The sequence below is a fragment of the Oncorhynchus kisutch genome, linkage group LG10 (genome assembly GCF_002021735.2).
Source record: "Oncorhynchus kisutch isolate 150728-3 linkage group LG10, Okis_V2, whole genome shotgun sequence".
Lineage (NCBI taxonomy): Eukaryota > Metazoa > Chordata > Actinopteri > Salmoniformes > Salmonidae > Oncorhynchus > Oncorhynchus kisutch.
The window spans coordinates 56981394-57106707 of NC_034183.2; the positions used below are offsets into that span (position 1 = coordinate 56981394).

The 125314-nt window shown below is 45.1% G+C and overlaps 5 protein-coding genes across 8 annotated transcripts; 3 read left to right on the top strand and 2 right to left on the bottom strand.

Annotated features, from left to right (window-relative positions):
• Window positions 1–272: 272 nt before the first annotated feature.
• Window positions 273–14175, bottom strand: LOC109898487 (UBA-like domain-containing protein 1). The gene is made up of 3 exons (XM_020493476.2): window positions 13885–14175; window positions 13467–13526; window positions 273–1821 (listed from the first exon to the last, which is right to left on the bottom strand). Exons 1-3 carry the CDS (start codon window positions 13990–13992, stop codon window positions 1525–1527), a joined length of 465 nt encoding a protein of 154 aa, XP_020349065.1. The 5' UTR covers window positions 13993–14175; the 3' UTR covers window positions 273–1524.
• An 84-nt stretch (window positions 14176–14259) lies between these two features.
• On the top strand, window positions 14260–23880 carry LOC109898482 (E3 ubiquitin-protein ligase MGRN1). Of its 2 annotated transcripts, XM_020493465.2 has the most exons (16): window positions 14260–14607; window positions 14880–14998; window positions 15246–15334; window positions 15656–15802; window positions 16456–16573; window positions 16674–16740; window positions 16926–16969; window positions 17107–17154; window positions 17339–17407; window positions 17662–17821; window positions 18076–18185; window positions 18373–18587; window positions 19339–19496; window positions 19674–19784; window positions 20420–20465; window positions 20712–23880. In XM_020493465.2, exons 1-15 carry the CDS (start codon window positions 14520–14522, stop codon window positions 20458–20460), a joined length of 1584 nt encoding a protein of 527 aa, XP_020349054.2. In that variant the 5' UTR covers window positions 14260–14519; the 3' UTR covers window positions 20461–20465; window positions 20712–23880. The 2 variants fall into 2 exon arrangements, with proteins under 2 accessions (XP_020349054.2, XP_020349053.1); XM_020493464.2 differs by lacking the exon at window positions 20420–20465 and having other exon boundaries at window positions 14264–14607.
• A 6190-nt stretch (window positions 23881–30070) lies between these two features.
• On the top strand, window positions 30071–32845 carry LOC109897304 (forkhead box protein J1-B-like). The gene is made up of 3 exons (XM_031834119.1): window positions 30071–30297; window positions 30420–31004; window positions 31603–32845. The coding sequence occupies exons 2-3, from the start codon at window positions 30432–30434 to the stop codon at window positions 32440–32442; spliced, it is 1413 nt and encodes a 470-aa protein (XP_031689979.1). The 5' UTR covers window positions 30071–30297; window positions 30420–30431; the 3' UTR covers window positions 32443–32845.
• A 20971-nt stretch (window positions 32846–53816) lies between these two features.
• On the top strand, window positions 53817–57199 carry LOC109892256 (serotonin N-acetyltransferase-like). Its single transcript, XM_020484704.2, has 3 exons — window positions 53817–54285; window positions 54634–54788; window positions 54966–57199. The coding sequence occupies exons 1-3, from the start codon at window positions 54120–54122 to the stop codon at window positions 55269–55271; spliced, it is 627 nt and encodes a 208-aa protein (XP_020340293.2). The 5' UTR covers window positions 53817–54119; the 3' UTR covers window positions 55272–57199.
• LOC109898489 (inactive rhomboid protein 1) lies at window positions 56891–106253 on the bottom strand. Of its 3 annotated transcripts, XM_031834120.1 has the most exons (19): window positions 105935–106247; window positions 78366–78510; window positions 77901–78040; window positions 74789–74896; window positions 66522–66741; window positions 66073–66279; window positions 65320–65445; window positions 64874–65043; window positions 64395–64646; window positions 64161–64272; window positions 62000–62074; window positions 61658–61819; window positions 61420–61520; window positions 61216–61279; window positions 61020–61114; window positions 60600–60675; window positions 59900–60000; window positions 58357–58510; window positions 56891–58170 (listed from the first exon to the last, which is right to left on the bottom strand). In XM_031834120.1, exons 2-19 carry the CDS (start codon window positions 78480–78482, stop codon window positions 57751–57753), a joined length of 2700 nt encoding a protein of 899 aa, XP_031689980.1. In that variant the 5' UTR covers window positions 78483–78510; window positions 105935–106247; the 3' UTR covers window positions 56891–57750. The 3 variants fall into 3 exon arrangements, with proteins under 3 accessions (XP_031689980.1, XP_031689981.1, XP_031689982.1); XM_031834121.1 differs by lacking the exon at window positions 74789–74896 and having other exon boundaries at window positions 105935–106245; XM_031834122.1 differs by lacking the exons at window positions 56891–58170; window positions 58357–58510 and adding an exon at window positions 58527–59680 and having other exon boundaries at window positions 105935–106253.
• Window positions 106254–125314: the final 19061 nt, after the last annotated feature.

Here is a 125314-nt window from a genome sequence, read left to right on the forward strand (position 1 = left end):
AGTCTGCTCTGAGGTCTTTCATCAATCCAAGGATGGAGAGAGAAGGCCAAACATTCATCTGTTTAGACCATTTCACATTTCCCCTGTTTTTTAAACAGTGTATCTCTCCCTGATGTGTGTGACTGAAGATTGCGTCATACCAACTCACTGGACTCAACATCCGCAGAGAAATAAACTGCCATCTGGGAAATACTAAAAGAGCACAGGATGTTGTGGGTTATAGTTCCATTAGAGCCCCATGTCCATTTGATACATAGAGTCAGACTCCAATATCTAATGCAGTGTAATAGATACAATATTTATTCAGAAACACAAAATAATTAATTGTCTGGTAATCCACAAAATTGTTGTGGTAGCTGTCTCTTGGAAAACATTGCGGAACAGGCATGTGTTCAGATTAACCGATGTGCAAAGCAAAACTAGTGTGATTATCAGATTAACAGATCGTAGAATAGAAAACGTTTGGATGAGTCCTTCCCTGAATGTATCAGTTCCTTTCAATTGCAATATTAATTCCATTTTACAAAATAAAAAGATGATCAGGTGCCTAGACGAAACATTTTTGAGCCGAGAGTTCCTGAGACAGCATCACCAAATATGCCGTTTTTTTTTATTATTATTTATTTATATGTTTTAAATCTATATTTTTTTCAAATATATTTTCCCTATTTATTATTTCCCCCTAATATGTTGATTTCCATCTTAAGCAACAACAACACTGTATCAAAAACTATCAGTCTGCTACTTCGAGATGGTGCACAGCTGGAATATCAAGCAAGAAGTCTCGCTCTGACAGAAACCTTTATCTGACTTTTCCTCTGAACACTAGTGGCTGAAAACAAAATCATACAAAAAACAGTGAACCATGATTGCAGTATAACATCCTTTAGCATTCAATGCAGACAGAAACACTGTATACAAAGAGGAGCAGTTTGTAAAGTTGCTTATTAAACATAAGTTGGATTGACTAGCTGGTGTTCCTTGATTGTGTGAGTGAGACAGTCAAAGTCATTGCCCAATGTTTGAAAAAGCAGATCCAAGTTGGTTTCTAAGCACATTAGAATACTAGAACACATGATATTCACACACTTACACTGGTTAAAAAAATCTATAAGAATGATGTTATTTATGCAGTGCACCCCCAGTATCAAAGGCATCCAGTCCATTGACACCACTCCAGAAAGACAAAGGAAAGACGATGACACTGTCATACACATCGGTGTGTACAACAAGAATATCCTTCTTCGGCACTAGTTATACAAGTCCACCTTTGTCTCTGGTTTCAGATCAATGGAAAAAAATGAAACATATGCCTAGCTAAAATTGTCTGCAAATTTGTACAATGTGGCGTCATGTGAATGTTCATCAGCTGTATGCTCATAATTCCTCCTTCCTGTCCTCAGTGCATGTCCACAACATCGCTTGGTTTTCTGCTCTCCCTTGCAGACAATTCATTTCTCATTTTGTCAAAGAGGACTGCCCGATATTGGTTCCTCTTGTTATCGCGAGGCCCCTGCAGTGCTCTCATCTCTCTGCCTCCATGGTGACGCTGGCCTGTTCACTGGAGGCCTGCTGTGTGACGGCTTGGGGCCACCCAGGGGGAGGCACCTGAGAGGGCATCTGCCCAGAAGTCCACAGGCCCTGCTGGGTCTGACCTGGGGCAGAAGGGCCCATGGCCCAGTTGACCTGAGGAGGAGAGGTCGCCATGGAGGCTATGGGACTGCTGGCATTGAAGCTCTCTGAGGCCTTGAGGCGGGAGAACATGGCCAGTGCGTCTGGGAAGTTGGGAGGTGTTGCTGGTGTGTTGGCTGGAGTGTGCATCTGTGGAGAAAGGAGAGAATCATTAATAAGAGAACATCGATCTGTACGCATTTCTGATTACATACAGTGCCTTGCGAAAGTATTCGGCCCCCTTGAACTTTGCGACCTTTTGCCACATTTCAGGCTTCAAACATAAAGATATAAAACTGTATTTTTTTGTGAAGAATCAACAACAAGTGGGACACAATCATGAAGTGGAACGACATTTATTGGATATTTCAAACTTTTTTAACAAATCAAAAACTGAAAAATTGGGCGTGCAAAATTATTCAGCCCCCTTAAGTTAATACTTTGTAGCGCCACCTTTTGCTGCGATTACAGCTGTAAGTCGCTTGGGGTATGTCTCTATCAGTTTTGCACATCGAGAGACTGAAATGTTTTCCCATTCCTCCTTGCAAAACAGCTCGAGCTCAGTGAGGTTGGATGGAGAGCATTTGTGAACAGCAGTTTTCAGTTCTTTCCACAGATTCTCGATTGGATTCAGGTCTGGACTTTGACTTGGCCATTCTAACACCTGGATATGTTTATTTTTGAACCATTCCATTGTAGATTTTGCTTTATGTTTTGGATCATTGTCTTGTTGGAAGACAAATCTCCGTCCCAGTCTCAGGACTTTTGCAGACTCCATCAGAATGGTCCTGTATTTGGCTCCATCCATCTTCCCATCAATTTTAACCATCTTCCATGTCCCTGCTGAAGAAAAGCAGGCCCAAACCATGATGCTGCCACCACCATGTTTGACAGTGGGGATGGTGTTCAGGGTGATGAGCTGTGTTGCTTTTACGCCAAACATAACGTTTTGCATTGTTGCCAAAAAGTTCAATTTTGGTTTCATCTGACCAGAGCACCTTCTTCCACATGTTTGGTGTGTCTCCCAGGTGGCTTGTGGCAAACTTTAAATGACACTTTTTATGGATATCTTTAAGAAATGTCTTTCTTCTTGCCACTCTTCCATAAAGGCCAGATTTGTGCAATATACGACTGATTGTTGTCCTATGGACAGAGTCTCCCACCTCAGCTGTAGATCTCTGCAGTTCATCCAGAGTGATCATGGGCCTCTTGGCTGCATCTCTGATCAGTCTTCTCCTTGTATGAGCTGAAAGTTTAGAGGGACGGCCAGGTCTTGGTAGATTTGCAGTGGTCTGATACTCCTTCCATTTCAATATTATCGCTTGCACAGTGCTCCTTGGGATGTTTAAAGCTTGGGAAATCTTTTTGTATCCAAATCCGGCTTTAAACTTTTTCACAACAGTATCTCGGACCTGCCTGGTGTGTTCCTTGTTCTTCATGATGCTCTCTGCGCTTTTAACGGACCTCTGAGACTATCACAGTGCAGGTGCATTTATACGGAGACTTGATTACACACAGGTGGATTGTATTTATCATCATTAGTCATTTAGGTCAACATTGGATCATTCAGAGATCCTCACTGAACTTCTGGAGAGAGTTTGCTGCACTGAAAGTAAAGGGGCTGAATAATTTTTCAGTTTTTGATTTGTTAAAAAGGTTTTAAATATCCAATAAATGTCGTTCCACTTCATGATTGTGTCCCACTTGTTGTTGATTCTTCATAAAAAAATACAGTTTTATATCTTTATGTTTGAAGCCTGAAATGTGGCAAAAGGTCGCAAAGTTCAAGGGGGCCGAATACTTTCGCAAGGCACTGTATTTCACTACTGACTTTTGTAATTACTGGCGCATTGTCTCCAGTTCTAATTGACAATCTTGGTTTGATTTACCATCTTGACACTTATGTCCTCCCTCAACTGGTCCTTAGAAGTGCCTACATCATAATAGTTAGTTAGACTAGTTAGACTGATCTCTTGTCTTTCCACTGAATTCTACATCCTGCCCTGAGTCTGCCCTCTCAGCTGACACTACAGAGAGCAGGCCTCAGGAGACTGCTCTGTGACTGCCAAACACAGGACCAGTCAGCCAAAACGAACCGCATTCCATGAGTAAGAACCTAAGAGGGTCCAAAGGAATCGTACCTTCCAGGACATAAAAGGTCAAAGCAACCAGTGTTAGGATTCACCCCAACCATCTGAAGGCTACCAGACTGTCTGTTTTCTCATTGTGTGGACAGGATATCCACCACATAATAGATTATGCAATATCTCAAACAGTCAAGTGGTTTGTAGTGGAACTAGGGGAAACAGATACCCTCCCCCCCAAGGCACATGCTTGCCTTCAGAACAGGTTTTGACTACGGTAAACATATTTCTTTAGGAGGATTGTCAGACAATTTAACTACATTTTGTTAATGAGAGCTGAAATATGTATAAGAAGAAAAAGATGTCCACAGGCTAATAAAGAAATTCTTATTACTTGATAAGAACATTAGTGGAGTATCCCACACACATGGATTTCTAAGGTTTCTATGGTGCAGTACGAATGAATGAGTTAATGAATGAATGAACAAACATTGGATTTCCCACAGGCATTAGCGTTGAGCTGCTTCAATAGGAACAAGACATGCCTTTATTCAACGTAATCATTTATGATGCGTAGTGAACCATAAAGCTAGTATGTGCATTGCTCAGTTCAGGACAAGCATGTCTTTGTACAAAAAAACAGGTCAGCAGCAGGCATACTAGCATAAGGCTGGCTGCTTCAGAAAAGTATTTTTGCATTTTGCAGATCACTGGTAGCCTACATTTGCTTCAGTCAATAGCATTGCAATAAATTACAGCAATAAATTGTAAGTGATCATAACAGACTTCCTGTCCCAATAACCTAAGTGTAATGGTTGCGTGTCGGTGGCAGGGAAGTCAGACGCAGGAAAACAAACTTGGTATAAACGGAGTTGTTTAATAACTGCTCATAAAACTCAAAAAAACTAAATATACAAAAATATTGGGTGCAAAATCACATGACTTGCACATAACATACAATAAAACAATCTCCGACAAGTACATGAGGGGAAACAGAGATTTAATTACACAACATGTAATTGATAGTATTGGAAACAGGTGTGAAGGAAGACAAGAGAAAACCAATGGAAAATTAAAAATGGGTCAGTGAAGGCTAGAAGGTCGGTGACGTCGACCGCCGAACACCGCCCGAACAAGGAGAGGGACCGAATTTGGCGGAAGTCGTGACAGTACCCCCACCTGGCGCACGGCTCCAGCCGCACGTCTGCACTGACCTCGGGGACGACCCGGAGGGCGAGGCGCAGGGCGATCCGGATGGAGACAGTGGAAATCTCACAGCATAGAAGGATACAACACATCCTCCACCGGAACCCAGCATCTCTCCTCCGGACCATACCCCACCCAGTCCACGAGGTACTGAAGGCCCCTCGCTCGAGGTCTCGAATCCAGTATGGAACGAACGGAGTACGCCAGGGCCCCCTCGATGGGGGGCGGAGGAACCTCCCGCACCTCAGACTCCTGGAGTGGACCAGCCACCACCGGCCTGAGGAGAGACACATGGAGCGAGGGGTTAATATGGTATTCGGGGGGAAGCTGTAACCTGTAACATACCTCGTTCACTCTTCACAGGACTTTAAATGTCCCCACAAACCGCGGGCCCAGCCTCCGACAGGGCAGGCGGAGGGGCAGATTTTGGGTCAAGAGCCAGACCCGGTGACGGTCTGCGCCAACTTTCAGTCGTCCACCGCAGGAGCCTCGGTCTGACTCTGATGCCAAGGAGCCAGAACCGGCTGATACCCCAATACACACTGGAAGAGAGAAAGGGGAGTGGCGGAGCGAGTTCTGGGCCATCTCTGCCCAGGGCACAAACGCTGCTCACTGCCCCGGCCGGTCCTGGCAATAAGACCTCAGGAACCTACCCACATCCTGGCTAACTCTCTCCACCTGCCCGTTACTCTCGGGGTGGAAACCTGAGGTAAGGCTGATCGAGACCCCCAGGTGTTCCATGAATGCCCTCCAGACCCTCGACGTGAACTGGGGACCCCAATCGGACACTATATCCTCAGGCACCCCGTAGTGCCGGAAGACATGTGTAAATAGAGCCTCGCAGTCTGTAGGGCCGTAGGGAGACCGCGCAGAGGGAGGAGACGACAGGACTTAGAAAAACGATCCACAACAACCAGGATCGTGGTGTTACCCTGTGAAGGCGGAAGATCAGTCAGGAAATCCACCAACAGGTGCGACCAAGGCCGTTGTGGAACGGGTAAGGGTTGTAACTTACCTCTGGGCAGGTGTCTAGGAGCCTTGCACTGGGCGCACACTGAGCAGGAGCTAACATAAAGCCTCACGTCCTTAGCTAAAGTGGGCCACCAGTACTTCCCACTAAGACAGCGCACTGTCCAACCAATACCAGGAAGACCAGAGGAGGATGACGTATGGGCCCAATAGATTAGCCGAATGCGGAGAGCAGATGGAACGTACAGACGCCCAGCTGGACATTTAAGGGGAGCGGGCTCTGTACGCAATGCCCGCTCAATGTCCGCGTCCAGCTCCCACACTATCGGTGCCACCAGGCAAGAGGCGGGGAGTGGGATCCATGGGCCGCTCCTCTGAGTCATACAGCCGGGACAATGCGTCTGCCTTAACGTTCTGAGAGCCTGGTCTGTAGGAAAGGGTAAATACAAAACGGGTGAAAAACAGGCCCCACCTTGCCTGGCGAGGGTTCAGTCTCCTCGCCACCCGGATGTACTCCAGATTGCGGTGGTCAGTCCAGATGAGACGGTGTTTAGGTGTTTAGCTCCCTCAAGCCAATGTCTCCACATCTTCAAGGCCTTTACGACAGCCAACAACTCCCGGTCCCCCACATCATAGTTTCGCTCCGACCGGGCTGAGCTTCATCTAGAAAAAGGCACAGGGGCAGAGCTTCGGTGGCGTACCCGAGCGCTGAGAGAGCACCGCTCCTATCCCAGCCTCGGACGCGTCCACCTCCACTATGAACCCCAAAGAGAGATCCGGATGGGCCAACACGGGAGCCGAGGTAAACAGAGCCCTCAGGTGACTAAAAGCACTGTCCACCTCAGCTGACCACAGCAAGAGCACCGGGCCCCCCTTCAGCAGTGAGGTAATGGGAGCCGCCACCTGACCAAAGTCCCGGATAAACCTCCGGTAGTAGCTGGCAAACCCTAAGAACCGCTGCAACTCCTTTACCGTGGTGGGAGTCGGCCAATTACGCACGGCTGCAATGCGGTCACTCTCCATCTCCACCCCTGAAGTATAAATGCGATACCCTAGGAAGGAGACGGACTATTGGAAGAACAGGCATTTCTCAGCCTTGACGTACAGGTCATGCGCCAACAGGCGACCAAGCACTCTGCGAAGTACGAGCCGTCTTCCACTCGTCTCCCTCTCAGATACGCACCAGGTTGTAAGCGCTGCTGAGATCTAGTTTGGTGAAGAAGCGCGCCCCATGCATTGTCTCTCTTGCTATGGCTATGAGCGGTAGCAGGTAACTATACCTCACAGTGATCTGGTTCAGACACGGGTGCAGACCTCCCTATACACGGGTGCAGACCTCCCTCCTTCTTCTTCACAAAAAAGAAACTCGAGGAGCGGGGTGAAGTGGATGACTGAATGTACCCCTGACGCAGGGATTCGGAGACATATGCTTCCATAGCCTCCATCTCCGCCTGTGAGAGGGGATACATGTGACTCCTGGGAAGTGCAGCGTCTACCAGGAGGTCTATCGCACAATCGCCCCGTCGAAGAGGTGGTAATTGAGTCGCCTCCTTTTTGGAGAAGGCGAGAGCCAAATCGGCATATTCAATAGGGATGCTCACGGTGGAGACCTGGTCTGGACCACCATTGTAACACCAACAGAAACCCCTAAACACCTACCTGAGCACTCTTGCGACCACCCCGTGAGAGCCCTCTGTGGCCAAGAAACAGTGGGGTTATGACAAGCTAAACAGGGTAGGCCCAGCACCACAGGAAATGCAGGAGAGTCAATGAGGAAGAGACTAATTCTCTCTGTATGACCCCCCTGGGTCACAATGCCCAAAGGCGCGGTGACCTCCCTAATTAACCCTGACCCTAATGGTCGACTATCTAAGGCATGAACGTGGAAGGGCACATCCACGGGAACGATGGGGATCCCTAAACTATAGGCTAAAGCTCTATCAATAAAATTCCCAGCCATGCCTGAATCAACGAGCGCCTTATACTGAGAATGCTTCTGCACCTGCATTGCTTGCTGTTTGGGGTTTTAGGCTGGGTTTCTGTACAGCACTTTGATATATCAGCTGATGTAAGAAGGGCTATATAAATACATTTATTTTATTTTGATTTGATTTGAATGCGAGGAAAACTCAGGGAACGTGACAGACACATACATATGAACAACAGAGGACTCTGGGTGAGGGTGGTGCCGGCTCACCTGGGGTGACGCTAGAGTGCACTGCCTGCGGCCTCGCTTCCCAGAGGAACCAACCCGGCACCGACCGGCAGTGTGACCTCTGCGGCCACGGATGGTACACGCTCGTGAACCCCCTACGGTCTCCCTGCGTACCGCCCCTCCCAGCTCCATGGGTATCGGAGAGGGAGTGCGGGAGGATGGAACCACCAGACCCCGATCTGAACGTCTGCGAGTAGCCAGCAGGTTGTCCAGCCGGATGGACAGGTCCACCAGCTGGTCAAACGTGAGGGTAGTGTCTCTGCAGGCCAGCTCCCGATGGACGTCCTCCGCAGACTGCAGCGGTAATGGTCAACTCCAGGGCGAACTCCTGGGCACTGCTCGCTCCTCGTCTCCTGCCTCAGATGGTAGAGGCGCTCACCCTCCGCTCTACCCTCGGGCGGGTGGTCGAAGACTGCCCGGAAACGGCAGGTGAACTCCTCAAACTGGTCCAATGCAGCATCTCCCTCTCTCCACACGGTGTTGGCCCACTCCAGGGCTCTCCCGGTGAGGTACGAGACGAGGGTGGACACCCTCTCGCGGTCCGATGGAGCCGGGTAGATGGTGGCCAGATAGAGGTTTAACTGCAATGAGAACCCCTGGCAGTTCACAGCCCTCCAGTTATACTCGTGGGGCAAGGAGAGATGGATCCCACTGGGTTCAGGCGGGAAAGGGGCGCTCAGGGGAGACCCCGGTTGTGCTGGTGGAGGACCTGGAAGAACTCCCTGTCTCTCCCAGCCGTCCATTTTCTGGACAACGCGATCCCTGGCGGCGCCAAGTTGGTAGAGCATAACTGCTTGCTCCTGGACACGCTCCTCCACCTCAATGGCCGGGGTACCCTCTCCTGCTGACTCCATAGTTACGGTCGGAGATTCTGTAATGGGTGCGTGTCGGTGGCAGGGAAGTCAGACGCAGGAAAACGAACTTGGTATAAACGGAGTCGTTTAATAAGTGCTCATAAAACTCCAAAAAGCAAAATATACAAAAAAATGATATAAGTGGGTACAAAACCCGTCGCACACCGACACATGACTTGCACATAACATACAATAAAACAATCTCCGACAAGGACATGAGGGGAAACAGAGGGTTAAATACACAACATGTAATTGATGGGATTGGAACCAGGTGTGAAGGAAGACAAGACAAGACAAAACCAATGGAAAATGAAAAAAATATCAGTGAAGGCTAGAAGGTTGGCGACGTCGACCGCCGTACACCGCCCGAACAAGGAGAGGGACCGACTTCGGTAGAAGTCGTGACACTAAGATTTGATTTAGAATTATATTTTTTTATATTACATCTGCTTACAAAACGGTTAAAACTGTACAGCTGAAAAACACATATAATACAAAAGCCTTCCGTTATCTGACCACAATAACAAGACAGCCTGGTATGTGTGGGAGTTTCCACTGCTTTGCATTGAAAGAGGTCAGCAGTGTATAAGGAGAAAGGTGTTGAAGGGGTTAGCTATGTGGACACACAGGGTGTGGGCCTCAGTGTGTGGCAGCTGCTCAGTCAGATCAGCTGGCTCTGTACACATAAACACACAGGAGACCGACCGTGTATTTTCTCATCTGGAGCTGCTATAGAAACAGTCCTGTTTGATAGGGATGGGATCCTGTAATAGCAGCTGCAGCCAGGGAAACAGTACAAGAGAGCTTGTTTTAGAGAGTGTGGTCTTTCTCATCCCTTTTCCTATTGTTTATTGTCAGTTTGCCATATTTGTGGCTCAGAATAAACAATGGCAAACTGTACCCTGTACTAAAGCCCTGCATCCTACCAACCAGCATTGTCCATTTGAAACAAATGTGCTATTGTACACCAGGCAGTCTACTCTACCATTGTTCAAAGGGCTTGTAAACAGACACATTTTCTTTTCAAAAGTATATCCCGCATCAGAGCACATCTAAATGTAGACACTAAACGTCTAATAGCCATCCCAAATATGAATAACAAGGGTAGAAGTACAGTTTACAAAAGCTGTTTCTTTTGGACGATGTTATGAAGACTCTTTAACTGACTCGATTCATGACTGCCACAGACCTCCTGGCATCCTAGACATTGACTGGGACATTGTGATAAGCCACACGTCTACAATATTGCCACCAGCCTATGCCTTATGAGCCTTAAAAACCCCTATGTGCATTTCAATCATGAGGGACGTAATCATCTGTGGATGTAACATCCCATAAGCACGTTGAGTTTCAACACTGACCTCCATCGTGTGATCTACAAGATCAAATTGTTGAGGGCATCATGGGTAATCTGTCTTTAGCGAGGCTGCACCTTTTTCAGAGCTGTTTCACTAACTCACAGTCACAATACACAATGTCTGTTTCCATGTACGTGGTCAACTGTCCAACGAGATGAACGAAAGGGAATTCAAACATCACGTGTCACGTGATACACAGCTTACATTACTGTGTCCTGTATCAACAAATCAATCTCACCAACCTCCAACACAAACAGGTCAATGAGCAACCATAGAGTGAGTCAATAATTAACCCAACACAGTCCCTTGTTGTTATTATACAGCCAGGGATAGATTAATATACGGGTGCTGGTTTGTCATGTCAACTTGTTCAAGTGACAAGTGTCATTTTAAACCAAGGTCACGGTGCTCTTCATAACAACACAACCACTACTGACAACAGAAACAATACCCTACAGCACTTTCAAAAACACTTCCTTTAATAGCCGTGGGTGTAACAGAGTTCATTTCGTAACCTCACTCCCCAGCTTGAGATGTCTCCACATCATGTTACATGTGCATCGGGCCTCTCCTACGCTTGGCCTTTCTGCGCTGGTCTGTTTAAGGACACAGTGGGCACATACTGCACCGTAGTTAACCTGTCAACCAATTGTCAATGAAAGGGGCTCAACTTAACCTTATGCCACGCCTGACAGCCAACCCCTAATGTAAACAGACCACGCCAGATGTATTCCCAATGTCACTGCTTCTTATCTAATCTAATGTCTGCCCACATCCTGTTTATTTTCATCAGTTTGAAAATGAAAAAATGAAAATAGGAGCAGGATGAGATCATTGGCAAATGGCAGACCCAGTGGTAGGTTATGAGACGTAAGGTTCTAGACCTAAATAAACTGATATCTTATTGCTCATGAAGCCAGATGTTGTTTCGAAGGAGGAAATCTATTGGCCAAATGGAAAATCTATATGACAAATAGCCTAGAATAAACTGTGCTAATGTCCTGTTATACATGTGTCAAGATTTTAACACTGTCATTAAAAGACAATGTATGTACAGTTGAAGTCGGACGTTTACATACACTTAGGTTGGAGTCATTAAAACTTGTTTTTCAACCACTCCACAAATTTCTTGTTAACAAACTATAGTTTTGGCAAGTCGATTAGGACATCTACTTTGTGCATGACACAAGTAATTGTTCCAACAATTGTTTACAGACAGATTATTTCACGTATAATTCACTGAATCACAATTCCAGTGGGTCAGAAGTTTACATACACTAAGTTGACTGTGCATTTAAACAGTTTGGAAAATTCCAGAAAATGATGTCATGGCTTTAGAAGATTCTGATAGTCTAATTGACAACATTTGAGTCAATTGGAGGTGTACCTGTGGATGTATTTCAAGGCCTACCTTCAAACTCAGTGCCTCTTTGCTTGACATCGTGGGAAAATCAAAAGAAATTTGCCAAGACCTCAGAAAAAAAATTGTAGACCTCCACAAGTCTGGTTCATCCTTGGGAGCAATTTCCAAACGCCTGAAGGTACCACATTCATCTGTACAAACAATAGTACGCAAGTATAAACACCATGGGACCACGCAGCCGTCATACCACTCAGGATGGAGACACGTTCTGTCTCCTAGAGATGAACGTACTTTGGTGTGAAAAGTGCAAATCAATCCCAGAACAACAGCAAAGGACCTTGTGAAGATGCTGGAGGAAACAGGTACAAAAGTATCTATATCCACAGTAAAACAAGTCCAATATCGACATAACCTGAAAGACCGCTCAGCAAGGAAGAAGCCACTGCTCCAAAACGCCATCGAAAAGCCAGACTACGGTTTGCAACTGCACATGGGGACTAAGATCGTACTTTTTGGAGAAATGTCCTCTGGTCTGATGAAATAAAAATAGAACTGTTTGGCCATAATGACCATTGTTATGTTTGGAGGAAAAAAGGTGAGGCTTGCAAGCCGAAGAACACCATCCCAACCGTGAAGCATGGGGGTGGCAGCATCGTGTTGTCGGGGTGCTTTGCTGCAGGAGGGACTTGTGCACTTCACAAAATAGATGGCATTGAAGCAACATCTCAAGACATCAGTCAGGAAGTTAAAGTTCCAAAGTTCCATACTTCCAAAGTTGTGGCAAAATGGCTTAAGGACAACAAAGTCAAGGTATTGGAGTGGCCATCACAAAGCCCTGACCTCAATCCCATAGAAAATTTGTGGGCAGAACTGAAAAAGCGTGTGTGAGCAAGGAAGCCTACAAACCTGACTCAGTTACAGGGAGGAATAGGCCAAAATTCTCCCAACTTAGGTGGTTGTGGAAGGCTACCAGAAACGTTTGACCCAAGTTAAACAATTTAAAGGCAAAGCTACCAAATACTAATTGAGTGTATGTAAACTTCTGTCCCGCTGGGAATGTGCTGAAAGAAATAAAAACTGAAATAAATTATTCTCTCTACTATTATTCTGACATTTCAAATTCTTAAAATAAAGTGGTTTTCCTAACTGACCTAAAACAGGGAATTTTTACTCGGATTACATGTCAGGAATTGTGAAAAACTGAATTTAAATGTATTTTGCTAAGGTGTATGTAAACTTCCGACTTCAACTGTATGTTTTGTATAGTATGTATCATAAGTGCTGTAGCCCTGAAATCATTTTATTTATTTATTTAGACCTTTTTTAAATTAATTTTTTACTAAAACAATGTTCACATTTTCTGGAACCACCCTCCCCCACAAGACACATTTTCAAGGCTTCGATTCAAGAATAAGAATAGTAGCAGTACAGATCATCCATAACTCACATGACTTCATTTGACGACTATAAGTATTAGAAACATAGCAGCCTATCATGTCACCGTCCAGGTGAAATAACACAGTAAGTAATATGCTACAGTACATGACAAGGCACTATGAACAACGTGGCCAACGTGTGTTTATTTTTGTCAGGCTTGTGTGTGGGTACAACATGGCGGACACGGACGACAAGGGCATGAATATAAATATAATCATAGATGTTGCAATAATCATCATCATAATGTAATAATAATAATACATAAATTATTCATTATTAACAATAATACTGTAGGTTTTCTTTACTTACCATTTGATGATGGTGACTGTATGGAATATTGGTTTCTTGAAAAAAGGCACTTAATGCAGTCTATTGAAAAATAAAATATATGTGTCAATAAGCAACAGTCCAGTGTGCATTACACATATTGATAGCCTATTGCAGACAAATACAACCTAAACTGATATTATACTATCTGCTGTGAAAATGTTACATTGTGCCATTAGGCTGCATAGTTCATTTTCACATTCTGCATTTTCATTGCATAATAGCATTAGCCTACTGGGATGTTGTAAAGATAACCAGATTATTTTACAAATGATTGGCATTACTGTATTAATTAGATGTATTTAATTAATGACTCTGAGAAACAGACACAGACTGATCTCTGTAACTGATCTATCTTCCATGCACCAAACCCATTGTCAACAAGAAAAGGTTCCCATACCTCGAACTGCCAATGTGCCGCTTGTAGAAGCTGTTTCGCTTGGTCTGCCGCGCATCCAGCAGTCAGGACGAACTGATTTATCATAACTTGGTGCTTTAGATCATCCATATTTGCATACGCGGGCTATTCTAAACCTTTCCCCTTGGGTTGGTGCTCAGTCCTTGAGGTTATTCTCCCTTGCATTAGCCTTTCCTCTCATCGACCATGAAGACAGCACAGTCCGCAGTAAAAACCCAAATATTTACTGTATGAACTATGTTCAGTGTCCTGAGCGCCCCTTTGATCGGCAGCACGAGAGCGCAAATCAGAGCCATGGGGAGGGTCGATCAGTTCTTTCTGTAGAGAAAGAACTACAAGTCCCTAACACCATGTAGTTTGACGTATCACACATCAGAAGTCTTTTGGCTAGAAACTTGTGTTTATTTTCTTTAGCGGAAACCCAGTTATCCTTGGTTCTATCGTTATTCTTGACAGGTACACAGTTGGATATATAAGTGGCTGTGTAATACCTAAGAAAGTCTAAAACTTGTTACAAAACGGTCCCTTGGACGATAAATACACTAGCGTAGGGGCTAGTAACGTTAGTAGTTAGCCAAGTCTGTAGCTAATTAGCTAGCTAGCAACAACAAGGAAAGATGGGGTCGATTCTTAGCCGGAGAATCGCTGGCGTTGAGGATATTGATATCCAGGCGAATTCTGCGTACAGATTTCCACCGAAATCGGGTAAATATAGCTATTCATTTGTAACGCTAAAACTCGAACTATAGCCAACGCTGCTAACGTCAGTTAAACTGACATCATCAGTTCCCAACATTATAGGCCTAACGTTACATGTGAACGCTGTAAATGGGTAATTGGATGATATTCATTCCTGGTGAGATGTTTATTTGATGAGGCAGAGATGAGTTGTACATTAGTATCCTGATTAAAGATAGGCCTTCCATCCTGATTTTATCCTGATTCTAATCTAGTCACATACTTCTATTTTTTTTAAGGGAATTACTTTGCCAGCCATTTTTTCATGGGAGGGGAGAAATTTGACACTCCACATCCAGAGGGTTACCTATTCGGAGAAAACATGGATCTGAACTTCCTTGGAAATAGGCCTGTACAAGTAAGGACCTACAAGTTCGCTATACAGTGGTAAAGATTCTTAGCTATGTTGTTAAGTTTTGCACCTTGCAAGCTGCAGACAGAGAAGTAACATGTACAGCCTATTAGGCATATTAGTTGAAGTGGAAGTTCAGGAGTTGTACTTGATTCACATCCCCCATGTTATTGGTTAGGCTAAAGCATTTGAAGTTCATCTGCATTGGGCTGTTCTTTTCTTAGATTAGTTGTCATGTCTCACCTTTGCTTAGTTTCCGTACGTGACCCCGGCACCCCATGAGCCTGTGAAGACCCTGAGAAGTCTGGTCAATATCAGAAAGGACTCCCTGCGCTTGGTCAGGTGAGGAAAAACACCACCATATTCTACAGCGAGTAGTCTTCAGACTAACCTTACCTCATTTATTTTTCTTAGTGGTTTTCATTGTCAAGTGATTCAGGTCTAGAATCCTGGCTGATTGAGCTTAGCTTAACATCTATTCACTGTACTTGTTTAGGCCTATGTTTCATTTGATATCGACATGCTTTCATAAGTGTGGTGCATGAGGGATTTGTTGTTGTTGTTAACTTAATCATAGCTTCAGTATCAAAGTTATGTCATTTTGAAATTGGCCACTTGAAAAACCTAGCTTAACATTGTTTTGTTTGTCTGCTTGACCACTAGGTACAAATATGACACTGATGCTCCAGTAGAGGAAGGAGGGAAGCCAAAGGTTCTGTATGGTGTGGAGTTCACATTTGACGCTGATGCTCGTGTGGCTATCACCCTGTATTGCCAAGCTTTTGAGGAATTCACCAATGGGATGGCAATGTATGTAAGAGTCTGATTCAGAAACCTTTTCATTTACATAATAGACTATGTTTAGCATCAATATGCTATTTCTAAGTCATTCACAAATTAGAAATACATATTTTCTTCCACTGTCTCTTGCTCTCTTGCTAACTAAATCAAATTCATCATTTTATATTTCTCATTTGAAATTAAATCCATGCCTTTTATCTGTTTCTGCAGTGAAATTGTTTTATTCACTTTAAAGACACGTTGTATAAGAACATCTTATGATAGTGGCCAATATACAGCATAGAATGTCAGTCTCCAAAAAGCAGACTGGGAGAGATACAATGGGTCCTTAGCAACCGCCTGTCTCCATGGATACACATGTCATCTGAAGAGGGAATTAATATAATAGTTTATGCTGAGGTCATTATGTGAGTGGATGGATGTGTTTTTCTGCCTTTTTTTGCATGTTTTTTTATTGAGCTTTTCCATTGACAAATTTAAGAGGGAAAATTCGGAAATGGATTTTAGTTAGGCCTAATGCTGTTTTTCAGTATTTGTGGTTGATGAAAGAGCTCTCAACAAGAGATCTGATAAAGAACATCTTATATTTCCTCTATACTAAATTAACGTTGATAGTTTTTGTATTGATAAGATATTGACATCACTGTTTCTGTCTTGTGTAGGTACAACCCAAAGGGCCCAGCCCTGGTTTCTGAGACTGTACACTATAAGAGGGGTGTGAGCCAACATTTCTCCCTACCTTCTTTCAAAATCGATTTCACCGACTGGAAGGAGGAGGATGTGAGTATATCTGGGCAGCAGCACTCAATCCTGTGGAGTGATGTCACCAGCTCACAGTTGATAAACTCATCTGTTGTCACCATTTATTTTATCTTTACAGCTGAACTTTGACCTGGACCGGGGTGTTTTCCCCATGGTGATTCAAGCTGTGGTGGATGAAGGGGATGGTAGGTGGTCCAAACGGTTGACGCTGATGTTAATGTACTGCGCTCCATATATCACCTCAAGACTGACTTAACAAACTTAGTTGGCAACTGTCGCTCCGCTGTACCACAATAGCAGGTGCTAGATTAGACACTGTATGCACAGAGTACAGTAATCCCTTATGAATTAGTGTTGGTCCTTTTTCCAGATTGCTTTGGACATGCACATGTGCTGCTGGCAGCCTTTGAGAGAGTAAGTAACTCATTGTGTTGATTGAGTGGAAGAGGACAGTGTTTGAATTTGACTCAAATTTGCAAATCTGATGTCATGAAGTTCTGTTTTTACACATTATGAAATATGTGAAGTAAACACCATTTCTTCCTTTCAAGCATGTGGATGGTAGTTTCTCCGTCAAGCCTCTGAAGCAGAAGCAAATTGTAAGTTCATCCAAGTTAATCCATGTCTTCTCGATTATTCAAAATACAAATGCCTGAATAACAAAAACATGTTAATTTACAACACATACATTTGTTAGCATGTGTGCTTACGTCCTGTTTATCCCCTATGGGACATAAGGCTACAATGTGTTCCTCATGTTACCATGTGTGCGCTCTGTTATAGGTGGATCGTGTGAGCTACCTGCTGCAGGAGATCTATGGAATTGAAAACAAAAACAACCAAGAGACCAAGGTTGTTGTTCGAGAACTCACCAGCAACAACTTTTGTAGATGCATACAGTAGATTTATTTAACATGAATTTACAAAGGCTGTTGGAAAGCAACACATTTTTACATTATAGAGGTGTAACCACACCTGAATCTATCAGAAATGTGGCTCATTTTGCTGTAAGTTTTCAGACCGTTGGTTTGCGTAGTCTATTTGTTTCTACATGTTCATCTACATGTTCACTCTTAACAACACTCTTGTTTTTTGGTTCTCTGCAGCCATCGGAGGATGAGAACAGTGACAACAGCAATGAGTGTGTTGTTTGTCTGTCAGACCTCCGAGACACCATCATTCTGCCCTGCAGACACCTGTGTCTCTGCAACTCCTGTGCTGACACCCTGCGTTACCAGGCCAACAACTGTCCTATCTGCAGACTGCGTAAGGAGCGACACTAGTTTGTTTCCAATAGGCTTCCAACTGAGATTTCATGCCTTAGCTAATAGGAAATAGACCTGCCAGGCTGCCATGTTTCAGAGCTCAGCGAGAGAGACACCTAATGGACGTGGAGATGAATGCCCTGTGTTTACTGAGCTGATTTAAGGAAAATGCTGTAAAGTTGACATTTTAGTGAAGATGCAGTCCCATTTGACAGTGTGTAGTGTAATCAGTGTTTGGTCTGTCTCTCTCCCCAGCCTTCCGAGCCTTGCTGCAGATCAGAGCTGTGAGGAAGAAGCCTGGGCCACTGTCCCCTGTGTCTTTCAGCCCTGTACTGGCTCAGACCATGGACCATGATGAGCACTCGGTACGGCGCACACGACCCAGGCATTTGTTGTTAATACATGACATAATTTGTGACAAGGATTGTTTCTTTTTATACTTGTATTTAACGAAACTCAACTCCATCACAATGCAGTTACAAAGCCTTTAATAAATGACTGTGAATGACTAGTGAAGATATGAGCAGTCTTTCTGCGTGTGCCTCTCTCCAGAGCTCAGACTCGGTTCCCCCAGGCTTTGAGCCTATCTCTCTGCTGGAGGCCCTGAACGGCCTGCACTCTGTGTCCCCCTCCATCCCCCCCGCCCCCCTATACGATGATATTAACTTCTCTGGGAGCCTGGTAGGGGAGGGCCGGCCGCTGGGCTCCCCAGAACACTCCGGGGACGGGGGCCTGCAGAAGGGCAAGGTCAGCAAGTCACCTGACAGGTAATCCTGAGACACAAGGGTAGTAACAAGCTCAGTTCACTTTCTCCTCCATCTGAGATGGACCATCTCCCTGAAGTGTGCACTCATACACTACACTCCCCCTCATGGATTTAAAAGTAATGGACAGGTGTAAGAGAAGATGGTGGAACCTCCCTCCAGCGAAATATTTAATCCAATGCTTTGAAATCTTTTGAGGTAGGGTGAATCAGTGCACACTTTAGGAAGAAGGGGGAGGAACTGAAGTGGGCTAAAGTCTCACAGTGCTGCTCTCTACGGTCCAGCTGCCTGCTACTGTAATTCTTCACACCATTACCATTTGATTTGAACGGTCTCTAACTTGGAGCATATGCAATTTTGAATGATTTAGTTTTAGTATGGAGTTAATAGCCCTGACGGATGAACTGCCCTGGATGGATTTGCTTGTTGACATTGGGTTTGACTCTGTATTGATTGCTCATCATTTTGTGTAACAGCTTGGCCCAGGGTCAGAATAAAGAGTGTCCTTATGTTGTGGTGAGGTGCTGCTAGAGGTCATCTTCTGTATCCAGCACCATGCTACAAACTGATTATATGGCATATCCTTGGCAATCCATCCAGTTGACATTGCTGAGCCTTGCCAACCTGCAGAAAATAAACTTACTAGGACAACAGTACAGAGTGCAGTCTGTATATTATAAAGCTTCACGTCGGTTGTAAATGTTTTTTTGTTTGTTATCCATGTCACCTCATTGTAAGTGTTTCACCCCCGCAGCACCCTGAGGTCGCCCTCATCACCCATCCAGGAGGAGGATGAGGAGAAGCTGTCTGAGATGTCGGACGCCCAGCCTCACACACTGCTCTCCAGCAGCCCTGCTCCCACCGAGGCCACTGCAGCCGAGGATGTACCGGAGTCCATCTCCCCAGATGATGGTGAGTTCTGTCATGCTCTGAATGCACGTAGTTAGCGGTCCAGTCTACATCAAGTTCGAGTAGGTGACCTCTCCAAATAATGACTTGAAATACCTACCAGGGTACATTGCAAACCAGTGTAAGGACATTTAGGTCTTGTTGCGACCTTGTCTCTCCCTCCTGTCGTGGGTGGTACAGAGGACAGGCTGCACTCTGGAGGAGAGCGAGAGATCCTTCAGGACTACAGCAGTGAACACAGCAGCCTGACCAAAACAGAGAGTGACCCGCCAGGGGACCTGTCTCTGCCAGGTAAGCTAATAATAACACAAGGCCCAGGCCTGTGCGTATCTGTGCACAATTGTGTATGTTTGTCTGGATATTAAAGATATTCTCTGGTTCTTTTGTATACTTTTTAGCTAGTAGTTCTGAAAGTAGCGCCCACGAGCCAAAAGTGGCCCCAGAAAATTGCGTACTCTGTCACATATGTGCATCATGTCTCTCTCTGTCTACTGTGTGCGTGTTGCTAGCCGTCACTCCCTTGGCAGGCTGAAGATCATTGGCTGAAACTTTAATTGCTAGGGGGCTGGCCCATGTGGGGGTAAATGTAGGGAAAATGGCGCTGCACAGCTTCCAGAAAACAGTCAAACTAGGGATTTCTTGGCTAGTTCTGCTCATAGATTATGTATGAACTACACATTAACACACAAACAATAGGAACCTTAAAAAATACTTACTAGTTGCCAAAGTACCAGAGCATGTCTTTAAGGCTCAAACCAGTTGTTAACATACATTTTTGATTGCACGTATAATACCTTTTGGCTCTTTTTCTCTTTATTCTCTCAGGCTTTCAGTCCCCCAGCTTTGCATCTAACCTGTGTGCTGTTTGTTCTTCTCTGTTTCCTTACTCCCTGCCCTGTCCCTTTACCTGGCCTTGCTATGGCCAGCTCTAGGTCCTGATGCCTGCTCTATTGGTGTGGAGGAATAAATGTGGTATGTAGGACTTCTCTGTCCTGTCTTTACCTATCTGCTTTTCTGTCTCGTTGCTTCAGAGAAACCGATTCCTCGCTATCTGTCAGATTCAGGACAGTTGGTTAATAATCTGCTGCAGGTTGTAACTCTGTTTATCATGCAAATAGACAGCAAGTTTGTATTGATAAGTATGCAACTGTTTTAGATTTATTTCACTGGAGTAAGAGCTCCTCTTGTTTAATTGGATCATGCTCCTTGTGTCCACAGGGTCATCAGAGAGCCTGAAGAGTCAGAGTACCAACTGCTCCAGCCAGCCCCTCCTGTGTCCCCCCAGCAGCCTTCACATGGAGGATGAGCAATTTGACCCCTAACCTCTGGACCCAACGGTTCTCCCTCTCTGGCTGAGTCCCAATTCACTTTCTCACATGGATTTCACAATGGTGGAAACTCCCTCCAGTCAATAATTACACCAATCCAATGCTTTTAAATCCATGACGGGGAGTGTGAAAGTGCACATTTAGCCTAAAGGATGAATAATTGGGACTTAGCCATGGTCTCCTCCCAAGCCCATCCCTCCCCCATGATCCAGTCCCCTTGGGCCTTGTAGAAGACCTCTCTCCTACTTTGGTCACTGATTCATGCCATAACTGGCATTGATTCAAAATGTGTTTGTGGTGGTCATTGCAAGGATTTACTAAAACCATACTATACCTTAATAAAAAAACAAAAAGTCCTTAATTAGATTGCTTTGCATACATACATTTAGAAGTGTGTAATTGTTTATCCATTCTGGATGGGGTTGTGATGCAGTGGCGGACGTTGCATGATTCCAGTGGTTGAGTATGACTACCATCATATGGTAGAGCTAGAAGCACACTCACTTTCAGTTTACTCTATTCAAATTACTGCTTGACACTAATTGTTTTAGAGAGCATTAATACCATTCATGTTGTATTCATCTAAACTAATAACTTTTTTTAACTGTTATTTCTTGGTGCTTGTATGATATGAAACGTTTTTGAAAGCAAACTTTGAAACATTTCAGTGGACATTTGACATGATTTAAACATGACATAATTGAATGGTGTCATTTTTTAAAGGTTTTGAGGATTCATTCATTTTACTTTGAAATGGTGAATTCCCCTGTCATAGCAAGTCAAATTGAGGCATTTCATTTCAAGTTGTCTTCAACGGTAAATATCTACATTTGTTTGTTTTTATACTGAATTATGTGATATCTTATATATTGTACCTGTACTAGAAAATTGTGTAGATTAATTTGCAAAATTGTATATTTGTGTATTATAGAAGAACATCTGGGGATTCAAATAAGGAGATTAGTAGTTACAGCTACATGCACAGTATCTCACATTTAGCTGATCGATTTTTAGTGACAGAGTCCAGCTTTACACCCGAACAGCTGAACACAAAGATAGATAGAGCCTGCAACAAGCCAATACGCAATGCTGACTGTATAGCACAAAGTGTGTTATTTGTAGACGTGGCATATTTCTGTAGCTATATTGTGGCTTGTCATCCTGGCATAGTCGTTGCCTTGCTCAAGTTCCATGACTTGCAGTGTCTGACTTCCCTGTAGATGTAGCAGCATACATATAGATCTATGTGCCTTCAACTAAACAGATATGGCTGCTGCTTGTTGCATTTTTTGGTGTTCTTGTGATGAAACGGTTTCAGGATATACAGCTGTATGAGCACGTAGTCTAGGAGGTTTTTATTTCCATTGGCTGATATACAGAGCTGTAAAAGTATGACATTTCTTTGCATTCTCAATGGTTCGTTAAATATTTTTAAAGAAACCTAATTGTTATTAAAACCAACTGTTCAGCAATTACAATTATGTTAAGTCCATATATTGATACATTTAATCTAAAAATGAACTACATTATGAGTAGACTTGGTTGTTATATGGTCTGTATTGTATGTGTTCTAATTTTTTTTCCCATGGGGAATAAACTAAATGCTTCTCAACCATTTTACTTATGTAACATCTTGAGACATTGCATCTTTAGCATTAGGTTATCTTTTGCTTGTGAGTTTTGTTGTAGAGGGGTGTAAAACTATCCAATCTGTTTTGGATTAACACTTCATGTCATGTGTCTTTGATTAACGATGTGTCATGTTAACTTTGATGATACACTTGTGCCTTGTTCCTGTTTCTCACTATTATTGACCTGGTATCCAGGACAACACCACATTTAGTGATTCATAACTCTATCAATATCTGTCCGTCCCTGTGTACAGATGTAGGATCTTCATTTGATCAATATTCTGTTACTGAGAATTTTCCTTCACAGCAGGAAATGTAAACTTGTAGTGTATTCAAGGTTTAAAAAGGCTTCTAAAGTTTGTCATTTCTACTTTAAAATATCAGACTATATTTACACTAATGAAAAATGTAATAATAAAATAATCCACATAATTCAAATTTCCTGTTGCTGCAGGATTATTTTCCTGCTGTAGCAAACTGGCTCAAATTAAGATCCTACATGTGTAGCCTATAGCCGCATGTGAATAACAATTAAATAAATGTAATGTTGAACACTTCTGGTTTTAACTGCATGTCTCATGCTTGACCTGTGATGACCATTTAGGGTGAATTCGGAAAAAGTGGGACACTTTGCATTTCCATCTTCTGTAACCTCTTTCGACATCTATTCAACATATTAGCCCAACACATGACACATTTCTGAAATCCTACAGATGTTTCGTAATCACACAAAAAAAACGACTGTTGATTTCATATTCACAGGAGGCATGACCATATTTTCAGTTCGCATTTGGTCGGCTTTGACACCATTATTATAGTCCTAATTGTACTTCAATGACGATTCAATTTGGTGTGATTAGGAAGCATTTGAGGATTTCAGAAATGTATCATGTTGGGCCGATATGTTGTATAGGTGTCTGAAGAAGTTACAGAAGACGAAAACGCAAAAAGTGTCCTGCTTTCTGAATTCCAGAAATAACAGTACTAATAACAGGATATAGTACTTCAAGAACCAGGGCCTAACCTAAATACAGGTGGTCCCTAATGTAAACTGGTTCTCTCTCCATTAGAAAAGCCCACTCCATTCTGCTACTTTAGCTAGCTATGGTTGGTAAAGCCGGACAACAAACATGACAATTTCAAAATTGAAAGATAATATTGGCAACTTTATGTATTTTGATGCACCAGTACATAGTATTCACATTTACGTCAACATTCGGCACAGTGCATTATGTAGGACCGTTTTATAACCTTAACAACAAAACAGAGAAGCTATGTCACTGATTTTACCGTGTGCTTCCCGGGGTGAGCTTCCTGTTTGCTTTCTCTGCCCCTCCATGATGTCACCAATTAAGTGATGTAATTTTGCTTTTAGTAACAATGTTCTTTTGTCAGACCAAGAAATAAAGGAATCAGGATTAATCTGTACCAGTTTATATCTTGTCCCACTTTTTCCCGAATTCACCCTATGCATAGTCCTACAAGTTGAAATTAAATGTGTATATATTATATATACAGTACCAGTCAAAAGTTTGGACACACCTACTCATTCAAGGGTTTTTATTTATTTTATTATTTTATACATAGCAGAATAATAGTGAGAGATCAAAACTATGAAATTACACATATGGAATAATGTAGTAACCAAAAAAGTGTTAAACAATTCTAAATAGATTTTAGATTCTTCAAAGTTAGCCAACCTTTGCCTTGATGACAGCTTTGCACACTTGTGGCATTCTCTCAACCAGCTTCACCAGGAATGCTTTTCCAACCATCTTGAAGGAGTTCCCACATATGCTGAGCACTTGTTGGCTGCTTTTCCGTCATTCTGCGCTCCAACTCATCCCATACCATCTCAATTGGATTGAGGTCGGGTGAATGTGGAGGCCAGGTCATCTAATGCAGCACTCCATCACTCTCCTTCTTGGTCAAAATAGCCCTTACACTGCCTGGAGGTGTGTTGAGTCATTGTGCTGTTGAAAAACAACTGTTAGTCCCACTAAGTGAAACCAGATGTGGTGGCGTATCACTGCAGAATGCTGTGGGATATCCATGCTGGTTAAGTGTGCATTGAATTCTAAATAAAGCACAGACAGTGTCACCAGCAAAGCACCATCACACCTCCTCCTCCATGCTTTATGGTGGGAACCACACATGCGGAGATCATGCGTCCACCTACTCTGCGATCTGACAAAGACTTGATGGTTGGAACCAAAAATCTCAAATTTCGACTCATGAGACCAAAGGACAGATTTCCACCAATTCTAATGTCCATGGCTCGTGTTTCTTGGTCCAAGCAAGTCTCTTCTTCTTATTGGTGTGCTTTAGTTGAGGCTTTTTTGCACTTTGCAGCAATTAAACCACAAAGGTCTGATTCACGCAGTCTCCTCTGAACAGTTGATGTTGAGATGTGTCTGTTACTTGAACTCTGTGAAGCAGCAGGTAGCCTAGTGGTTAGAGTGTTGGGCCAGTAACTGAAAGGTTGATGGATTGAATCCCTGAGCTGACAAGGTAAAAATCTGTTGCTCTCCCCCTGAACAAGGCAGTTAACCCACTGTTCCCCTGTAGGCTGTCATTGTAAATAAGAATTTGTTATTTACTGACTTGCCAAGTTAAATTTAAAAAGCATTTATTTGGGCTGCAATTTCCAAGGCTAGTAACTCTAATGAACTTATCCTCTGCGGCAGTGGTAACTCTGGGTCTTCCATTTCTGTGGCGGTCCTCATGAGAGCCAGTTTCATCATAGCGCTTGATGGTTTTTGCGACTGCACTTGAAGAAACTTTGAAAGTTCTTGACATTTTCTGCATGGACTGGCTTTCATGTCTTAGAGTAATGATGGACTGTTGTTTCTCTTTGCTTATTTTAGCTGTTCTTGCCTTAATATGGACTTGGTCTTTTACCAAATAGGGCTATATTCTATATACCAACCCTACCTTGTCACAACACAACTGATTGGCTCAAACGCATTAAAAAGGAAAGAAATTCCACAAATGAACTTTTAAGAAGGCACACTTGTTAATTGAAATGCATTCCAGGTGACTACCTGTCATGCCCTGACCTTAGTATTCTTTGTTTTCTTTATTATTTTGGTTAGGTCAGGGTGTGACGAGGGTGCTATATATGTTTTGTCCTGTCTAGAGTTTTTGTATGTACAGCGCCTTGCGAAAGTATTCGGCCCCCTTGAACTTTGCGACCTTTTGCCACATTTCAGGCTTCAAACATAAAGATATAAAACTGTATTTTTTTGTGAAGAATCAACAACAAGTGGGACACAATCATGAAGTGGAACAACATTTATTGGATATTTCAAACTTTTTTAACAAATCAAAAACTGAAAAATTGGGTGTGCAAAATTATTCAGCCCCCTTAAGTTAATACTTTGTAGCGACACCTTTTGCTGCGATTACAGCTGTAAGTCGCTTGGGGTATGTCTCTATCAGTTTTGCACATTGAGAAACTGAATTTTTTTCCCATTCCTCCTTGCAAAACAGCTCGAGCTCAGTGAGGTTGGATGGAGAGCATTTGTGAACAGCAGTTTTCAGTTCTTTCCACAGATTCTCGATTGGATTCAGGTCTGGACTTTGACTTGGCCATTCTAACACCTGGATATGTTTATTTTTGAACCATTCCATTGTAGATTTTGCTTTATGTTTTGGATCATTGTCTGGTTGGAAGACAAATCTCCGTCCCAGTCTCAGGTCTTTTGCAGACTCCATCAGGTTTTCTTCCAGAATGGTCCTGTATTTGGCTCCATCCATCTTCCCATCAATTTTAACCATCTTCCCTGTCCCTGCTGAAGAAAAGCAGGCCCAAACCATGATGCTGCCACCACCATGTTTGACAGTGGGGATGTTGTGTTTAGGGTGATGAGCTGTGTTGCTTTTACGCCAAACATAACGTTTTGCATTGTTGCCAAAAAGTTCAATTTTGGTTTCATCTGACCAGAGCACCTTCTTCCACGTGTTTGGTGTGTCTCCCAGGTGGCTTGTGGCAAACTTTAAACGACACTTTTTATGGATATCTTTAAGAAATGGCTTTCTTCTTGCCACTCTTCCATAAAGGCCAGATTTGTGCAATATACGACTGATTGTTGTCCTATGGACAGAGTCTCCCACCTCAGCTGTAGATCTCTGCAGTTCATCCAGAGTGATCATGGGCCTCTTGGCTGCATCTCTGATCAGTCTTCTCCTTGTATGAGCTGAAAGTTTAGAGGGACGGCCAGGTCTTGGTAGATTTGCAGTGGTCTGATACTCCTTCCATTTCAATATTATCGCTTGCACAGTGCTCCTTGGGATGTTTAAAGCTTGGGAAATCTTTTTGTATCCAAATCCGGCTTTAAACTTCTTCACAACAGTATCTCGGACCTGCCTGGTGTGTTCCTTGTTCTTCATGATGCTCTCTGCGCTTTTAACGGACCTCTGAGACTATCACAGTGCAGGTGCATTTATACGGAGACTTGATTACACACAGGTGGATTGTATTTATCATCATTAGTCATTTAGGTCAACATTGGATCATTCAGAGATCCTCACTGAACTTCTGGAGAGAGTTTGCTGCACTGAAAGTAAAGGGGCTGAATAATTTTGCACGCCCAATTTTTCAGTTTTTGATTTGTTAAAAAAGTTGGAAATATCCAATAAATGTCGTTCCACTTCATGATTGTGTCCCACTTGTTGTTGATTCTTCACAAAGAAATACAGTTTTATATCTTTATGTTTGAAGCCTGAAATGTGGCAAAAGGTTGCAAAGTTCAAGGGGGCCGAATACTTTCGCAAGGCACTGTATATGGGGTTGTTTCTAGTCTAGGTGTTTTTATGTCTATGGTTGCCTAGATTGGTTCTCAATCAGAGGCAGCTGTTTATCGTTGTCTCTGATTGGGGACCATATTTAGGTAGCCATATTCCTTGGGTATTTTGTGGGTTATTGTCTATGTATTAGTTGCCTGTGTCAGCACCGGTGTTTATAGTGTCACGGTTGTGTTGTTAGTTTGTGTTCTTCCTTTAATAAGAGGAATGTCACGCTGCGCCTTGGTCTCCTCATTACAACGAATGTGACACTACCTCATGAAGCTGGTTGAGAGAATACCAAGCATGTGCAAAGCTGTCATCAAGGCAAAGGGTGGCTACTTTGAAGAATCTCAAATATAAAATATATTTTAATTTGTTTAAAACATTTTTGGTTGCTACATGATTCCATATGTGTTATTTCTTAGTTTTGATGTCGTCACTATTATTCTACAATGTAGAAACTAGTAAAAATAAAGAAAAACCCATGAATGAGTAGGTGTGTCCAAACTTTTGACTGGTACTGTATATACAAAAGTATCTGAACAACCCTTCAAATTAGTGGATTTGGCTATTTCAGCCATACTCATTGCTGACAGGTGTATAAAATCAAGCACACAGCCATGCAATCTCTATACAAAACATTGGCAATAGAATGGCCATACTGATGAGTTCAGTGACTTTCAACGTGGCACCGTCATAAGATTCCATCTTTCCAACAAGTCAGTTAGTCAAATTTCTGCCCTGCTAGAGCTGCCCCGGTCAACTGTAGGTGCTGTTATTGTGAAGTGGAAACATCTAGGAGCAACAATGGCTCAGCAGCGAAGTGGTAGGCCACACAAGCTCACAGAACGGGAATGCCAAATGCTGAAGCGTGTAGCTCATAAAAATCGTCTGTCCAAGGTTGCAACACTCACTACCGAGTTCCAAACGGCCTCTGGAAACAACATCAGCACAAGAACTGTTCGTCCCAAGCAGCCGCACACAAGCCTAAGATCATCATGCGCAATGCCAAGCATTGGCTGGAGTGGTGTAAAGCTCGTCACCATTGGACTCTGGAGCAGTGGAAACTCGTTCTCTGGAGTGATGAATCACTCTTCATCATCTGGTAGTCTGACACATGAATCTGGGTTTGGCGGATGCAAGGAGAATGCTACCTGCCCCAATGCATAGTGCCAACTGTAAAGTTTGGTGGAAGAGGAATAATGGTCTAGGGCTGTTTTTCATGATTTGGGCTAGGCCACTTAGTTCCAGTGAAGGTAAATATTAATGATACCGCATACAATGATATTCTAGACAATTCTGTGCTTCCAACTTTGTGGCAACAGTTTGCGGAATGCCTTTTTCTGTTTCAGAATGACAATGCCCCTGTCCACAAAGCAAGGTTGATACTGAAATAGTTTTTTGAGATCGGTATGGAAGAACTTGACTGACCTGCACAGAGCCTTGACTAAAAACCCATCAAACACCTTTGGGATGAATTGGAACACCTACTGCAAGCCAGTCCTAATCTCCTAATATCAGTGTCCGACCTCACCAATGCTCTTGTGGCTGAATGGAATCAAGTCCCGGCAGCAATGTTCCAACATCTAGTGGAAAGCATTCCCAGAAGAGTGGAGGCTGTTATATCAGCAAAGAGTGACCAACTCCATAGTAATGCCCATGATTTTGGAATGAGATGTTTGACGAGCAGGTGTTCACATTCTTTTTGGTCATGTAGTGTATGTATGACTAAAACCATATAGAGACAATGTAGAAACGATAATGGACCTACAGTACCTTCATGCAGTTTCTTGACTGTGTCCAACTCGTTAATAATCATGAAAATTAAAGATAGACAGCCAGGGAGTATATAGAATTCAAAAAATGATGGAGAGAGAACTATTTTAGGCCAATTTCTGATGGCGAGGAAATATAAGACATTTTAGTGCGTCCTCCGGACATCGTCGAAGACCGAGTGCGCGAATGCGATCCGCGGGGCAAAATTAGTTTGACACCCTGAGTTAGAAAGACAGAGTTTGTGAGCCTGTCTCCCAGACTCCCAGGACCAGAGAAAGAGTAACTGTGATGGAGTGTTCTACAATGATCATATTCATTTTAACGGAATCATAGTTTCACTGTCAGCTGGGTATACCTACTGATTAAAAAACGGATACAGCAAATTCGAGAACCTAACATCGACAATAACCAGTAGATGTCGCTAATACATCATGTCAAAGCCAGAATTACCCAATTTCATCCCAGAGCCAGTATGTTCGCAGTTTCAACTACACACATTGTCATTAACTGTAACATTTATGTCTTCAATGTCTATAAAACGAGGAATTAATCAAAAGTTAATTCAAATATCGACCATGTGTAGCTAAAGTCACATCACTGTTGTAAAAAATGTAACTCCAAAGGTGGCTGTTTTACAATTAACTAAGGATGTATTCATTATCTACAATTATTCAGGATATATTTTAAATATTATGTATCATTAACTGTCCAATAGCCTACAGAAGACCCTTAGTAACAAAACTGCACTTCAGTTTTAAAATCAAAACTCATTCTTCTTACAATTCATGAATGCACAACGTATTCATGACAGTCAGAAGCCACTTTGTTTCTGATTAATTAGGTAAAAAATATTACATAGAATATTCTGTGTAATTACATTCTGTTTGCTTTCTCTGATTTAACAAATTTTTCCTGTATATGCACGCATACAGCGAGCCGTAGAAACAAAGGCGAAACCTGAAAACCACGGAGCCAATCAGCGACCTGCTATTTGTTTAGGGCTATTAAAACTCAAGGCGGTCTTTTCTGTCTTTCCCTCAGTATGTTCTGATCTGCCCCTCGCCGTTGTGGGATTATTATCACACATCGACAGGATCTGAACGAATGTGGAAACATAAAGGCTGCTTTTGCAAATGAAGTATTGGCTTTACATGTTTAGATAGCAGTTTCTCTCCAAGCCATCTGTACAGACGTCGCAATAACGTGTAAGAGGTTTGGGTACCATATGAGAACAGTGGAGCTGATCATTCAAGCTGTATTGCGGAGTACACCAAGACCAAGGTAAATGTACTGCTTTTGCAAATACTTCTTTATGAATGAATGGCCACCGTTCTTTTATTTTTATGAGATAATAATGCAGTTGAGTGAGATCACACCAATATTTTGTGGGAATTTATTAACAGGGACACTTTACAATGCCAGTACTACCAAGTCAGGAGATTGCCACCAGATTCAAGGAGAAATGGATGAAGCTTCACCCAGAAGACCAAGACAATGTGAATGGTGCAGTGCACCTGGATGACAGTCTCACCAGCCTCCAATGGCTCCAGGACTTCACCATAGTCAGTGTGAGTCTAGAAAGCCTACCGGGCTCCACTTGCCAGCCGTACCACCTACCTCAGCCCAGCCACCTGCACCCTCAGGGCTCCGACTCCCCTTCCAGTCCACCTGCTGGGGACACTGCAGCCTCCGGCATGCCTCAGAGTGCAGGCAGCCCCATCACCTCCAGTGCCTCAGCCAACAGGACTAGTTACTACTCACTTCAACCGACAGTGACCAACAACCACCACCAGATCACTGTGCCAGCCAAGTCCCTGGAGGAGGTAGACTTCAATACCAACCACGAGGTGAAGCCTCCCTACTCCTACGCCACACTGATCTGCATGGCCATGCAGGCCGGCAAGAAGAACAAGATCACACTGTCTGCTATCTATAACTGGATCACAGAGAACTTCTGCTACTACAGACATGCTGAGACCAGCTGGCAGGTTAGTGACTCAGTCTGTCTTCTACATTATTGATCAAACCGGAGAGAGGTACACAACCCAGGGGGAGAGAGATGGGTGGGCGATTGCATGCAACTAATCTCTCAGAGATACAGTATTTATTTTGATGTTGTATGGAAAATATGTTCTAGGCCTATCATGATTATATATGTTTATCATTGATGTAATCGTGGGTTATTTAATGTTAGATTTTTGGGGGGGGGGGAATAAGTAGAAGGTGCTCAACCAACGTGAGTAGAGGTGCAACCTAAAAATGGGTAGACATCGTTGGACAAAAAAAGACGCAACGCTCGCTCACCATTCAAAATGGGTAGTTTTATTAGACAAGTTAAATGATTGACTTTGTTTGATTTTCTTGGAATCTCTGTGATGGGGACAATATGATTCAGGAGTACACTGAACTTAAATTGTTATTACCTTGTCCTGACGATGCACATTTGACATGTTATAACCAATGATTTATATATACATCATTAGTTATAACATTATGACGATCCAGCAACACATGACAGAGAATCTTTAATGAGACTGCTGTCAGTTAGCTCATCTTTTCATGAACTACATTCTATTCTCTCCTCAGAACTCTATCCGTCATAACCTGTCACTCAACAAGTGCTTCATGAAGGTTCCCAGGCAGAAGAATGAACCAGGAAAAGGGGGATTCTGGCAGATTGACCCTCAGTACGCAGACATGTTTGTCAATGGAGTCTTCAAGCGCAGGCGGATGTCAGCCATCCATTTCAACACCCAGAGACACAGCAAAACACAAGGATCATCCCGTAACCGAAAAACCCAGGAGTACCACCAGCATTTCCCCCAGGCCCACTACACAGTGTCCCACAGAGGGGCAGGTGCTGGGAACAGACGCAAACTTGGTGGCACAAAGTGGGAGACAGTCCATAAGTCACCACTGTTGACACCAGATCTCATGGAACCAGAGGCACTGAAGGGTGAACTAGACTGGGCCATGGTGTTTGACGATGTTCTGAATGGGAGCAGCAATAACTTTGAGGATCTAGACATTAACTTAGCTCTGAACTCCCTGGGGTGTAAGGTGGAGCTCTCCCAGCAGGATCAAGGCCGGGCCTGGCACCTGGGGAGGTGGTGCAGCGGAGGGGCTGACCGGGATCACCAGCAGGCCTGCAGGTACATGGAGGTGACCACCATGGGCTGCTACAGCATGGAGGAGATCCAGCAGCACCTCAACCTGAATGGGCTGCAGCAGCCGCTCCCTTTGGCGGTCCACCCACAGCACTTTGAGGAGCCGACACTGTTCCCTGATGAGCAGCAGAGGCACCCCTGGGAGGAGCTGAAAGAGGAGGTGCAGGCAGTGCCTATCACCCAGGACCATAGTCTCAGCTTCTGTGAAGGCTTCTTCACTGAGATGCAGCCATGGGGGACAGCAGAGTCTTATATGTGACACCCTCACCCAGCACCAGCCCCAATACTGAACAAGTAGTCCAGCAGGAGGCCAGAGGACCTATAGACTACTGTTTTGCTACATTAGCATTATGGATTTATTCGGAGAAACATCTGAGTCACATTTACTGTGTTTTTTAATGTGCATTTTCTATTTGCTTCGTGATTGTTTGCATCTATGAAACAAACATGCTGTTTTTATTGTAGTATTGAATGTCTGTCATAGAACAAAACAAATCTATCCTAATTAGCAACCACTTCGTTTTACATGAAGGGTTTTATTCCCAAAAATCTTTACACTACTTGTCTAAAGTTTTAGAACACCTACTCATTCAAGGGTTTTTCTTTATTTTTTACTATTTTCTACATTTTAGAATAATAGTGAAGACATCAAAACTATGAAATAACACATATGGAATCATGTAGTAACCAAAAAAGTGTTAAACAAATCAAAATATATTTTATATTCTTCAAATAGCCACCTTTTGCCTTGATGACAGATTTGCACACTCTTGGCATTCTTTCAACCAGCTTCATGTGGTAGTCTCCTGAAATGCATTTCAATTAACAGGTGTGCCTTCGTAAAAGTTAATTTGTGGAATTTCTTTCCTTCTTAATGCGTTTGAGCCAATCAGTTGTGATGTGACAAGGTAGGAGTGGTATACGGAAGATAGCCCTATTTGGTAAATGACCAAGTCCATATTATGGCAAGAACAGCTCAAATAAGCAAAGAGAAACGACAGTCCATCATTAATTTAAGACATGAAGATCAGTCAATCTGGAAAATGTCAAGAACTTTGAAAGTTTCTTCAAGTGCAGTCGCAAAAACCATCAAGCGCTATGATGAAACTGGCTCGCATGAAGACCGCCACAGGAATGGAAAGCCCAGAGTTACCTCTGCTGCAGAGGATAAGTTCATTAGAGTTACCAGCCTCAGAAATTGCAGGCTAGATAAATGCTTCACTGAGTTCAAGTAACAGACACATCTCAAAATCAACTGTTCAGAGGAGACTGTGTGAATCAGGCCTTCATGGTCAAATTGCTGCAAAGAAACCACTACTAAAGTACACCAATAAGAAGAAGAGACTTGCTTCGGCCAAGAAACATGAGCAGTGGACATTAGACCGGTGGCAATTTGATATTTTACACACACATGAAGGATAAGAAATCATTTCTGATGAAAAAAACAAATGTGAAAAGTGTGTGTATATAGTGTTTTGGAACTCTTCACATATTAATATAATATAATTTCATAATCAGTATTTTGTGGGCAATCAGATCAGACATAATGCAAGAGAGAGTTGTGCCGTGACCGTTTGCTGGCTGTCTAGCAGGCTACGTTATACTCTGAAACTGTTCAACTGTAAAACTTTATGATGATTTTTTATATTCTTTCCATTAGTAGATATTCTAAAAAGGCTCAGGATGACCTAACATTAGTATAGCCATGGTTGTAAGGGTATGTTATGTAAAGGATGTTTTATGTATGATTCAAGTAATACAGTTCAAATATGAAAACACTAAATCACTTTTTCTGCATAGATGGTCATCTCTTTGGCAGGAAGTTTATCTAAACGTACATGTGATGAATCGGGTGATGAATTATTGAATTATTAATTAAAAGGCTGTAAATAATGCATTAATTAAATAAATACAGTGGACTTAAAAAATGTATTATTTCATGATGTAGTTTATATGATCTTCCTAAGGATAGGAAAAAGATGGAACAGAGTAAATAGGTGTTAACTTGTGGAATAGACACTGGCTGGAATAGGTTTTAACCAATCAGCATTCAGGATTAGGCCCACCCGTTGTATAAATCTCATTATAAACTGTGTGGTTCGAGCCCTGAATGCTGATTGGCTGACAGCGCTAGTATATCAGACCGTATACCACAGGTAGGACCAAAAACATTTTTTTTCCTGCTCTAATTATGTTATTAACCAGTTTATAATTGCAATAAGGCACCTCAGGGATTTGTGGTATATGGCCAGTATACCATTGTTAAGGGCTGTGTCCAGGCACTCTGCGATACGTTGTGCCTAAGAACAGCCCTTAGCCGTGGTATATTGGCCATATACCACACACCCTCATGCCTTATTGCTTAACTATACTGGATGATCTATTGTTAATGTATGTAGACAGACAAACATTATTCTACTCTACCAGGAATGAACTGTCCTATCTCTATCCCCTACCTACACCCTCTCACCATACACCACTGAACCTTCGCCTTATGAGGACCAGCCTGCCTAAGCCCCGGTCCCTCAGTGCATTCTGAAATGGATGGTACAAAACAAAGCACTTCACCCAGCAGGGCAGAAGAACACACTTCCATCTCTGCAAGATGAAATATTTCTTTCAGTTCCCTCAAGGAGTTTTTTCCCCAACAAATCCAAAATTCCATTTCCAGAGGAGGATCCATTAGCGATAGAGCGTGATGAGGTATTGTAGCAGTGCCCATTCAATTCTACTCATGGTGGAGAAGTTATTCCAGGATAAAAAATAATCATTTGGTGGTGTGTGTGTGTGTGTGTGTGACCCGTTCTGAACACTTCCCTCCTTCTCTTGCCCCATGTTATAATGAAGATAACCTCTTTGTCTTTCACAACAGAAAAAAGTAGATATTTCCCTCAGGCAAGTCTGAGCTTGTCGAAGCTTTATAAGATGGCCAGACCCACTGGACTAATAACCATGGTGCAACTTGGTCTGTCTGTGTAAGTCTAATGTTTTTGTAATCGTCACCCTGAACATGAGCAGCCCAGAGGCAGGTGTTAAGGAAGAGTCAGGTGAGGTGGAGGTGGTGGAGCAGGTCTGGGCATGCAGGGGCCATTGTGTTATTATGCAGTTCTGAGTAAACATAAACCAGTTGGATGTGTAGGTAGGTTGGGTCATCCTGAGGTCCATGGCCAATCTGCACATCACTTAAACTCAAACTGAACCACACCACAGCTTGTGGACCTTACGACAGTTTACGTTCTAGACAATCTAATGGAAGGTACAGCTGGGTGGTGAGCTCAAATCTAACATTCCCCTCTGGACAAACGTTTTGTCTGGTGTCGAAGCCAACTCTCCTGAGCTGCCCTGATAGACTTATCTCCCAGCAGGCAGAACCATGGGGCTCTATTCAAACAAGGAACTGTGGCACACTGTCGGCCCAACATGCAGATCTGTCAGGGTGAACAAGCAGGGCAGTCAATTCACCCTGACCCTGTCTGCTTTATGTCCTCCTGGTACTGCTGATTACAGGAGCTGACTGCTGGGGGGCACAGGACAGCCAAGGAGGAGCTGACTGCTGGGGGGCACAGGACAGCCAAGGAGGAGCTGACTGCTGGGGGGCACAGGACAGCCAAGGAGGAGCTGACTGCTGGGGGGCACAGGACACCCAAGGAGGAGCTGACTGCTGGGGGGCACAGGACAGCCAAGGAGAAGCTGACTACTGGGGGGCACAGGACAGCCAAGGAGGAGCTGACTGCTGGGGGGCACAGGACAGCCAAGGAGGAGCTGACTGCTGGGGGGCACAGGACAGCCAAGGAGGAGCTGACTGCTGGGGGGCACAGGACAGCCAAGGAGGAGCTGACTGCTGGGGGGCACAGGACACCCAAGGAGGAGCTGACTGCTGGGGGGCACAGGACAGCCAAGGAGAAGCTGACTGCTGGGGGGAACAGGACAACAAAGGAGGAGCTGACTGCGGGGGGGCACAGGACAGCCAAGGAGAATCTGACTGCTGGGGGGAACAGGACAGCCAAGGAGGAGCTGACTGCTGGGGGGAACAGGACAACAAAGGAGGAGCTGACTGCTGGGGGGCACAGGACAGCCAAGGAGGAGCTGACTGCTGGGGGGCACAGGACAGCCAAGGAGGAGCTGACTGCTGGGGGGAACAGGACAACAAAGGAGGAGCTGACTGCTGGGGGGCACAGGACAGCCAAGGAGGAGCTGACTGCTGGGGGGCACAGGACAGCCAAGGAGGAGCTGACTGCTGGGGGGAACAGGACAACAAAGGAGGAGCTGACTGCTGGGGGGCACAGGACAGCCAAGGAGGAGCTGACTGCTGGGGGGAACAGGACAGCCAAGGAGGAGCTGACTGCTGGGGGGCACAGGACAGCCAAGGAGGAGCTGAAACAAAGGGTGAACGGATACGGATGTGTTCACTCATGTACACAATACATGAACAAATCAAATCATGTTGGTTTTTATTAGTCTTTCCAGTGATATACAGTAGAAAGCACAGCACAGAGTGGGGACGGCCTAAAAGCTCTATGGGTTGTTCTGTGTATCTTTCTTTTACGTCTGTACAAACAGTCCTGACCTGACATACCTATTATTAAACAAGTGGTCCCCAATCCCCAGAGTCCATTCACTCTGAGAATGATTGCTTCTCATTGTTCCCTGCATCTTCATCTAAACCAAGTGGAAGTCTTTGTGTGGTGGAGAGATGTCTGGGGATCCATCTCCTTCAGATGTGTGTGAAACCAGAGCAGAGAAGGGGATGAGGAGCTGCATCTGACTGCATAGTGCCTTGCATTAGTCAAGTAAACCTCCGTCTTAATGCACAGCTCTGCTGAGTTTAAAACATCATTCTAAATATATTTCTATACTCTTGAGCATGGTTATAGATATGTCTTTAATTATCACTGTTGTATACATTATGATAGGAGAATCCTGACAAGTTCCAACTTTTACATTCTCGGCTTTACTTAAAAATCTTTTTGGAGACCAAATGTCATGATTGATATTCAGACACACAAAAGAGATCAGGTTTTTTTTTTCAAGTGGGATGACTGTCTCGTATCTGTCACATTAGGGGTTAAAACAGACCAATCTAATTTTCTCCCATGGGCATTTCATTTCCACGGTCCATTCAGAATTCTGACTTGGGCTGACTGATCAATGACATCCTCCAGAAAGAAAGGCAATCTAAACATAGAAAAATATATCATTTGTTTTTACCATGCTGTTTTGACAACCAGACTGCAGACCAAGTTGCCTACTGTTTGTGACTGGAATCTTCACAGGAACTCAAGAAAATTAGATTTTTTTTCTCTCAAAGACTGTCACGTCCTGACCATAGAAAGCCTGTATTTTCTATCGTAGAGTAGGTCAGGGCATGACTAGGGGTTTTAGTCTAGTTATTTATTTCTATGTGGGGTTCTAGGTTTAATTTTCTATGTTGGTGATTTGTATGATTCCCAATTAGAGGCAGCTGGTCGTTGTCTCTAATTGGGGATCATACTTAAGTAGCAATTTTTCCACCTGTGGGTTATGGGATATTGTTTATGTTTAGTTGCCTGTTCGCACTGCATTGTCGTCACGTTTAGTTTATTCTTTATTGTTTTGTTTTTTCTAAGTTTCACTGTCTATAAATATGTGGAACTCTACGTACGCTGCGCCTTGATCCGTCTACACTAACGAACGTGACAGAATATTCCATCAACAAAGGACCAAGCAGTGTGCCCAGGAGGAGGAAGTATCCTGGACTTGGGAGGAGATCCTGTATGGGAAGGGATCCTGGACTTGGGAGGAAATCCTGGCAGGACATGATCGCCTTCCTTGGCGGGAGTCGCCTAGGAACATGAGAGGACAGCGACGACGTCAGGAAGGAAGGCCACAGAAACCCCAATAAATAAATACAATTTTGGGGCGGGGCCGAGGAGTGAACCAGAGCCAGTCTGGGAGAAGAGGGAGAATTTTGTATTTTTTTATTTATCCGTTATTTTACCAGGTAAATTGACTGAGAACACATTCTCATTTGCAGCAACAACCTGGGGAATAGTTACAGGGGAGAGGAGGGGGATGAATGAGCCAATTGTAAACTGGGGATTATTAGGTGACAGTGATGGTTTGAGGGTCAGATTGGGAATTTAGCCAGGACACTGGGGTTAACAACCCTACGATAAGTGCCATGGGATCTTTAATGACCGCAGAGAGTCAGGATACCCGTTTAACGTCCCATCCGAAAGACGGCACCTGACACAAGGCAGTGTCCCCAATCACTGGCCTGGGGCATTGGGATATTTTTTAGACCAGAGGAAAGAGTGCCTCCTACTGGCCCTCCAACACCACTTCCAGCAGCATCTGGTCACCCATCCAGGGACTGACCAGGAACAACCCTGCTTAGCTTCAGAAGCAAGCCAGCAGTGGTATGCAGGGTGGTATGCTGCTGGAGGAGAGAGAAATGGGAGAGTTGTTGAGTTGGTGGAGGATGCACGGCATTTGCCCTAAGGAACGTGTTGTCAGTTTAGTGCGTCCTGTGCCAACTCCCCGTACTCGTCCTGAGAAGTGTGTTAAAGTTCCAGTACAATTGATACCGGCAATACGCACCAGGTCTCCCCTGCGTCTTCACAGCCCAGTACGTCCTGTGCCAGATCCTCGCACTTACCGTGCGAAGTGTGTTAACGTTCCCGGCCTTGATCCGTCTATCCGTCTATACTAATGAACGTGACAAAGACAAAGCATGGGTGGGAATAATGGTTTAATATCCAATGGTCTTTCATTAACTTCCTCTATGAAGTTATGTGGTCTCCCACATGAAAAAATACTGTAGTATAGAGGTTGTTAGGCGGTCAATGGAATGCAGACCGTGAGGGATAGAAGGAAGCTGTATTGGGGCAAATTAAACACATATTTTTAAAAAGTGGATATTCATCAAATCCGTCATGATTGATGTCTTGTAGGAGACCCAGAAGAATTTCGCTACACACACAATAACATCTGCCAAATACAGTTGAAGTCGGAAGTTTACATACACCTTAGCCAAACATATTTAAACTCAGTTTTTCACAATTCCTGACATTTAATCCGAGTACAAAGCACGGATCCTGCAGCAAAGCACCCCCACAACATGATGCTGTCACCCCCGTGCTTCACGGTTGGGATGGTGTTCTTCGACTTGCAAGCCTCCCCCTTTTTCCTCCAAACATAATGATGGTCATTATGGCCAAACAGTTCCATTTTTGTTTCATCAGACCAGAGGACATTTCTCCAAAAAGTACGATCTTTGTCCCCATGTACAGTTGCAAACCGTCGTCTGTCTTTTTTATGGCGGTTTTTGAGCAGCGGCTTCTTCCTTGCTGAGCGGCCTTTCAGGTTATGCCAATATAGGACTCTTTTTACTGTGGATATAGATACTTTTATACCTGTTTCCTCCAGAATCTTCACAAGGTCCTTTGCTGTTGCTCTGGGATGGATTTGCACTTTTCGAACCAAAGTATGTTCATCTCTAGGAGACAGAACGCGCCTCCTTCCTGAGCGGTATAACAGCTGCGTGGTCCCATGGTGTTTATACTTGCGTACTATTGTTTGTACAGGTGAACGTGGTACCTTTCAGGCGGAAATTGCTCCCAAGGATGAACCAGACTTGTGGAGGTCTACAGTTTTTTTCTGTGGTCTTGGCTGATTTCTTTTGATTTTCCCATGATGTCAAGCAAAGAGGCACTGAGTTTGAAGGTAGGCCTTGAAATACATCCACAGGTACACCTCCAATTGACTCAAATGATGTCAATCAGAAGCTTCTAAAGCCATGACATAATTATCTGGAATTTTCCAAACTGTTTAAAGGCACAGTCAACTTAGTGTATGTTAACTTCTGACCCACTGGAATTGTGATTCAGTGAATTATAAGTGAAATAATCTGTCTGTAAACAATTGTTGGAAAATTTACTTGTGTCATGCACAAAGTAGATGTCCTAATCGACTTGCCAAACCTAAGAAATGTGTGGAGTGGTTGAAAAAGAAGATTTAATGACTCCAACCTAAGTGTATGTTAACTTCTGACTTCAACTGTATATGTATTGTGACCAATACAATTTGATGTGGTTCCTAAAGTCCGATGTGGATGTATTTGGCTGTTTTCACTGCATAACATTTAGAAGTTGTCCCTGTTCAGGTTTAGAAGAAGTGACTGTTAAATGCTAACTCCCATAAGTATAAGCTTTTACCATAGCTAGTATACAGATATCGATGCTGGTAGTCAAAGTTGTTTTGAACTGTAATGCAGTTGATTGATGATGACAAGATGAACATATATTGGGGTTGACATCCTGTAATGTTCGTCGTTGGGAGAAAGAGAGGAGGACGAAGGTGCAGCGTGGTAAGTATTCATTATGCCGTTTAATGAAAACGAATACTCGAACAAAACAACAAAACGATAAACGAGAATGAAACGAAACAGTCCTGTTTGGTGACATACACAAAGACAGAAAATAATCACCCACGAAACACAATAGAAAACAGGCTCCCTAAATATGGTTCTCAATCAGGGACAACGATTGACAGCTGCCTCTGATTGAGAACCATACCAGGAAAAAACACAGAAATAGCAAATCATAGTTTTTCTAACATAGACAACCCACCCAACTCACGCCCTGACCATACTAAAACAAAGACACAACAAAAGAACGAAGGTCAGAACGTGACACATCCATTCAAACAATATACTCCAATTTTAAACTCAATATAGTGTGAAATACACATACATGTATAAACAATAGACTAAATGTAGGCTAATTTTGCTGGGGGGCAATGAGGAGATTCAGGCTTTTTCCCCCATGGCATCTTCCCACTACACGTTTACATGGCATTTCCATTGTTTTGGTTGAGTTCCATTGACCTCTTTACTGCATCTATACCACATAGTTTCTAAACATGCTGTTCTGTCTTTGTCTATATTATGGTATAAATACTATTGTATTCACTGAAGTATTTTGTCGACTTTACTATAGTATTCACTGTAGTGTTTTGTGCAAAAACACTACAGTGAATTCTGTGGTATTTACAGTTAACTATAGTATAAATACGGTAGTAAAAAGAAAACTGTAGTATATACGACAGTAATTTGTTTTTTCTTCACTCAAATCGTGAGTGTATTGAGAACAGAGGCAGGTTGAAACTTTTCAAGTACATTTAAGGAGAAGGTAGAAGGATGCATGTGTGTGAAAGGAACTATACAAGGAATGGACTTGGAATGCTGGAATGATAACCCCCATGAATAAACCACTTAATTCCCAAACAGCATCTCTTTAATGTGAGGGGAACTAAATAGGCCCAATGAGTGATAATCCAATCTGTTGTGGTAAAGAATTATCGGAAGTGGCATTCCTGTTCTATTATTCACCCAGGAACATGGAAGAGCCTCTGTGGTGTCCTGCAGTGGTGGTTCACAAGTTCAGAAAGCAGTTGATTCCTTATATGAAACGGTAGTGGGAGCATGTCTCACCCCTGAGGACTCCGGACAGAAAATAAAACCACAGCATGGGCTTAATGCCATTTTTAATATAGCTATGTTCTAGATCTCTCTGTGTATACACCAACACACAGCTGGGGTCATGCAGTGTGCCCGCTGGCTTTGATGGGCAGCAAGGTAAAGGTCAGAGGTCACAGATCTGTCAGATAGTTCTCCTGTTGAGGCTGTAATTAACTTGGGCCCCTCTGAGAAAGGGGGTGAAAGGATTGTCTCCTTTAGATTTGGTCTGACTAGATTTGGTCTCATCCTTGGCCCTATAGATAGTCCAGTTTGAACATCTCCCAATCTCAGTGCATCAGCAGGATATCTGACCATTGATGTCTAAACAAAAGAGGGGTCCAATTAGAGCAGCATTATGTCAGAGAATCCTGCAGCCCAAGGTGAGGTGACAGGCTGGGGGTGAAACATCATCTTTACGTCTGTTTGAGAACCTCTGGTCAGGTGATCCTTAGTCATCATCATTTATGTTACATTTGAGTCTTTTAGCAGATGCTCTTATCCAGAGTGACTTACAGGAGCAATTAGGGTTAAGTGCCCCACCTCCACCTGCTGTGGGTCTGCTCTATCCCTATGGGGAATGTGGATTATCATCAATAATGAAAACCAAACAACAGCCTCCACTCCAGACCAGACTGAGGAAAGAAGAGAATGAGTGGTGGAGAGGTGGGTCCTTCAATAACTTGCATCCCCTGAACACAGCATGTTGATTATTATTATTATTTAACCAGGCAAGTCAGTTAAGAACAAATTCTTATTTACTATGATGGCCTACACCGGCCAAACCCGGATGACACTGGGTCAATTGTGCACCGCCCTATGGGACTCCCAATCACAGCCGGGTGTGATACAGTCTGGATTCGAACCAGGGTGTCCGTAGTGACGCCTCTAGCACTGAGATGCAGTGCCTTAGACCGCTGCGCCACTCAGGAATTAGCTCTTGCAAATCTATCGATCATTATAAGAAAGTATTTTCTGCCACATCAGTGCAGTCACCAATAAATTAATGTGTTCATTTGAGTTGTGTGCTGTGTGTGTGTAAGCGCAGATGCTCAGTCCTCTTTTCTATTTCCCTCTCCTCACAGCTTTCCTGATGAATAAGAAGGTGGGTTTACGTTGCAGGGATTGTCTGGGTCTTGAAGAGAGTCTTACTTGATTAGCTGCTCCGTGTTTTATGAAGCCTGGCATCTGGCTCCCTGGGCCACCTAACTGGTTAATACAGGGTAACACTATACCTTCCTTCCCAAGGCCTGGGGCCAGGTGACCGCACTGGGAGCTCCCCTAATCAGATGTCTGGATGGAGGGATGTGTGTATGTATGCTGGAGGAGATTTGACAGGGAGTAGAATCTCTCTCACCTGCTCTCCTCTTAGGACATCATCATACTCAACACAATAATCTCTCTCTTTTACTAATCAGACTAACAATCAGTAGTCAATATTGACAAATGAAAAGAACAAGGATCAGACAGTAGAAGCAGACCTGTTTAAAGGTTGGAATGACTTCCTGGAAGGACTATTCCGCTTTTGAAAACGTTTTATGTAACTGGCATTCCCAAAACATTTTTAACCGGACTATACTGTATATATACTGAATAACAAAGCTCATATTGTGGAACACTTCTCAACCACTAACAACAACATTTTAAATGTAAAATCATGCAGATTTTAATACATTGCAGAAATGATAGAAGAAAACAAAAGATGTAAAAAGCCACACACCAGTCCGTAACACCATTGATCAAGACACTGCCAACGGTGGCCTCTCTTGCAGAAGAGATCTGCAAAAAATGATGCAGAAAAATTTATCCATGCTTTTGTCACTTCTAGGTTAGACTACTGCAATGCTCTACTTTCCGGCTACCCGGATAAAGCACTAAATAAACTTCAGTTGGTGCTAAATACGGCTGCTAGAATCCTGACTAGAACCAAAAAAATTTATCATATTACTCCAGTGCTAGCCTCTCTACACTGGCTTCCTGTCAAAGCAAGGGCTGATTTCAAGGTTTTACTGCTAACCTACAAAGCATTACATGGGCTTGCTCCTACCTATCTCTCTGATTTGGTCCTGCCGTACATACCTACACGTACGCTACGGTCACAAGACGCAGGCCTCCTAATTGTCCCTAGAATTTCTAAGCAAACAGCTGGAGGCAGGGCTTTCTCCTATAGAGCTCCATTTTTATGGAACGATCTGCCTACCCATGTCAGAGACGCAAACTCGGTCTCAACCTTTAAGTCTTTACTGAAGACTCATCTCTTCAGTCGGTCCTATGATTGAGTGTAGTCTGGCCCAGGAGTGGGAAGGTGAACGGAAAGGCTCTGGAGCAACGAACCGCCCTTGCTGTCTCTGCCTGGCCGGTTCCCCTCTTTCCACTGGGATTCTCTGCCTCTAACCCAATTACAGGGGCTGAGTCACTGGCTTACTGGGGCTCTCTCATGCCGTCCCTGGAAGGGGTGCGTCACCTGAGTGGGTTGATTCACTGATGTGGTCATCCTGTCTGGGTTGGCGCCCCCCCTTGGGTTGTGCCATGGTGGAGATCTTTGTGGGCTATACTCGGCCCTGTCTCAGGATGGTAAGTTGGTGGTTGAAGATATCCCTCTAGTGGTGTGGGGGCTGTGCTTTGGCAAAGTGGGTGGGGTTATATCCTTCCTGTTTGGCCCTGTCCGGGGGTGTCCTCGGATGGGTCCACATTGTCTCCTGACCCCTCCTGTCTCAGCCTCCAGTATTTATGCTGCAGTAGTTTATGTGTCGGGGGGCTAGGGTCAGTTTGTTATATCTGGAGTACTTCTCCTGTCCTATTCGGTGTCCTGTGTGAATCTAAGTGTGCGTTCTCTAATTCTCTCCTTCCCTCTTTCTTTCTCTCTCTCGGAGGACCTGAGCCCTAGGACCATGCCCCAGGACTACCTGACATGATGACTCCTTGCTGGAGTTTCTGTACAGCACTTTGAGATATCAGCTGATGTACGTATGGCTATATAAATAAATTTGATTTGATTTGATTTAGATCGGTGGGATTCATTAAAAGCGGTGTAATTACTGTAGCTGGGACTACACCTGTCCCCGGCAGACTGTTGATCAAACATGCAGTACATCTGCCTGCCTATTGTGATTGGCCATGAGGCACAGCAGGTGCTGTGTGCGCAGCTCCCAGAAGCCTCAGTTCCTCCAGGTGAGAGAAGGGTACCCTCTCCTCTCCATCAGCGCTACTTTAAATATTCATGCTGGATCAACAGTGGAACACAATCCTTCTCCTGGGTTTTCTCCTTCCCTGCTTTGAGAGGCATAGGTCTATGGTGGCAGACCCATTATGGGCCGTTATCTTGCACATACACACAAGCAGAGCACACATAGTAAGCCGTCATCATACTTAATACCTGATGAAAGCAGGCATATTGCAGGTGTTAAAGTGCATTAATCAGACAAATGTAAATGTTCACAGAAAAACAGATAAACCTTATCCTGTTGGACAGCAATGTTATAAAAAGCTTTTTATTTTTCTTGACGAATTACTGCACTGTCAAATATTAGAGTCCGCAGGCTCTTTTTCATCTAAAACCAGACGATGGGCATGAGACCTCAGAGAGAAGAAGCTACACTGTGGGTAGGAGCATGGTTGGTTTCTCAGGAAGGGCTATCAGGTACCAGGGGACCCTGGGAGTCCCTAGGGGCCAGAGCTCATTAGGCAGCTGCTTAATGAGAGAGCTGAGGGAGAGATGAGACTTGTGGCTAGGCTCTCGTTAATGCTGCACTAGTTGGTAGCAATGGGAAAGAGAGGGAGAGGGGGAGAGAGAGATACCTGGAGACCATTCTGACCTAAATAGACAGGGTGAAGAACATTGTGTGCAAGTATTGGTGATGTTTACACCATTTGCACACACTGTACATTTTCTATTGTGTTATTGACTGTACGTTTGTTTATTCCATGTGTAACTCTGTGTTGTTGTTTGTGTTGCACTGCTTTGCTTTATCATGGCCAGGTCACAGTTGTAAATGAGAACTTGTTCTCAACTGGCCTACCTGGTTAAATAAAGGTGAAATAAAAAATTAAAAAATAAAAACTGTAACAAGCACATTTACATCAGCCAAGATCTCCCTAATCACCACAGACTGGAAAAGTCCTTTTGAAAGTCCCCCTTTCTTATATCGCAGCACCAACTATCCTGGACTACGCATCTCTCTCTCTCTCTCAATTTGCTTTATTGGAATGATGTAACAATGTACATATTGCCAAAGCTTGTTTTGGATATTTACAATATCAAAATAAAAATGAGAATAAAATTGTCAATGGGACAACAGTAACCAAGTGTCCAAATACAACAATAACAATACGCATACAGTAGAGGACATGTGCAGGTTGATTGGTCTGTCAGACACTGTCCCTCAACTTATGGCAGGCAGCAATGTAGTGCGCTGCCAACCCACAGCTCTCTGCGTCCTCCCCAACAGGATGGGTAGCCTACTCTCATCAGAGAGGTCTTTGAAACCTTGAATAAGGGTTTCAAATGTTGGGGAAATGACACTCTCCAATTGTTTTATATTTTGTCAGGAAATGCAAATCTGTCTCAGATTCTGCTCTCTCTCTCTCTCTCTCTCTCTCTCTCTCTCTCTCTCTCTCTCAGCAGGTGTTGGCACTCCAAAAGGACCATGCTAACCTCCCATTGGTCAACCGCAAGCTCAAGTTAACAGCTCAGATGGTCCATCCCATCTGTAAGGTGTTTACTTGGATATGACTGAATCTGTGTACAGAATTGGAATGGACAAAAAGGAGAACACTGAAACAAGAATGTTGAACCCCATGTCAGATAATAATCAACAAACTGTACTGTCAATAAGATCTCGCTTTTCTGCTCCAAGGTTATATTGGACCTAGAGTAACTGAAGCTATTTGTTATGTGTTAGGCTAATAATGTACAAGAGGGACTGATTGAGACATTGCCGGGTGATGCAGGTTTCACAGTGCCCCCTGCTGATGTTCTCCATAAAACTGGCCTTCTGGTACTCATGGTTGCTCATGGTACTCATGGTTGCAAGTAGGTGACATGAGCCTGTGTGTGTTAAACTTCGATTATACTTCCTCTTCTGCACATCAACCACACAATAAACCTACACAACCACTTACCTGAAATATGCTAATATAATTCACAGAGTGTGAATTTGACTATCTCTTATTTGCTGTCCAGTTTCCTGAGAGCCATTTTACCATGACAACAGGAGTGTCCCTATATAGCCCTCCTCTCCTCCCTGTCTGGTCACGGTCACTATCGTCTACAAAATGACCCTGTATCTCCATGATGCCTAAATGTCCAGTTCTTCCTTTTAGACTACGGAGATTTTATAGTCAACATGTAATACATATGTGAAAGAAAAAGAGGAACAACACAACACCCAGAGTTTAAGAAATAGGTTCTTCGTAACACTAATGTTGTTATAGGGATACGGCACGGTACAAATTCATTTGATAGTTTACACCAGAATTATGTGTCTGTTGAAAGAAGAGACAGGCCAGGACTGGCGTGGATACTGTGAAATGTTTGGTGCTGTCTTGTATGACAATATACCAAAAATAATCAGAGGGGTAATATGATAGACCTGGAATGTATAGTTACTTGGACAAGGGACAAGGGTGGGGGTGGCCCTGGGTCACCACCGGTGGCCTTTCAACTGAGAACAAAAGATTGGATCATGAACAACCTTGACAGTTCTTGACAAGCCGTTTAACATGAACTATTGTTCTTCAAAGTTTGTATTCTTTCATGATCTCAAAATATTGTGAATATAGCATGTATCATTTCTAGAATAGCCCTGTACAGATAATTCTCAACACTTTAATTCTATACCCCCCCGAGGCGCCCTCTAGTGTGGAAACTGCAGTATAACCAACGGCAGACGAGTAAATATGGTTCTTGCATTAAAAACCTTAACAAAATGCATTGTAAACGATGGGCTGTCAATAAATAACATACGGACACGTTTACTGAGAACCGATGATGCACGTCAGAACTGCAGCCGGCTTCCAAGAACAGGCGTCATGTTTGAGTAGACCAGTATGTTAGGCAAGAACCCGCTGAGACCCATAATTGTGCACCATGGATAAGGACTAATAACTACTTGCCTCCCTGTCCATTATGGGTTGATGTGAATGACCTATTCTTCTGAACCAAACCTGCTACCACAGCAAGCCCGTACATGCTCTGAAAGAGTGTTGATTACTGATTAGACAGTTCAGCAGGAACTAGTGAAACACCTGTAATAACAATGGATTGGTCACGAGTCAATGGATTGGTCACGTTAGGTATTATTTTGCCCATATCATGTGTGCAAGGGGTGATACAGATCTTTATCAACATTATATTATATTTTTTTTAGTATCTAGCCACTGGGCGAAAATTGGTTGAATCAATGTTGTTTCCAAGTAATTTCAACACAAAATGCAATGCGATGACATTGAATCAACGTGGAAAATTGATTGGATTTGAAAAAAGTTATCAACGTAAGGAGATTTCAGGTTTTTTTTCCACCCAAATTTCAACCAAAATCCAATGAAAAGGTGTCATTTTTTGCTGATTTCACGTTGAATTCATGTTAGTTAAAAACTCAACCAAATGTAAAACTAGACGTTGAACTGAAGTCTGTGTCCAGTGGGACTAATTTCTCCAATCCCAGAGTAAGATCAATGTTCAGCTATGATTCACCTCTGCACCTCTACATCTAAGTGTAGCTCAGGCCTTTATGAGGAGCGGAGTCCTTACTCATAATATCTGTATACACTGAGTGTACAAAACATTAAGAAGACCTTCCTAATACTGAGTTGCACCCTTTGCCCTCAGAACAGCCTCAATTCGCCGGGGCATGGACTCTACATGGTGTTGAAAGCGTTCCACAGGGAGGTTGGCCCATGTTGACTCTAATGCTTCCCACAGTTGTGTCAAATTGGCTGGATGTCCTTTGGGTGGTGGACCATTCTTGATACACATGGGACACTGTTGATCATGAAAAACCCATCAGCATTACAGTTCTAGAGAGACGCAAACCGGTGGGCCTGGCACCTACTACCAAACCCTGTTCAAAGACACATCTTTTGTCTTGCCCATTCACCCTCTGAATGGCACACATACACAATCCACGTCTCAATTGTCTCAAGGCATAAAAATCCTTCTTTAACCTGTCTCCTCCCCTTCATCTACACTGATTGAAGTAGATTTTGTGATATCAATAAGGAATCATTGCCTGGATTCACCTGGTCAGTCTACGTCATGGAAAGAGCAGGTGTTCTTAATGTTTTTTATACTCACTGTATATTACGTATTTTCAAGCCCTCATACTCCCTGCCTTCATTAGTCCAAGTATGACATTGTGTGGTTTCTGTTATGCATCAAACTGGATACTGGATAACTGTCTCTAAGCACAAAGAGGATAGTGTCTCTCACTGGACACTTGCCCGGATTGGCTACAGTCTATGTCAAGTTACAAGGTCAGTCAGTCAGCAAGTGCAAGGCCAGGTCCCTCCCCAAGACAATCAACTAACCCTAACCTCAACCCTAACTCTAGCTTCATGTCCACACTCCGTCTCAACCCTAACCCTAAAGCTTACCGTATGCTTCCCAGTCAAAACAGTTTGTGCATCCCAGTCAAAACAGTTTGTGCTTAGTCTGTGATTGGTCAACAGTACTACTCCTAGTAGGAGTGGGAACATGAAGAGTTTGTTCTCATTCAACGACAGACGACTAGGTTTCATGCATTTTTTTACTGGAGAAATACTGCACCAAACATCTTAGTTAAATGTCAAATTGTTTGACTAAGATCACCTCACCAAAAACGTCACAATTATTGACAGATTTCTTGAGTTATTTTAGATTAATTTGGACTATTTTGAGGAAGAATTTCTGGCTATGTTGTTGCTATGGTGACTCAGAATGGACAAATGCTTTTTTCTTGTTTTTCAAGTGAAGGTCTTTAGGGAGTATGAGAGCACAGACGGTCGTTTCACCTTGCCAAGTTCTGCTAGGAGCAAACCAAACCTATATTATGTATGCAGATTCCTTAACCCTAGCTTCATGTCCACACCCTGGCTCAACCCTAAGCCGAACTTCATTTAGGAGGACTCAGACCATATTTACCCCTGGATATCAGCCATCCATCCTTTTCCCATTGCTGTTGACCTGTAGCCCAGTCTCTGTGTAATTTGTTAGGCTAAGTAGAGCTACTAGCCTCATAACCAGCTAGCGTAATCTCCCAGCACAGAAGGGTAGAAGTGTGTTGAGACTACGCTGTCAGAGGATGGGTGATCCTCTGGATGTGCCTGAGCAGGCAGCAGGTCGGTACAGATTAAAACAGTCTGGCACACTGTGCCAACCTCACCCACTAACCTCATTAAGGTGACACTGACAGTACAGCTCAAGAACCAATTCCATTTGCACACACACATGTGCACACATGCACCCCCGTTCAAAGGTTTGTGGTCACTTAGAAATGTCTTTTTTTTTAAAGAAAAGCACATTTTTTGTCCTTTAAAATAACATCAAATTGATCAGAAATACAGTGCAGACATTGTTAATGTTGTAAATGACTATTGTAGCTGGAAACGGCAGATTTTTTATGAAATATCTACATAGGCGTACAGAGGCCCATTATCAGCAACCATCACTCCTGTGTTCCAATGACACGTTGTGTTAGCTTAAGTTTATCATTTTAAAAGGCTAATTGATCACAACTGAGCAAGAGGACAAGTACATTAGACTGTCTAGTTTGGGAAAAAGATGCCTCACAAGTCCTCAACTGGCAACTTCGTTAAATAGTACCCGCAAAACATCTGTCTCAACATCAACAGTGAAGAGGCGACTCTGTGATGCTGGCCTTCTAGGCAGAGCTGCAAAGAAAAAGCATGAGACTCCCTTCTACAAAAAGCTCACTACTCCCTTCTCAGACTGGCCAATAAAAAGAAAAGATTAAGATGGGCAAAAGAACACAGACACTGGACAGAGGAACTCTGCCTAGAAGGTCGGCATCCCGGAGTCACCTCTTCACTTTTGACGTTGAGACTGGTGTTTTGCGGGTACTATTTAATGAAGCTGCCAGTTGAGAAATTGTGAGGCGTCTGTTTCTCAAACGAGACACTCTAATGTACTTGTCCTCTTGCTCAGTAGTGCACCGGAGCCTCCCACTCCTCTTTCTATTCTGGTTAGTGCCAGTTTGCCCTGTTCTGTGAAGAGAGTAGTATACAGCGTTGTACCAGATCTTCAGTTTCTTGGAAATTCCTCACATGGAATAGCCTTAATTTCTCAGAAAAATAATAGACTGATGAGTTTCAGAAGAAAGGTCTTTGTTTCTGGCCATTTTGAGCCTGATATTGAACCCACAAATGCTGATGCTCCAGATACTCAACTAGTCTAAAGAAGGCCAGTTTTCTTGCTTCTTTAAATCAGCAAAACAGTTTTCAGCTGTGCTAACATAATTGCAAAAGGGTTTTCTAATGATCAATTAGCCTTTTAAAATTATAAACTTGGATTAGCTAACACAACGTGCCATTGGAACACAGGAGTGATGGTTGCTGATAATGGGCCCCTGTACGCCTATGTAGATATTCCATGTTTAATCTGCCGTTTCAAGCTACAATACTCATTTACAACATTAACAATGTCTACGCTGTATTTCTGATCAATTTGATGTTATTTCAAAAACATTTTTAAGTGCCCCCAAACTTTTGAACGGTAGTGTACACAAACACAAATTCACACAAACACACAGAACATTCTGTAACACTACATTATACTGTTCTTATTATTCTGTCATTACTTCTTGAAAGTATATTGTCACATCCTGATCCAGTGATCCATGATTTTAGGTTATCAAAGTATTTTGGAATATAATGATATTCGTCAACAACTTTGTAAGATGGAGTCTTTTATCGGAGTGTAATCCAAAACATTGGACACTAACAAACAAGGACATGATGTCACATGGAAAATATATAGGAGGTGAAACCTGATATGCCCTCCCAAACCCCCATTGCACGTCACCACAGCCTAATTTCCTCCTCAACTCTCATTTAAAGTGGCTAGAAGCTGCAGCTCAGAGGTTTGAGTGCTCCTTGAGATAATTACCTTCCTGACAATAACAGTGAGACCCTACTCTCCTCTCCTTTTTCATTTTCAAGCAAACTAGTGAGATTAGGAAGACAAGAGCTTTAGGTGGATCCCAAAAAACTCACACCATCATAAAAAAAACTGAATCTGTGCATACGCTCTAGGCCTAATATCCAGTGAGCCCAACAAGTGGGGATTTTCTCATTGTGATTGTCTTGGAAAGATGCAGCTGTTGGCTGGAAGTAGAGATTTCACCATCCGTTTCTAAAGTAATCCTACAGACAATGCTTTTTGGTAGAACAGTGGTCTACAGAGCCGAGTTACTCCACATTCAGTGGTGTTAAAGCTATTATGGCTTTGCTAAGCCTGTGTGGATAAGGCTATGGTAGGGGGTTGGTTATCTTTAAAGAAAAGTAATGTTGACATGGGCAAAGTTCTCTTGTTGTCTACAACATCATCTTAATGTAAACATTATGACAAGTAACGAAAGGCTATACTAATAACTGATAAGGAATGGGCGGCATGACATTATTTAGCTTTCTCATAATCTTATTGGCTTTCTGTAAACTACTCAAGGAATATTGTTTTGGGGATTAATGTCCATTTCAGTCACTATGTGAAGAAATGCTGCCATTTTACAATTAATCTGTCAATCTCAATATTTCGAAACTAACAAGACAAAAGCTGCACCTTACAGATGGCCCTGGTAGAAATGTAACAGTAAAATGATCAATTACTCCATAAAAATAAAATATAATATTCTACATGTGGATTAGCTGCATACAGCACAAAATAAATATCACATAAATAATCACCATAAATCACCATAAATAACTAGCATAGTGCTACGTAAATGATCACCATAAATAACTAGCATAGTGCTACATAAATGATCACCATAAATAACTAGCATAGTGCTACATGAATGACATTATCATATATGATCATATTACTTTATTTGACTACAAATCTGTTCAGTTGTCTGGTGACATCAAGAGTAGTCATTCTGTAACCTACTCATCCTACCCCGTTCCTCCAGGGCCAGTAGATATAAACAGGTTTACACTCCTCCAGGCAGCCCAGCAAACAGGCTGCTTTCATTCTCATTAATTAGCAGGTGAGCTAAACCTCTAAGCCATGACATCAGCCTTACAGCAATCCACCCAAATCTCCCTCTCTCTTTCTCTCTGGGTTTGTTACAGTGAAAGCCCACATGCCCTTGGAACTACACACACATGCCTATCACGCCAGTAAGCCAGAAGCCACGCTACAGCCCTTTCCGCCACCGTCTCCAAAACACACCCCCAAGGGCCCCCCCCACGTGTCAACACAATGTGAGCTACAGTATATCGGCTAGCTTTGCTACGTGCACATACCCTGGACCAGATCCATGACATACAAGCGTGGGTATATTGTAGCACGAGGCCGGGAAACATGAGAGCCGTCCAGAAAGGACGACGTGGGCGCTGACGTTAGCGTGCCAAAATGACATCATCGATGTGAGAGACAAAAAACCTTGGTGATCTTGGTCACACTTTGAGCTTTAACTTCAAAAGCTTAATGAAGGCTTCAGAACTCGTTAAAGCCTACACAGACGTTTCACAAATCATGTTTTAGTATATCAAATAATGGTGATATAAGTATCCCTTACATACAGTATGGGGCTTGAAAGTGTGAACTGTGAACTTGATGGATTTCTTGGTGAATGGATTTAATAACAGTACAATGAAAGGGACAATGTATTAAAAACTGGCCTTCAATTGTGTTTTCTAAGAAAACCCTGAACAAAATGAACACTGAAGAGAATGAATCAATCAATCACTAACATAATGGATATCACAGAGTTCAATGGTTTCCTTTAACCCAGACACTGCTATGCATAAACATGCTTGTCACCAGATTTGGTGAATTGTCCACCTCACGTGCCCAGACAGTGATCCCCTCTTTGGAAGGACCACTTTGACAGATCAGGGGATGGGCCAATAAGAGAGAGATAGCAAGAGAAGGAGATCAGGGAGGGTAAGTGCTTGCAGTGGAGGTGTTGAGACAAAAGGACAGGTACTATTCTACTGGTGAGGAGAAAGACTAGTCAGTTGACAGAGACAGACAGGCAGATAGAAAGCACAGAGCAAGATAACCTCAGATGTGTTTTTAGTGTTTGATTCAAAAGACTATTATCATCATCAAACCACTCTGGAACAACAAAAAAAACGGTCAAGAGGAAACCAACATCTAACCAAGAAAATATCTACAGTAGTTTCTACAACAGAAGACTGGAAAGAGAGCTGCTATACTTGTAAAGACAGTACAGAGAGTGTTTCATCGTTATTATTCACCAGCCCAGTAACTGACCATCATGACACATCAGGTCAGCCGCTCTCCATTCCTCAAGCCCTTCTACACCAGGACCCCGGTTGGTGGAGTCATTCCGCGAACCCAGAGACGCCACACGCTCCCCGCCAGTGAGTTCAGGAACCTGACCCCACAGGACGCCATCAGCGTGTTCGAGATCGAGAGAGAAGGTAAGAATATCTCCAGATTCTACTGGTTACTCAGAAAATGTTGATTGTATAGGATTTGTTGGACTAGAGAGGCTTTTGGGTCTTAACAAAATGCACATTTATCTTATCATTTCTAACACATAGCTGTCAGTCTCCACTATATAAATAGCTCAGGAAACTAAACAATGCCATAATACCACCAAATGTGTGTTTATCACAGATTTTTGTCCCAAAAAATGGATTGTGAATGACATCAATACACTGTGATAAGAGAACAAGCAGCCTGTAATCCCTGGTTTGTTTGCTAATCTTCCAAGATGCTTCATCTGCTCACTGACTGACCGTGTGTCTCGTCTCTCCTCCCACCAGCATTCGTCTCTGTGTCTGGTGAGTGTCCACTCACTCTTGACGAGGTGCTGAACTTCCTAAGTCAGTGTCCGGAGCTCTCCTTGGGCTGGTTTGAAGAGGGCCAGCTGGTGGCGTTCATCATCGGCTCAGGCTGGGGCAAAGAGAGACTGGAGCAGGTGAGACAGACACCACAATTTCCAGTAGCTACCTCCATTGCATATTTGGAATTGTTTTGCCCCACAAAAAACAGACATATTTTTTTCATAATCTGAAAGGTAACCATCAATAAAATACATGTTTTTACTCTGATCATACCTGGTCATTAACCCTACCTTTGCCTTTCCCTACCCCAGGAGGCCATGACCCAGCATATCCCAGAAACCTCGGCAGTGCACATCCATGTGCTGTCTGTACACCGCCACGCTCGCCAGCAGGGTAAAGGTTCCATCCTGCTGTGGCGCTACCTGCAGTACCTGCGATGTGTGCCAGGCCTCCGGAGGGCCCTGCTGGTCTGTGAGGAGTTCCTGGTGCCCTTCTACCAGAAGGCAGGCTTCAAGGAAAAGGGGCCTTCTGCCATCACCGTGCCCAACCTCACCTTCCAGGAGATGGAGTACCATATCGGCGGAGCGGCCTACGCACGGCGGAACAGCGGCTGCTAGTCACTGCTGGCCGTCACCACCCCGCTCATAATCACATCAACCCTAGCACTGGAACTCATCCACCATGTAAACATAGACTCTGGTCATCACAGGTGACCGTCCAGACCACACTACAGCAGACAGACAGATCCAAGCACCAACCTGGTCTCAGAGCATTTCATAATATTCTGTACGTAAATTCGAGACACTCCATTTAGTATGATAGGTTACATTTGGTGTGGTTACATAAGACAGATGGTTACTTAAGGAGGGTGGGCATGTAAAACGAACATCTAGCAAAGATTGCGAGTTCAAATCTCCTCACGGACAACTTTAGCAACTTTTCAATGACTTACTACTTTTTAGCTACTTTGCAGCTACTTAGCATGCTATCCAAAACTTCCCCTAAGCCTAACCTTAACCCTTTAAGCAAACCCTTCACGTTTAGCTAACCTTTCACGTAACTCTAACCTTAAACCTTTTAGCTAATCTTCCCCTAAACCTAACCCTAACCTTAACACTTTAACTTAACTCATAAACTTAACCCTATCCCCTAACCTAGCTAATGTTAGCGAGCTAGCTAACATTAGCCACCTAGCTAGAATTAGAATATTACACGTTATGTAAAATCCTAATATATTGTATGTTTTGCAAATTCTGAACATATAATATGAATTGTAATTCGTAATATCATACGAAATGGGTGATGGACATCTACCTATCAACACATACCATACCAAACGTAACATATCATACTAAATGGATTATCTCAGATTTACATACAGAATCATATGAAATGCTGTGAGACCAGGTTGCAACCACAGGTGCTCCGTGAGAGAAGGCACTGCCCCATCAATCTCAGCTGGAGCACCAGCAGGCTCCGAGACACCATCTTTCAGTGCCTCACAGACAGCATCCCGACCCCCTGCAACCTAGAGAGGGGACATGCACCATCACATGAAGGGGACAAGAATGTGTTTTCTTAGAAAACAGCAACAGAAAGAAAAACAAATTGTTCGTGATAGAAGACAGAATCAGAATATGTTTGAGATGCAATGTCGAGTTTCTGCATACTTTGTGTATACGTCATTGAATTATCAAAGTTCGAATTTTGCAGTCTCAACATTCTTCATTGTAATTATGCTTCGTTTTGAGAGTATTTAAATTAAATGTTCCTTGCCACAAATCGTACTTTGTAGTACTATTCTTGTTTGAGGTTTGTATTACTACTAATACTACTATTAATACTACTAATACTACTATACTATTAGTACTACTAATACTACTATTGTTATTGAGATACTAACTCTACTATTGTTATTGAGATACTGTTACTGAGATACTACTATTATTGAGTTCTCTGAGTGTGATGTAAATAGCATTTTATTTTTCTAAACCCTATTAGTCCTCTGGTGTGTTGAACTCTTTTCGTATTAACACTATGATGTACTAAGGCAACAAAGGGAAACGATGCCACTGATTTTATAGCTCCTCATACTCCCTTTAACATTGACATACATCACGAAAACAGTGGTGCCTTCAACAAAGCTGATTGTTAGCGAACGGTAACTAATGTTCACGTCTGAAAGTAAAGGGCAGCATCAGTCACCACAGAAAATCAGACAGACTTCACAGACGGATTTCTTTTCTCGTTTTTTTTTACTGTTGTATTCCGTTACATATGAGTAGATAGGTAGCTAAAACACTACCTTGTTTCAATCAATCATTACTTCTTAAGAAGCAACAAACAAATAAAAGGATAGCATTCAAGTGCTCAACGTATTGTAACAAAAATATGGCAGTAGTTGGTACATTTATCAGCAAGGCACCAAAGGTATTAATGTCTGATTTGTTTGTCCCTGGTTGTTTTGAGAGGTTGCCTGAATAATTACAAAACCTACTCCTGGATTGTGAGTGTTAAAAACATGAAAATAAACATTTAAAAAATAACAAATTGAAAAACATACAGAAATATTTCCTTCTGTCTATTGTACCAGTGATGACTCCTCCAAACCCTGCCTTATACGTGAAGAGAGAGAGAAATGTGTGAGGGGCTTATTTCCTTCTGTCTATTGTACCAGTGATGACTCCTCCAAACCCTGCCTTATACGTGAAGAGAGAGAGAAATGTGTGAGGGGCTTAGATAAGGGGTTAGACCATACCCTTCTCTCATTGGTCAGTGGAGGAGAGAAAATGGTGTGTGTGTGTGTGTGTGGGGGGGGGGGGGGGGGGGGGTGAAAAGAATGTGATTAATGCAAGTCCTCATGACGAGTGCAGTGGCATTCCTACTTATTCATACAGACAGCCCGAGTAAAAAACACAAGCATATTGTCATCAGAGTTCAGTTCACAGAGCCAGAGGAGAGGGAGCTCCGCACAGGACCCTCCCCTCCTCTTTAGCCACACTATAGGGCAGAACAGAGACAAGGATTGGTTGATAACACCTGCCAATCGATGCCTCTTGACCTGACGCCCCTCCTCTGGCGCTACCTTCCCACTCCTCAGTGGAGGTGGGCGTTGAGGTCGTACTTCTCACAGAACTTGTCTGTGAAGGGGATGCAGGTGAGCAGTTCACACCAGTCACACTTGATGGGGTACACATAGAAAAGCACCACGAGGCCGGCGAACAGCCCCAAGAACACCACCAGGAAGACGATGATCTGCAGCCGCTTGCGGTACATGTCCATGCGTCCGAAGCTGATGTAGGGCAGGAAGGCGAAGGACAAGAAGAAGCCAGAGATGAAGCCAAAGATGTGGGCAAAGTTGTCGATCCAGGGCAGCAGGCCGAAGGCGAAGAGGAAGAGCACCACACACAGCAGCTTGATGAAGGCCCGCCACGGCTGGGCCAGGATCTGCCAGCTCTGGAACAGCTCCACAAACAGGCAGGCCAGGATGCCAAACTGGGAGCCTGCCGGACCCACCTGACGGAGGGAGGGGGAGAGAGAGGGACCGGTCCGTCAGTGGAAAAGGTCAACATAGAAATACTCAGCACCTAGACACATTCTAGTCTGTCTCATCTGACACTATTACCAGTCATGTGTTCTGAGCTGTCCAAATTGAAGCCTACATATTGAGGTGTGTGTGGTAGTGTGTGTTATGGGGGAGACCTCTGCTCTGTAGGGCAGGAAGATGGCGCTGGCTAGGTTGCCGGTGATGCCAGACAGGATGTATACGATGGAGATCCTCAGCCAGCCTGCCAGCTTCTCCAGGTCTCTCAGGATGGTCATCTGGAAGCACACTGACACCATGCAGTGAAGGATCCTACAGGGGGACGGAAAGACACGTTACACCACGCAGTGAAGGATCCTACAGGGGGACAGAAAGACACGTTATACCACACAGTGAAGGATCCTACAGGGGGACAGAAAGACACGTTACACCACGCAGTGAAGGATCCTATAAGGGGGACAGAAAGACACGTTACACCATGCAGTGAAGGATCCTACAGGGGGACAGAAAGACACGTTACACCATGCAGTGAAGGATCCTACAGGGGGACAGAAAGACACGTTATACCACGCAGTGAAGGATCCTACAGGGGGACAGAAAGACACGTTACCCCAAGCAGTGAAGGATCCTACAGGGGGACAGAAAGACACGTTACGCCATGCAGTGAAGGATCCTACAGGGGGACAGAAAGACACGTTACACCACGCAGTGAAGGATCCTACAGGGGGACAGAAAGACACGTTACCCCATGCAGTGAAGGATCCTACAGGGGGACAGAAAGACACGTTACGCCATGCAGTGAAGGATCCTACAGGGGACAGAAAGACACGTTACACCACGCAGTGAAGGATCCTACAGGGGGACAGAAAGACACGCTACACCATGCAGTGAAGGATCCTACAGGGGGACAGAAAGACACGTTACACCACGCAGTGAAGGATCCTACAGGGGGACAGAAAGACACATTACACCATGCAGTGAAGGATCCTACAGGGGGACAGAAAGACACGTTATACCACGCAGTGAAGGATCCTACAGGGGGACAGAAAGACACGTTACGCCATGCAGTGAAGGATCCTACAGGGGGACAGAAAGACACGTTACACCATGCAGTGAAGGATCGTACAGGGGGACAGAAAGACACGTTACACAACGCAGTGAAGGATCCTACAGGGGGACAGAAAGACACGTTACACCATGATGTGAAGGATCCTACAGGGTGACAGAAAGACACGTTATACCACGCAGTGAAGGATCCTACAGGGGGACAGAAAGACACATTACACAACGCAGTGAAGGATCCTACAGGGGGACAGAAAGACACATTACACCAGGCAGTGAAGGATCCTAAAGGGGGACAGAAAGACACGCTACACCATGCAGTGAAGGGTCCTACAGGGGGACAGAAAGACACGCTACACCACGCAGTGAAGGATCCTACAGGGGGACAGAAAGACACGCTACACCATGCAGTGAAGGATCCTACAGCGTGTATGCGTGTGAATGTAAGAGTATGTCCTCTGCATGTGATGGAGGGATCCAGCTAATCCGGCTGCTGTGAGAAGACACCTCCACATCCAGCCAACCAGGGATCTCTAGTTTATCCAGCATCAATATGTCTCTGCTGTCTGTCTATCTCCTCAAGCCTAATGAGGGCTGCTGCCTGCAGAGAGGACATGGCAGAGGCAGGAGGCCACTTACCCAGCGTGCAGGAAGAGAGAGAGCCACAGTCTGTAGAACTGGTCTGGGATCTCTGGGTTGAGGAAAGGCAGCAGGCCACACACATCATCCATGCAGTGAACCTGGGGGAGGAGGTAGACTACATCACATACAGGACACCATCTCTCTCTTTGTCTCTGTACACACACACACACACACACACACACACACACACAATAGCATACAGATACCCACCGGATTTACAATAACTTATTTTACTGCCCTGCTGTTCTAAGACAAACATGTCGCTGTAAGTACCAGTAGTAGAGGATGGATTTTCATTTGACACATTGTGGAATGAATACATCCTATTTATAATGAAGAGCCTTCTGTGTGAATATATTTACTTGTGCCCTGGATATTCTGTAGCTCAGAGCAGAGGGGATTACAGTGAGGACAGTTTGCCTACTCAGCAGGGTATTGTGTGGCACCCTGTATGGTGATTAAACACTATCCACTCTGACAGCTTAGATCTTCCTCTGCTCCTCAACGGCTGCCTCCGACTCAGCCTTGTCTCATTAACCTAGTCGGAAAAGGGGCCGGGGTTATGGTCCGGGTTATGTCTTTTGTAGGACTGGGGCTATCGTATCCATCATACTCGCTAGCCACTGATGATGACTTGGCAATATCCTAACGCAACGTAATAGTCCGATATTCATTGAGTAGAGAGATGATTACTTACTTGGGAGCAGAGAGTAGCCTCCTCGTGAAAGTAGCCCTTCATGAAGTCACAATACTCCCTGGACGTGATCTCACACCTGAGGAACGGGAGAACCACAGCATGACCTCGTTGTCACACACTCCATTGACTCCTCCCCTTCATGTGCCTTGATAGGTCATGAACAAGACACATGGTGACCACTACACTGCTTACATAATGCTGCTTTACCAGATCAGTGCAGATGAAGGCAAGAGGGGAGAGGAAGTCCATGTAGATTATTGAGATGCAGCCCCCTGCCTTGTTTAAGCATCCATCTACATGTACCACAGACACAGGCAAATCAACACCACAGTGTCTATAGTGAATAGACTCACAGGAAAGTGTGTGTGGTGTCTGGCGTGACTGTTTGCATGTTTGGTTTTGTATGTAGGCTCTCCTCACCTCCCTTTTGTGCCGATGCAGCAGGGCCGGCCTGTGATGGTGCAGTCTATGTGAGGCAGGTTGGTGTGGTTCCCTGTGTTGTACCTGGTGCAAACCTAAAAACACAGCCAGAGGTAACAAGGAGACACTGACTGATTGACAGGTCCTCTGACCTCTCACCCTCTCATCATGACCAACGAGGTTACACAATACTCACTGGCCACATGGTGATGTCGTCAGGCCATTCATGCGGTGCCACCGATGCTGGCTCGAGACAAATCCTGTTGTGGGGTGAAAAATATTGATGAAATATTAGTATGGATACACAGTTCAGTCCGTGGTCCCAATAAGCACACAGTGCAACAACAGTAGCATGAGGAGTGTGACGGCGTACTGCTGAATGTCAGAGTGGTTCTCTCACCGGGGGTCCTGATGGCACACTGAGCCGTACTGCCTGTCTCTGCCCTCCAGCTGAGGGGTGCTGGGATGACCAGGCCATTTCACCCACACGGCCAGAGTACTCTGAGGCAAAACAAAGATCAAAAGGAAAAAATATTGACCCCTGAATAGCTCTTTCGTGGAGGTAGAGTACAAAAGAGTGAGAGACAGAGAGAGAGAGAGCGAGAGAGAATAGGTCGGCTCAGGGACTCACGACTCACCGAACACTCCTCCTCTGAGGTCTGTAGACAGCCGGAGCGGTCGTTGCGCACACAGCAGGCAGAGTCTCTCTCTATGTCTCTCTTGTCCCGGATCAGGTCGTGCACCTGCTGGTCCTGACGCATGCAGGGAGAGTACTTGGCCCCCAGGTGGATCAGAGCCTCCTAACGAGGGAGACAGATGGCATGCAGACAGTGAGGAATAGACACATAGAACACCATCCCTTTATCAGGCCTAGTTAAAGCGCTCACATAAGTACCTTCCAAACTGAAAGGATAGGACATATCTGGTCATGGAACAGAATGTTTGAATGAACAAAAGGGGAGCAATGTGAATGTGCTTACTGAACTGGGCCCGACCCAGAAGTTCTCTTGTTGTACAAACTTGACATTTTCATATACACCTTTGTTTCTTAGAACCTGTGGAGGAAAACATTTCACATTTCAAGTTGATCCTGGAAGGATGGAATCGAAGGTCATAACGACTGTAAAGCCATTGTAAAGCTGTAATGATTCGTTCAGACGTTTCTTGATTTTAGTTTAGGATTATTTGATTGAAATTTTACTGTACGGTTAGGAGCTAGTAACACAAGCATTTCACTGCACTGTTAGGAGCTAGTAACACAAGCATTTCACTGCACTGTTAGGAGCTAGTAACACAAGCATTTCACTGCACTGTTAGGAGCTAGTAACACAAGCATTTCACTGCACTGTTAGGAGCTAGTAACACAAGCATTTCACTGCACTGTTAGGAGCTAGTAACACAAGCATTTCACTGCACTGTTAGGAGCTAGTAACACAAGCATTTCACTGCACTGTTAGGAGCTAGTAACACAAGCATTTCACTGCACGGTTAGGAGCTAGTAACACAAGCATTTCACTGCACTGTTAGGCGCGAGTAACACAAGCATTTCACTGCACTGTTAGGAGCTAGTAACACAAGCATCTCACTGCACTGTTAGGAGCTAGTAACACAAGCATTTCACTGCACGGTTAGGAGCTAGTAACACAAGCATTTCACTGCACTGTTAGGAGCTAGTAACACAAGCATTTCACTGCACGGTTAGGAGCTAGTAACACAAGCATTTCACTGCACTGTTAGGAGCTAGTAACACAAGCATTTCACTGCACTGTTAGGAGCTAGTAACACAAGCATTTCACTGCACTGTTAGGAGCTAGTAACACAAGCATTTCACTGCACTGTTAGGAGCTAGTAACACAAGCATTTCACTGCACTGTTAGGAGCTAGTAACACAAGCATTTCACTGCACTGTTAGGAGCTAGTAACACAAGCATTTCACTGCACTGTTAGGAGCTAGTAACACAAGCATTTCACTGCACTGTTAGGAGCTAGTAACACAAGCATTTCACTGCACTGTTAGGAGCTAGTAACACAAGCATTTCACTGCACTGTTAGGCGCGAGTAACACAAGCATTTCACTGCACTGTTAGGGGCTAGTAACACAAGCATTTCACTGCACTGTTAGGAGCTAGTAACACAAGCATCTCACTGCACTGTTAGGAGCTAGTAACACAAGCATTTCACTGCACTGTTAGGAGCTAGTAACACAAGCATTTCACTGCACTGTTAGGAGCTAGTAACACAAGCATTTCACTGCACTGTTAGGCGCTAGTAACACAAGCATTTCACTGCACTGTTAGGAGCTAGCAACACAAGCATTTCACTGCACTGTTAGGAGCTAGTAACACAAGCATTTCACTGCACTGTTAGGCGCGAGTAACACAAGCATTTCACTGCACTGTTAGGAGCTAGTAACACAAGCATTTCACTGCACTGTTAGGAGCTAGTAACACAAGCATCTCACTGCACTGTTAGGAGCTAGTAACACAAGCATTTCACTGCACTGTTAGGCGCTAGTAACACAAGCATTTCACTGCACTGTTAGAAGCTAGTAACACAAGCATCTCACTGCACTGTTAGGAGCTAGTAACACAAGCATTTAACTGCACTGTTAGGAGCTAGTAACACAAGCATTTCACTGCACTGTTAGTAGCTAGTAACACAAGCATCTCACTGCACTGTTAGGAGCTAGTAACACAAGCATTTCACTGCACTGTTAGGCGCTAGTAACACAAGCATTTCACTGCACTGTTAGAAGCTAGTAACACAAGCATCTCACTGCACTGTTAGGAGCTAGTAACACAAGCATCTCACTGCACTGTTAGGAGCTAGTAACACAAGCATTTCACTGCACTGTTAGGCGCTAGTAACACAAGCATTTCACTGCACTGTTAGAAGCTAGTAACACAAGCATCTCACTGCACTGTTAGGAGCTAGTAACACAAGCATTTCACTGCACTGTTAGGCGCTAGTAACACAAGCATTTCACTGCACTGTTAGGCGCTAGTAACACAAGCATCTCACTGCACTGTTAGGCGCTAGTAACACAAGCATCTCACTGCACCCGCAATAACACCTGCTAAACTGGGAACGCGACCAATAAACGTTGATTTGATTTGACCAGGGAAGTGAGGTGGTACTCACAGAATCAACCGTCTCGTGCTGGGAGAAGCCCACGGGGGCGATGCCATAGATGCAGACAGCCAGGATGGTGATCAGCAAGTGGACAACGGTGATCCAGTACGTAAAGAAAGGCCTAATGGAAACACAATGTCCATATTAGAAAACAACGGTTTAAACACAGAAGTGCTCTACTCTACACCGATGGTCTCATGTATTAAACACACTGAGCCTCAGCATGGTCTTAGAGACCATTACCTATGGTCATCCATGTCCTCTATCTGCCTCTTCACATAGCTGTCGATGCGCTTGCGGTATGTGCGGTTGGTGAGCTTCCCCACCATGCCCAGCCCGTAGGGCCTCTTCTCCCGAGCGAACAGCTTCTTGACGGGCACAACGATGCGCTGACCCCGTCGCTGTCCGTTCACACTCACCACCTCCTGCCGCAAGGGCACCTTGGGCGGTCCTGGGGTTCCCTCTTTGGCCTTACGCCACCCTCGCTCCAGAGGCCTGGGAGGGGAGGGGAGACAGAGAGGAGGAGGGGTAAAGTCTGTTTAAAGAGGAACCCACCACAGAACCACCCGTGGGGAGAGTGTAGGTTCTCTTTAAATCGAACACTGTGTCAACACACTGAGATGCTCTGGTGTATTGGATATTGGCAACAGGAAACCAAAGATACTGTAGTCATTTCAGATGTTTCGGTGTACTTGTTGTCATGATGAGTGTGCCTGACTCACAACATGAGATGGCTCCTCTCCAGTTCACTCTTGTCCAGAGCGCTGCCGGTCAGCTCCGTCTCGTCCAGCTTACTGCCCTCCTCCTGCACTACATCCATCACAGCCGCGTCCGACGGAGACTCAAACACCTCGTCAGCGTACGTGGACAACTCTTCCTGCATCAGACAGTCCTGGGGGAGGGATTGGGAGGGGGTAGGCCAGGTCTGAGAACAGTAGTGGGTGGGAACTAGGCACAGGAGAGTTCCCTGGTCAGCTCACACATGGTTTAGGAAGAACTCCTGGTCCTAATGAAAACACACACTAACTGGTCGGCCAATCACAGGCCTTTAGACTCTATCCCAGGCTGCAACTCTGTTAGAGACCTCCAGGGGGTGCTGTATGTTCTCTTTTAGATGGAGGCCTGAGATGAGTTTCTAACTACAGAGTAGACGAGGACATGTCCTTACTCTGGCGAAGAAGGATGTGTCCAGCTCATCAGGTAAGTCCACCACGTCCTCCTCCATGAAGCTGGCAGGGGTGAAGCTGCGTCTCTGCATCCGCCGCAGGGTGGCGTTTTCCCGCAGGGAGCGCCCCTGAGACGCACACACACACACACATGACAACACAACACACATTATAAGCTGTCACCTAGCACAGCAGGATGATACGGAGCTGACCGGCACACACACACACTAACATTGAGTTGAGTGTATTTTTGCATGTCAGAAAATGTTGGAGACAGTACCTCATAATTATAACACATGCATAGTAGGCATATCAGAGCTTGAGGAGCCATGTTCGTTCATTCCTCCACGTCACTCTTGCACTTCCAAAACGGTAAGCTCTTTCATAACAGTAGTCCTAAGCACAGCACTGCTGCTCTTGAACATGCAGCACAGCACATATTGTGGTCTCCCTCAACACTGAATGACACAACACAGAGATAATGTCTCCTTTAGAAAATAAATGTGTCCGCCCCGATGGAACTCGGTGTTGTTCTAGAACGCCGGAGGCTGACTGATTCCACACAACTGATCAGGCCATGCTGTTTCACCGAGGGTACCTTATTGATTAAGGGAAGAGTTTGGTCATAGTGGTACTGGGTGGGTATGGTTTGGATCTGTGTGTACAGTACAGTAGAGGGCTTTATAGCAGATGACAGTCTCTAAAATAATGAAGCACTTCCTTCAATAGAATGTCTCGTCACACAGCAAGCTCACCTTAACCAGAGCTGCTGCTGCCCTGAAGCTCATCTTGGCGACAGACTCCCTCTTGCGTCGCCGCGGCAGCCGGTTGAGGCCTGAGCGGGAGGAGGTGAAGGAGCAGAGGGAGGCGGCGCCGGGGGTGACGGGGGTCTGGGGCACGCTGTAACCGTCCACCTCCTCCACCATACGGAATGCACGCCCCCTCGCCAACGGGTCCACGATCTGAAGATGACAGACACATCGGTTAGGAGCGGGCTATCTAGGACTGAGTGTACATTGTGAAACTGGATTATGGTCGAATAATCTACCGCGATTCGAATTGATAAAATACTGTGGGTACCACAGGAGACAAATATTGATACATCCAAACATATGTTATCAAGATCCACAATGAAACCCTCACTGAAGTACAAAAGTACTATAGGTATAATGACCCAAATATATAGATGACAGAGGTATCATACCTTCTGCATGCCAAAGGCGTGTGCTGAGGAGGGTACGTAGAGGGGCGGGGGCGTCTCGGTGCTGGTCAGAGAGATGTTGTCCTGACTGGACAGGTCCATCTGACGGATCACCTGGGGCTTCAGACGGCCATAGCGCATGCTGCAGTGGCGCAGACTCTTCCTCTGCCATTTCTGAGTGGCATCGCCGTCCTTACTGACCCCGAACCAGTCCGCTGTGCCCCTGACACCACAAACACCAGCCACTCAGTCCACGGGAAGCACACATCTCATCTCATAAACTCCACCCTACCCACAGAACTCTCTCTGATCACCTAGTTCCGCAGTACTTCTCTCGTAGAGGGAGTCTGTTAACTCCAGCTATCTAGCAGAGAGTGCATCAGTAAACGGCCAGAGAGAGGACTAATTGTTCTTGACTGCACTAGTAATAGACCATCAGCCAGAGAGAGGGAATAAGCCCAGACATGTTCCAGTCCAGGCACACACCCACCCACCCACACACACACACACACGCACACACCCACCCACACACACACACACACTGTCTCTCTCATGGGTCCGGTGTATATTGTATTACTTTGCCTGTCTTTGCAGCATTACAGCACAGTAATAAAGTCAAACATTTGAATCAACGTAAAAGACTGAACTTTCTCCACTCTCAAAGCATGCTGGAGGCGTTCTGTTGCTAGAAGAAAATCTGTCCATTTCCTCCAGATGACTAACTTTAGAATAAAGACATTTTTGGAATGGACTATTCTATTACAATTTGACCCCGTTAAAGGAGTTTTACAACTATTTTACAACCTGGTTCCTTGCACTGAAAGTAGTCTATGGGCCAGGATAAACTAATCTACAGTTCAGTTCTCTTTAAACATCCACTAGAAACTTCAGCTAACTTTAGCCGCTACGGACTTTTTTCCTTTAACGAGTCGTGCTCCCGACGTGAATGATATACTGCTTTCCCGGGAACAGACCCAGATTCTTCTTTTATCGGCAGGATAGAACAGCGGCGTCTGGTAAGACGGCGGCAGACTATGTATTTTTGTAAATAATAGCTGTTGCATGATATCTAAGGAAGTCTCAAGGTTTTGCTCGGCTGAGGTAGAGTATCTCATGATAAGCTGTAGACCACACTATCTACCTGGAGAGTTTTCATCTGTATTTTTCGTAGCTGTCCACATACCACCATTGACTGATGCTGCTACTAAGACGGCACTCATTGAGCTGTATTCAGCCATAAGCAAACAGGAAAACGCTCACCCAGAGGCGGCGCTCCTTGTAGCAGGGGACATTAATGAAGGGAAACTTAAATCCGTCTTACCAAATTTCTATCAGCATGTTAAATGTGCAACCAGAGGGGAAAAAAAGTCTGGACCACCTTTAGCCACACACAGAGACGCATACAAAGCTCTCCCTCACCCTCCATTTGGCAAATCTGACCATAATTCTATCCCCCTGATTCCTGCTTACAAGCGAAAATTAAAGCAGGAAGTACCCGTTACTCGCTCAATAAGGAAGTGGTCAGATGAAGCAGATGCTAAGCTACAGGACTGTTTTGCTAACACAGACTGGAATAATGTTCCTGGATTCCTCCGATGGCATTGAGGAGTACACCACATCAGTCATTGGCTTCATCAATAAGTGCATCGATGACGTGGTCCCAACAATGACTCTACGTACATACCCCAACCAGAAGCCATGGATTATAGGCAACATCCGCACTGAGCTGAAGGCTTGAGCTGCTGTTTTCAAGGAGTGGGACTGTAACCCGGAAGCTTATAAGAAATCCCGCTATGCCCTCCGACGAACCATCAAACGGCAAAGCGTCAATACAGGACTAAGATCGAATCATACTACATCGGCCCTGACGGATGTGGCAGAGCTTGCAAACCATTACCGACTACAAAGGGAAGCACAGCCGAGAGCTGGCCAGTGACAGGAGCCTATCAGACTAGCTAAACTACCTCTATGCTCGCTTCGAGGAACATAACATTGAAACATGCATGAGAGCACCAGCTGTTCCGGAAGACTGTGTGACCACGCACTCCGTAGCCGATGCGAGTAAGACCTTTAAACAGGTCAACATTCACAAGGTCAGAGGGATTACCAGGACGTGTACTGCGAGCATGCACTGACCAACTGGCAAGTGTCTTCACTGATATTTTCAACCTCTCCCTGTCCGAGTCTGTAATACCAACATGTTTCAAGCAGACTACCATGGTCCCTGTGCCCAAGAACACTAAGGTAACCTGCCTAAATGACTACTGACCCGTAGCACTCACATCTGTAGCCATGAATTATCCCAGAGACCCACTCCAATTTGCATACCACTCTAACAGATCCACAGATGATGCAATCTCTATTGCACTCCACACTGCCCTGTTCCACCTGGACAAAAGGAACACCTATGCTATTCATTGACTACAGCTCAGCCTTCAACACCATAGTGCCCTCAAAGCTCATCAATAAGCTAAGGACCCTGGGACTAAACACCTCCCTCTGCAACTGGATCCTGGACTTCCTGACTGGCCACCCCCAGGTGGTAAGGGTAGGTAACAACACATCTGTCACGCTGATCCTCAACACAGGGGCCCCTCGGGGGTGTGTGCTTAGTCCCCTCCTGTACTCCCTGTTCACTCATGACTGCACGGCCAGGCACGACTCCAACACCATCATTAAGTTTGCCGATGACACAACAGCCTGATCATCGACCACAACGAGATGGCCTATATGGAGGAGGTCAGAGACCTGGCCACATGGTGCCAGGACAACAACCTCTCCCTCAATGTGATCAAAACAAAAGAGATGATTGTGGACTACAGGAAAAAGAGGACTGAGCACACCCCCATTCTCATCGACGGGGCTGTAGTGGAGAAGGTTGAGAGCTTCAAGTTCCTTGGTGTCCACATCACCAACAAACTAGAATGGTCCAAACACACCAAGGCAGTCGTGAAGAGGGCACGACAAAACCTATTCCCCCTCAGGAAACTAAAAAGATTTGTCATGGGTCCTCAGATCCTCAAAAGGTTCTACAGCTGCACCATCGAGAGTATCCTGACTGGTTGCACCACTGCCTGGTTTGGCAACTGCTCGGCCTCCGACTGCAAGGCACTACAGAGGGTAGTAAGGACGGCCCAGTACATCACTGAGGCCAAGCTTCCTGCCATCCACGACCTCTATAACAGGCGGTGTCAGAGGAAGGCCCTAAAAATTGTCAAAGACTCCAGCCACCCCAGTCATAGACTGTTCTCTCTGCCACCGCACGGCAAGCGGTACCGGAGTCTAGGTCCAAGAGGCTTCTAAACAGCTTCTACCCCCAAACCATAAGACTCCTGAACACCTAATCAAATGGCTACTCAGACTATTTGCATTGCCCCTCCCCCTCTTTTACACCGCTGCTACTCTCTGTTGTTAATATCTATGCATAGTCACTTTATTAACTCTACCCAGACTATTGCATTGCCCCCCCCCCTCTTTTACACCGCTGCTACTCTCTGTTGTTAATATCTATGCATAGTCACTTTATTAACTCTACCCAGACTATTGCATTGCCCCCCCCCCCCTCTTTTACACCGCTGCTACTCTCTGTTGTTAATATCTATGCATAGTCACTTTATTAACTCTACCTACATGTACATATTACCTCAATTACCTCGACTAACCGGTGCCCCCGTACATTGACTCTGTACCGGTACCCCTGTATATAGTCTCCACATTGACTCTGTACCGGTACCCCTGTATATAGTCTCGCTATTGTTATTTTACTGCTGCTCTTTAATTACTTGTTACTATGATTTCTTATTCATATTCTTTTTTAACTGCATTGTTGGTTAGGGGCTCGTAAGTAAGCAGTTCACAGTAAGGTCTACTCCACCTGTTGTATTTGGCGCATGTGACTAACACAATTTGATTTGATTTGACAAGCTAACAATCAATGGAAGTAATGCTTTAAAAAAAATCTCCTTTAAGTAACATCAAACCAAACATGGAGTTGATTTGATTGTATTGTGTTTCGGCGTTCCGAACATATTGCTCACCATTTGTCTTCTGCGGAGGGAATAGGGAAAACGAGCTTGGGTCAGTCATGGAGATAAAAGTGCTGAAAACAAAAAGTCTCCCTGTTTGAAAAGAAGATGGAGAACCAGCTGTGAAGGACAAATACTTGGAACTTTGGTGTAAAATAATATTGCGATAGTTGATACGATATATCGTCAAAAATGGTATTTCCGTAACTATCACAACTGCCCACTGAACTTGTTTTCTCATGGCTCCCTCTTGTCCCTCTGCAGAAGACATATGGTGAGCAATATGTTCGGAACATCGAAACACAACAAAATCACAGTATTGCGATACATATATAATTGTGAGAATCATGATAATATCGTATCATGAGGTCCCTGGCAATTCCAAGCCCTACTCCCTAGCAACAGTTATTATAGCCCACTATACACCTACTGTACCTGTTGCATGTAAAGGATTATTCTGGGTAATATGGACAGATAATTTGAAATACTGTGTCCTGTGTTCCTCTGGGTTGTGGATGGATGTACTATCTCTATCAGTCTGTTAGTGACATGATTGAATTTCTGGCATTCCAGACCAGCTGCCCTGTCCTCCAGGTTGTGGCGTGTCATCAGAGTGTGTCAGCCTGGCATCCGTGACCTCAGAGGCTATAAATAGACCTCTGCCTGATGGAACATCTGGAGCACCTCTCTCCCTCTCCCTCTCCCCCTCTACCTCTCCGGCTCTCTCTCTCTCTACCTCTCCGGCTCTCTCTCTCTACCTCTGCCCCTCTCTTGCTCTCTTCCTCTGCCCCCTCTCTCGCTCTCTACCTCTGTCCCCCTCTCTCGCTCTCTTCCTCTGCCCCCCTCTCTTGCTCTCTTCCTCTGCCCCCTCTCTCGGTCTCTACCTCTGCCCCCTCTCTCGCTCTCTTCCCCTGCCCCCCTCTCTCGCTCTCTTCCTCTGCCCCCTCTCTCGGTCTCTACCTCTGCCCCCTCTCTCGCTCTCTTCCTCTGCCCCCCTCTCTCGCTCTCTTCCTCTGCCCCCTCTCTCGCTCTCTTCCTCTGCCCCCCTCTCTCGCTCTCTTCCTCTGCCCCCCTCTCTCGCTCTATTCCTCTGTCCCCCTCTCTCACTCTCTACCTCTGCCCCCCTCTCGCTCTCTTCCTCTGCCCCCCTCTCTCGGTCTCTTCCTCTGCCCCCCTCTCTCGCTCTCTACCTCTGCCCCCTCTCTCGCTCTCTTCCTCTGCCCCCCTCTCTCGCTCTCTTCCTCTGCCCCCTCTCTCGCTCTCTACCTCTGCCCCCTCTCTCGCTCTCTACCTCTGTCCCCCTCTCTCGCTCTCTTCCTCTGCCCCCCTCTCTTGCTCTCTACCTCTGTCCCCCTCTCTCGCTCTCTACCTCTACCCCCTCTCCCGCTCTCTTCCTCTGCCCCCCTCTCTCGCTCTCTTCCTCTGCCCCCCTCTCTCGCTCTCTTCCTCTGCCCCCTCTCTCGCTCTCTTCCTCTGCCCCCCTCTCTTGCTCTCTTCCTCTGCCCCCCTCTCTCGCTCTCTTCCTCTGCCCCCTCTCTCGCTCTCTTCCTCTGCCCCCTCTCTCGGTCTCTACCTCTGCCCCCTCTCTCGCTCTCTTCCTCTGCCCCCCTCTCTCGCTCTCTTCCTCTGCCCCCTCTCTCGCTCTCTTCCTCTGCCCCCCTCTCTCGCTCTCTTCCTCTGCCCCCCTCTCTCGCTCTATTCCTCTGTCCCCCTCTCTCACTCTCTACCTCTGCCCCCCTCTCGCTCTCTTCCTCTGCCCCCCTCTCTCGGTCTCTTCCTCTGCCCCCCTCTCTCGCTCTCTACCTCTGCCCCCTCTCTCGCTCTCTTCCTCTGCCCCCCTCTCTCGCTCTCTTCCTCTGCCCCCTCTCTCGCTCTCTTCCTCTGCCCCCCTCTCTTGCTCTCTACCTCTGTCCCCCTCTCTCGCTCTCTACCTCTACCCCCTCTCCCGCTCTCTTCCTCTGCCCCCCTCTCTCGCTCTCTTCCTCTGCCCCCCTCTCTCGCTCTCTTCCTCTGCCCCCTCTCTCGCTCTCTTCCTCTGCCCCCCTCTCTTGCTCTCTTCCTCTGCCCCCCTCTCTCGCTCTCTTCCTCTGCCCCCTCTCTCGCTCTCTACCTCTGCCGCCTCTCTCGCTCTCTTCCTCTGCCCCCTCTCTCGCTCTCTTCCTCTGCCCCCTCTCTCGCTCTCTACCTCTGCCCCCCTCTCTCGCTCTCTTCCTCTGCCCCCCCTCTCGCTCTCTACCTCTAGCCCCTCTCCCGCTCTCTTCCTCTGCCCCCTCTCTCGCTCTCTTCCTCTGCCCCCCTCTCTTGCTCTCTACCTCTGTCCCCCTCTCTCGCTCTCTACCTCTACCCCCTCTCCCGCTCTCTTCCTCTGCCCCCCTCTCTCGCTCTCTTCCTCTGCCCCCCTCTCTCGCTCTCTTCCTCTGCCCCCTCTCTCGCTCTCTTCCTCTGCCCCCCTCTCTTGCTCTCTTCCTCTGCCCCCCTCTCTCGCTCTCTTCCTCTGCCCCCTCTCTCGCTCTCTACCTCTGCCGCCTCTCTCGCTCTCTTCCTCTGCCCCCTCTCTCGCTCTCTTCCTCTGCCCCCTCTCTCGCTCTCTACCTCTGCCCCCCTCTCTCGCTCTCTTCCTCTGCCCCCCCTCTCGCTCTCTACCTCTAGCCCCTCTCCCGCTCTCTTCCTCTGTCCCCCTCTCTCGCTCTCTTCCTCTGCCCCCCTCTCTCGCTCTCTACCTCTGCTCCCTCTCTCGCTCTCTTCCTCTGTCCCCCTCTCTCGCTCTCTTCCTCTGCCCCCCTCTCTCGCTCTCTACCTCTGCTCCCTCTCTCGCTCTCTTCCTCTGCCCCCCTCTCTCGCTCTCTACCTCTGCCTCGCTCTACCTCTGCCTCGCTCTACCTCGCTCTACCTCAGTCTCTCTCTCTCTGCATGGGAAACATATGCTTATCAAATTAGATTTGTTTTCAAATTCTTTGTGGGTCTGTGTAATCTGAAGGAAATGTGTGTCTCTAATATGATCATACATTTGGCAGGAGGTTAGGAAGTGCAGCTCAGTTTCCACCACATTGTGTGGGCAGTGAGCACATAGTTAGTCTGTCTTCTCTTAAGAGCCAAGTCTGCCTTTGGTGGCCTTACTCAATAAAAGGTCACTCCCTCTGCCCCCCTCTCTCTCTCTCTGCCCCTCTCTCTCTCTCTGCCCCTCTCTCTCTCTCGCTCTCTCTGCCCCTCTCTCTCTCTCTCTCTCTCTCTCTGCCCCTCTCTCTCTCTCTCTCTCTCTGCCCCTCTCTCTCTCTGCCCCTCTCTCTCTCTCTCTGCCCCTCTCTCTCTCTCTCTCTCTCTCTCTCTCTCTCTCTCTCTCTCTCTCTCTCTCTCTCTCTCTCTCTCTCTCTCTCTCTCTCTGCCTCTTTTTTTCCGTGAGCTGTTGTTTTCTATTGAATCATATAATCTGTACATTCAATAAGGATGACAATACAATGTTCTCTGCCTCTGCAGGTCTAATCTAATCAGGTGCTGCAGAAGGCCACGCTAACCCAACCCTGCCGCAATACACAAACTAACCATAATGGCTTAGTTTAAAGAGCAGCTCAGGTTATTTTAAGACTCAGTCAAACGCAATTATGGTCTTTTAGTGACTGTAACATCAAATCAGTGGACATGTATTCTATGGTCCCTAACTCACACAGAGATTCATAAAGTCTGAGGCGACATTATTGTTGCTTAGTCTTTGGCCTGACCACAATGGAATGCGGTGGTTGTGGTGTATTCCAGGAAAATGGCAGGTCCCTGTGTTAGGACCCTTTATTATGACCAATTCCGTGTGAGTCAGATGTGTCAATGTGGTGAGTCATAGAACAACACCAGTCATAGCACAGAGAGAAAACAACAGCCCCCCTGAAGAGGCTTATAGCTATAGGCAATGGAAGACAGTTCATTCAAGCTGTGCCTTTATGCCTGATGCAGTATTCTGTCTTACGGAGAGTCTGCACTCTGTTGATAATTCTCTCTGTTCTGAACTTCATACTCTTTGTACTCTCCAGATCTGAGCCACCACCAACATAACCTAGGACACAAACACTGGTGGGGTAAACACTTAGCTAAACCTTCCCTCTCCCCCCATCACAAGATGTTCTGGCTCCTCATGGTTGCACACTGTATGTTACTGTATGCTACTGTAATGTAATCAGACAGGAAGTGCTGTCCTCATTGGCCAGTGTACTGTGGGCCCAGTCTGACCTCTGACCCCTGACCTCTGGCCTGCAGTACCTGAGCAGGGTTCTGGAGAGAGAGTGATGCTTCCTGGGGCCTCGGCGAGATGCCCGCTGACCCTTAACGGGCACTGTGTTAATCCGCTCAAAGTGCACCCTCCTGCTGCTGGAGACGGGCAGGGGGAGAGGGTAGGGAGGTGAGAGGAGGAGGAGGACAGGGGGAGAGGGTAGGGAGGTGAGAGGAGGAGGAGGACAGAGGGAGAGGGTAGGGAGGTGAGAGGAGGAGGAGGACAGGGGGAGAGGGTAGGGAGGTGAGAGGAGGAGGAGGACAGGGGGAGAAGGTAGGGAGGTGAGAGGAGGAGGAGGACAGGGGGAGAGTGTAGGGAGGTGAGAGGAGGAGGAGGACAGGGGGAGAGCGTAGGGAGGTGAGAGGAGGAGGAGGAGGAGGACAGGGCAGGTGGCGGGGGGAGAGGGTAGGGAGGTGAGAGGAGGAGGAGGACAGGGGGAGAGGGTAGGGAGGTGAGAGGAGGAGGAGGACAGGGCAGGGGGAGAGGGTAGGGAGGTGAGAGGAGGAGGAGGACAGGGGGAGAGCGTAGGGAGGTGAGAGGAGGAGGAGGACAGGGCAGGTGGCGGGGGGAGAGGGTAGGGAGGTGAGGAGGAGGACAGGGGGAGAGGGTAGGGAGGTGAGAGGAGGAGGAGGACAGGGCAGGGGGAGAGGGTAGGGAGGTGAGAGGAGGAGGAGGACAGGGGGAGAGGGTAGGGAGGTGAGAAGAGGAGGAGGACAGGGGGAGAGGGTAGGAAGGTGAGAGGAGGACAGGGCAGGGGGAGAGGGTATGGAGGTGAGAGGAGGAGGAGGACAGGGGAGAGGGTAGGGAGGTGAGACGAGGAGGAGAACAGGGCAGGGGCAGGGGGAGAGGGTAGGAAGGTGAGAGGAGGACAGGGCAGGGGGAGAGGGTAGGGAGGTGAGAAGAGGAGGAGGACAGGGGGAGAGGGTAGGAAGGTGAGAGGAGGACAGGGCAGGGGGAGAGGGTAGGGAGGTGAGAGGAGGAGGAGGACAGGGCAGGGGGCGGGGGGGAGAGGGTAGGGAGGTGAGAGGAGGAGGAGGACAGGGGGAGAGGGTAGGAAGGTGAGAGGAGGAGGAGGACAGGGGGAGAGGGTAGGAAGGTGAGAGGAGGAGGAGGACAGGGGGAGAGGGTAGGAAGGTGAGAGGAGGAGGAGGACAGGGGAGAGGGTAGGGAGGTGAGAGGAGGAGGAGGACAGGGCAGGGGGAGGGGGGAGAGGGTAGGAAGGTGAGAGGAGGAGGAGGACAGGGGGAGAGGGTAGGAAGGTGAGAGGAAGAGGAGGACAGGGGGAGAGGGTAGGAAGGTGAGAGGAGGAGGAGGACAGGGGGAGAGGGTAGGAAGGTGAGAGGAGGAGGAGGATAGGGCAGGGGGAGAAGGTAGGGAGGTGAGAGGAGGAGGACGACAGGGGGAGAGGGTAGGAAGGTGAGAGGAGGAGGAGGACAGGGCAGGGCGAGAAGGTAGGGAGGTGAGAGGAGGAGGACAGGGCAGGGGGAGGGTGGAGAGGGAGGAAGGTGAGAGGAGGAGGAGGATAGGGCAGGGGGAGAAGGTAGGGAGGTGAGAGGAGGAGGACGACAGGGGGAGAGGGTAGGAAGGTGAGAGGAGGAGGAGGGCAGGGCGAGAAGGTAGGGAGGTGAGAGGAGGAGGAGGACAGGGCAGGGGGAGGGTGGAGAGGGAGGAAGGTGAGAGGAGGAGGAGGACAGGGCAGGGGGTGGGGGGAGAAGGTGGGGAGGTGAGAGGAGGAGGAGGACAGGGCAGGGGGTGGGGGGAGAGGGTAGGAAGGTGAGAGGAGGAGGAGGACAGGGCAGGGGGCGGGGGGAGAGGGTAGAAAGGTGAGAGGAGGAGGACAGGGCAGGGGGCGGGGGGAGAGGGTAGGAAGGTGAGAGGTGGAGGAGGACAGGGCAGGGGCGGGGGGAGAGGGTAGGAAGGTGAGAGGTGGAGGAGGACAGAGCAGGGGGCGGGGGGAGAGGGTAGGAAAGTGAGAGGAGGAGGAGGACAGGGCAGGGGGGGAGAGCGTAGGAAGGTGAGAAGACGAGGAGGACAGGGCGGGGGGCGGGGGGAGAGGGTAGGAAGGTGAGAGGAGGAGGAGGACAGGGCAGGGGGCGGGGGGAGAGGGTAGAAAGGTGAGAGGAGGAGGAGGACAGGGCAGGGGGAGAGGGTAGGATGGTGAGAGGAGGAGGAAGACAGGGCAGGGGAAGAGTGTAGGATAGTGAGAGGAGGAGGAAGACAGGGCAGGGGGAGAGGGTAGGAAGGTGAGAGGAGGAGGAGGACAGGGCAGGGGGAGAGGGTAGGGAGGTGAGAGGAGGAGGAGGACAGGGCAGGGGGAGAGGGTAGGAAGGGGAGAGGAGGAGGAGGACAGGGGGAGAGGGTAGGAAGGTGAGAGGAGGAGGAGGACAAGGCAGGGCAAAAAAGAGAAGGAAAGAGGAGAGAAAAAGAGGTGGTGAGCAAGAAACAGCATCTAGAAAAGCGATAAAAACAGAAATAGTGCAAAATGGAGTAAAGCTTTGCAAGCATTGAAATTGTAAAGGGAAATGAAGTTTGAACATGCATTAGAATCATACACACTGACCAGACGAAGAACCAGGCATGCAGAGGGATTCCCAACTCATTCATTCAGACTGTTGAAGAATCAATGCACACAATCACAGCCACAGTGATTTCAACTTTTATACACTGTAATATGAGCCCATCTGCAGACCCAGACAGGCACTGATAAAACACACCACAAACAAACACCTACAAATACCAGTCTGTCCTGTCAAACAAATACAGGTGTCTGGTAAAAATCAATATGCAATCAAACCGCCAAGCTGAAGTGGGTGGCGGCAATCAGGCAGAGAAACGGACATTATGGTCTCATGCCTTGTTACTGGCATCACACAAGTAGCCTACAGTAACACAAACTGGTCAAAAACATGCCATCCATGACTAAAACATTGCTTACTTCACACCATCATGACAATTTCATCATCAAATATTTTCAGTGGGCCCACTGCTCAACACCAAAGATAACCAAATCCCATGGAGGTCATACGATTCCGTGTCACAACCATGATCTAACCAACCACGGTGTCCTTCAGTAGCTCCAGAGCGTTGATATGTTCCCCTTACCTCTTGATGGTCTGTGTGATGGAGGACTGGCGTAGCAGGGGCGGCCGGCGGGGGTCAAAGAGGTCGCGAGGCGGGGACCGGAGGTGGGAGGGCTCCACTGGCATGCTGATACTGCGGAGGAAACCCTGGCGCTTCACCGGCTGCAGGGGGAGAGACAATGAGAAAGCAGGGAGAATAATGGAGACAGAGACCCAGAGAAGAAGTGTGGGATACACGGAAAGGCACGCAGAGGGAGAGAAAAATAAAGAGAGTGATTGAATGAGTGAGTGAGTGAGGAAGTGAGTGAGTGAGAGAGAAAGTGAGTGACAGAGAGAGAAAGAAAGAGAGTGAAAGAGAGAGAAAAAGAAAGTGAACGATATGGATAAAGAGTGAGATAGAGAGAGAGAGAGAGCGAGAGAGAGAGAGAGCGAGAGAGAGAGAGAGAGAGAGAGAGAGAGAGAAGGAAAGAGAGTGTGTGTGCTATACCTGGACGAAGGTGGGTGGCTCATCCAGGGACACCTGAGCAGTGGGAATGTCCAGTTTGAGCCATGGAGGCTTCTTCCTCTGCAGGCTGCTGGTGCTCTCACGGCGTGGTTCAGCCATGCTCCCAACCCCACCCCACGCCTCCCACCTACAGGGAGAGAGAGAGAGATGAAGGGAAAAACGAGATTGATACATATCCATCCTTCAAATGTAATCACATCGTCCCTCAGGAGTTTCATTTAAAAGACTAATCAACAATTCGTAAATGAAAGCCTGAGAGCATCCCGCTAATGATTTGATTTGAAACTTTGATTTGAATAGCTTGTGTTGCAGAGTCATTACACAAGATGGTGCTGAAGAGCCTTGAGTCACCCCATGTGACAGGGTCTGTACTGCTATCCTAAAACCAGTTAGAAGAGCAGAGAGCGCCAGATGGAGAGATTACCAGACCACAGCTGTTTGCTCTTACACCAGAAAGAAGCACACGGAACCATTTAACAAAGCAATAAATATTTGTGCAGCAGGAGTGGGGAAGTTTATGATCTAAGGACTAAAAATGCCAGAGATTTAACTGAACTTAATCCCACCTTGTTGTTATATATTGCCCTATTCTAGGCCTATGCCCCGCCAGGCATTTGTGGGAGAGCCTAAATTGCTAGGTCTCTTCCCATGACGCAACCTCGACGCCACAGGTGGTGCAATGAACCTCGCCGGCCTCCATCAGAGAAACCTCCTCATCCCTAAAGCATCGTTATCAACAATCCTTCACTTCAGCTTGGGTTCTCTCACAGTCTCACTTATCTCTCTGTTTGTAATATCCTGTTATTATCCTCACTGCTGATTATGGTAAGATAGTACAGTGTCCTTCAAACACCAGGGTGGCAGTCTTAAAGTGCCCTGCGACATTCTCCCCAGGGGCATCATAGGAAGACAGAAACCATCATTCCCGCGGTGAGATACATGAACACTTAAATAAAGACTACCTCCCCCGAGAAAAACACTGAAGAGTGCGCCATTGGGTAGTTCCTTACCAGAGAAGCTGTCATTAAACCCTGTGAATGTGAGGAAAAACACTCTCCTCACTTGTCACATGATAATGGTCTTTCGCAGACTCTCATATTGCTCAAATGCCCCACAAGACGAGGGATGAGGGCCCTAATGTGGTCTTGTGCTTTCACTTCAGCAGCATCAGAGGGCTATGAGCGGGCTGGCAGCAGTCATACAGGGTCACGCATTCCCCTTCTATGGTTACAGAGCTTTAGGTCCTTGGAAAGTCCATGGCAATGTCAAGCACATCTGCTTTGCGTTGCATTTGAACACACTGCAGGCTCCTGTTTTAGCCCAAGTGATGATGGGAGCGTTCATATGAAACATAAATCCTGCCACAGAGCCAGCGAGGCTGACAATGGAGGGCAGTGGAGGGAGGCAGGAGTGAAACCCCAGGCCGGGGGCCCTGTCCACAGATAGAGAGGAGAGGAGAGAAGGTGAGGTCAACCACACTGCAAGTAACAGCAGCCCGGTCCCAGTCAGCCAAGTCATCATTGACGGCTGGTGTTCACGAGCCATCGGTTCACAGCAGGACACACATGCAGTCAGTCCCATCCTGACCTGTCCAATCATGTGTGAAAATGGTCTGTAACACACAACTGGGTTCAAGTAGTATTTGCTTTATGTAAATACTTTAACTGAGTTTGATTGAGCTCGCCTGGTGCAATGGAACCAAGGGAATAGTACCAAAAGTGCAAACCCTGCCAATATGGCACTCCGTGTAGGCTCAATCAAATTCAGCAAATATTTGAAAGAAAACACATACTATTTGAACCCAGGTCGGACACAGAGAGCGCGTACTGAACAAGTCCATAAGCTTGTGGTAAATAGCTAGCTACTGTGAAGACAGAGCCAACTAGAGGTCGGTCACTTCACCCATGGACGCCATGCTGAGACATTCTGCCCCACTGCACAGACTGTAGAGAGGGCTCTGTGGTGGAATGCTATCCGACCACCCCAGCCTTTATGTCTGGTCAGGAGCTCTGGGCTGTGATGACTGGCCAGGATTAGCTGTTAGCTGAGCCATATGGGAACCAAGCAGGCCAGCCTAGGGTGTGAGGGAGGGAGGTGTGAGGGAGGAAAGAGGGGGAGACCACCCTCACTGACTTGCAACCAGGTTCTTCTGTGCAGAGAAAATATCACAAGATTACACATTTCGAAGCACGGTCACTCAGCTCCATATGAGCTTAGACTTCTAGTGACGGTACAGGTCATGACTGTAGGTTTTCTGACCGGGGGTATAAGGTGTAGTGACAGCCTCCCCTGGTCTCCTACTGGGGTGAGTCATGGGCCAGGTGAAGCTCTGTTAGACCAGCTAGCAACCAACGCCTGGAGGAGGGAAACTTCAGCCTGTCTGTCTTCAGCCTTTGCACTTGTACAAAACACCCACTACAACATTGCTGCCAGAACCAGACACACAAACCCTCTCTTCTATAGCCCAGACAGCCCCGAAGCCACAGCTCCCATAATTTGCTTTTAACGACAAACTCTAGGGATCTTAGTGCTTAGTGATCCAACACAGCAGAGGCATATGCCCTGGTTCTGCCGATTGTATCGAGGGATGGGAGCCTAATTGTCTCATTTGATTCCAGGCCCTGGAGCCGTGACTGTAGTGTGTTTGACCTGGGACTCAGCCTCTGTCTCCTGCTGAATCGACGCTCCACTATCTCCTGGGTTTATAGCGAACACTGGGGGCGTTTGGCGCCTCAGATTCTCCCCACGGTTTTCCTACGGCCAACCCACTTAAATCCTCCTGCCTGTTGCCTGGCTTTCCTCTCATCCTTACTACCCTGTGTACACACTCTGAGTGTAACTCTGAGAGAGGCAAGGTGGTTGACGCGTCTGGCACACTGAGACCTATGAAAATCTGAAACCTTAAGACAGACCTACTTACAGACTGACAGACACAGACCTACAGACAGGCAGACCTACAGACAGACAGACCTACAGACAGACAGCTGTCTCCTTTCTCTCTTGTCCTTCAGTCCAGTCCAAAGTCAACATGGCAGCTGACTTGGCAGAGTTCTGAGGCTTGTGTCTGGGGAGGAGGATGGGAGGATGGCGGGAACCGCCAACCAGATACTAGGTCTACAGGCTCCAGGACACCCAGCATGGACACAGGCTGTGGTTATGGCAGTCATCTACCACGGGTCAGTCTTTAACATGGCAGTCATCTCCTCTCGCCAGGATAATGAATGAGTACAGTCCTTTAGGCCTGCATGAAGGCCAAGGGCCTAGCTAGGATTCAGGGTCATCCATCCCAGTCTGAGAGGCACACTGCCTAGATTTCATAGGGAGGAAGTCCTTGAGCAATGGAGATGTCCTTGAGGAGAAATGATGTTGATTGAATTCTACATTTTGGACCCCATCCAAGGACACAGGATTATCATTTTCCCTGACTCCTGACTCCTTATAGCTTTAACTCACATTCAAGTTCCAAAAGGATTGAAGGCAAGTGGCTCAACCATTTATTTATTTGATACTATCACAGTAATGCTTATTACTGCTTAATATTATTAATTGAGTTGAAGACTGTCTTATCTAAAGGTTAAAGGTTCAAACTGGACGTTGCGTGGCAACAATTTCATGCCTGGAGATAGCAACAGGTTTCCCACCATGATAACTACTCTGTCTGTCTGTCTGTCTGTCTGTCTGTCTGTCTGTCTGTCTGTCTGTCTGTCTGTCTGTCTGTCTGTCTGTCTGTCTGTCTGTCTGTCTGTCTGTGTCTGTCTGTCTGTCTGTCTGTCTGTCTGTCTGTCTGTCTGTCTGTCTGTCTGTCTGTCTGTCTGTCTGTCTGTCTGTCTGTCTGTCTGTCTGTCTGTCTGTTTGCCCTCAGCATTCTTAAGGTTAACCATAGCCGCGGGAAGTAGTTTGGGGGTGGGGCTGGATAAATATTTTTGCCCGCGCTGGCGCTGCAAGTGGATATATTTTTTTATTGATACTTTTTAAAATTCAGATTTTTCAGGGGTTGCTGCAGCACCGTCAGCACCCCTACTTCCCACAACTGAGGTTAACGTGATTTAATCTGTGGGCCCTTTAAAGAGATTTGTTTTATCTTCCAGATCCACATCTGAAGAAGGAAAACACCCACTCCCATCCTTGCAACATGCACACTGCAAGATTAGCTTCCTGCTGACGCTTCAACTCCAGGCTAATGCATGTGAGAAACGAGCGCTTCCTACTCAACCATGAGATGCATTTACAACAAACTCGATTGACTGTGTTTTTATGTTCTGGTGTTGCTGTTGCTCTCCATTAGCGGGGAAGATTGACAGGCAGACTAAGCCCAGAGGACAGACCCGGGTCTCTCCAGGTGCAGGGTAGGACAGAGACGTCCATGAGGCTTTCAGGTTATCAAACTGACAGCCTGGCTCAACCACAGTGTTTTACCTCCCTGGGAGCCATGTAGGTCTATTGTTGGTGTATGTGCAAGCGGCACCAACAATATGCCCACGCACACACACACACACACACACACACACACACACACACACACACACACACACACACACACACACACACACACACACACACACACACACACACACACACACACACACACACACACACACACACACACACACACACACACACACCCTGGATGAGGTTTTTAGGCCATCTATTAATATAATGGCTTGGTAAATGGGTGCCAGTCATGCACAGGGAGGCAGTGAGTATTGACAATGGAGGACCCAGCATATAACAGGTAAAGCTTGAAGACAAACAGTGGTGAGGAGGGCTGGGGGCTGCAAGGAGCTTTGTAGATGTGACTGCCTTCCTTCACTACTGCCTCTTTCAGCTGCCTGTCTGAAAGGGTTTTAGGTGTGCGAGGGCAGGGGTTCATTCTCACGGTTCACTTTTCAACAGGACCTGGTTCTCCTGCTGCGATCTCACAACAACGCTTCCTTAATTGACACATCCTGTTTGACGTTATCCACATTCTAAATATATCCCTGTTTTGATGCCTGCTAAGCAGAAACAAATGTTCCACTGAAATATCTTCATGTTATCTGTTCAAACTGGTAGCCCTAACTTCCTGATACTCAACACCCCTCGACATAAGATCTAATCGATAGAAAATGACAACATGATCCATCCATTTCATTATCCATGTGTGCAGGAATGCATTTGTCAGCAGCCTCTCTCATCTAATGCCAGCCCAGATTTGGAAATAGATGTGAAACATTATACATTTCTTAAATGGGTCTTGTACAGTATGTTTCCCAAGACCTCCATCCAGGGACATAACCTGAATTCATAATAAGCTGTCACTGGAACATTCCATAGCAACATTCCATATGATCTTCAGTTGAACAGCCCCCCACCATCTCTCCCCCTCGAGATCGCTGGCTCAGCTGTTAGCAGGGCCGAATCATTCAAATTCCTGGGGAACATCATCTCCCCGCAACCTCAAGTGGGAGGACATGATCACAGCGGTCACCAAGAAGACACAACAGTGGCAATCCTGATCTGGTTTTAACACATCAATCGTTGAGTCCATCCTCACCTCCTCCATCACCGTCTGGTTTGGGTCTGCCCAGTGCAAGGGCAAACCGCAACGCATTGTCTGCATGGCGGGTCATAGGCTGCCACCTGCCCTCCAGGACAAGGAAGCGTGCAGGAAAGATCATCGCCGACTCCTAACAACCCCAGTAACCCCCACTCCAAACATTCACCTCTGGCAGGCGGTTCAGGTCACTCTTGATCAAAACCTCCACAAAGTTTCTTCCCCTGGACTGTGGCCCTCACCAACCAGCCATCTGGCGCATAGACTCTAAAGGACTGTGGCCCTCACCAACCAGCCATCTGGCGCATAGACTCTAAAGGACTGTGGCCCTCACCAACCAGCCATCTGGCGCATAGAGACTAAAGGACTGTGGCCCTCACCAACCAGCCATCTGGCGCATAGAGACTAAAGGACTGTGGCCCTCACCAACCAGCCATCTGGCTCATAGAGACTAAAGGACTGTGGACACTAAAGGACACCCTATGCTGCACACCGCATCAAGCCATCTCTGAACAGCACATAAAATAACTGCACTAAAATAACTGCATTGCACTCTGTCTATCTCTCTACATTTAGATATATTCATACTGATAATGTAAATGTGTACATCCACTGTATATCAACCGTATACCCACTGTATATCAACCGTATACCCACTGTATATCAACCGTATACCCACTGTATATCAACCGTATACCCACTGTATATTTATACATCTGCTCATTCTCTTATAGCGCTATGCTCACTCTACCTAGTTGTATATAATGCATGTAAACTTCGTATGAACTCAACCCAAATTGCACCCTATTCCCCATACAGTGCACTACTTTTGACCAAAAAGTGGGGTGTCATTTCAGTAGGCCCTGTGCGCGGAGAGTCACAGGAAAATGATGGGTAGAGGGAGGCAGGCTGGGTAGATGAGGCAGGCTGGGCAGAGGGAGGCAGGATGGGTAGATGAGGCAGGCTGGGCAGAGGGAGGCAGGCTGGGTAGATGAGGGTAGCTGGGTAGAGGAAGGCAGGCTGGGTAGATGAGGCAGGCTGGGCAGAGGGAGGCAGGCTGGGTAGATGAGGCAGGCTGGGCAGAGTGAGGCAGGATGGGCGTAGGGGGAAGAGGAAGAGAAACAGAGAGATGCTGGCGTGCAGGCCGAGGCAGGCGCCATGATGGATGATCTCATTAATCTGGGTACTGAGAAGGCTGGACACTTCCTTCCTGAGAAACTGAACATCCTGACCCAAGGCTCTGCTTCCTTGCTCTCTCATTCTCTCTCGCTTCCTCTCTCTCTTTAACCAGCATTTCTCCAAATATATCTTTATCTTTCTCTCGTCCTCTGTTGCTGAACCTCAATCACTTTATTTTGTTTTTCTCTAAATGTCTTTGTGTATAATTGTATTCTTCCCTCTTTATGAGTGACACACTTGCCCACTCAATACCGTAAACCTGGATAAAAACAGAGATTCTTCTTGGTATTGTTGACCTTCCCCATGCTGGAGTTGTCACTAACAACAATGCAACCTATCCATCATGGCTGCAGTCCGCCTGCCTCACTACATGTTGAAAGAAATGCAAAGCCTGAAATAAAGGAAACAATGGGAGGAAAATATGCCATTGAGCAGCTCACTCTCTTACCCCAAACACTGACCTCACTCCTCATAGGACTCTATAGGCTTACTATGCTGCAATCTGCATGCACCGTAGGCAACAACACTCCCACAACGTCGTTACTGCCAAGGAGCCCAACAAGACCTCATCCTTCAAGTGTGTTTGGATGGATAAGGAACGTGCTAAGCAATTGGAACACGCATCTGATCTGGCAATGGAACTAGATGGGAGATCTAGAGACCGTGAATCAATTGCACTTAATAACAACGGCCTCAGTGTTGTGTAACACCTGATCCATCTGAGGCCCATCTGGGCATTTATTACAGCATGGTGCTGCTTTTTATCTTTAAATAGCACACACACACACACACACACACACACACACAACACACACACACACACACACACACACACACACACACACACACACACACACACACACACACACACACACACACACACACACACACACACACACACACACACACACACACACCACTGTCAAGCGAGACCCATTAAGAAGCTGACAGAAACTGCAGTCTCTTAGTTTGGGAGCCTGTGGATGACTTCTGAAACAGACGCAGATTAAAGGACTAAGAATATCAACACAGCGTTCGTGTTGGAGGAGCGACAGCAAGACCAGGTGACCACGCTGATTGTGGAAGCAGAGTTAGGACGCAGACGAGAGTTGCCTCTGTGATATAACCACGGGTGTAAACGTAACTCTCTGTTTCTCTTTCCCTCCTTCACACCTTCTCCCTGATGACTAACAGAGCAGTGTGACTCTCAACCACGTGGTTTCCATGCACACGGCGCTGGGATGACAAGGGGATTTTCACCAGGGTTTTTTAAGGGGAAAAGGAAGGAGGGTCCAGCTCCGGTTCCTCTCCTCAGTCTGGGCGTATGGCCTGGCGGTATACTCCTCTTACATGGAAGGAAATACTCCACATAGCTGCAGACCAGGCCTGGGTAGCGGAGGCCAAGGAGCCGCCCTGTGTCCGGGCCGCTCCGCACCATTAAGATTCAGTGTGTGTCTAGCCTGAGGCAAACCGACACAGTGACAGGCTGTCACCCCGAAACATCCTCGTCTGACATTAAAACACAAACACAACAGGAATACCCTCTGCAGCTGACCCAGGGATCCAGTGTCATGGCTGGGGAGGGGCCAGAGGGGAGGGGGGAACTGGCATGACAGGCCTATCTGCTGGAACCTCATTCCATTCCCCATGTTTGCTCACTCAGACACCAGGTCCGGCTCGCCCTACCGTCCGGGAAAACACACGCACTCACCGCACGCACGCACACACACACACACACCACGGGGGGATTTTATAGTGCAAAGTCAACACTTGGAAATGAGTGGCTTTCAATCCAAAGTGAGTGTGAACGTGCTACATACGGTGCATGGGAAAAACCTCTGCTACTGCTGTCCAAACAGTATTGACTGTATGCTAAGATCTAGTGCCAGAGGTACTATGTATAAGAGGATAAGTAAGTCTCTGACGCTGTTCTGTGTGCATACAGTCTATTTATAGAACTTCAATGGCCAACGTCCTGCTGGAGATAGACTATAGACAAGCTTACATAAAGGCAGACATGCTAGATATCAAGGCAGTAGAAAGTACTGTAGGATGATATAACGGCAAATGCTACTACTGTAACTGGCAAAATGATGTCCGCATCCTTTTAACATCTCACGAGTGACTTCACAGTACGATGTGCACTGTACTGTACAGTGACAGTGTTATGCAGTTCATCACTCTCATAACACCCTCCTGCCTCATATACAGCATATTTAACCGCCAGTTAAAAAGTTGAGCAGGCAACATCCCAATGAATACCTTGAGAAAACAGTGCATATATCTTCCTCTGCAAATCAACATGAAAAAAAGGGTGAGATGTGTTTTATATCAGGGAGAGGAATTAGCTCTGAATTGCCACGTCTACTGATTCAGTTCACTTGAAGTTGAGTAAGTTCTGCCCAGGCAAAATGGTTTTTCCACTTTTCTTTAGGGGGTGAAATATTATTGCAAGGGTGGATAATTCAACAGATAAATTATTAAACCATTCTACACTTGTGAATAATTCACGGTGTATTTCCCATTGGAGCTGGCATGGCACACACACACACACACACACACACACACACACACACACACACACACTCTCTCAGAGCGACAGAGAGAGAGAGAGAAAGAGAGAGAAAGAACCACTTGGCCCATAGCACTCTGTGACTACAGTAGTACACTTACTGTCTCTTTTCTCAAAACTCTTTAACGTGTCCCTCTTAGTTCAACTCTTTAGCATGCTCTTCTTAGTGCAACTCTTTAGCGTGCCCCTCTTAGCTCAACTCTTTAGCGTGCTCCTCTTAGCGCAACTCTTTAGCATGTCCTTCTTAGCGCAACTCTTTAGCTTGCTCCTCTTAGTGCAACTCTTTAGCTTGCTCCTCTTAGCTAAACTCTTTAGCGTGCCCCGCTTAGCGCAACTCTTTAGCGTGCCCCTCTTAGCGCAACTATTTAGCGTGCCCCGCATAGCGGAACTATTTAGCGTGCTCCTCTTTGAGCAACTTGTTAGCGTGCCCCTCTTAGCGCAACTCTTTAGCGTGCCCCTCTTAGCGCAACTCTTTAGCGTGCTCCTCTTAGCTCAACTCTTTAGTGTGCCCCTCTTAGCGCAACTCTTTAGCGTGCTCCTCTTAGCGCAACTCTTTAGCCTGCTCCTCTTAGCTCAACTCTTTAGGGTGCTCCTCTTAGCGCAACTCATTAGGGTGCCCCTCTTAGCTCAACTCTTTAGCGTGCCCCTCTTAGCTCAACTCTTTTTGTATTTTATTTAACCTTTATTTAACTAGCCAAGTCTGTTAAAAACAAATTCTTATTTACAATGACGGCCTACCAAAAGGCAAACGGCCTCTTGCGGGGACAGAGCTGGTATTAAAAAGATATAAATATAGGACAAAAACACACATCACGACAAGAGACACCACAACACTAGATAAAGAGAGACCTAAGACAACAACATAGCAAGGCCGCAACACATGACAACACAGCATGGTAGCAACACAACATGACAGCAACATGGTAACAACATAACATGGTAGCAGCACAAAACATGGTATAAATATTATTGGGCACAGACAACAGCACAAAGGGAAAGAAGGTAGAGACAACAATACATCACGCAAAGCAGCCACAACTGTCCGTAAGAGTGTCTATGATTGAGTCTTTGAATGAAGAGATTGAGATAAAACAGGGGAGGGGCCAGCTGAGTATAAGACTGTATCATCTGCATATAAATGGATGAGAGAGCTTCCTACAGCCTGAGCTATGTTGTTGTAAATTGAGAAGAGCGTGGGGCCTAGGATCGAGCCTTAGGGTACTCCCTTGGTGACAGGCAATGGCTGAGACAGCAGATTTTCTGACTTTATACACTACACTCTTTGAGAGAGGTAGTTAGCAAACCAGTCCAAAGACCCCTCAGAGACACAATACTCCTTAGCCGGCCCACAAGAATGGAATAGCCTACCATAATCAAAAGCTTTGGCCAAGTTAATAAAAAAAGCAGCACAACATTGCTTAGAATCAAGGGCAATGGTGACATCATTAAGGACCTTTAAGGTTGCAGTAACACATCCATAACCTGAGCGGAAACCAGATTGCATACGAGAGAGAATACTATAGACATCTTTAGCTTGCCGCTCTTAGCTCAACTCTCTAATGTGCCCCTCTGAGCTCAACTCTCTAATGTGCCCCTCTGAGCTCAACTCTTTAGCGTGCCCCTCATAGATCAACTCTTTAGCGTGCCCCTCTGAGCTCAACTCTTTAGCGTGCCCCTCATAGCTAAACTATTTAGTGCGCCCCTCTTAGCTCAACTCTCTAATGTGCCTCTCTGAGCTCAACTCTTTAGCGTGCCCCTCTTAGCTCAACCCTTTAGCGTGCCCCCCTTAGCTCAACTCTTTAGCGTGCCCATTTTACTGAAGCTCCACTCCTAACCCACAGCAGCACTTGAGATGGTTGGTACATATCCTGTAAATCTGTACCTTGTCTGGACACATGCCAGTGTTTGTACATCTCATATAAAGACAATATCATTGTCTTTACATTTACTTGTCTCATATTCTAAGACAAGTAAATGTAATTTGATTTAACACAATCAAATATTGTGTCTTCTTGTGCATGGACAGTGATTACATCAGCTGATTCTTAGGGAATGCACACACACACATATAACCTCCTCAAGTCTGAGATGTGGTGGGAATAGAGAGGGTGTTTTATCTGAGCCTGAAGTCCCTGAGATTGCTGCTATCATGCCAGGGCCCCAGATGGTACTTTTTTCACATGGAAACTCTCCTTATCTCCCCCAGCAGACAACCCAGTGTGCCCACGCAGAAAGGCCTGTCACCTGGGGAGAGAGTGGGAGTAGAGATCCACCTAGATTCAGGGCCCCTCTGACATCCACCCCCCCAGACCACTGCAGCCTGGAGGACAGGGTGTGACCATGACAACAGCTACTCCATGTAGCCTGTATAACAGCCTTGTAATAGGTATATCTATGAGTTCCCAGTATTTAACAGCCTGGAGATGGGTAGGAATGCTGTGGGGACAAAGAGCAGAGTAAGGAATGGAGATAATAAAATGAACATGAGAATGACACTTACAAGGACGTGCCCTCATCTTACATGACCTAACTAGGAGATCTGGGTCAAAGGTTGAAAACACAGAGGAGGTGTGTGATTGGACTAATTCAACCATGACCATTTATCAACATGAACCTTTTAAGCTGGGTTGGTTTAACTGAGGTTGAGTGGTTTAAAAAGATAACGTCTACAGTAGAACAATGCTGATACCGTCTTCTGTCAAACTAAATATTAGCCTACATAACGACAATAGCATAACTTGTTACTGAAAATGCCAAAGGGTTATCCAAGTAATAACATTACTCAATATTACATGATAGATTAACATGACACTTTTACACTCCATAATAAATCACAGTAATTACATGTGTATAAATAAAATACTTTCTCTCCGCTCTCTGCACTGACAGTTTACTTATTCACAAATTCAAAACACTGCTGTGAAACCGGCCTGACAGGGCAAGGGAAACCACTGGGTGAGCCACAGCATGCAAATCTGAAACAGCCCTCTCTCTCTCTCTCTCTCCATAATCAGTCAATCAATAACATAAGCATTTGACTTATGCAACCGAATTTTAGCGTGTTTGACCTCTTGACCTCTCACCGTTGGACATAGAAGTGTCTGTATGGATTTACATCCTCTTGAGAGACAGGGTAGCTTTAAACAAAACAAAGGAAAACAAACTCAAAGCAGAATGTCTCTCCTCCACTACTACCCCCTGTAGAGAGGCTCCCAGATGCATCCCCAAACTAGCTAAACAAGTGCCTTATTGTCTGTAGAAAGCAGAAGCTGCCCTTCCTGTTAGCCAAGTGAGCTAAGAGGGGACTCAGCAGCAGCATGACTAAACAACATGTGATCCCCATCTAAATAGTTTCCAGCATGATATCAGCCTGAATCGCTCCCGCCTACAAAAGGCTGCATTGTGTGCTGGGCATCAGGCTGATGATGCGCATGGGGCTGAAGGAGGGTCATTGTTGTGGAGACTGATCCAAAATTCTTCCTCAACGTGAGGGAAGGAAGGGGAAAACCAGGCTGACTGAAGGATTCATTCCTTTATCAATCAAAACTAGGGTGTCAGCGAGTTCTGTGTTAAGCTAATGACCTTTGTGTGCCCTGAGTTCGTTAACCCCATCATGGTTAGGAGGGAGTAAATGTGGACAGACTCCAGCTGTATCGGACAGACAGCGTATCTTGTTATGAAGTCCTTCAGACTGGTGTATTCTGGAGGTGATACGGCCTGTCACCACCATATTACTCATTGTGGGCACTCCTAGGTTTATTTACACGCTCTGGCCAATCAACACGAGTAAAAATACTTCACAAAGAGACGCCATCAAGAGTGTGACCTCACATCCTCCCTGAAAGACCACCAGCACAGAGAGGTCAGATGACTGCTTATTTAAGACGTGCTGGGAGGAAGTGGAGAGGAGAGGAGGAGTTGAAGAGACCTCCGAATGGGAAAGCAGGAAACACACTGCTGTCTGGGAGGCTTCCCCACAACGTTCACTGCGCACAGCCACAGAAACAACACACACACACTAATCAATGTCATACCATCACCGGCTATGAGGCATCCCTCCAATCCAAATACCACAGTAGAGAACAACAGCCACCCCTCCCCTCCCCTCCCTCCTGCCTCTGTCCTGTCCCGTCAGCGCCATCTGGCATCTCCATGGAGTGTGAAATCTAAGCTGTTGTCTCTATTGAGAAGAGCAGACGAAGTGTGGCCTGTTGCTCTGGGACAAAGGAATTAGCCAGACTACACACGGATTTAGCCAGGGGAAAGAATGGGCATTTGGCCTGTCCAAATCAGCCCTCTGATCTCCAATCAAAGCCAATGAGGTCAAACCTCCTGATAAACTGGCCAGGGAGGGACTGGCAGGAACACCCACCCTCTGTCTGTCTGTCTGCTGGGGTGAGGGATCAACTGCCACACCATCAGACCAAACAGTATTTGTTTACTAAACTCAGGTTTAGTCTTTGAATACTATTTGAACCCAGGTCTGACAAACCGCCAGAGAAAATGAGCTTCACCATTATGTACTAAAAACATAGGCATATACTGAAAGGTTCATTTAATGACATTCATAATCGCATGGATTCATTAATTTATCCATTTACTACTAAATCTTTCATTCATATATTATATTAAAACGTTCACTACTTGGTAATTAGTTTTATTCCGAAGGGAATTCTACAGTGATTGTAATATGATTGAAAGCCTCTTCTAATCCCTTCATACAGATTTGCTTGACCTTTATGGTTAATTAACAACTCTCTATTTTTCATTCGTTTTGGGTTTGGAGTGAGTCAAATATGTATTGGGTTTGAAGTGAGTCAAATATGTATTGGGTTTGGAGTGAGTCAAATATGTATTGGGTTTGGAGTGAGTCAAATATGTATTGGGTTTGAAGTGAGTCAAATATGTATTGGGTTTGGAGTGAGTCAAATATGTATTGGGTTTGAAGTGAGTCAAATATGTATTGGGTTTGGAGTGAGTCAAATATGTATTGGGTTTGGAGTGAGTCAATTATGTATTGGGTTTGGAGTGAGTCAAATATATATTGGGTTTGGAGTGAGTCAAATATATATTGGGTTTGGAGTGAGTCAAATATGTATTGGGTTTGGAGTGAGTCAATTATGTATTGGGTTTGGAGTGAGTAAAATATGTATTGGGTTTGGAGTAAGTCAATTATGTATTGCGTTTGGAGTGAGTCAATTGTGTATTGGGTTTGGAGTGAGTCAAATATGTATTCAAGAACACCGTACTCTTCACGGTATCACTTCCTCAAACCAAGAACATTCTTGTATGGAAGGAAGTGACCTCAACTGGTTCAGCAGACGGGCGGTTTCTGGTGAAACGTGTACACAAATGAGAAATAACACACAGAATACACACAAGCAGATCGAAGGAATTGATTTCCTAACCAGCATCACAACAAACAGGGTCTGTAATCCCCATCACAGCAGGGGCCATAGATAAACCACAGACTACTACAGCACACTGCTGCTATGCAGTACCCGTCTCCATATGGCAACAAGGCAATTCAACAATTGGGGGCAACAATCTGAGGTCTCAATCTATTCAACACATGTACAGTCACTTACACAGTAGCTGTTGAGGATGTGTACTATGGATCTTTAATCTTCTACACAGAGTGACTCCAACCAGACAAACCCATTTACCTTTGACATATACACTACCGGTCAAAGGTTTTAGAACACCTAGTCATTCAAGGGTTTTTCTTTCTTTTTACTATTTTCTACACTGTAGAATAATAGTGCAGACATCAAAACTATGCCAAGAGTGCAAAGCTGTCATCAAGGCAAAGGGTGGCTATTTGAAGAATCTCAAATATAAAATATATTCTGATTTGTTTAACACTTTTTGGGTTACTACATGATTCCATATGTGTTATTTCATAGTTGTGATGTCTTCACTATTATTCTACAATGTAGAAACTAGTAAAAAATAAAGTAAAACCCTTGAATGAGTAGGTGTTGTAAAACTTTTGACCGATAGTGTATATTTATATATATCTCTCTGGTGTTATGTCTCTCTGTCTGTCCCAGACACAACAGGGTGAGTTTCATAACCCTCCAACGTTTAAATCCCTTTCATCTGTAATACATCGCAGATATCCAGGGAGATAAGAGGATAAAAGCGGAACAGGTGAGACTCAGCAATAAAGTAAAATCCAAAGGTAGAAAGAGGAAGGGATGTTCTTCCTGTGGTTGAGTCTTCGAGGTGTATCGCTGTTGCCATGCGGTGTTCTAAGACAGGTGCTCCACTTCCACCTTGAACATGTGCACTGATTCCCACAGCCAGGCAGCCAGCCACCCAGACTGCCTGTTTACAAGTCCCCACATTCATCAACTTCAACATGTACACTCTGCCCAAACTAGTTGCTGTGTGTGTGTGTGTGTGGGGGGGGGGGGGGGGGGGGGGGGGAAGCAGCACTCTCAACTATACTGCTGCTATGCTGATATGATCTCTTTCTCTGAACTTCCGACCCTTATAGAGTAAACCTCTAAGCCTGGAGTTCATGACAGTTTCTTATTAAAGCCTCTACTAAAATATTGGTGTCCTGTGTAACTTTGTATTAATAGAGATAAATAGCACGAGTGAGTATTTTTGTGCTTGATACACTGCATCATAGTCTCCAGAGCACCGGCAACAGACCGTGAAAATAAGATACAAACGTTACAATGACAATGTCGAAGCGGTTTAGACGCTATGTCTGTATTTCATATCACTCAGTATTTATTTCATATGTGCACCGTGTTAGATGAAGAGGAGAAAAATAAGTTAATCTCTGTTTTAGTGATCTTCTTTTATTTCTTTTTTTAGCTACATTTGGTCATTCTCTCAGCTCTCACATGCCCTGGAATCTCCCCCACACATAACATTTGATTGACCTGCTTCAGACAAGCCCCTCACCTGTATCTTTACATCTTATTCCCTAATCTAACAAGGTGCCATAGGATTCTCTATCATCAAGTCATCTCTGAGGAAGTGAAGCTGGCCCTGGGGGACCATCAGAAGGGAGGCCAGCCAGGGTTCAGGTCTGAGGGGTCGGGGAGAGAGAGCAGGGGAGGACGGGCCTGCTGCAGCCAGCTGTGCTGCACAGAGAGTAGTGGAAACTCCCAAACACAGGCACAGGAAGGCTGCGGCAGACCCCATGGGAGATACAGTAGGTTGAAGGGGGCCTCCTCGGTCCTCACCCTGTAGATTGGGCTGAGGAAAACACAGACTCCTCCACAGAGATGAGCGTAATGTGTTGACAGGGGAGATAAGGGGGGACAAGGGAATGACACATATCCCAGCTTCCCAGGTGTGCTCGTCATTGTGAGATAATCCAAATAAACCCTCATCAGTCAGGTAACAGGTTATGGTGTGACAGAGTAATTTGGAGAGACAGAGTGGTAGTGATGAGTGTGCATTAGTCAACCCCTACAGCAGCAGAACCAACTTGACTCACTGTATCTGGGTTATGTCCCCAGACTGAAGAACCTGACAGACTCTATTCATTGATTTCTTTTTCTGTTGAATCGCTGCTCTACATGCAAATGTCCTTCACTACTGTGCTCACAACCAGAAGAATCCAGAAGACAGCTTTATTATTGCAGTGCGTGACGTGATCAACTGGGTGGCAACACTGGCATCACTGGTAGGCTTTACATCATCTTCCTGGCACAAGGCAATGCTAAGCACAACCACTGACAACTGGCCAACGGATGGAAAAGTTGGCATGGATCTGAAGTGTAGCACAGGCAGCTGTAACGGTTGTCATAGGTGGAAGAAGGTGAAGAGGGCCAAGGTGCAGCGTGGTACGTGTTCGTGGTAGATTTAATAAAGAACACTAGAACAAACAAAAAAACAAAGCGGAAACAAACGAAACAGTTCTGTCTGGTGCAGACACACAAAGACAGAAAACAACTACCCACAAACACCAGGTGGGAACAGGATACCTAAGTATGGTTCTCAATCAGAGACAACGATTGCCAGCTGCCTCTGATTGGGAACCATACCAGACCAAACACATAGAAATACAAAACCTAGACTACAAAACCTAGAATGCCCAGCCCAACTCACGCCCTGACCAAACTAAAACAGAGACATAAAAAAGGAACTACTGTCAGGACGAGACAGCAGCAGACAAGAACAGGAGAGCAAACTGGGAAGGACAAGCAGAAGGACAGGATGACTTCATTACCAATTTCAATCGTTGTGACACAAAGATCTTAAAACACAACAGAACAGTTCAACTACAGAACCTTCCTGTGCTGTAGCACTTGGACGACTTCACTACTTCAGAGTGCTTTAACAAGAACAGCCAAGGCACACGCTCCCTTACAGCAAGTAAGGGACCATGATGGTCCATTGAAACTGGAAATGTCAAACCTTCTGTCCAAGGTTAGCAGTGTGCTTCAAGTTTCAGTACAATGTGAAGTGCACTCGGAGTGATCCAAGTGGTCTCCCTGTCAGTTATCATTAGTCATTCCTGGATCCACCTCCTCCCATAGGGCCAGGCAAGGCCAAGTCACAGAGCTGTTCCAAAAGCACACCCTCATTTCTTGGAAACGTTACAGAGTGAGTTGGGCCCAAGGTATGTGATGGAGGTGGTGGTGTGGATTGTTGGTTGAGACTGTCCAGATATTACTGTGTATGACTCTGTGTGCTCTTCCATGCAGGGGAACAGTCTACTTGAGTTTACTGCGTGATACACTAATAGGGCTGGGTTCCCCAACTGGTGGATCATGGCCCGAATTTGGTCCTTGGGTGATTTTCTTTGGGTTAAGGTTAGGGTTAACCCTTTGGTTAACCCCCCAAGTTGACCAAGCAAAAAAATAATGTTTTGCTGTTGAACATAAAAGACTGTAAAAACACCAGCAAATCAGCTCCAAGTGATCTTCATTATGGAAATATCTTCCAAAGTATTCCCACGTACAGTAGAGAGTAATACAGTCCCCTCTGAAATTATTGGGACAGTGAAGAATTTTGTCTTCTTTTGAATCTGTACTCTAGCACCTTGGATTTTAAATGATACACTGACTAAGGGCAAACTGTCAGCTTTAATTTGAGGGTAAACAGTTATGACAGCATTGTTTGTACATAGTCCCCCCATTTTAGGGGACCAACGGTATTGGGACAAATTCAATTATACGTGTATTGAGTTAGTCAAAAGTTTAGTATTTGGTTCCATATTCATGGCACGTAATGACTACTTCAAGTTTGTGACTCTACAAACTTTTTGGATGAATTTGCTGTTTGTTTTGGTTGTGGGTTGTGTTTCAGATTATTTTGTGCCCAATAGAAATGAATGGTAAATAATGTATTGTGTCATTGGAGTCACTTTTATTGTAAATAAGAATAGAATATGTTTCTAAACACTTCTACATTCATGTTGATGCTACCATGATTACGGATAGTCCTGAAGGTATTGTGAATAATGAAGAGTGAGAAAGTTACAGATAATATCATATCACAAATATCATCCCCCCGCAAAAATGCTCACCTCCCCTGTTATTGTAATGGTGAGAGGTTAGCATGTCTTAGGGGTATGATATTTCTACGTCTGGAACTTTCTCACTCAACTTATTCACGATAGTGAAACTCATGGTCTTTGTATCATTTTTGTTTGGGCTTTCTTGCGGCCAATTTGCATTCTACAAATGATTTGTAATTATGTTCCGCCCCCCCTGACCATCTGCTCAATAAAAAAATCGTCCTATGACTGAATCTAGTTGATGATCCCTGCACTAGGGTCTGGCGGCTTGCTGCGCCAAAGATAGGGTCGGAGAAGGCAGGCCGCCTTATTTAAAAAAAATATGTGCTCTCAACTGTAACAGTCCTGGGATAGTAACTATAATTGTCCCTCTCCAATCCTTGTGTGTGTCTGGCCATTCAGTCTTTTAAAGAGATAGTGAGTGTAGGAATCTAACACTATGGACAGTCTGACAGTAGAGACCTGTACTAATGGGCTCTAACTGAAAGCTGAAGAACAAAGATTTCTCTTGAGGATTTTGCAATAATGGACGTTGTCGGTGTACATTAGAACGACCACTTCCTAGCAAAAAGGCGAGGAAAAGTGCTGAATGTGGTGTATGTTATTTTTAGTCCCGCACTCAAGATTCCCGTCGAAAAAGAACAAGACTGACAATAGTTCCACTAACTGTCCACTTGACAACCATTAAAAAAATCAGGCCTATATTTGATCTGTTTTGAGTGGCAGGATGACTTGTTGTGTAAACTCTGTGTTATGCGATATTACACAGGAGCTGCACTATCCACATGCCAACACCTATGGAACAATCCTATGGACCCCTTCTTTTTATCTGTGAAAAAGAAAAACACCCTTATAGTTTCTGTCTACAGACACAGAGCCAGAAGATGAAAATACACAGAGCAGTTCCTCCTCCTTGGAGCTCTGGTCCCAGCAGCAAGGACCATGCCCTAAATATCATCTCATCAGACTAAGCCCTACCTAAAATCAGCTTAAAACAAATAATAACATAAAACAATCTATATTAATCCCTATATTCAGTTAAAGGAAATTCACATTCTGCCCTGTAGTCATAACAGGAAACATGGGTATTTGAGTTTCTTGGGATTCCTGACTGTGGATCCCAACATAGGCCATGGCTGAGTTTTGATAGATGATGTGGTAACATGGAGACTAAGAGAGAGAGAGGAGCAGGCAGGATGGCTTGCTGGCAGACAGAGCCTTGGAGACCAGAGGTAGACCTGAAATAGCATTACATCACATCTGACTGAGTTTGCAGTCCCGTCTGTTGGCCGGGCCTAGCCTCTGCAGCACAGGCCCTACATGCCACCTCCAAGATGTAATGGGAGGGTTACAGTTAGCTGCTTCACGGCTGCTTTCCTGGGGCTCACATAATCAAGGACTGAACACTGACAGGAAACTCACAGATCAAAACAATGTTCCATTTATCCATACACAGCCAAACTCAAGACACCCGAGGGAGGACGATTGTGAATACAAACAAGTAGCCACCATGGCCATGCCAACTCCTCACACGACACAAAATGGTGGGGGGTTGGTTTTGATGAGTCTTTTTCATTGTGACTGTTGGGAACTAATGTGAAGGTTTGTGTATTTGCTTGCATGTATAGAAAGGCTTTCAGTGTCTGACAGCATGAGGAAAAGATCTTCCGCTTCACAAGTATTCCACATAAAGCGTAATCACCACGGCATATTCTCCACGGTTCATAGATTGACGCGACAAATTATTTTTGCAATGTCTGAAAAGAGTGGTCTGTTTTTGATTATCAAGCATTCCTGAAGCCTTGACACAATCTGACACAAACCCCAGGCCGACTACAAGCACATCAAAGTTATTGACGGTAGTGGTTGAGCAAGCACCAATGGGGCCCAGATCAAAGAGAGCGCATAGGCAGTAAATTGTTCTTCTCTCGCCATTATTCTTCAGTGCCACTATACCTGCCATAGTTGTAAAGCCCCTTCTATCTGTCTGCCGTAGTGGGAACACTCTTTATTGATCTGCTGAGCAAGAACACTCCGCTTATGTCACGTTCGTTATAAGGATCGGACCAAGGCGCAACGTGGTATGCGTACATTCTTATTTATTAAAAGAATGAACACAGGGCCTCCCGGGTGGCGCAGTGGTTAAGGGCGCTGTACTGCAGCGCCAGCTGTGCCACCAGAGACTCTGGGTTTGCGCCCAGGCTCTGTCGTAACCGGCCGCGACCGGGAGGTCCGTGGGGCGACGCACAATTGGCCTAGCGTCGTCCGGGTTAGGCCGGTAGGGAAATCCTTGTCTCATCGCACACCAGCGAGTCCTGTGGCGGGCCGGGTGCAGTGCACGCTAACCAAGCTTGCCAGGTGCACTGTGTTTCCTCCGACACATTGGTGCGGCTGGCTTCGGGTTGGATGGCGCTGTGTTAAGAAGCAGTGCGGCTTGGTTGGGTTGTGTATCGGAGGACGCATGACTTTCAACCTTCGTCTCTCCCGAGCCCGTACGGGAGTTGTAGCGATGAGACAAGATAGTAGCTACTAAAACAATTGGATACCACGAAATTGGGGAGAAAAGGGGGTAAAATTAAAAATACAAATAAATATAAAGAATGAACACTGAACAAACTAACACAATAACAAAACGAACTGTGAAGCTATACAAACGAGTGCTGACAGGCAACTACACATAGACAAGATCCCACAAACACCAAAGGGAAAATGGCTACCTAAATATGATCCCCAATCAGAGACAACGATAAACAGCTGCCTCTGATTGGGGACCATATCAGGCCACCATAGACATACAAATCACCTAGACCTACAAAAACTCTAGACATACAAAAAACCCTAGACAATACAAAAACTAGCGTACCCACCCTAGTCACACCCTGATCTAACCAAAATATAAAGAAAACAGAGATATCTCAGGTCAGGGTGTGACAGTACCCCGCCCCCCCCCCCCCCCCCCCCCCCCAAAAAAAAAATGTTGCTGGAGACCCTGGACTGGGGACCGTCGCAGGAGGTTCCGGACTGTGGCCCGTCGTTGGAGGTTCCGGACTGTGGCCCGTCGTTGGAGGTTCCGGACTGTGGCCCATCGTTGGAGGTTCCGGACTGTGGCCCTTCGTTGGAGGTTCCGGACTGTGGCTCGTCGTTGGAGGTTCCGGACTGTGGCCCGTCGTTGGAGGTTCCGGACTGTGGCCCGTCGTTGGAGGTTCGGGACTGTGGCCCGTCGTTGGAGGTTTCGGACTGTGGCCCATCGTTGGAGGTTCCGGACTGTGGCCCGTCGTTGGAGGTTCCGGACTGTGAAACGTCGCCGGAAGCTCTGGACTGGGAACTGTCGCCGGAATCTCTGGACTGGGAACTGTCGCCGGAAGCTCTGTACTGTGGAGGCGCACTGGAGACCTGATGCGCGGTGCCGGCACTAGGGATACTGTGCTGAAGACGCGCATCTCAGGGCGAGTGCGGGGAGCAGGCACAGGACATACTGGACTCTGGAGGCGTCCTGGAGATCTGGAGTGTAGAGCTGGCACAATGCGTCCTGGTTGGATGCTCACTTGAGCCCGGCAAGTGCGGGGCGCTATAGCACAGGACGCACTGGGCTGTGCAGACGCACCGGAGACACAGTACACAGAGCCGGCGCAGGATATCCTGGTCCAAGGAGGTGTACTGGAGACCAGGAGCGCTGAGCCGGCACCATCCATCCTGGCTGGATGCCCATTTTAGCCCGGCAAATGCGAGGAGTTGGAATAGAGCGCAAAGGGCTATGAATGCGAACTGGAGACACCGTGCGCATCACTGCGTAACACGGTGTCTGACCAGTCACACGCTCCCCACGGTAAGCACGAGGAGTTGGCTCAGGTCTCCAACCTGAGTCAGCCAATCTCCCCGTGTGCCCCCCCAAAAGAAATTTTTCGAGCTGCCTCTCAGGCTTCCGTGCTAGCCGTGTCCCCTCGTATCGTCATCGCTCCTCCTGCGCTATCTCCACCTGCTTCCATGGTAGGCGATCCTTTCCAGCCATGATTTCCTCCCACATCCAGGATCCTTTACCGTTCAAAATCTCATCCCATGTCCATGATGTCTGCTCCTCCTGGCCACCTTGCTTGGTCCGTTTGTGGTGGGATCTTCTGTCACGTTCGTTATATGGATCGATTGGATCAAGGCGCAGCGTGGTATGCGTACATTCTTATTTATTAAAAGAATGAACACTAAACAAACTAAAAAAATAACAAAACGAAACATGTAGCTATACAGACGAGTGCTGACAGGCAACTACACATAGACAAGATCCCACAAACACCAAAGGGAAAATGGCTACCTAAATATGATCCCCAATCAGACACAACGATAAACAGCTGCCTCTGGTTGGGAACCATATCAGGTCACCATAGACATACAAATCACCTAGACCTACAAAAACTCTAGACATACAAAACAAACTAGACAATACAAAAACTAGGGTACCCACCCTAGTCACACCCTGACCTAACCAAAATATTAAAAAAACAGAGATATCTCAGGTCAGGGCGTGACAGTTTATTGTTCCTAAAGCTGTTCAGAAAGTTGGTTGACATGTTTAACTGCAAGACAAGAGATACTGTTGCTTTGCCCTATATTTTACAACTGCAAGCATGCTTCCACAAACAGAGGAATCCTCAATTGAGATATGGATACACATACATAACTCAGATTGTTGGGTGTGTGAGCCAACACTAACTCTACAATTAACCCAAAAGGGTAAAGAATTTTCAACCACAGATATGCCTGTAGTTGAAAATGTCTTCTCTTCAACAATTGATATTACTTTGATTAACACTAACACTATAATTACTAATAAGAGAGCAATTATAATTAGCTATTACATCATCCCAATGGCATTATAGCACGCCATAGTCATCACTACATGATTATAATCTCTGGGTCTCACATGATGTGACGAGGCCTTTTGAAGCCGCAGCAGCCAGCCTGGGGTGATTTAGAAAAGTATGTGCTCAGCACACACACACACACACACACACACACTAGAGGTCGACCGATTAATCGCGATTCGGTATTTTTGGACGCCGATTTTGCCGATTTGTAAAACAAAACATTTTTACACCTTAATTTCATCTTTATTTAACTAGGCAAGTCAGTTAAGAACACATTCTTATTTTCAATGATGGCCTAGGAACGGTGGGTTAACTGCCTCGTCCAGGGGCAGAACGACAGATTTTCACCTTGTCAGCTCGGGAGACCCAATCTTGCAAACGTACAGTTAACTAGTCCAACACAATAACGACCTGCCTCTTGTTGCACTCCACAAGGAGACTGCCTGTTACGTGAATGCAGTAAGCCAAGGTAAGTTGCTAGCTAGCATTAAACTTATCTTATAAAAAACAATCAATCAATCATAATCACTAGTTAACTACACATGGTTCATGATATTACTAGATATTATCTACCGTATCCTGCGTTGCGTATAATCTGACTGAGCATACAAGCATACAAGTATCTAAGTATCTAACTGAGCGGTGGTAGGCAGAAGCAGGCGCGTAAACATTCATTCAAACAGCACTTTCGTGCCTTTTGCCAGCAGCTCTTCGTTGTGCAACAAGCATTGCGCTGTTTATGACTTCAAGCCTATCAACTCCCGAGATGAGGCTGGTGTAACCGAAGTGAAATGGCTGGCTAGTTAGTGCGCTAATAGCGTTTCAAACGTCACTCGCTCTGAGACTTGCAGTGGTTGTTTCCCTTGCTCTGCATGGGTAACGCTGCTTCGAGGGTGGCTGTTGTCGTTGTGTTCCTGGTTCGAGCCCAGGGAGGAGCGAGGAGAGGGACGGAAGCTATACTGTTACACTGGCAATACTAAAGTTCCTATAAGAACATCCAATAGTCGAAGGTTAATGAAATATAAATGGTATTGAGGGAAATAGTCCTATAATTCCTATAATAACTACAACCTAAAACTTTTTACCTGGGAATATTGAAGACTCATGTTTAAAGGAACCACCAGCTTTCATATGTTCTCATGTTCTGAGCAAGGAACTTAAACGTTAGCTTTCTTTCTTTTTTTCCTTTAAAAAAAAAACTTTCTTTAACTAGGTAAGTCAGTTAAAAGAACAAATTCTAATTTTCAATGACGGCCTAGGAACAGTGGGTTAACTGCCTGTTCAAGGGCAGAACGACAGATTTGTCTCTTGTCAGCTCGGGGGTCTTACATGACACATATTTCACTTTTACTTTCTTCTCCAACACTTTGTTTTTGCATTATTTAAACCAAATTGAACATGTTTCATTATTTATTTGAGGCGAAATGGATTTTATTGATGTATTATATTATTATTTTTTTAAATCGGTGGATTAATCGGTGCAGGCTTTTCTGGTCCTCCAATAATCGGTATCGGCGTTGAAAAACCATAATCGGTCGACCCCCAACACACACACACACACACGCACGCACACACACACACACACACACACACACACACACACAGACACACACACACACACACACACACACACACAAAGAGAACAAGAGAGAGAGAGAGAGACAGAGAGAGAGACAGAGAGAGAGACAGAGAGAGAGACAGAGAGAGAGACAGAGAGAGAGACAGAGCGAGAGAGAACTGTACAGAGGCTAGGATAAATACCTGAAGGCCATGGGAGAGAACAATGTAGTTTCATAACAAGACAGACTGGTCTTATAGACTAGATGTAACATAGTAAACGTATGATATGTTATGTTTGGTATGGTTACATAAGATAGAAGTTACTTAAGGCAAAAACGAAAGGAGGGTGGTTGGTCGGCAATAGGTAGGTGGGCCCAAAGGTTGCGTGTCGGTAACATATTTGTAACATATTGTACGTTTTGCAAATTCGTAAAATATTGTACGTTTTGCAAATTCGTAAAATATTGTACGAAATGAATGATGAACATCCACAAATGAATACATACCATATGAAATGTAACATATCATACTAAATAGAGTGTCTTGGGTTTACGTACAGAATCATACGAAATGCTCTGAGACCACGTTAAACAAGAAGATCATTCCAGGAACTGCTTTTTTTCGTACCAAGGGGCTGCATCATCTCATCGACTGGACGGAGCAGCAGAGGATCTGACATGACCATGACACATCTGAAGTCTGGTCAGCTTTTCATCATGATCATCACGAGGTGATTAGAACAAACACCTACACAGAACACAACCTCATGGCTGCCTTAGAAGGCCTTACATATAATAGAGATGCATGCACACTACCATGCTAATGTCCTTAGGGGTAAAGATACATTTTAAAAAACAAGACCGAAACAAGTCTGGCACCGTCTGGTGGTTTCAAAACAGGACTCCTGAGGGTGAACCCGGTTCAACCCAGTAACCCAAGTGAAAACAACACCACATGGAGAGAGAGAGAGTGTGTTGCACACTTAGCAAGACTGATTGATAGATAGACAGATACTGCACCATGACTCATGTGGGCATGACTACAGTCCAGTGTGCCCCCTCAGCAACTCCCTGCTACACCCACATACCAACCAACCAACACAGGCCTGGCTAGCCCATTCCCACCTGCTCCCTTCAATGCCAGCTCCAGAACCCCTCGGTTTTTCCAAGGAATATTCTCTCTCGATTGAACGGCACAGAAAATGCCACACACCTTCCTCCACACATGCCTCACACTGTACACACTGTACACACACACAGGCACCCCCCCCCCCCCCCCCCACATACTGTACACACACACCGTCTCTTTCTCAGTGGAAACATTCCTTGTATCTCCAGTCCAGTTGGACCGGTAAGAGAGGATGAACATGACCGTCACTATCACACATCATGGCCCTGCCTGCTGTATCTGTGTCATGACATCAGCCCTCATGATGATCCTCTGGGTGGCCATGTGCTGCCTGCCTGGCCTGCTGCTCCTCTCACTTTGCCAAAATAACTCAGCACGTTTGAATACATCTCTCATTCCTGTTGCAGACAGGGGGCTATAGTACAGTGTCCATTGATCTGGTAGCACAGTGGAGGCAGACGCCTGTGCTATATTGTGGAGTCTAAACAGTGGCATTGCATTCATGACATGTATGAAAATGTTAACAAAGCAATCAATTGCCTAATAATAGCTATCAATAGTTCATAACAGAATATTGATAATGGGCATCATGACAACAATCGTTGGAGTACAAGGTACAGCCATAATCCTTTTATTCCAATGATTTTGCTTAGAAAACACCTGAACCCACTTATTCCAGGAGAAACATTATCAGAGGAGAACTGTTACATTCATCACCTGACAAAATACCTCAGGTGTAAGCCTGCGTAATAGCAGTCATATTATGTAGTAATACCTTGCTATGTGCTCCTTTACAGACCGGGCGTGCTACTATGCTACAAATGAACATGCCGGACTGTCGTGAAGCCTATAGGCGCTCGCGGAAATGACAAACATTTATAGAATAGAAGCACTGGTATTGAGGTGATGACAAGCTGTCATTCACAATCACAAATATGCAAAACGTATGACAGGTCTTATATTGTATAGCGATACACGTAGATCTTTGCAACCTACAGCACAGATGCATGTGAACTAGGAAATTCAAAACAGGTTCCAATATCAAATAGTACAATTCGTTCGATACATTCCCTTTGGATCGTGTGAGTAGGCTATTGTGCGTACACAAGACTGAGGGACAGATTGCCTATTCCGGATCGTCTTCTTAACATTCTATTTCTGATGTTTTAAATCCTATATAGCCTAGCACTCTAAACCCAGTATATTCATGTAGTATAAAAATGCACTTACCCTTATCAAAATCAAATCCTATGTTTCCCGTTGCGGAGAAAAAATCTGGTTGTAAAGATTTCAGATCTCAGTTACTGAAATGTGATGTCACTTCATTCTGAGAAGGAAAAATAATCATTTATTTCGAGTCAAACAAGAGTCCTTTTCTATATCCTGGAACTAGTGACAAAACGTTGAAACATTTCCAGATATGTCTATTTGGATCCTATTTTCACAGGCAGTGTCCAGCGCATTCCCACACCGCAAGGCTCAACAAGGGTAAGTTTTCTTCGGCCGGTAATTCAGTTTCACCGACCGAGAACCCCGCCCTTGAGCATAGGACAAGCCTGTCAAACCCACCAGCCAATCGGTTTACATGGGCAGCCACTGCCGCGCTCGGCGCTAACCGGCTGACGGGCGTGACTAAGAAGAGATCAGGTTTAAAAATATTAAAGAGACAGGATCGTAACAAATCATGTACGCTCTCATTTGGCACTTCCCAGACATTGGCCCATCCAGAGAAATCATATGACATGACATCATAGGACATACCTGACCAGCAGTGATCAATAAATAGTTTCATCGTGTGTCAACTGTAACTGAAGGTTATTAGCACAGTTATTAGTAAACCCCTCTTCATACCTTTGTAGGCTAGTGAATTTGTAGTTAAAGTAAAGCCATGATAATTTCAACGGATCTGTTCTTTATATCCCAGTCATAACATCTTTATTTGTAAAGCATGTTTCAAGCCTGAATCAAACTGGGGGAAAACAATGGTCCTAACATGTTAATGAATAACAGATGTGGACAGAATGACTCTGCGTAGACATGCATGGTCCCTTGTCTCAGGGGTCTCTGTTGTGAGAGCAGTCATGTGACATTGTTTCACATCCTTTTCGATAACTGAACCTAGAAGCTGACGTAACTCAAACCACATCCTATCTGTGTTTGGTAAATTCCATGGAAAAGTGCCTAGACACCTCTAAAAATAGATACATAAATTACTATCTTAGGCAGCCTGTCCTATAATAACCTACTGTAGCCTAATGAATTCCCACGATAATTGTATAGAATAACATCTGTACTGTCGACTGCGTACGGTTCTAAAGTATTCTAGCACTTGAGTTTTAGTTAGGCATTGATGGGCATACGAGCATGTCTTCATGATTACTCACTCTACTCTCCAAGCCTCATGTGCCTTCCTTTCCCAACCCACGGACCCTGTTCCCATACGCCACTCCATTTCCTCCTGAGAGAGACACATGAAAAGCAGAAAAACACACAAGTTTGTTAGACAAAATTGGTCTTGTTCTTTCATATTTTTACAGCCCTGATTCAAATCAAATCAAATTGCATTTGTCAGATGCGCCGAATACAACAGGTGTAGACCTTACAGTGAAATGCTTACTTACAGGCCCTTAACCAACAATGCAGTTTTAAGAAAAATAAGAGTTTAGTTTTCCTCCAAGAGTGGCTGAAACTCTTATGTAGACCCAACCTCTTTTAAGCAGCCATGTGTTTTCCCTGTTTCCAGGTCGGATTTGTTTTTCATGTCAGCTATTAACAATCTGCAGCAGACGATCACCTACAATTACAGTGTGGATCAAATGAACAATTTGATATTCAAAGTACTCTCTGTTCTTTAATTCAATCCAAGGGAGGTTTTTGTCCTGGAATAGTTGTTTGGAGCTTCTAAGTGCTCCTCAGAGAACAAAGTCTGTTGGTTCTAATGTAAAGACCATTCAATTCCATGTTCTCAGTGAAAGCTCATATCCACTCTGGGCCTTTAGAGTGGGGAGTCTGATACGGGGGCAGGAGGTTCCAGAGATAATGACAGCCCTAGCAGGTTTCTCTAGATTGAGACTGCTGGGTACAGTAGCCGCAAGTTCCTCTCCTGGCAGGGGATACCTCAGCCTGGGATCCCGTCCCTCATGGCTTTCTGGCTCCACTTCTCCATCCAAACACTCTCTCTCGACCAGAGAGTCTGGAAGCCCTGAGGCTGTCCCTGGCTGAAGTCGACACATATTCATGAAAAGCAACAGGTTGCCTAGCAGTGTCTTGCCTCCCCTGTAAAAACACTGACTCACTAGCTCATAGAACTGACCACAAGACACACACGGCTGGTGTCACGCCAGGAGAGTGGCAATGAAACCTTGCAACACCTCGAAAGTGGCACAACTACTGAAAATGTTTGCCCTTTTCCACCTATAAATAAAAATGTTTAGTTCTGAAGAAAATGTCAGAAACATTGGCAAACATACTGTATGCTTCTGAGCCTCTATTAGCATTGTACCGGCAGGTAGCCTAGCGGTTAAGAGCGTTGGGCCAGACACCGAAAGGTCGCTGGATCGAATCTTTGGGAAAATTTGCCGTTCTGCCCTTGATCAAGGAAGTTAACCCCCAACAATAACTACTCCCTGGGCGCGGATGACGTGGACCTCGATTAAGGCAGCCCACCACACCTCTCTGATTCAGAGGGGTTGGGTTAAATGCGGAAGACACATTTCAGTTGAATGCATTTAGTTGTGCTACTGACTAGGTATCCCCTTTCTCACTGTATATGTTCTGATATACCTTGTGAGTAAGTAAAATACAAATGACAGAACTCTCTTCAATACATACATTAAAGGCCTGTGAGGTAGCGTAGGGAGTTTCTGATTGATATACCATGAAGTAGCTGTGACTAATGGTGAACTCTCACCGGGATCGAGGAGAAGGGGGAAGTGCGAAAGAGGTGAGGCCAGGCCAGGGCATAGGCAACTAGCGATTAGAAAGCCAACGCCAGACCTCTAAGAGCACTCCAGCTCCCCTGAAGCTCCATCAATCACACACAGATAAAAGGGTTGAGCTACAAAGGCCATGTTTAAGCAAAGGAACACTGTCAGTCGGATAACACAACTATTTCCTCCTGTGTCAGCCAACCACAGAAATGGAGGGAAGGACCATCGTTTCTGAGGCTAAGCTAAAGCAGCGAGAGAGAGAGAATACTTCCTGGGCTACGCAAGCAGTACAGTGAGGATATGGTTCATTCATGGGTTAAAGCGATTCTCATTCAGGTAGGGAAAACGGATACATACAACAGGCTGGGGGAGTGGAGGCATCGGAGAAACAGGCAGGCTGACAGTCTTCAAAGCACCTACACCACCCGATGTCACAGGAAGGTCAAGAAGATCATCAAGGACAACAAAATTGGCTGTAATAAATGTATCACTGGTCACTTTAAACAATGCCACTTTATATAATGTTAACATACCCTGCATTACTCATCTCATATGTATATACTGTACTCTATACCATCTACTGCATCTTGCCTATGCCGCACGGCCATCGCTCATCCATGTATTTATATGTACATATTCTTATTCATTCCTTTACACTTGTGTGTATAAGGTAGTTGTTGTGAAATTGTTAGATTATTTGTTAGATATTACTGCATGGTCGGAACTCGAAGCACAAGCATTTCGCTTCACTCGCATTAACATTTGATTTGAGGGTAGAGCCTGTCAAAATGACTTATTGACAATCTCCTCTCAGTGGCTGTGACGTTCAATGTAAAGCCACAGCCTCTGCTCCATCAAGTCCCAAAGTCAGCTCACTTGTCAAACGTTTCACCCTCCATACGCCCTGTAACCCATACACCAGCTGCCACTGAGACATCTCAACAAGTACCCAATACAGTGATACTCGGCAAAGTTGCCTTTTGTATATACAGTACCGGTCAAACGCTTGGACACACCTACTTATTCCAGGGTTTTTCTTTATTTAACAATTTTCTACATTATAGAATAATAGTGAAGACATCAAAACTATGAACTAACACATATGGAATCATGTAGTAACCAAAAGAAATGTATACAAATCCAAATATATTTTATATTTGAGATTCTTTAAAATAGCCACCCTTTGCCTTGATGACAGCTTTGCACACTCTTGGCATTCTCTCAACCAGCTTCACGAGGTTGTCACCTGGAATGCATTTCAATTAACAGGTGTGCCTTGTTAAATGTGAATTTGTGGATTTTCTTTCCTTCTTAATGCGTTTGAGCCAATCAGTTGTGTTGTGACGATTAGGGGTGGCATTTAGAAGATCGCCCTATTTGGTAAAAGACCAGGTCCATATTATGGCAAGAACAGCTCAGATAAGCAAAGAGAAACGACAGTTCATCATTACTTTAAGACATGAAGGTCAGTCAATACGGAAAATTTAAACAACTTTGAAAGTTTCTTCAAGTGCAGTCGCACTTGGGGCGGCAGGGTAGCCTAGTGGTTAGAGCGTTGGACTAGTAACTGGAAGGTTGTGAGTTCAAACCCCCGAGCTGACAAGGTACAAATCTGTCGTTCTGCCCCTGAACAGGCAGTTAACCCACTGTTCCCAGGCCATCATTGAAAATAAGAATGTGTTCTTAACTGACTTGCCTGGTTAAATAAAGGTAAAAAAAAATATTTAAAAAAATTAAAAAAACATCAAGCGTTATGATGAAACTGGCTCTCATGAGGACCGCCACAGGAAAGGAAGACGCAGAGTTACCTCTGCTGCAGAGGATAGGTTCATTAAGTTCATTAGTTAACTGCACCTCAGAATGCAGCCCAAATAAATGCTTCACAGAGTTCAAATAACAGACACATCTTAACATCAATTGTTCAGAAGAGACTGTGTGAATCACTACTAAAAGGACACCAATAAGAAGAAGAGACTTGCTTGGGCCAAGAAACATGAGCAATGGACATTAGACTGGTGGAAATCTGTCCTTTGGTCTGATTTTTGGTTCCAACCGCCTTGTCTTTGTGAGACGCAGAGTAGGTGAACAGATGATCTCTGCATGTGTGGTGCCCACCTTGAAGCATGGAGGAGGAGGTGTCATGGTGCTTTTCTGGTGACTGTCTGGGATTTATTTAGAATTCAAGGCACACTTAACCAGCATGGCTACCACAGAATTCTGCAGCGACACGCCAACCCATCTGGTTTGCGCATAATGGGACTATAATTTGTTTTTCCACAAGACAATGACCCAAAACACACCTCCAGCCTGTGTAAGGGGTATTTGACCAAGAAGAATGATGGAGTCCTGCATCAAATGACATGGCCTCCGCAATCACCCGACCTCAAACCGATTGAGAGGGTTTGGGATGAGTTGGACCACAGAGTGAAGGAAAAGCAGCCAACAAGTGCTCTGCATTTGTGGGAACCCCTTCAAGACTGTTACTACATGATTCCATATGTGTTATTCCATAGATTTGATGTCTTCGCTATTATTCTACAAAGTAGAAAATAGTACAAATAAAGAAAAACCGTTGAATGAGTGGTTGTGTCCAAACTTTTGACTGGTACTTTATACTGTATATTGAATTCCAACCCAATGAAATCTCACATTCTCACAGTTTATAACACATTAATAAAAGACCTAAAGAACACAAACTAAGCAGCCGCAGGTTGCATTCAGATCAAACAACCAAACAAGGAGAAAACCATCCATCCCATTCTCACATTGAGTAGCTAGATAAGTAGAGCAGAGGGAGGCCTCCAAAAGGTGAAATAAAGAACAAACAAAAAAACCGTTTTGGCTGCAGGCACACAGAATGTGATGATTCCCTAGCTATGATCAGAGCATTAGCAGCCGACTGTGTGCTGCAGACAGCCTTGCTTCCCCCACCTGCCTGCCTGCCTGCCTGGCCTATTGGCTGTTGTTTAAACAGGAGGGCTACAGGTGTGACTGGAGACAAGGACGCTGTTATCAGGCTACACCAAGATACTCAATGGTAAGGGGGAGAGGCCCCTTTGTGTGAAAACATCCTCCTTGTAAAACTATGGCCTCGCTCAATCAATGACACATACAATTGCTATTATCCCTGAGCAACAGATACGTGTGTGCTTTGCTTATAATATTGTTTGAGAAGCTTGCGAGGTGATGTTAATATTTTGTTGTTATTGAGCCCGGTAGGCAAATAAACCTGATTTAAGCCATATCTGCACATACAGCTAAGTTGTAAAACCACAACCACATGTTAAACAGTGACTAAGGGTCAGTATTATGCAGCTACAGTGACAGCATAGGGTCTTTAGTCATTTCCTTTGTCTTTTTCTCCTCTTTCATTACAGCTCTTTCAACCTCTCGATTCCTGAAAATACCTCCCACATCCCAGTTTCTGTATCTCTAGTTTGATCAGAATAGGCCGCTTTCTTGAGAACCACACAAAGTTGAGTGACTAAATGTGAGCAGGTTGGACAGATGTTTCTGATCAAGCGTGTCTCTGACAGTTAGGCGAAGCCAGCCAGGGGCCTCTCGGAGACTCTTGTTGAGCAGTAATCCTGCCTCTCCCTCCCACTGAGGACCTGCACCCACCTGACACCTCTGTTGCATCACACAAGAAAGGAGTCGCGTGAAACATTCATGATCCTCTATTAAATATTAATCCCATCAAAGAGAAAGGAGGCAGATGAAGATGAGGCTCTGCCGTCATCCAAAGGCCTCGCATATGGCTTCTTCTCATCAATTAGTAACAAGAGACCTCAGTGACTGTTTTTCATTAACAGGTGAAAGATCAACACATGGCTGGATTGCTGATGAAGGTGATTGAGCGCTGTAGAGAACACCTGGGCTAGAATCCATGTAATGTTCTGAAGAAGAAGTCTGATGCCAACTGAAACAAACAGGTAGCTGTAGATATGATTATGTTCCAAAATCACTTGGGTAGCCGCAACTGCTTCTGTAGCTGATGAATAACAGCATGGAGAACCACTTCAAACACAGAAAACAGACTATGATCCTAAACAAACAGCATTTGTGAAAGACATACAGCGTTTTATGGAAGTATGTCAGCTGTAGTTTAATTCAGTAAAACATGACACCACCCGTTCAATGTAGAATCAATGTACCTATTTAATGGAGAGAAACCTAAATACATTACTGCTCAAGTGCTTGAGCAGAGGGAAGATAATATTAAAGAATTAAATTAAATGTTTCTAGCATTTCTCTCTGAAGCACTGATTCACTCAGCTGCAGTTTTGTCCTCTGAAAAATGCAAGTCTATCCAACCAAGAAGAAGCAGCAAGCATGCCATTGACCTGCCACTGTAGCAAAATAAAACATTTAAGCCACTACTAACTGAATGAAACCACCAATACTCTGTGATTTACAATATTCAATGAGAGGCAGCGCACGAGAGCGAGACAGTGCGCACGAGAGAGAGAGGAGGGAAAACTAGAGTACAGTAGTGCAGGACTATGGAGCCTCTGATTAGTAACGCTTGGATCTGCTTGTCAGCTGACTGAGATATCAGGTTAAATTTAGCAAAGGTTCAGTGAGGCGAACAGAAGAGTCCGTGTCAGAAAACACTGTGTTCTAAAGTTGTGGCTACTTGCTTTAAAACTTCATGTTGGGGTTTAGTTATGATTTATTTACATTGTGTGGTACTGCAGCAGCTATTTTCATCATAGTTCCTTTGAGTCTAACGTTGGACTCAAGTCTGTATACTGTTAGTTGTCGGCTCTCTGCTCTTCTAAATGGGTTATGGCCGTGCTTAATTCATGGTGTTTGTCCGTAAAGAGTAATGTGAGGGATGATGAGCTGCTGTGGAGAGAGTTAATACACTGAACAAAAATATAAATGCAACAATAGTTCATGTAAGGAAATCAGTCAATTAAAATAAATGCATTAGGCCCTAATCTTTGGATTTCACATGAATTGGTCACAGATACCATTTTTAAAAAGGTAGGGAAATGCATCAGAAAACCACCATGTAGCCAAAAGCCTTTGCATATAAACAAAAGAGTTAACCTCCTTCGCATAGAGTTGATCAGGCTATTGATTGGGGCCTGTGGAATGTTGTAACAGTCCTCTTCAATGGCTGTGCAAAGTTGCTGGATATTGGCGGGAACTGGAACACACATCGATCCAGGGCATCCCACACATGCTTAATGTGTGAGGATGCAGGCCATGGAAGAACTGGGAGATTTTCATCTTCGAGGATTTGTGTACAGATCATTGCGACATGGGCATTATCTGTGCATTATCTGTGCATTATCATGCTGAAACATGAGGTAATGGCGGCGGATGAATGGCACAACAATGGGCCTCGGAATCTCGTCACGGTATCTCTGTGCATTCAAATTGTCATCGATAAAATGCAATAATGTTCATTGTCCGTAGTTTATGCCTGCCCATACCATAACCCCACTGCCACCATGGGGCACTCTGTTCACAACGTTGACATCAGCAAACCACTCACCCACACAACGCCATCTGCCTAGTACAGTTTAAACCAGGATACATCTGTAAAGAGCACACTTCTCCAGCGTGTCAGTGGACATCGAAGGTGAGCATTTGCCCACTGAAGTCGGTTACAGTCAGGCCAAGACCCTGGTGAGGACAACGAGCATGCCGATGAGCTTCCCTGAGACGGCTTCTGACAGTTTGTGCAGCAATTCTTCAGTTGTACAAACCCACCGTTTTATCAGCCGTCTGGGTGGCTGGACTCAGACGATCCCGCAGGTGAAGAAGCTGCATGTGGAGGTCCTGGGCTGGCTTGGTTACATGTGGTCTGCAGTTGTGAGGCTGGTTGGACGGACTGCTAAAATCTCTAAAATTACATTGGAGGTGGCTTATGGTAGAGAAATTGACATTCAATTTTCTGGAAACATCTCTGCAGTCAGCATGCCAATTGCACGCTACCTCAAAACATGAGACATCTGTGGCATTGTGTTTTGTGACAAAACTGCACATTTTAGTGGCCTTTCATTGTCCCCAGCACAAGTTGCACCTGTGTAATGATCATGGTGTTTAATCAGCTTCTTGATATGCCACACCTGTCAGGTGGATATATTATCTTGCCAAAGGAGAAATGCTCACTAACAGGGATGTAAACAAGTTTTTGCCCAATTTGAGATAAATAAGAGATAAATAAGCTTTTTGTGCGTATGGAAAATGTCTGAGCTCACGAAACAACACTTTACATGTCATATTTATATTTTTGTTCAGTGTAGTATGAAGATAATATACATTTGGCATAGGGGGAAGCCTAATGAAAAGCATGAAGGATTTAATACTCCCAAACAGTATGGCTTTGCTCCCTCTCCTTGGTGTGGTACACTGAGCACACTAAGCCAAGCAGGTGCTCCACTGAAACATGAGAGGGTTGCCATCTGTCTGTTTAAAACATTTAATAGGTAAATCATTACATATCGCACCATGTGAAAGCACAGTTAATATGTTGTCTTACAGAGATTCCTGCATCGACAGCTTCAGGGGATTTCTATGAGAGCAATACATCTTCCAAACACCTTTTACAAACAGCAAGCAAATGATTTCCTAAATGCTGTGTCAGAAGTCACTGGTGGGTCAGAGTGAATTCCTATTGGGTCATGTTCAGTAGGGAACACCGTAGCAAAACCTTTTTCAATGGAAAACAAAAATGTATTTGTATTCTGTATTCTTAATGGACTAGAATACAACCCTCATGTTATGGCTTTATGATTGGTTAGTGGCTTCAAATATGCTTGAGTAAATCCTAAGTATACTGAACGCAACATCTAAAGTGTTGGTCCCATGTTTCATGAGCTGAAATAAAAGATCTCATCCCATCCCATGTGTTCACATCCCTGGCATTTCTCCTTTGCCAAGATAATCCATCCACCTGACAGGTGTGGCATATCTAGAAGCTGATTAAACATCATGATCATTACACAGGTGAACTTTGTGAAGGGGAATATTTTTGTGCATACAGTATGAAACATTTCTGGAATCTTTTATTTCAGCTCATCAAACATGGGACCAGCACTTTACATGTTGCATTTATATGTTTGTTCAGTGCAATTAGGGGGCTATGAGTCACAGTGCTATTAGATATTTAGACAGCCTGTGCTGACTTGCGCTGGCTGATACATTCTAGTTGTTGTACGGAGACCAACCATCTGTGCATCACAGACAGGTCATTGGCATCCCTGCAAAGAAGCATCGTCATAGCTATGTTCACTTCAGAGATGAAAGAAGGCCAGAATTCAAAAGGACAGCCAAGCTCTACCCACCACAACCCACCCAGCCCATTTAACTCATCAGTGGCACTGCCAAGCTGCCAGGCCCGGCCCAGAGCCCATCCACACTGCTGACAGTCACAGGAAACACAGATAACCGAGCCAACAGATAGAGCCAGAGCATGGCAACGATGGCCTCAGCCAGACCATCAGATCAGATATATGACAGAGTCATGCAACCATCCCTGGCCTCTACTACCAGAGCTGCCCTGGGGGTTTGTGTCTGGCTCCCACCTCAGCTCACCATCAGTCAGTCACAGACTTGTCGCCAATAGGAACTAAATGACACCTGGTTTCCACATTGGCCACACATGATGTTCCAATAACTTCAACATGCTGCCCTCAAGGCATAGAAGTGTTTGATTTGCAATGTTGATGTACTCAAAGAACTAAAGTAAGGCAAGGAATTGACGTACTCAAAATAGTTGCGCTCTCTGTTATTTTTGGATAATGACCAGCTACCCTTTTCTCTATCGCCACATAAAAATGTAAGGCATTTCCATGTAAACCCCCCCCCCCCCCCAAAAAAAAAAAACTATGAGCACTAATATGTGAAGTTCATATGAGCATATGAAATTTGGTGTCACAGCTAATAGTCTGTGTTTTAGAAATTAAGGCATACAGTGCATTCGGAAAGTATTCAGACCCCTTCCCTATTTCCACATTTTGTTACGTTACAGCCTTATTCTAAAATGGATTAAATAAAAAATGTTCCTCATCAATATACACACATTACCCCATAATGACAAAGTGAAAACAGGTTTTAGAATTTTTTGCAAATGTATAGAAAAATATATAAAACAGAAATACCTTATTTACATACGCATTCAGACCCTTTGCTATGAGACTCGAAATTGAGCTCAGGTGCATCCTGTTTCCATTGATCATCCTTGAGATGTTTCTACAACTTGATTGGAGTCCACCTGTGGTAAATTCAATTGATTGGACATGATTTGCACACACCTGTCTATATAAGGTCCCACAGTTGACAGTGCATGTCAGAGCAAAAACCAAGTCATGAGGTCAAAGGAATTGTCTGTAGAACTCCAAGACAGGATTGTATCGAGGCATAGATCTGGGGAAGGGTGCCAAAATGGAAGAAGTTTAGAAACACCAAGACTCTTCCTATAGCTGGCCACGCGGCCAAACTGAGCAATCGAGGGAGAAGGGCCTTGGTCAGGGAAGTGACCAAGAACCCGATGATCACCCTGACAGAGCTCCAGAGTTCCTCTCTGGGGATGGGAGAACCTTCTAGAAGGACAATCATCTCTGCAGCATTCCACCAATCAGGCCTTTATGGTTGAGTGGCCAGACGGAAGCCACTCCTCGGTAAAAGACACATAACAGCACGCTTGGAGTTTGACAAAAGTCACCTAAAGGACTCTCAGACCATGAGAAACAAGACTCTCTGGTCTGATGAAACCAAGATTGAACTCTTTGGCCTGAATGCCAAACGTCACGTCTAGAGGAAACCTGGCACCATCTCTACGGTGAAGCATTGTGGTGGAGCGTCATGCTGTGGGACTGTTTGGGAGACTAGTCAGGATTGAGGGAAAGATTAACAGAGCAAAGTACAGAGAGATCCTTGATGAAAACCTGCTCCAGAGTGCTCAGGACCTCAGACTGGGGAGAAGGTTCACCTTCCAACAGGACAACGACCCTAAGAACACAGCCAAGACAACGCAGTAGTGGCTTCAGGTCTGAATGTCACAGCCAGAGTCTAGACTTGAACCCGATCAAACATCTCTGGAGAGACCTGAAAATAGCTATACAGCAACGCTCCCCATCCAACCTGACAGAGCTTGGTAAGATCTGCAGAGAAGAATGGGTGTGCCAAGCGTGTAGCGTCAAACCCAAGAAGAGGCTGTAATCGCTGCCAAAGGTGCTTCAGCAAAGTACTGAGTAAAGGGTCTGAATACTTATGTAAATGTCATATTTCAGTTTTTATTTTTAATAGATTTGCAGAAATGTCTAAAAACCTGTTTTTGCTTTGTCATTACGGGGTATTGTGTGTAGATTAATGAGGGGGAAAAACGATTTAATTCATTTTAGAATAAGGCTGTAACGTAACAAAAATGTGAAAAAGTCAAGGGGTCTGATTACTTTTTGAATGCACTGTATATACATTTGTCAACCATTGTCATTCTAACAAATTAGGAATAAGCAAAGGCTTTTAAAGGGGTCTTAGGAAACATCTGGCAGAACAAGTCTTTAAATGTATCAGAAGTACATTAAAACACAACAATGTTGAAGTAAAGACCCCTGCCATCATTCTCTAACCAGATGTTAATCAACTTAACTTACTGCAGTTCAATAACCAAAAGGTGTTTTATCATAGCTGACACCCTATTCTTTCTGCAGACATCTTTGAATCCTAATTCAGAGTAAACATTTAACAGGGAGTTTGGAAAACGTCACATAAACTGAGGAAAATTGTATCGTCATTCTGTTACTCAAACAGTTCAGATGTAAAGTTTGGTAAGTCTGTTTTTGTACAATTTTCAGTGGAAATTGTTAAAACTAGTCCTTGTGCATAGAGTTGTATGGTTTGTTTGACTTTTGCAATCAATGGTTTTTGTTTGGTGAACTATTAAAGGCAATAATCAAAGTCTCATTCTGTTATTCCATTACCGTGGAATAGCCCAGTATACATTCCCAAATTATTGAGAGATAATAAAATCAAAGTTCTTGATAACGATGATATCTTCAATAAAACCAATCAGATCTCCACATATCTTCTAACTCTGGACAATTTGATCACACAAGAGCAAGTGATAAAAGTACTACAGGACAGCTGCCATGACATCATAAAAACGAGCCATGCAAATATTAGATCTGGGAATGTTTATGCCATCCTTAAGTTACTGATATCAACTTACCCCCACTGGCAACTTCCTGTATGCCCTTCACCTATTTCTGCCATGCTTACACATAAGACCACCACTCCACAAGCACACTGCTGTCTCTGGCAGGCCTCCAAAACGTTTGACTGACTGACTGATCCACACAGGGGGGCACTGCTGGGGTGCAGAGATCAGCAGTTAGTACATCACCACCCAACCATGCATTGCATTTCTCCGATTGAAATATACAGTATCATCTTTTCTCAGGAGTGGCAACAGACCAAAACTAGAGAGAAAGGCCAGCCTTAATATGAGGAAAGATGTAATAAAGAACATACACTGCTAGTCCAAGATCACTTAACTCCCATAATTTGATCAACTTCGATATGGGCTAGCGTAAATAAACCTAGTCCTTAAGGCCACACATCTCCACATCTCCCAGTCTATCAGCCTCACTACAGATGATGGGCCTGACAGTTGACTGACAACTGATTTAAATGAACTTGTTTTCTAGGAGGTGCAGTAACCGCATTCAGCTCTGGGTCTTCTCTCCCTCTTCTCCAGCTTGATCCTAGCAGCCTGTTGCTTGGTAACAGACTGCGACCACTTCCCTCTCCCTTAAGTGCAAGAGGCCTGCCTTGGAAAGGCTTCAGACGGGCCTGTCACCGAACCATGGGCCACAGGCTCCACAATGTTCCTCTCTACTCCTGTGTTCCTGTGCTGATTTAGAGCAGCTGAGCAGGCTGTCTTCGGAGAGCAGGAGGAGAAGGTGGTAGACAAGGCGGCTGGGAGCAGGGTCTGGCTGGTGCTGATGACAGAACCGTACAGCAGGAAGAGGCATGGGGGACCAAGCTAGAAACCCCAAAGCGCTGTGTTAAGAAGCAGTGCGGCTTGGTTGGGTTGTGTATCGGAGGACGCATGACTTTCAACCTTCGTCTCTCCCGAGCCCGTACGGGAGTTGTAGCGATGAGACAAGATAGTAGCTACTAAACAATTGGATACCATGAAATTGGGGAGAAAAAGGGGTCAAATTCAATTAAAAAATTTAATAAAAATAGAAACCCCAAAGTCTGTCAATTCCATCAGAGTTACTAACTATCACACAATGTCAAGCAAACCTGGCCAACATGGGGCCCACTCTCATCCTGCAAAGTTTAGTCCTAGAAGAATGTGAAATCCAAAACGGGAGTGGAAAGTGACCCTGCTTCATAATACTGAAGCACCACATCTTTCTCAAATCATCTGCTGTTTCTATTTTCTAGAATTGTTGTTATTGCAGGCAGTTTTCAGTGAGTAATACTGAAAGTGGGAGGTAGGCTGAAAGTGGAATTCATTTCTTCCCAGTACTGGAACTCATAGGCCTGTACCAAACATTTTATGGAGCTAATCATAGAATTACATATAGAATCCCTATTAATTCAATAGGATCTCTGTGGGCCTATTCATAAAGATGAATCAATCCAAATGTATAAACCTTTTATTGTGGCATAAATGGTGTTTTCATCTGATTGTCGAATCATCACTTCAAAGGGCTCCTTTACTAGGCTACCAGCGCACGTTCTTTCACTTGTAACATATTTCCAGCCTCCAAACAGTGGTGAAATGGAAGAGACATCTATTACATAAAAGACCAAAAAGTGTGATGATATTTTGGTGATTGTCATTAGGCCAGAAGCTATGCCTCCACTGCTGTCCGTGCGTGTGTCGGTGTCGCCCACTCATCTCTGCCTTGCCAAAATGTCCGTGTTCTCATCGAACCACATCGCATTTTGGAGCGTAGGCTATAGGCTACCACACGTTTTCAAGTCCATTCCCTCATTTTTCATGCCTCTGACTTCCGTGATAAAAAAGGGGTGTAATAGCATACAGTTCTGTTGACATTTGGTTTGAATTATGTCATAGGCTCATGTTGTAGCAGTATGGTGTACCTCCACTATTTATTTTGCTGGGACGCCATACCGGACCATACCGCCTGACTATGAAATGCCATGGCATATTCAAAAATAACAGCTCATTTCATATCACTACCTCTGAAAGGCTTCCTAAACTGTTGTGTCACAAAAACATTTTAAACACGAGGATAATGGACAGACTTCTGTACTGTACTTCATTCCCAGTGTGCCGTGCTGTGTTCACGCTCGTGTCACATTCTGTTATAGACGGCCAGACTGGCACATTGGTCAACACAGCCTGGGGCCAAGCTGCCTGGTGCAGACAGCCCTCTTCCTGGGCACGGGCGGGCAGGCACGAGGACATCAGAACTATTTATATCCGCTTATTAAACCAGCACTATTTTCCTAATGAAGTTGTGTCAAATGAGAAGGCAGAAAGAGGAAAGAGTGGACCCAGGTCTACGACATGCAGTACGAAATTCCCCTTTGAGATTGTACAACTCAATAGTAAGAGTTTTTTTTTCTTCATGTTTTGTAATGTTTAGATTGAGATAATACAAAACACAAACAAATTGAGAGTAGCAAAGTGAAATGCCATCTCTAGGGAGCCATCCAGAAGCTCTAAACATGTGCAATGTGAAGTGAAATCCATGGAATGTGTTCAGCAAACCACAACAAAAAGTTGAAATAACTTTGGCATGGGTCAATAACTATGAATGTTATGAACGTAACCAGACAAAGGCCATTACCTTATCAGGATCAGCTAACAGACATATTCTCATTCAGACATGGCCAAGACAAAATATTCATAAAATAACAGGTAGCTGACACAATCTGATGTCACTGTGAATCCATCCCCCAGTCACCTGCTTTGAGTCTCGCTGGCAGTCCAAGCAACACAGCTGGAAGGTATTCACTGTGAACAAAGAGAAATTGTGAAGGGAAACTCAACAATCATCCTTGACAAAAGTCAAGTGACTAATTTGAAACATCCCCTATAGGTCCCATGTAGGTGACGATGATCTGCTGTGCCTGTAAGCATAGATTTACAATGTAAAATTGCACAACCACTTGTTAATGTAGGTAAGGTAGCCAAAATAGTGATTTTCTTTTGTGAGTTGATGTGAGAGAAAAAAAGAAAATAAAGAAGTAGAATGGGAAAAATAAGTGGAAATTAGAACATATTTTCCCCCTCCATTCAATCACATAATTTACTTCACATAAATTAAATTATCTATATAAGAGAGCACATTTTATAAGTAGATTTTTGGATTGAATTTGTTAATCTGATGTGTGTGGTCCCTTTAACAGGAGTCAAAATAAGAAAATGCTGCGTTTATAACCAAGTGGGCATCTGGTATTTACCACACTGGTAAAAATCCAGTTTAACGAACCTCCAACTGGTAATTACCAGCGGTAAACTCATGTACCATCTCCAAGCTCCGATTTCTCACACATGCTGAACTCTGACGTCATATTAAGGAAATGGTCTCAATAACAGCATTTTCGGTAGTAAAATGCAACAACAAAATAGTATTTATAGAAAGTAATCTATTAATGTGTTTTTTTAACACTATAATTTGCTTGCGAGCATGATAGTTGTACTTTTTGTCGATGGTTGACATGAGCCAATCGGCGTTTCTCAAGAAGTTGAATGCACCCAACTAGAATTTACGAGTTCACAACTGGTAATTACCACCTTCCCATTTAGTTATCAACTCAGCAGAAGCCCCAGTATCACACGCGATACAGCTAGCTAACTAGCAAGCCAAACCGGCTTTTGACAAATATTTCCTATGACAAATAGTTTGTGGGTGCAAACCCAATTTCAGATTAATACATAGGAAACGGACATTATTGATGTTGCATACTGAATAGGCCTGTATGTTCTGGCTAACATAAATGTGCCTCAACAAACCTACATCGTTGCAACAAAACAAAAATTCTAGCTAGCTAATGCGTTTAACCTTATAGGCAAGAAAACATGTCTAGTTTAACAAGCTAGGTCACAGATGAGAGTTCTACGTATCTCTGGCTAGGTAGCTATTTTAACTCGATTACAAGCTCAGGTACATCAAGCAATGTAGCATGTCAGGGCGAAAGAGGACACAAGTATCCGTTTTTTTTATTTCACCTTTATTTAACCAGGTAGGCTAGTTGAGAACAAGTTCTCATTTGCAACTGCGACCTGGCCAAGATAAAGCGTAGCAATTCGACACATACAACAACACAGAGTTACACATGGAATAAACAAAACATAGTCAATAATACTGTAGAACAAAAGAAAACAAAAAGTCTCTATACAGTGAGTGCAAATTAGGTAAGTTAAGGAAATAAATAGGCCATGGTGGCGAAGTAATTACAATTTAGCAATTAAACACTGGAATGGTAGATCGGCAGAAGATGAATGTGCAATTAGAGATACTGGGGTGCAAAGGAGCAAAATAAATAAATACCAGTATGGGGATGAGGTAGGTAGATAGATGGGCTATGTACAGGTGCAGTGATCTGTAATCTGAACTGATCTGAACTGCTCTGACAGCTGGTGCTTAAAGCTAGTGAGTGAGATGTGAGTCTCCAGCTTCAGAGATGTTTGCAATTCGTTCCAGTCATGGGCAGCAGAGAACTGGAAGGAAAGACGCCTAAAGAGGAATTGGCTTTGGGGGTGACCAGTGAGATATACCTGCTGGAGCGCGTGCTGCTATGGTGACCAGTGAGCTGACCTGAGCCCGAGGGCCAAGTAAAAAGGGGCGTGTCACTGAGGAAGGTGAGGTCTTACCGTCCATGACCATGAGAACGGTGATGTTGATGATGTCAGACCAGGGACAGTGAAGAGTCAGTACTTCTCCAAGGAGGGGGACCCACAAAGGCTTGGAGAAGAGTTCTTCAACCAGCCCTGTATAAGTTTGGCTAAACCATTCCTGGGCAAAATACGTTCCCTAGAATCAAACATAATTTTAACCCAAACCACTGTTGAATAACCCTTGATCAGATACAGATAACACAGTAGGTAGGCCTATGACTAGGGCAGCCCCCGTGATGGGAAGGGGGCTCTTTGTGGACTAATGTCTACCTCTGATATAGCTACAGATTGTTACACCAGATAATGTGATTGAACTTTTTTTGCTCCGTGAAGTAATCCAACAATTTGTACGCCGCCATCTTGTCTATTTCAAGTATTTTCTCATTGATCGAGACTGGTGGGTGTCCACCCCAAGGTGCTCGTGTCATGAAGGACAGACACCTGTCTCAATCAATGAGAGAAGACTTGAAATAGACAAGATGGTAGGATTACTTCATGGAACAAAAAAATGATTACCTGTTGTAACAATCTGGAGTCACCTCTGAGGATTATTGTTGCAACTAAGAGTTGGAAAGGTCATCTATTTTAATCCTGAACAGAAACACTGCTTGCATTCAAACAACCAGCAAATTTCAAAGCCAGGAAGTGCTTGTGTATGCAGAGTGACTATTAATAATCTTAGCCATGACTCCTTTGCACGTTACTTCTTTTTAAGCCCTCCAGTGGCTGAATCCTGTGCATGTTTGTGTTTAATTAAGTTATGTCTGGACCAGTTTACAGGAAGGCTGTAATAAAAAGTATGAAAGCCATTATCATGTGGCAAGGCTTCCGGGCTGGTTGTTAATTGTCAGAGAAGCTTGGTTCCCCCCGGTGTGATCATGCATTCCACCAAACTTCCAGCACACACTGCCTCAGAACACTGTGTGGTTTGTGAACAGTCCTTTGCTCAATGCTGAAATAATTGCTCTCCTCAATGAGGACTTCTTTCAACAGCACTGAAAGAAACTCTGACTCTGAGTAGTTGGTGCTGACTGAGATCCAAACAACTGATGGGAGAGGACTTATCTTGTAGAAAAATATTTTTTTCCTTCTCACATTAACCTAATTTTATACTACTTTGTCCCCCCCCCCCCCCCCCCCTCCAGCTCCATCTATACTAAATGCCTTCTCAGTGGAGTCTCATGGCCTCTGTTGATTTTGTATTTATTATGGATCCCATTACTCTTCCTGGGGTCCAGCAAAAATTAAGGCAGTTTATACAATTTTAAAACATTGCAATACATTCACAGATTTTACAACACGCTGTGTGCCCTCAGGCCCCTACTCCACCACTACCACATATCTATAGTACTAAATCCATGTGTATGTATGTTATCGTGTGTGTATGCATGTGTCTGTGCCAATGTTTGTGTTGCTTCACAGTCCCCGCTGTTCCTTAAGGTGTTTTTTAAATCTAATTTTACTGCTTGCGTCAGTTACTTGATGTAGTGATGAAGTCAATCTCTCCTCCACTTTCAGCCAGGAGAGATTGACATGCATGTTATTAATATTAGCTCTCTGTGTACAGTTGAAGTCGGACGTTTACATACACCTTAGTCAAATACATTTAAACTCAGTTTTTCACAATTCCTGACATTTAATCCTAGTAAAAACTACCTGTCTTAGGTTAGTTAGGATCACCACTTTATTTTAAGAATGTAAAATGTCAGAATAATAGTAGAGAGAATGATTTATTTCAGCTTTTATCACATTCCCAGTGGGTCAGAAGTTTACATACACTCAATTAGTATTTAGTAGCATTGCCTTTAAATAGTTTAACATGGGTCAAATGTTTCG

Coding starts and splice junctions, on each gene's coding strand:
- LOC109898487 (XM_020493476.2), bottom strand. CDS start 13,992: ATGGATGATCTAAAGCACCAAGTTATGATAAATCAGTTCGTCCTGACT. Junction 13,527..13,884: donor CGGCACATTGGCAGTTCGAG/GTATGGGAACCT, acceptor ATTTTTCAATAG/ACTGCATTAAGTGCCTTTTT. Junction 1,822..13,466: donor ACAGTCACCATCATCAAATG/GTAAGTAAAGAA, acceptor CTTTCTCCACAG/ATGCACACTCCAGCCAACAC.
- LOC109898482 (XM_020493464.2), top strand. CDS start 14,520: ATGGGGTCGATTCTTAGCCGGAGAATCGCTGGCGTTGAGGATATTGAT. Junction 16,574..16,673: donor CCGACTGGAAGGAGGAGGAT/GTGAGTATATCT, acceptor TTATCTTTACAG/CTGAACTTTGACCTGGACCG. Junction 16,741..16,925: donor TGTGGTGGATGAAGGGGATG/GTAGGTGGTCCA, acceptor TCCTTTTTCCAG/ATTGCTTTGGACATGCACAT.
- LOC109897304 (XM_031834119.1), top strand. CDS start 30,432: ATGCCAGTACTACCAAGTCAGGAGATTGCCACCAGATTCAAGGAGAAA. Junction 31,005..31,602: donor ATGCTGAGACCAGCTGGCAG/GTTAGTGACTCA, acceptor TTCTCTCCTCAG/AACTCTATCCGTCATAACCT.
- LOC109892256 (XM_020484704.2), top strand. CDS start 54,120: ATGACACATCAGGTCAGCCGCTCTCCATTCCTCAAGCCCTTCTACACC. Junction 54,286..54,633: donor GTTCGAGATCGAGAGAGAAG/GTAAGAATATCT, acceptor TCCTCCCACCAG/CATTCGTCTCTGTGTCTGGT. Junction 54,789..54,965: donor GCAAAGAGAGACTGGAGCAG/GTGAGACAGACA, acceptor TCCCTACCCCAG/GAGGCCATGACCCAGCATAT.
- LOC109898489 (XM_031834120.1), bottom strand. CDS start 78,482: ATGGCTGAACCACGCCGTGAGAGCACCAGCAGCCTGCAGAGGAAGAAG. Junction 61,280..61,419: donor GTGTGCCATCAGGACCCCCG/GTGAGAGAACCA, acceptor ACCCCACAACAG/GATTTGTCTCGAGCCAGCAT. Junction 61,115..61,215: donor ACGACATCACCATGTGGCCA/GTGAGTATTGTG, acceptor CTGTGTTTTTAG/GTTTGCACCAGGTACAACAC.